A 125599-nucleotide genomic window follows, 5' to 3' on the forward strand; every position below is an offset into this window, starting at 1 on the left:
TTACAGGACACCGGGAGGGACCTTACCTGCCTCCTCGGTGTCTTCTCCGTTCAGGGATCCCCTGTATGGCCGGCGCTCTCCTTCCTTGTCATCACGTCGTCGCGTTCGTGCGTCGGCGTGCGTAACGACGTGATGGCGGCGACGGAGAGAGAGGATACCCGGCCGGCAGCAGAGACGTTCCAGCGCAACGGGGACACGGCGACATCGATGGAGCGACATCCAGGGCAGTGGTTGACGGGTCCAGAGCGGCGGGGACACGTGAGTATTACCTCCTATGCAGTGGTCTTCAATCTGCGGACCTCCAGATGTTGCAAAACTACAACTCTCAGCATGCCCGGACAGCCAACGGCTGTCCGGGCATGCTGGGAGTTGTAGTTTTGCAACATCTGGAGGTCCACAGGTTGAAGACCACTATTGAGTTCAAAATCTTTATTTTTTTTAATTTTGCGCCTATAAATTATACGCCAGTGCGTCCTATAGGGCGAAAAATACGGTAGTTATAATAATAGTGCCCACTTAAAGCGGGAACAAGTAAGCTAGTAAAGAAAAACTAAGAATAATATTAATAATTTTTAATATGTAACGTTTTCCTCCAGAATCAGCTGGAATCTGCTCCTCCTCATGAGCTGAAGAACATGTTCACCCTCCTACATGAGATCCTGGTATGTAGACGCCTCCTCAGTGTCCTACAAGGATTCTTCTTGCCCATAGTAGTTCCTAATTTTTTTTTCTTTCCCTTGAAGGTAATTGAAGATCCCATCCAGCTGCAGAGGCTGAAGTTTGCTTTCGAGTCGGACGGGTTGCTGGGTGAGTGTCAGGATTCTGTGTAATGATCTGTGCGCAGCTTCCACGTTTATCCAACTTTTCCAAATTCCCATCAGGGCTCTCACCCCTCCGGGACTAATAATCCCCAACTAGAGAACCCCATAAATTGTATTATGTAAAACTTCTCTTTATTATTTCTTCATAAAAATACAAAAGTGTGACAGAAAACAAAATATACACATATAATTTAATATCACAGCTTCTGGATCATTGATTAATGGAGTTCATGCTCCTATTATATCTTTGTTGGTCAACCTAATAGCTCCCTGCTAGGAATTTCCTCCATTGGATTTATTGATTTTCCAACATTAATATTTTGATCCAGATATGCTGCTAATTAAAAATGCACCACGTTAACACCCCCCGACGTTTCGCCGGCCGTAACCGGCTTTATCAAAGGCGCCTTAATCATTGATCCAGAAGCTGTGATTTTAAATTACTTGTGTATATTTTGTTTTCACACTTTTTTATTTTTAAGAAAAAATAATAGAGAAGTTTTATATAATACAATTCATGGGGTCCCCTAGTTGGGGATTATTAGTCCTGGAGGGGCTAGAGCCCTGATGGGAATTTGGAAAAATTTGATTATAATACCTGGGAGTCCCCTTTGGGAGATTTAGGTATAGGCTTCCATGTTTATGACCCGTGTACACAAGGATCCCATAGTGATATCTAAATGTAATAACTGGGCCCTGTCAAGAACGGCCATCAAACTTTTTTATTTTTTCGAGTTTGACATCCGTCATTTTGATGGGGGGCAACAGCGGGTCCAGACGGACCCTATTATGGTCAATAGGGTCCGTCAGGCGCCGCTGTTTTTTCAGGGGAGTAGCGGGAGAAAAAGTTATAATGGGAGTGTGAATGGTTGTCTCATTAAAGCCAATAAGATGATTTGCTGATCATTGTTGCTCTTCTGTCCTGATAGTTTGTTACAATGTATCAGTGCAAGTAAATAATCTAAAAACGGTTGTCTCCAAACTGTGGACCTCCAGCTGTTGCAAAACTACAACTCCCAGCAAAATTTTCTCATCACGTTATATCCTCCAACCACCACTAGGAGGGGCTGTTATCAAACTAGTATGCAGTGAACTCCTCCTAGTGGTGATTGCAGGTAGAAACCATATTCTCATTCTCCCTGAAACCACCATTAGAGGGAGCGGTTATAAGACTTGTATGCAATCGGCTCCCTCTAGTGGTGGTTGAAGGCTGCAAAAAATAACTAAATCATTGTGTTAGTCTATGGCAGGGTTTACCAAGCAAGGTGCCTACATCTGTTGCAAAACTACAACTCCCAGAATGCCCGGACAGCCAGCGGCTGTCCGGGCATGCTGGGAGTTGTAGTTTTGCAACAGATGGAGGCACCATGGTTGGGAAACACTGGTCCCCATTATGGATGGAGATCAGGGGTCCCCTTTATATAGAGGTTTTCTGCACTCGGGGAGTACTAGATGAAACTTGTACTATTTATTTTTTATTTTATTCTCAGGGCAGTAAATCTCTGGATCAGTTGTACATAATTTCTAGAACTTTATGATATGTTTTTCCTCTTCAGGATCTCTCATCTTCCTCTCCTTTATCCACAGCATTGATGCATCACAGCAATCACATTGACAGCAGCCGCTGCTACCAGTGCGTGAAGTTCCTCGTAACTCTGGCCCAGAAGTAAGTCTGAGGCCGTGTGTGGATTGTAAGCTCTTCGGGTCAGACATCACTTTCCTCAAGCTCTTACCTAAAGGAGAATTCCACAAGATAGGGGATAAGTGGCTGATCGCTTGGGGTCTTGGCCGCTGGGGCCCCCGACGATTTTATGAGCGGAATCCAGCGCTCAGTGAGGAGTGTGTGCTGCAGACGTGTGCGCCAAAAAGACCCGAGTACAGCATTGCGGCATCATCGCCTTTCATAGAAATGGGGTCCCTGGCTCACTAAAAGAGCCCTGGACTTTGCGGGGGTCCCATCGGTTGGACCTCCTGCGATCAGCTACTTATCCTCCATAGGATAAGGTAATTATGGCTGGAGTTCTCCTTTAGGTTGTGTTCTTTTAACCGTTTCATGATGCAGCCAAATTTTTATTTATTTATTATTATCTTTCCTCACATTTTAAACATTTTTGCGCCGTGATCTGTAGTTTTGGAGTGATCTGTTTTATGAATATTTTTATTTTTTATTCATCTTGCTAGGGATCCTATGTTTCGAACAATTCTGCACACATAATGATTTATTTTTTATTTTTATTAATTTAAAAAAGAGAGGGATTTTAATTTTTATTAGGGGAGGAGCTTTTTATATTTATATAAAAAATAAATATATCTATATATCTAGAGAGAGAATATCTCAATGTCTAAAAAAGTAATATAAATAAATATATACTCTCCACCCTGACAGTCTGAGAGCAGAGTTGTCAGATTTATTACTGGATAGTTTACCACCAGTTTTGGGTGATCAGATTTTTCCAATGATCAGCTGTAAATGTTTCTGCCGTGAAGTGAATTATTTTTTATTTTACTTTTCCTTCCTGAAATCAGTATTTACATCCCTGTGCACAGTTACTATAGCCCAGGTATAGGTAACCTTCAGCACTGCAGATGTTTTGGACTACATCTCCCATGATGCTCTTAGAGCCAAAATGATGCCAAAGCATCATGGGAGATGTAGTCCAAAACATCTGCAGCGCCAAAGGTTGCCTGTGCCTGCTATAGCTGGTCATCCGTGCAGCAGATTTGTGCTCTATATAATGTATGGAAAGGTGTTGACCGTAGAGGAGAGGCCCCTCAATTACTATTGTCTGTGTTTGCTGACAGGGGCGCTGCTGCTAAGGAATATTTCAAAGAAAACTCTCAGCACTGGAGCTGGGCCGTGCAATGGTTACAGAAGAAGGTGAGGAGGTGGGGAGGGCTTCATCCTGAGTCGCACATTCAGGTTTGTGGTACACGCCCCCCTCCGTATGATTGACAGCCCGGGTCATTGCTCTGCTCCGTCTGCTTAGGGAACAGTGTTAACGAGCGCTGTCAATCAAACGCAGGGGATGTGGTTACAGAAAAGACGATGGGACCAGGTAAGTATTAGCTCCCCACCCAGGGTACTACTTACAGGGCCGGCAGGGAGACTTACGAACATCCCTGTGGGCAGAAATGTCCTCCGGGGATGGTGAGGGTGAAGATTTTACCATACAAAAGTGTTAAAGGAAACAGAGCATCAGATTTTACCATAATCAGTGCAACAAAACAAAAAAAATATGAATAAAATCAATTGGCTCAAAGCACATAAATGCTTCCGTCTGGGCCCCTGTTCGGACCTCCCTGTTTTTTTGCGCAATGATATCATCGGGGTTCAGATAAATTCCAGTTCCATCTGAGTGATAAATAAAAAGACCAAAAAAATAAAAATGTAATTATTGTGCAGGTTACAGACACCAGAGTCCTGTGCGGGGACGTAACAATTGCGCTCATGGGAAATTACGGAGAGGAGGGGGAAGAATTGGAGGTGAATTCATGAATCAAGAAACATGGTATAAAATATGTAACAAGGTAAATTCTCCAGCAGTGGTCTCCAAACTGTAGACCTCCAGATGTTGCAGAACTACAACTCCCAGCATGCCAGGACAGCAGATAGTTTTGCAGCAGTTAGATGCTAAACTACAACTCCCAGCATGCCTGGACAGCCTTCGGCAGTTTAGCAACAGCTGGAGGCACACTGGTTGGTGACTGATACAGTGACAGTGATACAAGAGATCAGTCAGACCCTTTTGATCAGGTGATCATTTTTCTTTTTGGGACAGGATTATATTCATGAAACGAAAAACAGCTAATTTCACAATCAAAAACAACGCCACCCCTGTTCTACAGGATAACAGGTCACTGCAGCAACTTAAAGGGGTACTCCGCTGCTCGGCATTTGGAACAAACTGTTCCGAACGCTGGTGCTGGCGCCAGGAGCTTGTGACGTCATAGCCCCGCCCCCTCATGACCTTACACCCGCCCCCTCATTGCAAGTCTATGGGAAGTCTGTCACGCCACCTCCCATAGACTTGCATTGAGAAGGTGGGGTGTGACATCACGAGGGGGCGGGGCTATGATGTCACCAGCTCCCGGCGCCAGCTCCAGCGTTCGAAACAGTTTGTTCCAAACGCTCTTCAGCGGAGTACCCCTTAACGACAGGACGTAAATGTATGTCCTGGTGCCCTGGTACTTAACGCACAAGGACGTACATTTACGTCCTGTACATGACCGCCAGCACCGGAGTGGTGCTCATGTCATTCGCGGCAGGTCCCGGCTGCTATCAGCAGCCAGGGACCCGCCGGTAATGGTGCACATCAGCGATCGTGCTGATGCCGGCCTTTAACCCCTCAGATGCCGTTATCAATACAGATTGCGGCAGTGCGGTCGGTAAAATGGATCATCCTCACCTGCCTCCGTCCGTCCTCAGGGGTCTTCTGCTCTGGTCTGAGATCGAGCAGAAGATCGCCAATAACACTGATCAGTGCTATGCCCTATGCATAGCACTGAACAGTATTAGCAATTAAGTGATTGCTACAAACAGTTGTATTGAAGTGTGGGGGGAGGGGAGGGGGGGGGGAATTGAAAAATCCCCTCCCCAAAATATCTCTGCATGCATAAATGTCCCAACTATCAAAATATAATGTTATTGATTCCGTACGGTGAACGGCGTAAACATAAAAACGGTAAATTGTACAGCGTGAAAACAAAACCTTCCAAAATTTGCAAAATTCCGTTTTTCTTTTCAATTTCCCCACACAAAATAGTAGGTTTATTTGTATTTTGTAATACGTTTTTATGGTAAAGTGAGTGATGTCATTACAAAGGACAACTGGTTGCGCAAAAAACAAGCCCTCATACTAGTCTGTGGATGAAAATATAAAAGAGATGATTTTTAGAAGGCGAGGAGGAAAAAACGAAAATGCAAAAATAAAATTGGCCTTGTCCCTAAGGACAAAATGGTCTGTGTCTTTAAGGGCAACTCCACGTTTTGCAGATGTTTAAATGACAATTATCGAATGCATTATATCAGGACGTTGTAATTTAAATGGGCACTGTCATGAAATTTAAAAAAAATTATATGTTGTAGTACTTAAGTACTACAACATATCTCTAATATAGTTTAATTTAAAAAAGTGATTTTAAGCCAGTTTAAAATCACTTTTAAATTCGGCCACTAGGGGTCGCCCTCCTAGTGGCCGAATGCATTAGGCAGTGACGTCACTACAGAATTTCGTCCCCTTTGAGCCTGGTAAATGAGTCGAAATTCCAGTCACTGCGGTGCTCGCTCCCGCCTGTCAATCAAACAGGCGAGAGCGAGCACAGTGAAATCCAGGGCTGCGCATTGGCTCCCTGGACACACACACTGGCCGCCTCCCTGCTGCATATTCTCCCTGCAGCAGGGAGGCACATGGCTCTTGCCTCTTCTTACAGCCGCGGCTCCAGTGGGGATACGCTGCCTCCTCACTGCTCCTCGCAGCTGTGTCCTGTCATTACCGGGGGGAGCGCGTTATACGGGGAGGGGGACGCCATTTACAGGAGGGCCCATCACACATTGAGCAACAAGCGTGTGCCTGGCTTCCTGTCATGCTCCTACACTCTGGTAACTCTCTCTATGGTTCTGGAGGACTTTCAATCCTCCAGAAACATAGAGACAGTTTCCAGAGTGTACGGGCATGACAGGAAGCCGGGCACACGCTTGTTGCTTGCTACGGACCCCCACTCATGCTCAGGCACAGGTGAGGGGGGGGGAGGGGCCATATTGGTCAGGGGATGGGTGTCTTCCAACACAGGGTGCCTCCAGTTGTTTCACCACTACAACTCCCAGCATGCCCTGACAGCAAATAGATGTCAGGGCATGCTGGGTGTTGTAGTGGTGAAACAGCTGAAGGCACCCTGTCAGGAGAACTAAGGGCGGAAGTCGGCCCCCCAGCAGGCATCAGTGACGTGGTGCCTGCTGGGGAAGTCTGTCTGGTAGTGAGCACACTACCAGGCAGACAAAATGCCATTTTTAAGATAATAAAAAAAATAAAAATAAAGGCAGGGAGGGGATTAGGGATAGATGGGCAATAGGCAGGGACAGGGGAAAAAAAGAGGATGGTGGGAGCTACCCTTTAATAGCAAAATGGAGCAGTGTTTCCCAACCGTCGTGCCTCCAGCTGTTGCTAAACTACATCTCCCAGCATGTGCTGTCCGGGCATGCTAGGAGTGACTTTGATACAGGGGATCAGTCAGACCCCTTTTGATCAGGTGATCATTTTTCATTGTGGGACAGGGGGTTATTCAGGAAACAAAAAACATCTAATTTCACAATCAAATATGGTAAAATCTGATGCTTTGGTTCCTTTAACACTTTTGTATAACCTTAATAACTGCGCTGATGACCTTTTTCTGTGTTTTCTGCCGTCAGATGTCGGAGCACTGCTGGGCGCCACAGAGCAACGTGTCCAACGAGACGTCAACCGCCAAGACCTTCCAGCGGACGATCTCTGCGCAGGTAGGTGGAGATGGATTGGTTCATGTATTATATACAGGTAGCAGCCCGTGTGTGATGTGTAAACGATATCGCCGCTAAACGCCGTCTCTCTGCAGGATACCTTAGCCTACGCCACCGCCCTGCTGAATGAGAAGGACCAGTCTGGGAGCAGCAACGGCTCGGAGAGCAGCCCGGCCAATGAGAACGGAGACAGGAGCATGCAGCAGGTGCGGAGCTTTGCGATTGGATAATTGGGGTCAGTGCAAATAATGGTGTCCTATGCATGTAGGTGACACACATTGCAGTTCTTGGTCATGTGACCTAATGACCACAGGACATCATGGTACAGATGTTGGCCCAAGAAAATGAAGTATTCCTCACAGGAAAGGATTGCAGTAACACAGGTTTTGCTATACACATGTTTATTCCCTTTGTGTGTATTGGAACTAAACCAAAAAAGGAGGAAAAAAGCAAATTGGACATAATGTCACCAAACTCCAAAATTGGGCTGGACAAAATTATTGGCACCCTTAACTTAATATTTGGTTGCACACCCTTTGGAAAAAATAAGTGAAATCAGTGTCTTCCTATAAGCATCAATAAGCTTCTTACACCTCTCAGCCGGGATGTTGGACCACTCTTCCTATAAGCATCAATAAGCTTCTTACACCTCTCAGCCGGAATGTTGGACCACTCTTCCTATAACCATCAATAAGCTTCTTACACCTCTCAGCCGGAATGTTGGACCACTCTTCCTGTACAAACTGCTCCCGGTCTCCTATTGGACGGCGCCTTTTCCCAACAGTAATTATAAGATCTCTCCACAGGTGATCAATGGGATTTAGATCTGGACTCATTGCTGACACTTCAGAACTCTCCAGCGCTTTGTTGTCATCCATTTCTGGGGCTTTGTGACGTATGTTTGGGGTCATTGTCCTGCTGGAAGACCCAAGACCTGGGACACAAACCCAGCTTTCTGACACTGGGCTGTACAGTGAGACCCAAAATCCATTGGTAATCCTCAGATTTCATGATGTCTTGTACACATTCAAGGCCCCCAGTGCCAGAGGCAGCAAAACAACCCAAATCATCACTGACCTCCACCATATGTCACTGTAGGTTCTGTGTTCTTTTCTTTGTAGGCCTCATTCTGTTTTCTGTAAACAGTAGAATGATGTGATTTACCAAAAAGATCTATCTTGGTCTCATCTGTCCACAAGATGTTTTCCCAGAAGGATTTTGGTTACTCAAGTTCATTTTGGCAAAATGTAGTCTTGGTTTATTATGTCTCTATGTCAGCAGTGGGGTCCTCCTGGGTCTCCTCCATAGTGGGGTCCTCCTGGGTCTCCTCCATAGTGGGGTCCTCCTGGGTCTCCTCCATAGTGGGATCCTCCTGGGTCTCCTCCATAGTGGGATCCTCCTGGGTCTCCTCCATAGTGGGGTCCTCCTGGGTCTCCTCCATAGTGGGGTCCTCCTGGGTCTCCTCCATAGTGGGGTCCTCCTGGGTCTCCTCCATAGTGGGGTCCTCCTGGGTCTCCTCCATAGTGGGGTCCTCCTGGGTCTCCTCCATAATGGGGTCTCCTCCTGGGTCTCCTCCATAGTGGGGTCCTCCTGGGTCTCCTCCATAGTGGGGTCCTCCTGGGTCTCCTCCATAGTGGGGTCCTCCTGGGTCTCCTCCATAGTGGGGTCCTCCTGGGTCTCCTCCATAGGGGGGTCCTCCTGGGTCTCCTCCATAGTGGGATCCTCCTGGGTCTCCTCCATAGTGGGGTCCTCCTGGGTCTCCTCCATAGTGGGGTCCTCCTGGGTCTCTTCCATAGTGGGGTCCTCCTGGGTCTCCTCCATAGTGGGGTCCTCCTGGGTCTCCTCCATAGAGTTTCATTTCATTTAAATGTGGACGGATAGTTTGCGCTGACACTGATGCTCCCTGAGCCTGCAGGACAGCTTGAATATCTTTGGAACTTGTTTGGGGCTGCTTATCCACCATCCGGACTATCTTGCGTTGACACCTTTCATCAATTTTTCTCTTCCGTCCACGCCCAGGGAGATTATCTACAGTGCCATGGGTTGTAAACTTCTTGATAATGTTGCGCACTGTGGACAAAGACAAATCTAGATCTCTGGAGATGGACTTGTAACCTGGAGATTGTTGATATTTTTCCACAATTTTGGTTCCCAAGTCCTCAGACAGTTCTCTTCTCCTCTTTCTGTTGTCCATGCTTAGTGTGACACACACAGACACACAATGCACAGACTAAGTGAACTTCTCTCCTTTTTATCTACTTTCAGGGGTGATTTTTATATATTGCCCACACCTGTTACTTGCCCCAGGGGAGTTTAAAGGAGCATCACATGCTTGAAACAATCTTATTTATCCACAATTTTGAAAGGGGGCCAATAATTGTGTCCAGCCCATTTTTGGAGTTTGGTGACATTATGTCGAATTTGCTTCCCCCCCCCCCCCCCCCTTTTGGTTTAGTTCCAATACACACAAAGGGAATAAACTTGTGTATAGCAAAACATGTTACTGCAATCCTTTTCTGTGAGAAATATTTTATTTTCTAGAAAAATTTCAGGGGTGCCAACATTTACGGCCATGATTGTGTGTATGTATATATATATATATATATATATATATATATATATATATATATATATATATATAATATGTAATTTTTAGTATATTTCTTTATAACTATTAATCTATTTCCAGAGCCCGGACTCCCCAATGATCCTTGGAGATTCAAAAAGTGACCTTGAAGACGTAGATCCTTGAATCCAGGTACAAGAGACGAGGAGATTCTCGCCACGCTGTGAAAACAAACGCACTTTGAAGACATTTTCCTCCGGGGCCCGCGGCTCAATGACTGGAGGGGGGGGGGGGAGGGGGTCCCTCTCAAAGTCTCCCGGACATTCGCAACAACAAAGCTCCTTCCCCCTCCACCGCCAAGGTCATTTCTAAAAAAAAAAAACAACAAAAAAAACGGTCGCAACAAGGAGAACTTTAATCTTATTGCTGCAAAAACAACGGATACAAAGTATTTTTTTTTTCCTCTTCAGAATTTTATGAAATGAAACAAACAAAACCGGCAAGTGGCTGAATTTAGAATAATTTTTTTTTTTTTCGTGAGCATTAAAGGAGTGAATGTACAATCGTTGCTTTTTTTTCTGTAATGCTGCGGAATTTTTATTTTTTTTTGTTACTTTTTTTTTTTTTTTTTTCGTTTTATACAAAGTGTAACAACATCATCCTGGAGCTGCATCCGGCAACTTTTTAAAACTTTCGATATTAGGAATATTAAAATGATGTACAAATACGTGTAAGAGACTAAAAACTTGTACAAAATTTAGTTTGGAATCAATCTTTTAAAAGACGAGAGATAAAGAAAAAAAAAAAAAAAGACAAAATCGACACTTTGTATTTAATGTCTCCTATAATTTATATAGTGCCATAGGAATCAACGCACGACGATTTGATTCATGTTACAGATTTACAATGTTTTTAATGCATGTTTTCCAAACAGTGTGTCTCCAGCTGTTGCAAAACTACAACTCCCAGCATGCCCGGACAGCCGAAGGCTGTCCGGGCATGCTGGGAGCTGTAGTTTTGCAACAGCTGCAGACACACTGTTTGGAAAACAATGTCTTAACCTGTAGCTCTTCAGCTGTTGCAACATTTGTAATAAGTTTGCAACATTGTAGCGAAGCAGCGGTTTTGCAGCATGTCCGGGCATGCTGGGAGTTGTAGTTTTGCAACAGCTGGAGACACACTGTTTAGAAAACAATGTCTTAAAGGGTTACTCCGGTGGAAAACTTTTTTTTTTTTTTTTTTTAATCAACTGGTGCCAGAAAGTTAAACAAATTTGCAAATTGCTTCTATAAAAAAAATCTTAATCCTTCCAGTACTTATTAGCTGCTGAATACTACAGAGGAAATTCTTTTCTTTTTGGAACCCAGTGCTCTCTGCTGACATCACGAGCACAGTGCTCTCTGCTGACATCCCTGTCCATTTTAGAAACTGCCCAGAGTAGCATACAGTATATACCCGAGTATAAGCAGAGTTTTTCCAGCACGATTTTTTCGTGCTGAAAACACCCCCCTCGGCTTATACTCGAGTGAACTCTCTGCCTGTCAATCCCTTCTCAGCGGTCTTGCTGGGAGTTGTAGTTTTGAAACATCTGGAGGTCCGCAGGTTGAAGACCACTGCGGTCTTCGTCATCATCCAGACCCCCCCCCTTTTAGTTTTCTACTCACCTCCCCTCGGTGGGAAGGAAGGTTCAGCTGGTCCGGGCCATCTATGCTGCAGGGACCGTCCGGTGGGGAGGGTTAGTCGTTCCGGGCTGTCCATTTTCACCGGGAGACCCTTTTCTCCGCTCAGGCCCCGGACTAGTGACGTTGCCTTGACGACGACGCACAGGGACGTCCGTGCGCAGGTACGTCCCTGCGCTTCGTCGTGGGAGTTGTAGTTTTGCATCATGCTGGGAGTTGTAGTTTTGCAACATCTGGCGGTCCGCAGGTTGAAGACCCCTGATGAAGGGATTGACAGGCGGTGATGATGAAGGGGGTGATGATGACGGGGGTCTGGATGATGACGGGGGGGGGGGGGGGGGATGATGTATTTCTCACCCTAGGCTTATAGTCGAGTCAATAACTTCCTGGGTTTTTGGGGTGAAATTTGGGGCCTCGGCTTATATTCGGGTCGGCTTATACTCGAGTATATACGGTATGTTTGCTATGGGGATTTTCTCCTACTCTGGACAGTTCTTACAATGGACAGAGATGTCAGCAGAGAGCACTGTGGTCGTGATGTCTGCAGAGAGCTCTGTGTTCCAAAAAGAAAAGAAATTCCTCTGCAGTATTCAGCAGCAAATAAGTACAGGAAGGATTAAGATTTTTTTAATAGAAGTAATTTACAAATCTGTTTAACTTTCTGGCACCAGTTGATGTAAAAAAAAAAAGTTTTCCACCGGAGTACCCCTTTAACCTGTAGCTCTTCAGCTGTTGCAACATTTGGAATAAGTTTGCAACATTGTAGCCAAGCAGCGGTTTTGAGGGTATGCTGGGGGTTGTAGTTTTTCAACAGCTGGAGGGCCACAAGTTGAGGAACGCTGATGTAATGCTGATGCCTTATTCACAGTGAAGGTAACCAATCAGAAGCCTGGGCTGTGCTTGTAAGGGTCGGTTCGCACCACGATTTTGCTATACGGTTTCGTAAACTAAACGTATGCAGCCGTACAGAATACCGTGCTCATAGACTTCCCATTCAGAACCGTATGCACCATAATCTATACGGTTGTCTCCGTTTTTCAAACCATATGGTTTTTTTTACTTTTTTTTCCGGACAGAAAACCGTGTCCGGTTGAAAAAACATATTTTAACCGTATCCAGTTATTTTAACATAGGACTCTATGAGAACCGTAAGTGTCTACGGTTCAGTCCGGGTTTGTCTATCCAGTTTTTAACCTTGCACATGTGTAGTACGAGCCGAAATAACAAAAAAAGGTGGAATATACAAAGAAAATATAGATTTTTCACAATAAAAAAACGTATACAACCATATGTAACTGGACTACAAATATGTAACTGTTTTACGGTTTTAAACTGTATACAGTTGTGTTTGGTTTGTTTTTTAACATACGGTTTGGTCCATTTTTTGTAATCCGATTTTCTAAAAAAAAACAGATAAAAAAAACTGTATAGCAGAATCGTGGTGAGAACCTACCCTAAGGGGCGGAGTCATGTATCTTGCACATTGCAATAGTATATGGAGGAGAAATTTGGGATTTACAGGGCAAGTTTAGATAAACATGATCTTGATAATGTGTTATGGGGGGAACATCAGGTGATCATTCGGGAGAGTCCAAGAGTTTGGTTGACCCCTAAGGGCTTCGCTATAGAGCCCCAAACTGCCTCTGTGGCCCTTATTAGAAATCTATGCCACATACTTTGTACATCTGCAAAAAGGTCAGGGGTCAGACTCATGCACTCTTCCAAAAAATGTATCATTATTTCCATGGCACCATCTGGGACAAATTTAAAGGGGTACTCTGGTGGAAACCTTTTTCTTCTTTAAATCAACTGGTGCCAGAAAGTTAAACAGATTTGTAAATTACTTCTATTAAAAAATCTTAACCCTTCCAGTACTTATTAGCAGCTGTATGCTACAGAGGAAATTCTTTTCTTTTTAATATCTTTTTTGTCTTGTCCACAGTGCTCTCTGCTGACACCTCTGTCCGTATTAGGAACTGTCCAGAGCAGCATAGGTTTGCTATGAGAATTTTCTCCTGCTCTGGACAGTTCCTGATACGGGCATCAGGTGTCAGCATTGAGCACTGTGGTCAAGACAAAAAATAAATTCAAAAAGAAAAGGATTTCCTCTGTAGCATACAGCTGCTAATAAGTACTGGAAGGGTTAAGATTTTTTAATAGAAGTAATTTACAAATCTGTTTAACTTTCTGGCACCAGTTGATTTAAAAAAAAAAAAAAAAAGTTTTCCACCGGAGTACCCCTTTAATATTCCAGGTCACAGGATAAAGATACCTCCATTGGATATAGGGCCAGAAAACACCAAAAAAAATGGGGTAAAATGTTTTCTGTAACCTTCACGTGTTCATTGTAGAGATGCGCCAAATGTTTAAAAATTATTATTATTTTTATTTTTTTTTAAAGCCTCGATCACGGAAACCTTTTGGTGCAGTTGGTGAGAAATTGTGCCTTGTGTCACGTGACCGAACTTTTTATCGCATTCTGACGTGTACAGAGGCGTTATTCTTCACTTTGCAGATATCCGGTTTCCTTTGTCACGTCGGCTCACCTGCACGTTTTTTTTTTTGGTTTTTTTAAAGCCTTTTTATTCTGTCCTGGAAAATAAAGAATTTAGAAAAAAAAAATTTGCTAAATTTTGAATAAAAAAATTAAATGTTCCCTCGAATCTTGACAAACCCCCCCCCCCCCCAAAAACCCAGAGATCCACACTTGCGAGCGTCTAATGTAGATTTTTTTTTTATATTTCTGCAGAAAACATTGGAAAGAACAGTTAGTGCTGCAACTTTATTACCAGCATCTGCAGGACAAGCGACGGTCGCCATCTTGTCATCCCTGCAGATCTGTATGTATATTTCATTGGCGTAGGTTATGCGGGATGGCTTGTCGCCTGTGCGCCATTCTGTGGGTGTCCTGCACGTGTCCAGTCCCTGCTCCCGAGATCATTCAGGCAGGAAGGTCCGTGTTGGGCAAATAGGATGGAGCAGAGGCAACAAAACGTTCCGTGTACCAAACGCTTCTACACAGAGTATGACAGCGAGTTTTATTGTGGAAAAATTTCTCCCCCCCCCCCCCCCCCCAAAAAAAAAAAACAGCAATGATGTGACAGCCCCACCCTTGTGTACAGGTTGGGTGTAGTACTGCAACGCGGTCCAATTTACTTTAGTTAAAGGGGTTCTCTACTGCCCTGCCTTCCTGAGCTCCGCTCGTGGCTTCAGTGTTTGAGGCCGCCCCCCTCGTGACGTCACGCCCGCCCCCTTCCCATAGACTTTCGTTGAGGGGGGGGGGGGGGGCGGCTTCGAACACTGAAGCCCAGACACAGCGTTCGTTCGGACGCTGCAAGCGGAGCTCTGGAAGGCAGGGTAGTGGAGAACCCCTTTAAGTTCAACTGCAATACCACACACAACCTGTAGGTCTTTATTTTGCAAAAAGAAAGCAGTATTTTTCTAATCAGACAACCCCTTTAAAAAAGTTTTTTTTTTTTTTTTTTTATCCATTGATAAAAAAAAATTTAAACAAAAACAGCGCCGCCCCTTTATCCTTCAGGTTGTGTGTGGTATTGCAGCTTGGTTCCAGTGAAGTAAATGGAGATGAGGTGTAATACCGCACACAACCTGAGAACAGGGGTGGCGTTTTTTTTTATTGTGAAATTAGCTGTTTTTCGTTTCCTGAATATAATCCTGTCCCAAAAAGAAAAATGATCACCTGATCAAAAGGGGTCTGACTGATCCCTTGTATCAGTCACTGTTTCCCAACCAGGGTGCCTCCAGCTGTTGCTAAACTACAACTCCCAGCATGCCCGGACAGCCTTTGGTTGTCCGGGCATGCTGGGAGTTGTAGTTTAGCATCTAGCTGCTGCAAAACTATCTGCTGTCCTGGCAAGCTGGGAGTTGTAGTTCTGCAACATCTGGAGGTCTACAGTTTGGAGACCACTGCTGTAGAATTTACTTTGTTACATATTTTATACAATGTTTCTAGATTCATGACTTGCCTTTACCTCCGCTCCCTCCTCTGCGTAATTCCCCAGGAGTGTAATTGTTGCGCCCAGCACAGTATTTTATATAAAAAACATTTTTATTTTTTTTCTTGGAGCCTTTTTATTTATCACTCGGACAGAACTGGAATTTATCTGAACCCCGACTATATCATTGTGCAAGTAGAAAAGGGAGGAATGAACAGGGGCCGGACGGAAGCATTTATGTGTTTTGTGCCAATTTATTTTTATTCATTGTGTTGTATATTTTATTTTTTGGGTTTTTGTTGCACTGATTTTTCAATTTTAAGTCCCCCCCCAATAAATGCACCGTATTCTACAACGCTTTCATCCTTAATTCTGATTTTCTGCCTCCGTTAATCTCCCTCCCCGCAACAGTGCTTCTGAACCAATGCCGAAAGGTTGTTGGGGTATGCTGGGCGTTGTAGTTTTGCAACAGCTGGAGACACCCTGGTTGTGAAACTCTGCTCTACAGTGACCTAATGATATGACTAACACTTCAAAGGGGCACTTCAGGAAAGTATAGATTATAAAATAAAAACTCCAGAGCCACCGCACTACCTGGATATGTTGCCTGATATGCATGGCTCTTGTGGCCCCTGTTGTCTTCTCTGGCTGCTTGATATTCTTTGCCATCCTTCCCTACATCTCCCAGCAATCATTGCAGCTCTGCATGCCCGTTTCCTCTTTGAGAGCAGCCCCCACCCTCTGGCTTTGAGCAGCAGCAGAGAGAGGTTCAGTGTCTGATTGGTTGAGGCTGCACACACCTCCCAGTTCTCATCACCAAAGGGAGAATGACTCAACAGTACAGGGCAGAAACCACATGGTCTGTCACCTCGGGGGGGGGGGGGGGGGGGGGGGGTCGGGGCTGCTTTCAGAGAGGGATTTTGGACAGACAAAGTGGATGGCTGGATGATGGAATTCCCTTACTTCATGCATGTGACAAGAGGGAAAACTGCTCTATGTAGCTAATAAATGATATTTAGACCAGTGTTTCCCAACCGAGTCCAAGGCACACCAACATTCCGGGTTTTTTCAGTTACTCTATTGGAATAGAACAGTGAAAAATTAAAATCCTGGACTGTTGGTGCCTTGAGGACTGGGTTGGGAAACACTGATTTAGACAATTAAAGAGGTTGAGTGGGAAAGGATGGGCTTTGTGTATAGTTCCCCTTTAAACAAAATTAGAAATTACGAGCTGACTTTTTCCCAAAAAAACTGTGCCACCTCTGTACTCAGGTTGCATGTGGTATTGCAGCTCAGTTCCATGGAAGTTAATGGAGCCGAGTTGTAATACCATATTCAAGCTGAGGAGTCACTGTTTGTTTAATTCCTGGATAATGCCTTAAGGGTGGGGGTCACATGTAGTGCATACACACACTATTTTGCAATGTGGATGTCACAAGAGTGAGCTCACTGCTGCAGCTGTTTTATTTAGGGTTTTCTTGTACATTATTATGGGGGCAGCTGAGCATAACAGCATTTAGAGATGAGCTACACAGACAGAAGCTGTCCTATTAATGTGAAAGCTTACTGGGCATGTTATTCCACAGGGAGGGGAAGGCTAATCTGTGAGTGTCATCTTTCACTAATGTACAGATCACTTTCCAACATCCTCCTCAGACAAAACAGGAAGTTTTAGACCTAGTGTCCAAAATGAGAACTGCAAGTGTTCAGCATTCTATAATAGGAAGTAAAATTTAAAAAAAATATTTTTGTACAAGTCATTTTCTGCATGTAAATTAACCTGTTGTGGATTTTTAACTTCCACTCACTGAAAATCTGCACAAGTATTTAAAGGGTTATCCTGAAATAGAAAAACAGTGCCACACTTGCAGGAATGTTGAGCGCAGGATGAAGTCAAACAGGAGCTTTTATTTTGACAATCACATGTAGCACAAGGAAACACCAATGCGTTTCGTTTACCCACGATTAAGGGTCCAGTTTGACCCGAAACGTGTTTGTTTGTGTTCTCTATGTGATCGTCAAAATAAGGTTCCTGTTTGACTTCATCCTGCGCTGGACATTCCTTTTCCTAGTCTTGTCTATTAGACCGGTGGCACGGCCGGTCAGGCTGAGGTGATCCGCCAATTAAGACTTGGCTTCGTTCACTTCAATGGAACTGAGCTGCAATACCACACAAAGCCTGAGGATAAAGATGGCGCTGTTTTCTAAACCTGGATAACCTATTTGAACGGAACAGACATAAGATTAACAAATCCATATTGGTAAAATTCAGAATTTGGAATAAGGCCAGTGGGCCTAGGGGAGGGGTGCAGCACTATTCTGTACAGTCCCATGTAGGATGGGAACGACTATTCTATATAGAGACTTAACCAGTGACCACTAGACTGAGCACTGATCTTAGTCTACAGTCTCCACATACAGGGCCGACTGCAGGAGAGCTGCGTACAGTGTGCGGAGGAGGATGTAATGTTGCCATCTTATTATATGAAGTTACAATTCAAGAAATTCTACAAGATGTCTACAAATGTAAAAAAAAACTTTATTATAAATAAATAAAAAGTGCCGTATGTTCTGTACAGTAATATTTACATAACCGAAAAACCATCAATTCTCCTTATCCACAACAAAAGGATCCAGACTGGTCTGAAAGGAAAAAGGACATAAGTTAGAATACATAAGTCTTTTGTAAAAGACCATCAACTATTGTATACTGTAATAGCAGCTACTGCCCCCTATATACAAGAATATAACTAATACTGCTCCCATATATACAAGAATAGAACTGCTATAATACTGCCCCCTATATACAAGAATAGAACTACTATAATACTGCCTCCTATATACAAGAATATAACTACTATAATGCTGCTCCTATATACAAGAATATATCTACTATAATACTGCTCCTATATACAAGAATATAACTACTATAATACTGTCTCCTATATACAAGAATATAACTACGATAATAGTGCTCCTATATACAAGAATATAACTACTATAATACTGCCCCTATATACAAGAATATAACTACTATAATACTGCTCCTATATACAAGAATATAACTACTATAATACTGCCTCCTATAGACAAGAATATATCTACTATAATACTGCTCCTATAGACAAGAATATATCTACTATAATACTGCTCCTATATACAGGAATATATCTACTATAATACTGCTCCTATATACAGGAATATAACTACTATAATACTGCTCCTATATACAGGAATATAACTACTATAATACTGCTCCTATATACAAGAATATAACTACTATAATACTGCTCCTATATACAAGAATATAACTACTATAATACTGCTCCTATATACAAGAATATAACTACTATAATACTGCTCCTATATACAAGAATATAACTACTATAATACTGCTCCTATATACAAGAATATAACTACTATAATACTGCTCCTATATACAAGAATATAACTACTATAATACTGCTCCTATATACAAGAATATAACTACTATAATACTGCTCCTATATACAAGAATATAACTACTATAATACTGTCCCCTATATACAAGAATATATCTACTATAATACTGCTCCTATATACAAGAATATATCTACTATAATACTGCTCCTATATACAAGAATATAACTACTATAATACTGCTCCTATAGACAAGAATATAACTACTATAATACTGCTCCTATATACAAGAATTTAACTACTATAATACTGCTCCTATAGACAAGAATATATCTACTATAATACTGCCCCTATATACAAGAATATAACTACTATAATACTGCTCCTATATACAAGAATTTAACTACTATAATACTGCTCCTATAGACAAGAATATATCTACTATAATACTGCCCCTATATACAAGAATATAACTACTATAATACTGCTCCTATATACAGGAATATAACTACTATAATACTGCTCCTATAGACAGGAATATAACTACTATAATACTGCTCCTATATACAGGAATATAACTACTATAATACTGCTCCTATATACAAGAATATAACTACTATAATACTGCTCCTATATACAAGAATATAACTACTATAATACTGCCCCCTTGTGTCTCTCACCTGGTACAGCGCTCGCTCCTTCTTCAGTCTGGCATAGAATTGGAGAACATATGGGTTCGCATTCACCGCCTTTGGATCGAAGTCCATGACCCGGAGCCCCTCTAGGTTGCGAGCCCTGGAGAGCGCTACGTAGGCCTGGCCGCTCTCAAACACACGGGACAGGGAGATCTCCACACAGTCCAGCGTCATCCCCTGTAGTGCGGGAAGTGTTAGAATCAACCATCGGCCATGTTGTGTCCCCTCAGGTGTTGGGGGGGGGGGGGGGGAACATACCTGACTCTTGTGTATGGAGATGGCCCAGGCCAGCTTCAGGGGCAACTGCTGCCGACTCAGGAAGACCCCACCATTAGCTTTGATGACCCAGCGCTCCGGCTTCATGACCTCCGTGACCCCGCACAGGAAACGGACTTTGGGCAGAGCTGAAGGAAGATACATGACGTTACAATGTATCAGCGAAGCTATTAAAGAGAAGACTAGAGATGAGCGAACTTACAGTAAATTCGATTCGTCACGAACTTCTCGGCTCGGCAGTTGACGACTTTTCCTGCATAAATTAGTTCACCTTTCCGGTGCTCCTGTGGGCTGGAAAAGGTGGATACAGTCCTAGGAGACTTTCCTAGGACTGTATCCACCTTTTCCAGCCCACCAGAGCACCGGAAAGCTGAACTAATTTATGCAGGAAAAGTCAGCAACCGCCGAGCTGAGAAGTTCGTGACGAATCGAATTTACTTTAAGTTCGCTCATCTCTAGAGAAGACGACTAATGCAGCAGATCATGGGAGGTAAGGTGGAATCTAGCATTGGAAGTGGAGTCTCCAGCTGTTGCAAAACTACTACTCCCAGCATGCCCGGACAGCCTTTGGCTGTCCGGGCATGCTGGGAGTAGTAGTTTTGCAACAGCTGGAAAACACACTAGTTGGCAAACACCGCTCTAAGCCTGAGGGAATAGCAATTCTTTAGCCACGGTTCCCTAGAGGTTTCCTCTCTTAAAGGGGTACTCCACTGGAAAACATTTTTTTTCTAAATCAACTGGTGCCAGAAAGTTAAACAGATTTGTAAATTACTTCTATTTAAAAATCTTAATCCTTCCAGTACTTATCAGCTGCTGTATGCTCCACAGGAAGTTATTTTATTTTTGAATTTCTTTTCTGTCTGACCACAGTGCTCTCTGCTGACACCTCTGTCCATGTCAGGAACTGTACAGAGTAGGAGCAAATCCCCATAGAAAACCTCTCCTGCTCTGGACAGTTCCTGATACGGACAGAGGTGTCAGCAGAGAGCACTGTGGTCAGACTGGAAAGACATTTTTAATGAAAAGAACTTCCTGTGGATCATACAGCAGCTGATAAGTACTGAAATGATTAAAGGGGTATTCCAGGGAAAAACTTCTTTATATATCAACTGGCTCCAGAAAGTTAAACAGATTTGTAAATTACTTCTATAAAAAAAATCTTAATCCTTTCAGTACTTATGAGCTTCTGAAGTTAAGGTTGTTCTTTTCTGTCTAAGTCCTCTCTGATGACACGTGTCTTGGGAACCGCCCAGTTTAGAAGCAAATCCCCATAGCAAACCTCTTCTAAACTGGGTGGTTCCCGAGACACGTGTCATCAGAGAGCACTTAGACAGAAAAGAACAACCTTAACTTCAGAAGCTCATAAGTACTGAAAGGATTAAGATTTTTTTAATAGAAGTAATGTACAAATCTGTTTAACTTTCTGGAGCCAGTTGATATATATAAAAAAGTATTTCCTGGATAACCCCTTTAAGACTTTGTAATAGAAGTAATTTACAAATCTGTTTAACGTTCTGGCACCAGTTGATTTTCAGATTTTTTTTTTCCAGTGGAGTACCCCTTTAAGTCCTGGAGACTGAGAATGCTGGGAGTTGTAGTTTTACAACAGCTGGAAACACACCATAGGGAAAACACTGGATCTTGCCACTAAAGGGCATGATAGTGCTTCTCCCTGCCTTATATAAGACTCAGAGGCTACTTATAGGTAGTGTACTTCTAACTGTATCTCATCTTATATTCAGGGTCCTAGAGCCCCTTTTCTATTGTTTCCCCCCCCCCCCCCAATAATCTGCTTTATAATATTGTATACATTGTATTCCTACATGGAATATACATGGCGCCTTCTCATTCATTTCTCCTCTGTCTGATCACTTACGTTTTCCGGCTCCGTCGAACCCAACGACGACTCCTCGCGCGCCGTTCACCAAACCGCGAGCGACGTCCAGATTCTTGGTCAGCATCACCTGCAACGTCAGAGGAGAATGAGGAGGAAGTGAAGTCTCCAGGACGGGCGCATAGTCGGGTAAGAACATTGTTCATCACAGTTCATTTGTCTCCATTCACATCTAAATCTGCAGTAATAATTGTTAACAGCGCCACACCTGTCCACAGGCTATGTATGGTATTACACCTCAACTCCAATGAAGCAGAGCTGCAATACCACAAGCAACCTGTATATAGGTGTAGCGCTGTTATCGTAAGAAAGCAACTCCGTGCACAGTCTGTAGAGATTTCTGCTTGTCCAGCACTATGGCCGCCGTGATCTACATGGACCTCACAGTCCCGGCTTCTGATCTCACCTGAGCACCTTTCTTCAGAAGGATCTTCTCCCCGACCGGACACTGCGCGTTCACAGTCTTCACAAGCATCGGGTCACTGTCCAGGGCGTCGTACTGCTGCATCTCCCCTGCACCACAGAACAAAGCATCCCAGGTATAAGCATTATAAGAATAATATAATGTGCCACCTGGTACAGACTAGCTTCCCCTGAGCTTAAAAAAGACAGAGTGCAGGGAGGGGATAGAGGACTGTGCAGCTGTAACTGTGTTGACACAGTCCTCGTTATGATCATAGAGATGAGTGCAGGGAGGGGATAGAGGACTGTGCAGCTGTAACTGTGTTGACACAGTCCTCGTTATGATCATAGAGATGAGTGCAGGGAGGGGATAGAGAGAACTGTGCAGCTGTAACTGTATGGACACAGTCCTCGTTATGATCATAGAGATGAGTGCAGGGAGGGGACAGAGAGGACTGTGCAGCTGTAACTATATGACCACACAGTTCTCTCTATGATCATAGAGATGAGTGCAGGGAGGGGATAGAGAGGACTGTGCAGCTGTAACTGTATGGACAGTTTTTTTCTGTGATCATAGAGATGAGTGCAGCTACAGTTCTACCATTTTTGTATACAGTTACAATGCAGACCCCCACGTGTCTCTACGGTTACAGACTACAAACAGTCCCTGTAGTCGTGCGCCTTTAACCCTTGCAGCTCCAATAAGACGGGGAGCCATACCAGGTAGTTGCTGTAGCCTCCGATCGTTGGTCAGGTCTACGTCGTCCTTGTGGGTGCACAGCCGGGTGGCCAGGATCCCGTCCCGCTCGATCTTGTTGTTGACGGTCAGTAGGAGTTGTCTGGTCACCTCTTCCGTGCACCTGAGGGGGAAAAATCATCGCAACGGTGTAAAATCCAGTGTCCAGCGCAACCACCCTATGATGTCCGGGGATCAGACTGATAGGACGCAGTCAGTCGTTACAAATTTCTGCAAGCTGCTGAGGAACTACAAGCACCAGCAAGCCAGGGACTTTACCAAGTTTCGAGGCATGCTGGGGGTTATAGTGCCACAACAATAAATTCACCCACAGCCGTCCCTTCCTCACCTGCCCAGACGAATGGCCTGCAGCAGAGAGATGAACCTCTTGTCGGTCTGTCTCCGCACCGCCGTCAGCTCCATGGTCAGGTGGATGCATCTCCTCCAGCTTTTGGCCTGTGGAGCGGAACACGTGAGAAATTACATCTAATGCAGTGAACTACAACTCCCAGCATGCCCAGACAGCCAATCCAAGTATTGCATAACTACAACTCACAACATGCCCGGACAGCCAACGGCTGTCCGGGCATGCTGGGAGTTGTAGTTTTGCAACATTTGCAGGTCCACAGTTTGGAGACCACTGCTCTAATGGCTTTTTCCCCTTTAAAGGGGTACTCCACTGGAAAAAATTATAAATAAATGAATAACTGCTGCCAGGAAAGATTTGTAAATTACTTCTATTCAAAAATCTTAATCCTTCCAGTACTTATCAGTTGCTGTATGTTCCAGAGGAAGTTCTTTTCTTTTTTTAATTTCCTTTCTGTCTGACCACAGTGCTCTCTGCTGACACCTCTGTCCATTTTAGGAACTGTCCAGAGTAGGAGCAAATCCCCATAGAAAACCTATCCTGCTCTGGACAGTTCCTAAAATGGATAGAGATGTCAGCAGAGAGCACTGTGGTCAGACAGAAAGGAAACTCAAAAAGAAAAGAACTTCCTGTGGAGCATACAGCAGTTGATAAGTACTGGAAGGATTAAGATGATTTTTTTTTTCCATAGAAATAAATAATTTACTGCTTTGATGGCTTCTTTCTCTTAAAACCAAGACTACAGTGAGCGACAAAGACCAGAACAACCATAGCAAAAAATAAATAAAACATAACAAGTTTGATAAGAGCTCCACCTATGGTGGTTGCAGGGAGAAGAAGAATATTGTTTCTGTCTGTAATTACCATTAGTAGGAGCTCACTGTATACAAGCTTTATAACAGCTCCGCCTAGTGGTGGTTCCAAGGAGAATAAGAATATTATTTCTGCCTGTGAAAACCACTAGGGGGAGCTCAATGTATACAAGTTTCATAACCGCTCCCCCTAGTGGTGGTTGAAGGCAGAAAGAATTTTATTACCCAATTGTCCCTTCAACCACCACTAGGGGGAGCTGTTATCATACTTAACCCTATACGCCTGAATTTCTGGACCACAATGCATCATTTCAGCCGCCATCATGTAGGAATTAGTCTGACCCTGTATCCGATCCCCACCTGGAAGCAGAACTTTGTCTGACTTGAGGCTTGAGTCACCGGCGGAAGCTGCAGGAAATCTCCGCAGACGATGAGCTGGATCCCACCAAAGGGCTCGTCCTTCCCGCGGACCGCCCTGTCAGAGGAGACATTGTGGATGAACATTCACCCTCCAACCCTGACCCTACAGCCAGAGCCTCGACTGAGGGACATCTATACCTGGCCACGGCCTCCAGCTTGTCGAAGAATTCCCCTTCCACCATAGAGATCTCGTCGATGATCAGGTGTCGGCAACTGATCCAGTGCTGACGGACCCCCGGCCTCTTGGCCAACTCTATACACTGCTCCAGAGGAGCCTTCCCCGAACCGATCCCTAAAACCAAGAATGTGGTGAGCGACAAACAGGCCAACCATACCATAAAAAAAAATGTATTTATAATATATTAAATAAAAAAAATATAATATATATAATAAAAATATAAAATATATTAATATACATTTTAATATATATATATATATATATATATATATATATATATATATATATATAAAAAATTGTATTTATTTTTTCCTGCAAACACCACTAGTAGAGATGAGCGAACTTACAGTAAATTCGATTCGTCACGAACTTCTCGGCTCAGCAGTTGATGACTTTTCCTGCATAAATTAGTTCAGCTTTCAGGTGCTCCGGTGGGCTGGAAAAGGTGGATACAGTCCTAGGAGACTCTTTCCTAGGACTGTATCCATCTTTTCCAGCCCACCGGAACTCCTGAAAGCTGAACTAATTTATGCAGGATAAGTCATCAACTGCCGAGCCGAGAAGTTTGTGACGAATCGAATTTACTGTAAGTTTGCTCATCTCTAACAACTAGTGGAGCTCACAGGGTACAAGATTGATAACTGCTCCACCTAGTGGTGGTTGAAAGCAGAAAGAATCTCCTTCTTGCAACTACCACTAGGGGGAGCTTACTGAATGCAAGTTTGATAACAACTCCCCCTAGTGGTGTTTGCAGGGAGAATGAGAATATTGTTTTGCCTGCAACCACCACTAGAGGATGCTGAATGCATACAGGTCTTAAAACAGCTCCACCTAGTGGTTACTGCAGGTTGAAAGTTCTCATTCTCCCTGCCACCACCACTAGGGGGAGCCGTTATGAAACTAGTGTGCAGTCAGCTCCCTCTAGTGGCAATTGCAGGCAGAAACAATATTCTCATTCTCCCTGCAACCACCACTAGGGTAAGTTCACAGCATACAAGTTTGATAACAGCTCCCTCTAGTGGTGGTGGCAGTGAGAATGAATAAATTGTTTCTGCCTGAAATCACCACTAGAGGGGGCTCATTGCATCCAAGTTCGATAAGGCAGAAACACATTTTTTCATTCTCCCTGCAACCACCACCAGGGGGGAACTAATCTGAAACTTGTATGCAGTGAGCTCCCTCTAGTGGTGGTTGAAGGTAGCAAAAAATTAAAAAATTAAAGGGGTAGTCCAGTGGTGAAAAACTTATCCCCTATCCTAAGGATAGGGGATAAGTTTGAGATAGCGGGGGGTCCGACCGCTGGGGCCCCCCGCGATCTCTCTGTACGGGCCCCCGGCTCTCCGCCGAGATAGCGGGTGTCGACCCCCGCACGAGGCGGCGGCCGACACGCCCCCTCAATACATCTCTATGGCAGAGCCGGAGATTGCCGAAGGCAGCGCTTCGGCTCTGCCATAGAGTTGTATTGAGGGGGCGTGTCGGCCGCCGCTTCGTGCGGAGGTCGACACGCCCCCTTCCCGCGGGCTGTCGGGGCTCCGTACAGGAGATTGCGGTGGGCCCCAGGGGTCGGACCCCCCGCGATCTGCAACTTATCCCCTATCCTTAAGATAGGGGATAAGTTGTAAACCACTGAGTCACCACTGGACTACTCCTTTAATAATAATAATAATAATAATAATAATAATTAGTCTATGGCCAGATTTGCCAACCAGGGTGCCTCTAGCTGTTGCAAAACTACAACTCCCAGCATGCCCGGACAGCCGTTTGCTGTCCGGGCATGCTGGAAGTTGTAGTTTTGCAACAGCTGGAGGCACCCGGGTTGGAAAACAATGTTCAATGGCTGTGTTGGGAAGAAAAGATTTTGTAGCACAGTAAAAAAAAAAAATAATGATCATTTGCATTAGTCTGGCTCCCCCTATAGGCCATCTTAGATATCTATCGGTACATTGAGGCAGAATATGGAATAGGAGTTCCTCACCTGCAAAAGCGTGTAGTGTGGTGCCCCCGATGTGACAGGCCGCTACCCCTGTACTCGCGGTGGCATAAGTGCTTTTAGGAGGCAGCGCCCCAACAATCCTCTTCAGGAGGTACGACTTCCCTGTGCCTGGGAATAAGGAAACACGAGAAGAGACGTTACCTATACATTATATATATTATAAAAACCTCTATTCTTTACACTGCAGGCTGTTCCCAAAAGAACAAAATGATAGAATCAAGTGACTAATCAGATTTACTACGAAAAATAAAAAGTCAAGTATCGCGACCCCTGACCTGCGCTTCCCGTGAAGAAAACGTTCCTCCCGCTCAGGATGGTGCTAAGAATCGTGGACTGCTCGGTGGAGAGCTGCAGCTGCCGGGGCATAGACAGAGCGGGCTTCTTACTGGGGCGGAGCTCCGAAATCTAGAATAAAATGAGATGTACACAGTGACCCCACCAGCAGAATAGTGAGTGCAGCTCTGGAGTATAATACAGGATATAACTCCGGATCAGTACAGGATCAGTAATGTAATGTATGTACACAGTGACCCCACCAGCAGAATAGTGAGTACAGCTCTGCAGTATAATACAGGATATAACTCCGGATCAGTACAGGATCAGTAATGTAATGTATGTACACAGTGACCCCACCAGCAGAATAGTGAGTACAGCTCTGCAGTATAATACAGGATATAACTCAGGATCAGTACAGAATAAGTAATGTATGTACACAGTGACCTCACCAGCAGAATAGTGAGTACAGCTCTGGAGGATAATACAGGATATAACTCAGGATCAGTACAGGATAAGTAATGTAATGTATGTACACAGTGACCCCACCAGCAGAATAGTGAGTACAGCTCTGGAGTATAATACAGGATATAACTCAGGATCAGTACAGGATAAGTAATGTAATGTATATACACAGTGACCTCTATACAGCAGAATAGTGAGTGCAGCTCTGGAGTATAATACAGGATATAACTCAGGATCAGTACAGGATAAGTAATGTAATGTATGTACACAGTGACCTCACCAGCAGAATAGTGAGTACAGCTCTGGAGTATAATACAGGATATAACTCAGGATCAGTAATGTAATGTAATGTACACAGTGATCTCACCAGCAGAATAGTGAGTGCAGCTCTGGAGTATAATACAGGATATAACTCAGGATCAGTACAGGATAAGTAATGTATGTACACAGTGATCTCACCAGCAGAATAGTGAGTACAGCTCTGGAGTATAATAAAGGATATAACTCAGGATCAGTACAGGATAAGTAATGTATGTACACAGTGATCTCACCAGCAGAATAGTGAGTACAGCTCTGGGGTATAATACAGGATATAACTCAGGATCAGTACAGGATAAGTAATGTAATGTATGTACACAGTGACCTCACCAGCAGAATAGTGAGTACAGCTCTGGGGTATAATACAGGATATAACTCAGGATCAGTACAGGATAAGTAATGTAATGTATGTACACAGTGACCTCACCAGCAGAATAGTGATTACAGCTCTGGGGTATAATACAGGATATAACTCAGGATCAGTACAGGATAAGTAATGTAATGTATGTACACAGTGACCTCACCAGCAGAATAGTGAGTGCAGCTCTGGGGTATAATACAGGATATAACTCAGGATCAGTTCAGGATAAGTAATGTAATGTACGTACACAGTGATCTCACCAGCAGAATAGTGAGTACAGCTCTGGAGTATAATACAGGATATAACTCAGGATCAGTACAGGATAAGTAATGTAATGTATGTGCACAGTGATCTCACCAGCAGAATAGTGAGTACAGCTCTGGAGTATAATACAGGATATAACTCAGGATCAGTACAGGATAAGTAATGTAATGTATGTACACAGTGATCTCACCAGCAGAATAGTGAGTACAGCTCTGGAGTATAATACAGGATATAACTCAGGATCAGTACAGGATAAGTAATGTAATGTATGTACACAGTGACCTCACCAGCAGAATAGTGAGTACAGCTCTGGAGTATAATACAGGATATAACTCAGGATCAGTACAGGATAAGTAATGTAATGTATGTACACAGTGACCTCACCAGCAGAATAGTGAGTACAGCTCTGGAGTATAATACAGGATATAACTCAGGATCAGTACAGGATAAGTAATGTAATGTATGTACACAGTGACCTCACCAGCAGAATAGTGAGTACAGCTCTGGAGTATAATACAGGATATAACTCAGGATCAGTACAGGATAAGTAATGTAATGTGTGTACACAGTGACCTCACCAGCAGAATAGTGAGTGCAGCTCTGGAGTATAACTTACCAGACTGTTCTCTGATGACTCCGTCCTCGGCCGTTTCTGTTGGCATCGGTTCGCGCCGTTCCCTCCCCGGTTACTCAGCCCTTTGCCCTTCAGAGGCGTCTGGTTATTGACTTTTGCTCGCATTTCGTTCGCCTGCTCCACGTCCTTCTTCTGTACGGGGCTGATGGTCTCAAACATACGTGGGAGCCCTGACAGCAGGCGCATGCGCTCATTCACCGGCTTCTTGCTCTTCGCCGCTTCGTGTTTTATCATCAGGGTCTTCATGAAATGCTTCAGCTGGTCGGAGGGGCAGTTAGAGATCAGCAGTTGGATGTTCTCCGGCTGCAGCACGATGGAGCTTTTACCATCTCGGATGAAGCGGGTGAAGATCTGGATCTGCTTCAGGATGAAGTTCTGAGGTAACTTCCCGTCACTGACCTTCAGCACCAGCTCCCGGAACTCATTGCGTCCCAGCGAGGTGAAGGCGTTACGGATAACCTTACGCTTCATGGCCTGTCCGGAGGAGTTCAGATATTCAATGGTGACGCTGCTCTGGATCTCCGCGGACAAGTGGTTGGTCACATTCATCTTCCTGAGAAGAGAAAAAAAAAGCCATGGTTACCATTATCTTCCAGCAGCAGTATATAGATAGAGCTGGAGGGGAGGTATGTAACTACTCTATATCCTGATCCCAGGTAGACAGCAGCAGTATACAGAGAGCTAGAGGGGAGGTGTATAACTACTATATATCCTGATCCCATAGAGAGCAGCAGTATACAGAGAGCTGGAGGGGAGGTGTATAACTACTATATATCCTGATCCCATAGAGAGCAGCAGCAGTATACAGAGAGCTAGAGGGGAGGTGTATAACTACTATATATCCTGATCCCATAGAGAGCAGCAGTATACAGAGAGCTGGAGGGGAGGTGTATAACTACTATATATCCTGATCCCATAGAGAGCAGCAGCAGTATACAGAGAGCTAGAGGGGAGGTGTATAACTACTATATATCCTGATCCCATAGAGATAGCATCAGCAGTATACAGAGAGCTGGAGGGGAGGTGTATAACTACTATATAGCCTGATCCCATAGAGATAGCAGCAGTATACATATAGAGCTGGAGGGAGGGTATGGGAGCTGCCAGGAGCTATTTGATCTGTGGTTCCCAAGAAGTCAGTTGTCCCAGGACTGACCATTTCTTCTAATGCATTAAACACTGATTGTCTGTTGGTCAGGTTGGTGTTCACATGACCCAGTTACAGTGATAGGGATGACCCTTATATTTCTAATGACTGATCAATATACTAATACTAAAATGCCATTGCTGCTGGAAAAATATATCCGTTACCTACCCGTTAACCCATATACATCAGAATGCTATCTGCTCGTGACTATGAATATAGGCCTTGAAAATGACTCAATGTGGGAGTAGAAAGACTAAACATCTGACGAACAGAGAACTTCTGCCAATAAACGAATGGACACTAGATATGCTAATATATACGGACACAATAATCGAACAACCAATCAAAATGTAACATGCCAATTGTGATGTCATAACTAACCCTCCTTTTTCCAAATGTAAAAACCAAATTTACTTCCTGTAATAAAAAATAAAAAAAATAATAGAACTCCCTGGAGTCAACACCGAGGAGGGGACTCATACCAACCTGGCCTGGTGTGAATTTTCTTACGCCGTCACTCGGAAAAATAGTACAGCGGTAGTCACGCACAGATTAAGGCTGCACATTAACCCATCCTTAACAACGGCAATGAAACATGAATGCAGTTGATCTGTAATATAATAGACGGCACTGGATGACTCGTGATGGTGCGTGTGCCTGATATGATACAGTATAATTGTATATATATATATATATATATATATATATATATATATATATACACACACATACCCCTCTAATGAGTAGGATGAGTGCACAATATATACAGGGAATTAATCTTCTATCTAATCCAGTGTTTTTTCTATCTAATTTTTCCCAGTGTGTCTCCAGCTGTTGCAAAACTACAACTCCCAGTATGCCTTTGGCTGTCCGGTTATGCTGGGAGTTGTAGTTTTGGTGCAGCTGTTCAGAAATCACTGCCGTATGTAAATCATCTGTAATTAAACACAACCTATAGGACAGAGGTCTTCAACCTGCGGACCTCCAGCTGTTGCAAAACTACAATTCCCAGCATGCCCGGACAGCCGTTGGCTGTCCGGGCATGCTGGGAGTTGTAGTTTTGCAACATCTGGAGGTCCGCAGGTTGGAGACCACTGCTACAGGAGATCCCACCCTCCATGCAATGTATACAGAGGATCGCATCTTACATTAGAATTATATGAATGACACCTTCGTTACAGTGTATCAGTGAAGGATACATTATATACCAGTCACCATTATTCACTGATCTCATCTACCGCATGTACCTTGTTGGTGTAAGTGAAGGCTCCGGCTATCTGATCCCAGTGTCCCGGATCCTCTCCTCTCTGATCCCGCCGCAGTGTCCCGGATTCTCCGCTCCCTCCGGCTCAGATCCTCTTTGCTTCCTCCGGACTCCACATTAAACGCGAAACAAACTTTCAAATTTACCGGCACAGAGAAGCAGCCAATCAGAGACCGGACATTTAAAGAATTAGCCAATAGCGTCGCAGTGACGTCACGCCTGTAGAGCCGTTAACAGACCAAGGGTGTTATTATCACATGACTCGTCCCAGATGCCGCGGCGTCCATCTTTGTTTTGGGAAAACCATGCTTACCTATATTTACAAATCTTGGCTATTGAACCCCTCATTTACGACTAACTCCTGAAGAATGGCGTCCCCTACCTGACACCGTGCAGAGCCCTGACTGATGTTATGATAAGTCAGCCAAGTATATGGTATTTTCGGTATCACTGATCAATAGTTCATTGCATCAGGCGCTCACGCGGACAGCCCGTCGGGGACCTGACTCGGTTTCAGCACAATCACGTGGTGTGCTCTGTGCACAGCGTTACATAGTCGCCATAGAAACCACCCTTGACCCTTCTAGGCTCTCAGGCATAGGGAGGACAGGACGCGGAGGGGCCTCGGTGTCCATGGTAACCGCACACACCGGCGCAGGCTCGGCCTAGACAGTCTGCAGGGGCCTCATTCGTTTCCTTGGAAACAGGACGCACAATTCCAGCAGCGGTAACCGGAGGATGATGGCGGCGGCGGCAACGGGGCAGCAGCGGGAGAAAGCTCCGAGGGACGAGGTGTCTCTGAACGCCATCCACCGGGAGACGATCCGCAAGGAGAACCGCACCCAGAGGCTGATCACCGAGTTCAGCATCAACCCCAATCATAGGAGTAATGTATCCGATCAGCCGCGAGGCCTTAGGGGCTGTTTACACGGTGCACAAACCGCATCAGAAACGCACCGTGTGAACACAACCTTATCTGGTGACATGATAAGGCGATGAGGGGCCAATGCTGAGAATTGGGGACCTCCAGCTGTTGAAAAACTACAACTCCCAGCACGGAGTTGTAGTTTTGAAACAGCTGGAGGCACACTGGTTGGCCTGGGAGTTGTAATTATGAGACAGCTGGAGGCACACTTGTTGGCCAGGCATGCTGGGAGTTGTAGTTCTACAACAACTGGAAGCACCCTGCTGCCCCGGCATGCTGGGAGTTGTAGTTCTGCATCAGCCGTTGATCTCTACATTTCAGCCTATGACCATTCTGATAACTTTACCTATAAACCCGCTCTCAGCCGTGCAGGATCCTCGCTGTGCACAGATGCCAAAAATAATAAAAAATCCCAGAAAAAATAATAAAAATCCCAGAACGGCGACTTCTTTACAATCAGATCTTTATTTCTTCATATTAGACGCCACAAAAACATAAATGTAGAGAACAGATTGAGGCGTTTTGGCCACAAACATCAGATCTGTTCATTTTCTGCAGACACAATGAGGGACATTTATCAATATTTGCTTGTTTTCCTTTTTTTAGTAATTTTTTTTCTTTACTTTTTTTTTTGCTTATGTGCGACTTATTTATCATCTGCTTTCAGCCTGTTGATCATTTTCTTTCACGTAAGCAATTTTTCCTTTTTTACTTTGGTTGTAGCTTTTTCTGCTCCATGTTTGAGCTGGAGTAAATTTAATCAATTTTTAACCTTGTTGCGACTTTTTTTTGCGCAGTTGTGACTGTCGCAGTTAATACCTGACTACCCGTAGTCCATTTTAAAATTATTACTTCGTAGTTAAGTTTTGGAAAACTTGCTTTTCTCGCTTTCCAGTCAAAATGTAGCACGAAAAATTGCGTAATCGCAGGTGCAACATTTTTACTAAAAAAAATATTAACTAACTTGCTTGATAAATGTCATTATGGCTGAAGACGCTGATCTCACCCTCCATTGTTTCTTCTTTGTTGCAGTGCACGCGGTGACTGGGAAGCCGATGGCGTGGCATGAGAACCAGAACGAGACCGCCGATGGTACAGAAGATTTTTTATCTTATAGATATTCTTTATACTTTTTCCTTGTATAATTTAAAGGAGTTCTTTTGTGCTTAAACATCTTATCCCCTATCCAAAGGATAGGGGATAAGATGCCTGATCGCGGGGGATGTGATGTCACATGGGGGCGGAGGCTTGACGTCACATGCCACCGGCCCTGTGGTAGTCAGTAATCAGAGCTGGAGCGAACACGCTTCGGGGACTGATTACAAACGGGGTGCCGCGTGCAAGATCCCGGGGGTCCCCAGCGGCGGGACTCCCGCGATCAGGCATCTTATCCCCTATCCTTTGGATAGGGGATAAGATGTGTAAGCACCGGAGAACCCCTTTAATATTTATTTTTAGTTAATTACACGAAAGTTAAGCCACGTAAAGGCTCATTTAATGAGTGCCAATCTATAAGATCACGCTTATTAAAGGCCCTTAGTCCACCAATGTTCCATTCACTGACTGCAGAGATTAACTTTATTTTCATGACATATGGATTGTTTTATCTACAAAATAAAATAAGCTGCAAAAGTGTGAACCTTAGAAACTACTATTGACAATTTTTTTTTTTTAAACTTATTCACAGAAAACTTTCTGACTATAATTCATCACGCGGCTTTGGAACCAACCAAAAAATACAGCGAGCCGCAAACCACGAACCAAGAGATCGGATGGATCACCCGGCCCCTGGTAAGTCCTCAGCTCGGTCCCTGGAGGGAGGCATAAGGGTTGGGCTAGGTTCACCCCAGGGGAATTCCAAGTGCAACCTGAATCAGTCCTGCCCCATAGACTTAGGCTGCAGTCACACCACGATTGCAGACTATGGGGGCCGGATCCGGCTGGAGGAGGGGGAAGAGTGGGCGCTCCTGTACTCCAGCTGGACCGGTGCTGAAATACATTCACTTTAATGAGCCGACCTGAGTCAGTGACTCCGGTCAGCTAATTTCTGCCCCGTATCCGGTTTTGTGACCGGACCTAAAACCATAGTATACTACGGTTTTAGGTCCGGATACGGGGCAGAAATGAGCCGACCAGAGTCACTGTTTGGCTCATTAAAGTGAATGGATTTCTGCGCCGATCCGGCTTGGGTACAGGAGAGCCCGGTTTTCCCCTCCTCCAGCTGGATCCGGCAATCGTAGTCTGCAATCGCGGTGTGAATGCAGCCTAACAAGAATTTTTTTGGGCAGCGAAATGCTTCTAAAATTCCATAGTGTGCACTTTGCAGCGGAGCGGATTTCGGTAGTGTGAATCCATCTCATACCTTCACCTTCTCAGATCAGCATGGACCGGACAGACGGACGGCTGCATCATCATCGCCAGAAGACGGAGATCACAGCGTATATGGAGTCGGCCTGGAAGCTGAAAGAGCAGAGCGTCAACCTACAGTGAGGAGTGATGGAAATAACCTGCACTCCATGAGGCTGGAATGGCTGAGACTTGTAGTCCCCATCACTGACAAGGCAGCAATGTGACTGTAACAAAATATCCAGCATCACTCGTTCTGCGTCTCCTCATTGTATTAAAGGGGTACTCCACTGGCTAGTGTTGGGAACATTTAGTTTCGAACGCTGTGTGCGCACGCTGCGGGGGGGTCGGCCACCCCCCCTCATGACGTAAGGACACGCCCCCTCAATGCAAGTCTATTGGGAGGGGATGTGACGGCCGTCACGCCCCCTCCCAATAGACGTGCATTGAAGGGGGCGTGTCCTGACATCATGAGGGTGTGTGGCCAACCCCCGCAGCGTGCACACTGTGGGGGAGATCTATCAAAACCTGTGTGGAGGAAGAGTGGTGCAGTTGCCCATAGCAACCAGATTGCTTTTGTTTTTGGCAGGGCTCTTTAAAAATGAAAGCAACCTGATTGGTTGCTCTGGGTAACTGCACAACTCCGCCTTTACAGACAAAGTACAAAGCGCTGACTGCATGATCACATGGGCGGCCCCAGCCGAAAAGTCTCCCTCCTTCACATGAGGCTCTGTTCGCCCAGTCTTTACTGTTCCCTTCCGTTCTGCATTATGTTTTTGTAGAACGGACGACATTTGCATCAGTTTCCTATTTGCCATAAATTAGTGATCTCCAAACTACAACTTCAAGCATGCTGGGAGTTATAGTTTTGCAACAGCTGGAAAGTAACAGGTCCAGGAAGACTGATTTATTTATTTTTTTTATTCACATTTTGCAATGAACATTATGTAAAGGCACCGTCAGTACTGACGAATTGATGACATCTCCAAAATACAGTCACCAGCATTAAAAGGCTACTCAGTCAGAAAATACAAATATTCTGTATATTCATTACTTACCTTTCTGCCCTATAAGCAGTTGCCACAATTCCCAGATTGCACTGCTGTCACATAGCTCTATATCACAGTCCTCTGCCTGCCAGTTCCCTGCCCAGAGCAGCTGCAAAACATCTAATTTTACAGCAGACTATCGCACAATAGGTTAGTTTGAAGCACCTGCTGTATTCACATCCTGTCTGCTACTTTGCCTGTGGCATTGTTCAGCACAAGGCAGCATGCTGTAACCATACCTCATTCTTCCCTAAGTGTGAAAAAAAAGATATATATGTATATGACAGGGAGATGATGATGTAGGGGCGGTCAGGGGCGTTTACATCAGACTGGGGGGGGGGGGTATTGGGATCGGAGTTCAGAGACCAGATCAATCCATGCCTCCTGAGACAGCAGAAGTATAGTGCGTCATCTCAGGAGAGAGGGAGGAGTTTGGGATCTGATGAGACAACCCCACACTGACAATGAGAGGACTACACAACTTCCTGTCAGGGATATTTCAAGCAAAATTATGCTGAAGCCAGGACAATGGGGAGAGATTTATGAAAACCTGTCAATAGGAAAAGTTGCTGAATTGCCCATAGCAACCATATAGTTTCTTTCATTTTTCAGAAATGAAAGAAGTGATCTGATTGGTTGCTATGGGCAACTTTTCCTCTGGATGGGTTTTCATAAATCTCCCCCAGTAAGTGATTGGGGGTGATGGATATAAATACAATTTTCTGATACCAGAATCCTCCTTTAAAGAGCTGAAGCCGCTTGTAGTTTCACTTATTTAATGAAACCATAAAAACAATCCATACAAAAATTAACATTAGCTGCAGGGGGCGCAATAAATGCGCCATTCATGAAGAGTCTCTGACAATGTACAGTCCTGCACAGAGGTCACCAGGATGTCTGCGTCCTACGTTCCGGCAGATCCATCTCTTATCTTCCTTTATTCTTAATCTTCTGCCGAACCTTCTTACCCGGTCTCTTCTGATAAAACACAACAGATAAAATGGATTTTGAGTGTCGCTCCGCAGCAAATGAGGAAAGCGTTATAGTACGGTACAATTATCGCCAGGTACTTACATTCGCGTTCTTTCCTCCCTTCTTCCCCGGCCTGTGGGGGCCTCGTCCATGCGCCACCCCTGCCCGGAAACTGGACACGTCATTAAAGCTTTCCTTTGTGTTCATCTTTGACCCCTTTTTCCTACCCCCGAATCCGAATTTCTGGTCCTTGTATTTTCTCTTGGCGTTCGGTCTTTAAAAAATGAAAAATTTAATAAAAATAAGTAATAATAAAATATACTACTACTAATAAATAATATTCTAATAATAAAAAGTAATAAGTTATACTACAAAACTACTAATAAAAATAAGTTTTTATCGGGGTATACCACGCACCGGCCTATAACACGCACCCTCATTTTACCAAGAATATTTGGGTAAAAAAAGTTTTTACCCAAATATCCTTGGTAAAATGAGGGTGCGTGTGTGTGCATGCATATAACCCGATACACTGTTTCTGACCCCACAGAAGCCCCCAGGAAAGGCAGGGGAGAGAGGCAGTCGCTGCCCGCTTCTCTGCCCCTGCCTTTCCTGGGGTCTAGAGCCCTGCTACCGCCGCTTCTCTCCCGCTGGCTATCAGTGCCGCTGCCCCTTCTCTCCCGCTGGCTATCTGCGCCGCTGCCCGTTCTCTCCCCCTAACTATTGGTGTCGGCGCCCCATTGCCGGCGCCGATAGCCAGGGGGAGAGAAGCGGCGCCGATATCCAGTGGGACAACCATTGCCAGCGCCGCTGCCCCCCTCATCCCCGGTTGTTTAATTTCCTGTTGCTGGGGTCGGGTCCGCGCTGCTTCAGGCCTTCAGTGTGCGTCCCCTGCGTCGTTGCTATGCACTGCGCGGCGCAATGACGAGTGACGACATTGCGTCTCGCAGCGCATAGCAATGACGCAGGGGACGCACACTGAAGGCCTGAAGCAGCGCGGACCCGACCCCAGCAACAGGTAATTATACAACCGGGGCTGGGGGGGGGCAGCGGCGCCGGCAATGGGTGCCGCTGCCCCTTCTCTCCCCCTGTCTGTCGGCGCCGCTGCCCCATTGCCGGCACCGTTTCTCTCCCCCTGGCTATCATCGCCAGCAATGGGGCAGCGGCATCGATAGCCAGGGGGAGAGAAGGGGCAGCGGTGCAAATAGCCAGGGGGAGAGAAGGGGCAGCGGCGCCGACAGCAGGGGGAGAGAAGCGGCGGCAGCAGGGCTCTAGACCCCAGGACAGGCAGGGGCAGAGAAGCGGGCAGCGATGGCAGGTCTCTGCACCTGCAAAGCCGCTGCAGTTCATTGATTTAAAGCGCCCGCTTTAAATCATTGAACTGCAGCGGCTTATCGGCTTATAACACGCAGGTAGATTTTAGCCTAAAAAGTGCGTGTTATACGCCGATAAATATGGTAAGTTATAATAATAATAAAATATAGTACTATTAATAATAAATAATATACTACTACTAATAATAATAAAAATAAATAAGTAATAAAATATACTAAAAAAATTTAATATACTACTACTAATCAATAAAGTAATAAAATATACTACTAAAAATAAATAAAATATAATGCTAATAAAATAAATAATAATAAAATATACTACTACTAATTAAAATAAATAAAATAAAATATAACAATTAAAATAATTATGACATACCATTATTAAAATTATATATATGCATGTATATTTATTAAAAATAAAGTTTTAAATGGGTTATCCAGGAAAAAACTTTTTTTTATATATAAATATATAATCAACTGGCTCCAGGAAGTTAAACAGATTTGTAAATTACTTCTATTAAAAAATCTTAATCCTTTCTGTACTTATGAGCTTCTGAAGTTGAGTTGTTCTTTTCTGTCTAAGTGCTCTCTGATGACACGTGTCTCGGGAACCGCCCAGTTTAGAAGAAAATCCCCATAGCAAACCTCTCATAAACTGGGCGGTTACCGAGACATGTGTCATCAGAGAGCACTTAGACAGAAAAGAACAACTCAACTTCAGAAGCTCATAAGTACTGAAAGGATTAAGATTTTTTAATAGAAGTAATTTATAAATCTGTTTAACTTTCTGGAGCCAGTTGATATATAAAAAAAAAAAAAAGTTTTTCCTGGATAGTTTTTTCCCTTTAACTTTTAGTTTATTCCGACATCAACAATGAACTGTGAGCAATGAGACCACAACTCCCATCGGGACGTAGTGGGAATTGTAGTCTCACAACAGACAGAGCAGCGCCTACGAATATTGTGGACACTTAACCCTTTCTTCGACTTGGGGTTTACTCCACCAGATTTCTGTTGCTGCTGATCGCCCTCTAGAAAATCCAACTTATCGGAAAGACCTGAGAATAAAAAAATAAATAAATATATATTAAGTCAAAGAACTGCAAAAGCCTGACATCATTTAGATTTTACTGATACAGAGCTCCAAACCCTCTGCAGACACTAAGTTACATGATAAAACGATATGTGGCTACTGTCACCCATAGGGGGAGCTATGCTTTGTGCATACTGTTCTATTATAGAGTTCATTGTGTATTTCACATGCTCATCAGCTGCCCCTAGTGGTGGCTGCAGGCGGAGCTTTACTATGTATCTATATCAAAGTGTTTCTTTACCAGTGTGCCTCCAGCTGTTGCAAAACTACAACTCCCAGCATGTCCGGACAGCAGACGGCTGTCCGGGCATGCTGGGAGTTGTAGTTTTGCAACAGCTGAAGGCACACTGGTTGAACAGTATAATATAACAGCGCTGATCTTGCTGATCTTCACCTTTCTGATACTTTTTGACCTGATTCATCATGTTGGATTTCTCTTTCTGTCTCTTCTGTAAAACTTCAATTTGCACCTGAATGATAAAAGCGGCAAAAACAAAATGAAGTGTTAGCGGGGGGGGGGGGGGGGGGGGACGTGATACAGTGACACGAAAGCCTCAGCTGTGTTCAGACACCCGGATCCGCTCACCTTCTTCCCGTACTTCCTCAGAGATCGCAGCTGTTTGGCCTTTTCCGATTTCTCCATCGACATTTGTTTGGCTTGAAGTTTCTTTCGGACCTAAAAACCCAACGAAAAAACATCAGTATAAAATGCGCAAAACCCACAGAAAGTTACATATCAGGACTGGAGCGTTATAAGAGGATGATATCACATATGATGTAATATATAGAGGTTATATCAGTACTGGAGCGTTATAAGAGGAGCGGCTGATATCATCACATATGATGTAATATATAGAGATTATATCAGTACTGGAGCGTTATAAGAGGATGATATCACATATGATGTAATATATAGAGGTTATATCAGTACTGGAGCGTTATAAGAGGAGCGGCTGATATCACATATGATGTAATATATAGAGATTATATCAGTACTGGAGCGTTATAAGAGGAGCGGCTGATATCAGTCACATATGATGTAATATATAGAGATTATATCAGTACTGGAGCGTTATAAGAGGATGATATCAGTCACATATGATGTAATATATAGAGATTATATCAGTACTGGAGCCTTATAAGAGGAGCGGCTGATATCATCACATATGATGTAATATATAGAGGTTATATCAGTACTGGAGCGTTATATAAGGAGCGGCTGATATCACATATGATGTAATATATAGAGATTATATCAGTACTGGAGCGTTATAAGAGGAGCGGCTGATATCACATATGATGTAATATATAGAGATGATATCAGTACTGGAGCGTTATAAGAGGAGCGGCTGATATCATCACATATGATGTAATATATAGAGATGATATCAGTACTGGAGCGTTATAAGAGGAGCGGCTGATATCACATATGATGTAATATATAGAGGTTATATCAGTACTGGAGCGTTATAAGAGGAGCGGCTGATATCATCACATATGATGTAATATATAGAGATTATATCAGTACTGGAGCGTTATAAGAGGAGCGGATGATATCACATATGATGTAATATATAGAGATTATATTAGTACTGGAGTGTTATAAGAGGAGCGGCTGATATCAGTCACATATGATGTAATATATAGAGGTTATATCAGTACTGGAGCGTTATAAGAGGAGCGGCAGATATCATCACATATGATGTAATATATAGAGATTATATCAGTACTGGAGCGTTATAAGAGGAGCGGTTGATATCACATATGATGTAATATATAGAGATTATATCAGTACTGGAGCGTTATAAGAGGAGCGGCTGATATCAGTCACATATGATGTAATATATAGAGATTATATCAGTACTGGAGCGTTATAAGAGGAGCGGCTGATATCAGTCACATATGATGTAATATATAGAGGTTATATCAGTACTGGAGCGTTATAAGAGGAGCGGCTGATATCACATATGATGTAATATATAGAGGTTATATCAGTACTGTAGCGTTATAATAGGAGCGGCTGATATCACATATGATGTAATATATAGAGGTTATATCAGTACTGGAGCGTTATAATAGGAGCGGCTGATATATAATCTCTATATATTACATCATATGTGATATCAGCCGCTCCTATTATAACGCTCCAGTACTGATATAACCTCTATATATTACATCATATGTGATGATATCAGCCGCTCCTCTTATAACGCTCCAGTACTGATATAATCTCTATATATTACATCATATGTGATATCAGCCGCTCCTCTTATAACGCTCCAGTACTGATATAACCTCTATATATTACATCATATGTGATATCAGCCGCTCCTCTTATAACGCTCCAGTACTGATATAATCTCTATATATTACATCATATGTGATATCAGCCGCTCCTCTTATAACACTCCAGTACTGATATAACCTCTATATATTACATCATATGTGATGATATCAGCCGCTCCTCTTATAACGCTACAGTACTGATATAACCTCTATATATTACATCATATGTGATATCAGCCGCTCCTCTTATAACGCTCCAGTACTGATATAACCTCTATATATTACATCATATGTGATAAGTACTGGAGCGTTATAAGAGGAGCGGCTGATATCAGTCACATATGATGTAATATATAGAGATGATATCAGTACTGGAGCGTTATAAGAGGAGCGGCTGATATCACATATGATGTAATATATAGAGGTTATATCAGTACTGGAGCGTTATAAGAGGAGCGGCTGATATCACATATGATGTAATATATAGAGGTTATATCAGTACTGGAGTGTTATAAGAGGAGCGGCTGATATCATCACATATGATGTAATATATAGAGGTTATATCAGTACTGGAGTGTTATAAGAGGAGCGGCTGATATCATCACATATGATGTAATATATAGAGATTATATCAGTACTGGAGTGTTATAAGAGGAGCGGCTGATATCACATATGATGTAATATATAGAGATTATATCAGTACTGGAGCGTTATAAGAGGAGCGGCTGATATCACATATGATGTAATATATAGAGGTTATATCAGTACTGGAGCGTTATAAGAGGAGCGGCTGATATCATCACATATGATGTAATATATAGAGGTTATATCAGTACTGGAGCGTTATAAGAGGAGCGGCTGATATCAGTCACATATGATGTAATATATAGAGATTATATCAGTACTGGAGCGTTATATGAGGAGCGGCTGATATCATCACATATGATGTAATATATAGAGGTTATATCAGTACTGGAGCGTTATAAGGGGAGCGGCTGATATCAGTCACATATGATGTAATATATAGAGATTATATCAGTACTGGAGCGTTATAAGAGGAGCGGCTGATATCATCACATATGATGTAATATATAGAGGTTATATCAGTACTGGAGCGTTATAAGAGGAGCGGCTGATATCATCACATATGATGTAATATATAGAGGTTATATCAGTACTGGAGCGTTATAAGAGGAGCGGCTGATATCACATATGATGTAATATATAGAGATTATATCAGTACTGGAGCGTTATAAGAGGAGCGGCTGATATCATCACATATGATGTAATATATAGAGGTTATATCAGTACTGGAGCGTTATAAGAGGAGCGGCTGATATCAGTCACATATGATGTAATATATAGAGATTATATCAGTACTGGAGCATTATAAAAGGAGCGGCTGATATCAGTCACATATGATGTAATATATAGAGATTATATCAGTACTGGAGCGTTATAAGAGGAGCGGCTGATATCACATATGATGTAATATATAGAGGTTATATCAGTACTGGAGCGTTATAAGAGGAGCGGCTGATATCAGTCACATATGATGTAATATATAGAGATTATATCAGTACTGGAGCGTTATAAGAGGAGCGGCTGATATCACATATGATGTAATATATAGAGATGATATCAGTACTGGAGCGTTATAAGAGGAGCGGCTGATATCATCACATATGATGTAATATATAGAGGTTATATCAGTACTGGAGCGTTATAAGAGGAGCGGCTGATATCACATATGATGTAATATATAGAGATGATATCAGTACTGGAGCGTTATAAGAGGAGCGGCTGATATCACATATGATGTAATATATAGAGGTTATATCAGTACTGGAGCGTTATAAGAGGAGCGGCTGATATCATCACATATGATGTAATATATAGAGGTTATATCAGTACTGGAGCGTTATAAGAGGAGCGGCTGATATCAGTCACATATGATGTAATATATAGAGATTATATCAGTACTGGAGCGTTATAAGAGGAGCGGCTGATATCATCACATATGATGTAATATATAGAGGTTATATCAGTACTGGAGCGTTATAAGGGGAGCGGCTGATATCAGTCACATATGATGTAATATATAGAGATTATATCAGTACTGGAGCGTTATAATAGGAGCGGCTGATATCACATATGATGTAATATATAGAGATTATATCAGTACTGGAGCGTTATAAGAGGAGCGGCTGATATCATCACATATGATGTAATATATAGAGGTTATATCAGTACTGGAGCGTTATAAGAGGAGCGGCTGATATCAGTCACATATGATGTAATATATAGAGATTATATCAGTACTGGAGCGTTATAAGAGGAGCGGCTGATATCACATATGATGTAATATATAGAGATGATATCAGTACTGGAGCGTTATAAGAGGAGCGGCTGATATCATCACATATGATGTAATATATAGAGGTTATATCAGTACTGGAGCGTTATAAGAGGAGCGGCTGATATCACATATGATGTAATATATAGAGATGATATCAGTACTGGAGCGTTATAAGAGGAGCGGCTGATATCAGTCACATATGATGTAATATATAGAGGTTATATCAGTACTGGAGCGTTATAAGAGGAGCGGCTGATATCATCACATATGATGTAATATATAGAGGTTATATCAGTACTGGAGCGTTATAAGAGGAGCGGCTGATATCAGTCACATATGATGTAATATATAGAGATTATATCAGTACTGGAGCGTTATAAGAGGAGCGGCTGATATCATCACATATGATGTAATATATAGAGGTTATATCAGTACTGGAGCGTTATAAGGGGAGCGGCTGATATCAGTCACATATGATGTAATATATAGAGATTATATCAGTACTGGAGCGTTATAAGAGGAGCGGCTGATATCAGTCACATATGATGTAATATATAGAGATTATATCAGTACTGGAGCATTATAAGAGGAGCGGCTGATATCAGTCACATATGATGTAATATATAGAGATTATATCAGTACTGGAGCGTTATAAGAGGAGCGGCTGATATCACATATGATGTAATATATAGAGATTATATCAGTACTGGAGCGTTATAAGAGGAGCGGCTGATATCATCACATATGATGTAATATATAGAGGTTATATCAGTACTGGAGCGTTATAAGAGGAGCGGCTGATATCAGTCACATATGATGTAATATATAGAGATTATATCAGTACTGGAGCATTATAAGAGCGGCTGATATCAGTCACATATGATGTAATATATAGAGATTATATCAGTACTGGAGCGTTATAAGAGGAGCGGCTGATATCACATATGATGTAATATATAGAGGTTATATCAGTACTGGAGCGTTATAAGAGGAGCGGCTGATATCAGTCACATATGATGTAATATATAGAGATTATATCAGTACTGGAGCGTTATAAGAGGAGCGGCTGATATCACATATGATGTAATATATAGAGATGATATCAGTACTGGAGCGTTATAAGAGGAGCGGCTGATATCATCACATATGATGTAATATATAGAGGTTATATCAGTACTGGAGCGTTATAAGAGGAGCGGCTGATATCACATATGATGTAATATATAGGGATTTTATCAGTACTGGAGCGTTATAAGAGGAGCAGCTGATATCATCACATATGATGTAATATATAGAGATGATATCAGTACTGGAGCGTTATAAGAGGAGCGGCTGATATCATCACATATGTAATATATAGAGGTTATATCAGTACTGGAGCGTTATAAGAGGAGCGGCTGATATCACATATGATGTAATATATAGAGGTTATATCAGTACTGTAGTGTTATAAGAGGAGCGGCTGATATCATCACATATGATGTAATATATAGAGGATATATCAGTACTGGAGCGTTATAAGAGGAGCGGCTGATATCATCACATATGATGTAATATATAGAGGTTATATCAGTACTGGAGCGTTATAAGAGGAGCGGCTGATATCACATATGATGTAATATATAGAGATTATATCAGTACTGGAGCGTTATAAGAGGAGCGGCTGATATCATCACATATGATGTAATATATAGAGGTTATATCAGTACTGGAGCGTTATAAGAGGAGCGGCTGATATCACATATGATGTAATATATAGAGGTTATATCAGTACTGGAGTGTTATAAGAGGAGCGGCTGATATCACATATGATGTAATATATAGAGATTATATCAGTACTGGAGCGTTATAAGAGGAGCGGCTGATATCACATATGATGTAATATATAGAGATTATATCAGTACTGGAGCGTTATAAGAGGAGCGGCTGATATCACATATGATGTAATATATAGAGATTATATCAGTACTGGAGTGTTATAAGAGGAGCGGCTGATATCACATATGATGTAATATATAGAGATTATATCAGTACTGGAGCGTTATAAGAGGAGCGGCAGATATCATCACATATGATGTAATATATAGAGATTATATCAGTACTGGAGCGTTATAAGAGGAGCGGTTGATATCACATATGATGTAATATATAGAGATTATATCAGTACTGGAGCGTTATAAGAGGAGCGGTTGATATCACATATGATGTAATATATAGAGGTTATATCAGTACTGGAGCGTTATAAGAGGAGCGGCTGATATCATCACATATGATGTAATATATAGAGATTATATCAGTACTGGAGCGTTATAAGAGGAGCGGCTGATATCAGTCACATATGATGTAATATATAGAGGTTATATCAGTACTGGAGCGTTATAAGAGGAGCGGCTGATATCATCACATATGTAATATATAGAGGTTATATCAGTACTGGAGCGTTATAAGAGGAGCGGCTGATATCACATATGATGTAATATATAGAGGTTATATCAGTACTGTAGCGTTATAATAGGAGCGGCTGATATCACATATGATGTAATATATAGAGGTTATATCAGTACTGGAGCGTTATAATAGGAGCGGCTGATATATAATCTCTATATATTACATCATATGTGATATCAGCCGCTCCTATTATAACGCTCCAGTACTGATATAACCTCTATATATTACATCATATGTGATGATATCAGCCGCTCCTCTTATAACGCTCCAGTACTGATATAATCTCTATATATTACATCATATGTGATATCAGCCGCTCCTCTTATAACGCTCCAGTACTGATATAACCTCTATATATTACATCATATGTGATATCAGCCGCTCCTCTTATAACGCTCCAGTACTGATATAATCTCTATATATTACATCATATGTGATATCAGCCGCTCCTCTTATAACACTCCAGTACTGATATAACCTCTATATATTACATCATATGTGATATCAGCCGCTCCTCTTATAACGCTCCAGTACTGATATAACCTCTATATATTACATCATATGTGATGATATCAGCCGCTCCTCTTATAACGCTCCAGTACTGATATAATCTCTATATATTACATCATATGTGATATCAGCCGCTCCTCTTATAACGCTCCAGTACTGATATAATCTCTATATATTACATCATATGTGATATCAGCCGCTCCTCTTATAACGCTCCAGTACTGATATAACCTCTATATATTACATCATATGTGATGATATCAGCCGCTCCTCTTATAACGCTCCAGTACTGATATAACCTCTATATATTACATCATATGTGATGATATCAGCCGCTCCTCTTATAACGCTACAGTACTGATATAACCTCTATATATTACATCATATGTGATATCAGCCGCTCCTCTTATAACGCTCCAGTACTGATATAACCTCTATATATTACATCATATGTGATAAGTACTGGAGCGTTATAAGAGGAGCGGCTGATATCAGTCACATATGATGTAATATATAGAGATGATATCAGTACTGGAGCGTTATAAGAGGAGCGGCTGATATCACATATGATGTAATATATAGAGGTTATATCAGTACTGGAGCGTTATAAGAGGAGCGGCTGATATCACATATGATGTAATATATAGAGGTTATATCAGTACTGGAGTGTTATAAGAGGAGCGGCTGATATCATCACATATGATGTAATATATAGAGGTTATATCAGTACTGGAGTGTTATAAGAGGAGCGGCTGATATCATCACATATGATGTAATATATAGAGATTATATCAGTACTGGAGTGTTATAAGAGGAGCGGCTGATATCACATATGATGTAATATATAGAGATTATATCAGTACTGGAGCGTTATAAGAGGAGCGGCTGATATCACATATGATGTAATATATAGAGGTTATATCAGTACTGGAGCGTTATAAGAGGAGCGGCTGATATCATCACATATGATGTAATATATAGAGGTTATATCAGTACTGGAGCGTTATAAGAGGAGCGGCTGATATCAGTCACATATGATGTAATATATAGAGATTATATCAGTACTGGAGCGTTATATGAGGAGCGGCTGATATCATCACATATGATGTAATATATAGAGGTTATATCAGTACTGGAGCGTTATAAGGGGAGCGGCTGATATCAGTCACATATGATGTAATATATAGAGATTATATCAGTACTGGAGCGTTATAAGAGGAGCGGCTGATATCATCACATATGATGTAATATATAGAGGTTATATCAGTACTGGAGCGTTATAAGAGGAGCGGCTGATATCAGTCACATATGATGTAATATATAGAGATTATATCAGTACTGGAGCATTATAAGAGGAGCGGCTGATATCAGTCACATATGATGTAATATATAGAGATTATATCAGTACTGGAGCGTTATAAGAGGAGCGGCTGATATCACATATGATGTAATATATAGAGATTATATCAGTACTGGAGCGTTATAAGAGGAGCGGCTGATATCATCACATATGATGTAATATATAGAGGTTATATCAGTACTGGAGCGTTATAAGAGGAGCGGCTGATATCAGTCACATATGATGTAATATATAGAGATTATATCAGTACTGGAGCATTATAAAAGGAGCGGCTGATATCAGTCACATATGATGTAATATATAGAGATTATATCAGTACTGGAGCGTTATAAGAGGAGCGGCTGATATCACATATGATGTAATATATAGAGGTTATATCAGTACTGGAGCGTTATAAGAGGAGCGGCTGATATCAGTCACATATGATGTAATATATAGAGATTATATCAGTACTGGAGCGTTATAAGAGGAGCGGCTGATATCACATATGATGTAATATATAGAGATGATATCAGTACTGGAGCGTTATAAGAGGAGCGGCTGATATCATCACATATGATGTAATATATAGAGGTTATATCAGTACTGGAGCGTTATAAGAGGAGCGGCTGATATCACATATGATGTAATATATAGAGATGATATCAGTACTGGAGCGTTATAAGAGGAGCGGCTGATATCACATATGATGTAATATATAGAGGTTATATCAGTACTGGAGCGTTATAAGAGGAGCGGCTGATATCATCACATATGATGTAATATATAGAGGTTATATCAGTACTGGAGCGTTATAAGAGGAGCGGCTGATATCAGTCACATATGATGTAATATATAGAGATTATATCAGTACTGGAGCGTTATAAGAGGAGCGGCTGATATCATCACATATGATGTAATATATAGAGATTATATCAGTACTGGAGCGTTATAATAGGAGCGGCTGATATCACATATGATGTAATATATAGAGATTATATCAGTACTGGAGCGTTATAAGAGGAGCGGCTGATATCATCACATATGATGTAATATATAGAGGTTATATCAGTACTGGAGCGTTATAAGAGGAGCGGCTGATATCAGTCACATATGATGTAATATATAGAGATTATATCAGTACTGGAGCATTATAAGAGGAGCGGCTGATATCAGTCACATATGATGTAATATATAGAGATTATATCAGTACTGGAGCGTTATAAGAGGAGCGGCTGATATCACATATGATGTAATATATAGAGATGATATCAGTACTGGAGCGTTATAAGAGGAGCGGCTGATATCATCACATATGATGTAATATATAGAGGTTATATCAGTACTGGAGCGTTATAAGAGGAGCGGCTGATATCACATATGATGTAATATATAGAGATGATATCAGTACTGGAGCGTTATAAGAGGAGCGGCTGATATCAGTCACATATGATGTAATATATAGAGGTTATATCAGTACTGGAGCGTTATAAGAGGAGCGGCTGATATCATCACATATGATGTAATATATAGAGGTTATATCAGTACTGGAGCGTTATAAGAGGAGCGGCTGATATCAGTCACATATGATGTAATATATAGAGATTATATCAGTACTGGAGCGTTATAAGAGGAGCGGCTGATATCATCACATATGATGTAATATATAGAGGTTATATCAGTACTGGAGCGTTATAAGGGGAGCGGCTGATATCAGTCACATATGATGTAATATATAGAGATTATATCAGTACTGGAGCGTTATAAGAGGAGCGGCTGATATCAGTCACATATGATGTAATATATAGAGATTATATCAGTACTGGAGCGTTATAAGAGGAGCGGCTGATATCACATATGATGTAATATATAGAGATTATATCAGTACTGGAGCGTTATAAGAGGAGCGGCTGATATCATCACATATGATGTAATATATAGAGGTTATATCAGTACTGGAGCGTTATAAGAGGAGCGGCTGATATCAGTCACATATGATGTAATATATAGAGATTATATCAGTACTGGAGCATTATAAGAGCGGCTGATATCAGTCACATATGATGTAATATATAGAGATTATATCAGTACTGGAGCGTTATAAGAGGAGCGGCTGATATCACATATGATGTAATATATAGAGGTTATATCAGTACTGGAGCGTTATAAGAGGAGCGGCTGATATCAGTCACATATGATGTAATATATAGAGATTATATCAGTACTGGAGCGTTATAAGAGGAGCGGCTGATATCACATATGATGTAATATATAGAGATGATATCAGTACTGGAGCGTTATAAGAGGAGCGGCTGATATCATCACATATGATGTAATATATAGAGGTTATATCAGTACTGGAGCGTTATAAGAGGAGCGGCTGATATCACATATGATGTAATATATAGGGATTTTATCAGTACTGGAGCGTTATAAGAGGAGCAGCTGATATCATCACATATGATGTAATATATAGAGATGATATCAGTACTGGAGCGTTATAAGAGGAGCGGCTGATATCATCACATATGTAATATATAGAGGTTATATCAGTACTGGAGCGTTATAAGAGGAGCGGCTGATATCACATATGATGTAATATATAGAGGTTATATCAGTACTGTAGTGTTATAAGAGGAGCGGCTGATATCATCACATATGATGTAATATATAGAGGATATATCAGTACTGGAGCGTTATAAGAGGAGCGGCTGATATCATCACATATGATGTAATATATAGAGGTTATATCAGTACTGGAGCGTTATAAGAGGAGCGGCTGATATCACATATGATGTAATATATAGAGATTATATCAGTACTGGAGCGTTATAAGAGGAGCGGCTGATATCATCACATATGATGTAATATATAGAGGTTATATCAGTACTGGAGCGTTATAAGAGGAGCGGCTGATATCACATATGATGTAATATATAGAGGTTATATCAGTACTGGAGTGTTATAAGAGGAGCGGCTGATATCACATATGATGTAATATATAGAGATTATATCAGTACTGGAGCGTTATAAGAGGAGCGGCTGATATCACATATGATGTAATATATAGAGATTATATCAGTACTGGAGCGTTATAAGAGGAGCGGCTGATATCACATATGATGTAATATATAGAGATTATATCAGTACTGGAGTGTTATAAGAGGAGCGGCTGATATCACATATGATGTAATATATAGAGATTATATCAGTACTGGAGCGTTATAAGAGGAGCGGCTGATATCAGTCACATATGATGTAATATATAGAGATTATATCAGTACTGGAGCGTTATAAGAGGAGCGGCTGATATCATCACATATGATGTAATATATAGAGGTTATATCAGTACTGGAGCGTTATAAGGGGAGCGGCTGATATCAGTCACATATGATGTAATATATAGAGGTTATATCAGTACTGGAGCGTTATAAGAGGAGCGGCTGATATCAGTCACATATGATGTAATATATAGAGATTATATCAGTACTGGAGCGTTATAAGAGGAGCGGCTGATATCACATATGATGTAATATATAGAGATTATATCAGTACTGGAGCATTATAAGAGGAGCGGCTGATATCAGTCACATATGATGTAATATATAGAGATTATATCAGTACTGGAGTTATAAGAGGAGCGGCTGATATCATCACATATGATGTAATATATAGAGATTATATCAGTACTGGAGCGTTATAAGAGGATCGGCTGATATCACATATGATGTAATATATAGAGATGATATCAGTACTGGAGCGTTATAAGAGGATCGGCTGATATCACATATGATGTAATATATAGAGATTATATCAGTACTGGAGCATTATAAGAGGAGCGGCTGATATCAGTCACATATGATGTAATATATAGAGATTATATCAGTACTGGAGTGTTATAAGAGGAGCGGCTGATATGTCACATATGATGTAATATATAGAGATTATATCAGTACTGGAGCGTTATAAGAGGATCGGCTGATATCACATATGATGTAATATATAGAGATTATATCAGTACTGGAGCGTTATAAGAGGAGCTGATGATATCATCACATATGATGTAATATATAGAGATTATATCAGTACTGGAGCATTATAAGAGGAGCGGCTGATATCAGTCACATATGATGTAATATATAGAGATTATATCAGTACTGGAGCGTTATAAGAGGAGCGGCTGATATCACATATGATGTAATATATAGAGATGATATCAGTACTGGAGCGTTATAAGAGGAGCGGCTGATATCATCACATATGATGTAATATATAGAGGTTATATCAGTACTGGAGCGTTATAAGAGGAGCGGCTGATATCACATATGATGTAATATATAGAGATGATATCAGTACTGGAGCGTTATAAGAGGAGCGGCTGATATCACATATGATGTAATATATAGAGGTTATATCAGTACTGGAGCGTTATAAGAGGAGCAGCTGATATCAGTCACATATGATGTAATATATAGAGATTATATCAGTACTGGAGCATTATAAGAGAAGCGGCTGATATCATCACATATGATGTAATATATAGGGATTTTATCAGTACTGGAGCGTTATAAGAGGAGCAGCTGATATCATCACATATGATGTAATATATAGAGATGATATCAGTACTGGAGCGTTATAAGAGGAGCGGCTGATATCATCACATATGATGTAATATATAGAGGTTATATCAGTACTGGAGCGTTATAAGAGGAGCAGCTGATATCATCACATATGATGTAATATATAGAGGTTATATCAGTACTGGAGCGTTATAAGAGGAGCGGCTGATATCACATATGATGTAATATATAGAGATTATATCAGTACTGGAGCGTTATAAGAGGAGCAGCTGATATCAGTCACATATGATGTAATATATAGAGATTATATCAGTACTGGAGCATTATAAGAGAAGCGGCTGATATCATCACATATGATGTAATATATAGAGATTATATCAGTACTGGAGCGTTATAAGAGGAGCGGCTGATATCATCACATATGATGTAATATATAGAGGTTATATCAGTACTGGAGCGTTATAAGGGGAGCGGCTGATATCAGTCACATATGATGTAATATATAGAGATTATATCAGTACTGGAGCGTTATAAGAGGAGCGGCTGATATCATCACATATGATGTAATATATAGAGGTTATATCAGTACTGGAGCGTTATAAGAGGAGCGGCTGATATCAGTCACATATGATGTAATATATAGAGATTATATCAGTACTGGAGCATTATAAGAGGAGCGGCTGATATCAGTCACATATGATGTAATATATAGAGATTATATCAGTACTGGAGTGTTATAAGAGGAGCGGCTGATATCATCACATATGATGTAATATATAGAGATTATATCAGTACTGGAGCGTTATAAGAGGAGCGGCTGATATCACATATGATGTAATATATAGAGATATCAGTACTGGAGCATTATAAGAGGAGCGGCTGATATCAGTCACATATGATGTAATATATAGAGATTATATCAGTACTGGAGTGTTATAAGAGGAGCGGCTGATATCATCACATATGATGTAATATATAGAGATTATATCAGTACTGGAGCATTATAAGAGGAGCGGCTGATATCAGTCACATATGATGTAATATATAGAGATGATATCAGTACTGGAGCGTTATAAGAGGAGCGGCTGATATCATCACATATGATGTAATATATAGAGGTTATATCAGTACTGGAGCGTTATAAGAGGATGATATCAGTCACATATGATGTAATATATAGAGATTATATCAGTACTGGAGCGTTATAAGAGGAGCAGCTGATATCAGTCACATATGATGTAATATATAGAGATTATATCAGTACTGGAGCATTATAAGAGAAGCGGCTGATATCATCACATATGATGTAATATATAGAGGTTATATCAGTACTGGAGCATTATAAGAGGAGCGGCTGATATCACATATGATGTAATATATAGAGGTTATATCAGTACTGGAGCGTTATAAGAGGAGCAGCTGATATCATCACATATGATGTAATATATAGAGATTATATCAGTACTGGAGCGTTATAAGAGAAGCGGCTGATATCATCACATATGATGTAATATATAGAGATGATATCAGTACTGGAGCGTTATAAGAGGAGCGGCTGATATCATCACATATGATGTAATATATAGAGGTTATATCAGTACTGGAGCGTTATAAGAGGAGCGGCTGATATCATCACATATGATGTAATATATAGAGATTATATCAGTACTGGAGCGTTATAAGAGGAGCGGCTGATATCAGTCACATATGATGTAATATATAGAGGTTATATCAGTACTGGAGCGTTATAAGAGGAGCGGCTGATATCACATATGATGTAATATATAGAGATTATATCAGTACTGGAGCGTTATAAGAGGAGCGGCTGATATGTCACATATGATGTAATATATAGAGGTTATATCAGGACTGGAGCGTTATAAGAGGAGCGGCTGATATCACATATGATGTAATATATAGAGATTATATCAGTACTGGAGCGTTATAAGAGGAGCGGCTGATATCACATATGATGTAATATATAGAGGTTATATCAGTACTGGAGCGTTATAAGAGGAGCGGCTGATATCATCACATATGATGTAATATATAGAGGTTATATCAGTACTGGAGTGTTATAAGAGGAGCGGCTGATATCACATATGATGTAATATATAGAGGTTATATCAGTACTGGAGCGTTATAAGAGGAGCGGCTGATATCATCACATATGATGTAATATAAAGAGGTTATATCAGTACTGGAGCGTTATAAGAGGAGCGGCTGATATCATCACATATGATGTAATATATAGAGGTTATATCAGTACTGGAGTGTTATAAGAGGAGCGGCTGATATCATCACATATGATGTAATATATAGAGGTTATATCAGTACTGGAGCGTTATAAGAGGAGCAGCTGATATCATCACATATGATGTAATATATAGAGGTTATATCAGTACTGGAGCGTTATAAGAGGAGCGGCTGATATCACATATGATGTAATATATAGAGGTTGTATCAGTACTGGAGCGTTATAAGAGGAGCGGCTGATATCATCACATATGATGTAATGTATAGAGATTATATCAGTACTGGAGCGTTATAAGAGGAGCGGCTGATATCACATATGATGTAATATATAGAGGTTATATCAGGACTGGAGCGTTATAAGAGGAGCGGCTGATATCAGTCACATATGATGTAATATATAGAGGTTATATCAGTACTGGAGCGTTATAAGAGGAGCGGCTGATATCACATATGATGTAATATATAGAGATTATATCAGTACTGGAGTGTTATAAGAGGAGCGGCTGATATCATCACATATGATGTAATATATAGAGGTTATATCAGTACTGGAGCGTTATAAGAGGAGCGGCTGATATGTCACATATGATGTAATATATAGAGATTAGATAATTTCATCATATTAAAATCTCTCACCTTCTGCATGTGTTGATCAGTTTTCGCCATCTCTGCAAAATAATCATCAGGACGTCTTGTAAGGATCTTAAGTTGCTGAAGACGAGGAAGAGCGAAAAGAACCGCGGCCTGTGCCTGGCGATAACTGGAAGAACAAATTATACATAAAGAAACTACTGACTGATACTCAACAGAATGTAACACTGATCACCTGTATACTCCAGAGCTGTACTCACTATTCTGCTGGTGAGGTCACTGTGTACATACATTACATTACTTATCCTGTACTGATCCTGAGTTATATCCTGTATTATACCTCAGAGCTGTACTCACTATTCTGCTGGTGAGGTCACTGTGTACATACATTACATTGCTTATCCTGTACTGATCCTGAGTTATATCCTGTATTATACTCCAGAACGGTACTCACTATTCTGCTGGTGAGATCACTGTGTACATACATTACATTACTTATCCTGTACTGATCCTGAGATATATCCTGTATTATACTCCAGAGCTGTACTCACTATTCTGCTGGTGAGATCACTGTGTATATACATTACATTACTTATCCTGTACTGATCCTGAGTTATATCCTGTATTATACTACAGAGCTGTACTCACTATTCTGCTGGTGGGGTCACTGTATACATACATTACATTACTTATCCTGTACTGATCCTGAGTTATATCCTGTATTATACTCCAGAGCTGTACTCACTATTCTGCTGGTGAGGTCACTGTGTACACACATTACATTACTTATCCTGTACTGATCCTGAGTTATATCCTGTATTATACTCCAGAGCTGTACTCACTATTCTGCTGGTGAGGTCACTGTGTACATACATTACATTACTTATCCTGTACTGATCCTGAGTTATATCCTGTATTATACCCCAGAGCTGTACTCACTATTCTGCTGGTGGGATCACTGTGTACATACATTACATTACTTATCCTGTACTGATCCTGAGTTATATCCTGTATTATACTCCAGAGCTGTACTCACTATTCTGCTGGTGAGGTCACTGTATACATACATTACATTACTTATCCTGTACTGATCCTGAGTTATATCCTATATTATACCCCAGAGCTGTACTCACTATTCTGCTGGTGAGGTCACTGTATACATACATTACATTACTTATCCTGTACTGATCCTGAGTTATATCCTGTATTATACCCCAGAGCTGTACTCACTATTCTGCTGGTGAGGTCACTGTGTACATACATTACATTACTTATCCTGTACTGATCCTGAGTTATATCCTGTATTATACTCCAGAGCTGTACTCACTATTCTGCTGGTGAGGTCACTGTGTACATACATTACATTACTTATCCTGTACTGATCCTGAGTTATATCCTGTATTATACCCCAGAGCTGTACTCACTATTCTGCTGGTGAGGTCACTGTGTACATACATTACATTACTTATCCTGTACTGATCCTGAGTTATATCCTGTATTATACTCCTGCACTCAGGTAACTTACAAGCTCATCTCCCTCTTGAAGTCGTCTTCTGCGTCCACATCTGTGCTCTCGCTCCCGTTCTGCAGAGTTGGGTCGGGTACGGGGGCGGTGGTCACATCCAGTCGCTCCACCCAGGGTAAATCTTTCTTCAGATCATTCAGACTTTGCTTCAGTTCATTCTGAATAACAAACAAGAGTTAGTGCAGAATATACATTCCCAGTCACAGTCTAAGGCTTCAGTGATGGAAACATGAAGCTCCAGTAGATACATTAACGGGGTACTCCACTGCAAGTGACGGCCACCACACCCCCTCCCATAAACCTGCATTGAGGGGGTGTGGTCTGATGACATCAGGGGTGTGGCCTTGACATCACGACCCCCCGCAGCCCGCACCCAGCGATTGGAAATAAATGTTCTGGATGCTGGAGCAATGGAGTACCCCTTTAAGGCTCTGTACAAACTGGAATTTCTGCAAGAGAATTCCGCCAGCGGAAGAGATGTCCATCCTAAGAATCAACATGTCCGTTCTTTTTGGGCGTGCGCCCGGGCGATCTTACTTCTGATCGCTGGCCGGAGATATTTCACAGTGCGGATCAGGCCTAAGGATCTGAGTGTTTACACCCCCCAGCGATCTCTACAAAGAGCCAGGAGAAGCGCACGGCTGAGCACTTCACTCCCCGACTCGCTGCATTACAGCTCACCACCTTCATGTCAGATGTCTCTTTCTGGGTGGAGTTAACCTTTAAATCATGCTCGCTAGGATTTGTAGTTTTGCAACAGCTGGAGGCACACTGGTAGAGAAACACTTTGCAGCCACCAATAGGGGGCAGTGACGAGCATGGGAAATACACATTGAACTCAATAATAGAACAGTATCAGAAACAAAGATCAGCGAGATCAGCCCCATTACATAAAGCTGTTCTGATGCAGAGCTCCAAATCTCCTGCACTTGACATTGCAGCGTTCCCCTACCAGTGTGCCTCCTGCTGTTGCAAAACTACTACTAGAAGGTAGAGCAGTGTTTGCCCGACAAAGGTGCCTGAAGTTGTTGCAAAACTACAACTCCCAGCATGCCCGGACAGCCAACGGCTGTCCGGGCATGCTGGGTGTTGTAGTTTTGCAAAATTGGGAGGCACACTGGTAGCGAAACACTGCTATAGATACATTGTAAAGCTCTGCCTGCAGCCACCACTAGGGGGAGCTAATGAGCATGTGAAATACACAGTGAACTCAATAACAGAACAGTATGCACCAATGCAGCTTGGTTGGGAAATAGTGTTGAGCGCGAATATCGGCACTTCGCGATTTTTTCGAATATAGTGCTATATATACGTAAATGACAAATTTTTTGCATGAAAAAAAAAAGTGAACGAACAAAGCGAATATGCGAACATAGGACGAATAATCTTCAATACATTCTCAAAATATCGTGAATTCGAATATGGTCCCTGCCGCTCATCACTATTGGGCTGTGTAGGCCCATTTCACACTACAGGTATCATCCTCTTAAAAAAAAAAAAAAACAACTGTTATTACTCCCGGCAAAAAGTCCTGAAAACGTCCGTCAAAAACGTGAACATCCTTTGGCATCAGTTATTACCGTTTTTACTTATGTCCGTTATTTTTGCCGGCACAAAAATAAAAAAAATAAAATAAATGGTGAAAAACCAGATGTTAAAATTTAACATTGAAGTCTATGGGAACTGGATGTTCAAAAAAAAAAAAAAAACATCAGTTATTTTCAGGTTTTTTTTAACATCTGTTTTTTGTACTGAGCATGCTCAGTACAGCTTTACAAAAAAAAAGGGTTAAAAAACCCTGATTTAAAAAAAAAATTTAATAATTAAAAAAACAGATAACTGATGAACATCACTGTGGTCAGACTGGAAAGAACTACACAACATCCTGTGGAGCATACAGCAGCTGATAAGTACTGGAAGGATTAAGATTTCTGGCACCAGTTGATTTGAAAACATTCGCTTACCACTGGTTTTCCACCGGTGTGCCCTTTTAAACGTAACATCCGCCTTCGTACTCACCGCATTATTAGGCGCCTTCTTCTTCGCTTCCAGTGCGATATTCAGTCCAGGCTTAAGCTTCCCCTGAGCGAAGGCGTCCTGCAGCTACAATAGAAGCGGTGGACACTTAGTATCTATCTAATGACACATTGTAGATCAGCTGGGACCCCGATATATCTCAAATCCATTTATTTGTGAGACATGATGGAATATACCAGCAGATAAATAGTGTAAGTCCCCGGACCGGATATCATTTAGGCTTCTAGGGTCCTGCTGCTGGGGGCCCCTGCGATCTCGGCTGCGGCACCCCAGACATCCGGTGCAAGGAGCGAACTTCACTCTGTGCCGGATGACTGGCGATGCGGAGGCTCGTGATGTCACAGTCACGCCCCCTCCCATAGACTTGCATTGAGGGAGCGCGGTCATGACATCACAAGCCTCCGGCGCAGCATCTGATGCTCTAAACAAACACCGGGTGCAGCAGGGAGATTGCAGGGGTCCCCAGTGGCGGGACCCCCCGCAATCAGGCATCTTATCCCCTATACTTAGGAGAGACAGACATGAGAGAGATATGAGATGAGACATGAGATACACACATATGCACACAAAAGTAAATATACAAGTTCTAGTAATGTGCACCAGGGTCTCCCATGATGATGCCTGATGCATAAATCCTGTATATCACACAGGGGAACTGACAATTCAGATAATACACAGAGAAAAGAGTTCAAACATCCCCTGATATAAAAATTCAATCATCTTCATTATAGACATATTAAAAGTGACATGTAAATGGACACAACATGGATCAGTGCTGTGACGTCTGACAATACAAAAAGGGGCTAATACAGAAACTGCTGCATCCTGGAAACTATTGCTACATGTATAATAATAAAGGGCATAAAGTACTTACCTAAAGACACGGACACTGCGCTACAAACACACACGGGGAGATTTATCAAAACCTGTGCAGGAAAAGTGTCTGAGTTGCCCATAGCAACCAATCAGATCGCTGCTTTCATTTTTAACAAGGCCTCTGCAAAATGAAAGCAGCGATCTGATTGGTTGCTATGAGTAACTCAGACACTTTTCCTCTGCACAGGTTTTGATAAATCTCCCCCTTAGATAGATACTATCTGTATTGTCTCCATGTCATGGCAGTGGTCTCCAAACTGTGGACCTCCAGGTGTGGCAAAACTACAACTCCCAGCCATTGGCTGTCCGGCATGCTGGAAGTTGTAGTTTTTCAACACCTGGAGGTCCCCAATTCGGAGACCAGTGCCATACCCTTTCTATGAATCTTCCGCCTCTCACCTCTTTATCTGTCAGTTCTGAAGGATCAAAGTCAGAGTCCGTCTCCGAGGCGCTGTCCTCCTCGTGGGCCAACATGGCGGCAATTTATCCTGCGCACAAACCCAAAAGATCCTGTTAAAATTCAGCAGGAAAAAAAAAATCCTAATATTTCCCGCTCCCATCTGCAATCTGTGGTCGATGGCTGGTATATACTTTAATTTACCGTCAGAAAGTCACATGACAAAAACGACAGTGCACCTACCCCAAATTTACATTATTATTATTATTATTATTTTTTTTTTAAACCTTTATACAGCTTTACTGCCAGGGGTTTCTGTCTCTAACTTCAGAAATTGTGTGAGACGGGGGGTGAGTACAAGAAAGTACTTGCGCAAATTATATATTTTTGTAATTTTACAAACAATACTAACCAGATGATACACGCAACAAGTCAGCACACACTAAAGCCACGCCCACTACATGTGCACATTAAGCCACGCCCACTACATGTGCACATTAAGCCACGCCCACTACATGTGCACATTAAGCCACGCCCACAACATGTGCACATTAAGCCACGCCGTATGTGTGCAAAAATACTAACACACACGAAACAGGCGTAAACTGCAAAAAATAAAAATATAGTATACAAAGGTGCACACGAAAAAAGAAAAAATGCCTAACATAGTCGCTAGTAGACTGCGGTCATCCAGTAAGCGGTGACACATGGCGCCGCCATATAGCAGCGTTGCAACTCAAAAACATGAGGTAAATGTCACCAGGGACGAACACCTGAGATGTGATGGGGCCTAATGGGTTAAAATAAGCACCACCCACTATAATATCAGTGACGTTTTACGCATACGCGTCTTTGGTGCAGTATTAGTTTGGGAACAGAAACCTAAATAGCAGTAAATATATAGTAACAGCAGAAGTTCCCCTCACCCCCCCAAATACCACTGTACCCCAGACTTGTACCCCTATTACCCAGCAGAAGACCCTAATAGAAGGAGTCCACACTCACCCGGTCCCACAGCACCACACGTGTACCCTGCCGGAAGTACTCTATCGTCCCACTTCCGCCTACGTCATCAGTCCTGCGGCTGGACCTACAGGCGCCCTGGGAAACGCTACAGCGGAACTACACATCCCGTCATGCTCCGCGGCTCCCCGGCGTCCTGTGCGGCACAGCGTCCTGTCTCTATGGTAACGGAGAGTATACAGTGAGGAGAGCCGGGTGAGCGCAGTGTATGTATCTTCCTGCCTGTATATAGTGATTATATCTGCCTCTATATTATACTTATATATTCTATGCAGCACTCATCCCCAACCTGTAGCTCTCCAGCTGTTGCACAACCACAACTCCCAGTAAGTCCTGACAGCCGAAGTCTGTCAGGGCATGCTGGGAGTTGTAGTTTTGCCACAGATATAGTTTTTGAACATGCTGGGAGTTGTAATTTTGTAACAGATTCAGCTTCGACATTTTGGGAGTAATACTTTTAAAAAGTTGTAGTCATGCGACATGCTGGGAGTTGTAGTCATGCGACATGCTGGGAGTTCTAGTTATAGAACATGCAGGGAGTTGTAGTCATGCGACATGCTGGGAGTTGTAGTCATGTGACATGCTGGGAGTTGTAGTTTTACAACAGTTTTAGTTTTGCAACATGCTGGGAGTTGTAGTCATGCAATATCCTGGGATGTTGTATTTTTATAACAGTGTTAGTCATAGGACATGCTGGGAGTTGTAGTCATGCAACATGCTGGGAGTTGTAGTTTTACAACAGTGGTAGTCATGCAACTTGCTGGGAGTTGTAGTCATGCAACATGCTGGGAGTTGTAGTTATGCAACAGTGGTAGTCATGCAACTTGCTGGGAGTTGTAGTCATGCAACATGCTGGGAGTTGTAGTTATGCAACATGCTGGGAGTTGTAGTCATGCAACATGCTGGGAGTTGTAGTCATGCAACATGCTGGGAGTTGTAGTTATGCAACATGCTGGGAGTTGTAGTCATGCAACATGCTGGGAGTTGTAGTTATGCAACATGCTGGGAGTTGTAGTCATGCAACATGCTGGGAGTTGTAGTCATCAACATGCCGGGAGTTGTAGATTTGTAACATTCCGGGAGTTGTAGTCATCAACATGCTGGGAGTTGTAGATTTGTAACATGCTGGGAGTTGTAGTCATGCAACATGCTGGGAGTTGTAGTCATCAACATGCCGGGAGTTGTAGATTTGTAACATGCTGGGAGTTGTAGATTTGTAACATGCTGGGAGTTGTAGATTTGTAACATGCTGGGAGTTGTAGTCATCAATATGCTAGGAGTTGTAGATTTGTAACATGCTGGGAGTTGTAGTTTTGCAAGGGCCAAAGGTTGGGGAACAGGTGGGTGTATGGATATGAGTCGCTCCGTGTTGCTAGGCAACCAATATTGGAAAATACAGAGTGTAACAGAGATGACTCTTTCTATAATCCTTACATCTGTGTCTGCGCCATTTTTTGACAGGGAAAGTCGTCCATGATGCTGTAGCCCGGATCATATGGTGGTTTTGCGCGCCGTCTACATTCGCAGTCACGCGCGTCTATTTATGACCTCTCTGCTGTACAGTATTGTTCTCTGCATTCAGCCGTCTTTTGTACAAATCTGCGCCATTTCTGTCCAAGCAATGTCACTGCGGCGAGACGACATCATGTGACCACATCAATCAACGAGGTCACCGGGAGATACTCCTGTGCATCACATATAAGCGCCGGACGATCCGTCCTTCTAGATCAGTGATCTGCAGCTTCAGGGCATTATGGGAGTTGTAGTTTTGCACCAGCTGGAGAGCCGCAGGATCGGAGACCATTGTTCTGGTTGATCGGATGCCGGACTAAAGGAATTTGTTAATAACAATGAAAAAATAATTTTACTTTGTTTCTTATTCTAACCTCCTCTTCTTGGTTTTTTGTTTTTTCTTCTCGCAGGTCGATTCGCCGCGTTATTTGCACCATGTCGGTGATCGTGGCGCAGTCTCATCATATATTCGGCCTCCAATCTAAAGTCGCCAATAATGTCTGTTTCTTCGACGAACAAACCGTCATCTTCCCGTCCGGCAACAACTGCATCAAGTATAACGTGGACCAGAAATGGCAGAAGTTCATTCCAGGTGGGCGCCGGCGAGGACGCGGTGGGGGCGGGGCGTCTGGTGTAATGGACGGAGCTGTTATTAAAATTTTAAGTTACACTTAACCAGCTTATAAAACATAACATTAAAGGGGTTATCCAGGGAAAAAACTTCTGTACATATATATATATATATATATATATATATATATATATATATCAACTGGCTCCAGAAAGGTAAACAGATTTGTAAATTACTTCTATTAAAAAATCTTAATCCTTTCAGTACTTATGAGCTGCTGAAGTTGAGTTGTTCTTTTCTTTCTAAGTGCTCTCTGATGACACCTGTCTCGGGAACTGTCCAGAGTAGAAGCAAATCCCCATAGCAAACCTCTTCTACTCTGTGCAGTTCCCGAGACAAGCAGAGATGTCAGCAGAGAGCACTGTTACCAGACAGAAAAGAACAACTCAACTTCAGCACCTGATAATTATTGGAAGGATTAAGAATTTTTAATAAAAGTAATTTACAAATCTGTTTACCGTAACTTTCTGGAGCCAGTTGATGTAAAAAAAAAAAAAAAAAAGTTTTTCCTGGAATACCCCTTTAAATAAAACCAACTGAAATGAAATTGCGACCGCTAAATAAGAAAAAAAAAATTAAGATCTTTGAAATAATGCGAGCGTAATTTTACTATACATCAGGAATATTTTATGGCGCAAAAATACGACAGGAAAAATGCTGTGTGAACATAGCGAGACTCATAACACAGATCCACAGGGCTTCCTATAAAATATACTGTATAAAAAAAAGAACAATTGCGGAGTGGAATTGAAAAAAATTCTCCAATTTGGGGCATGCTGGGAGTTGTAGTTTTGCAACATCTGGAGGTCCATAGTTTTGAGACCATTGTTCTAATGCAATTGTTGCAAAACTACAACTCCCAGCTTTGTCCAAGCATGCTGGGAGTTGTAGTTTTGCAACATGTGAAGGTCCACAGTTTCAAGACCATTGTTCTAGTACAACAGTTGCAAAACTACAACTCCCAGCATGCCCGGACAGCCGTTGGCTGTCCGGGCATGCTGGGAGTTGTAGTTTTGTAACATGTGCAGGTCCACAGTTTCAAAACCATTGACATACGTTGACTATAAAGTCCCCCGACAGACCGTGACCCCAACAATCACCCTATATTGACCCCTCTATCTTTTATTTTAGCCTATGATGCTCTGTGAGGGCTCGTTTTTTGCGGGGTGAGCTGTAGATGTGTATGACTTCCCTGTCTCCTTTGTCTCCAGGTTCAGAGAAGAGTCAGGGCATGCAGGCCTTAGCCATCAGCCCCAATCGCCGGTACCTGGCCATGGCCGAGAAGGGCTCCGACAAGGCTACCATCACCATCTATGACCTGGCGTCCATGCCGTTCAAGAAGCGCAAAGTGCTGAGCGCCCCCGACTTCACCGCACACGAGTTTGTCAGCGTCGCCTTCTCTCCGGACTCCAAGTACCTGGTGGCCCTGTCCGGCTCTCCGGAGTGGCAGATCATCTTCTGGATGTGGGAGAAACAGAAAGTGATGGCGACCGTGAGGGCAGACAGTCACAGCAGCCATATCTACCAGGTGACCCCACATATTATCTGGGCTCCTCAGTATATATCCTTATCTACCAGGTGACCCCATATTATCTGGGCTCCTCAGTATATATCCTTATCTATCAGGTGACCCCCATATTATCTGGGCTCCTCAGTATATATCCTTATCTACCAGGTGACCCCCCATATTATCTGGGCTCCTCAGTATATATCCTTATCTATCAGGTGACCCCCACATTATCTGGGCTCCTCAGTATATATCCTTATCTACCAGGTGACCCCCACATTATCTGGGCTCCGCAGTATATATCCTTATCTACCAGGTGACCCCCATATTATCTGGGCTCCTCAGTATATATCCTTATCTATCAGGTGATCCCCACATTATCTGGGCTCCTCAGTATATATCCTTATCTACCAGGTGACCCCCCCCCCCCCACATTATCTGGGCTCCTCAGTATATATCTTATCTACCAGGTGACCCCATATTATCTGTGCTCCTCAGTATATATCCTTATCTACCAGGTGACCCCCCCCCATATTATCTGGGCTCCTCAGTATATATCCTTATGTACCAGGTGACCCCCCATATTATCTGGGCTCCTCAGTATATATCCTTATCTATCAGGTGACCCCATATTATCTGGGCTCCGCAGTATATATCCTTATCTATCAGGTGACCCCCCCCCCACATTATCTGGGCTCCTCAGTATATATCCTTATCTATCAGGTGACCCCATATTATCTGGGCTCCTCAGTATATATCCTTATCTATCAGGTGACCCCATATTATCTGGGCTCCTCAGTATATATCCTTATCTATCAGGTGACCCCACATTATCTGGGCTCCGCAGTATATATCCTTATCTACCAGGTGACCCCCCACATTATCTGGGCTCCTCAGTATATATCCTTAGCTATCAGGTGACCCCCCCCCCCCATATTATCTGGGCTCCTCAGTATATATCCTTAGCTATCAGGTGACCCCCCCCCCCCCATATTATCTGAGCTCCTCAGTATATATCCTTATCTATCAGGGGACCCCCCCCCCCCCCCATATTATCTGAGCTCCTCAGTATATATCCTTATCTATCAGGGGACCCCATATTATCTGGGCTCCTCAGTATATATCCTTATCTATCAGGTGACCCCACATTATCTGGGCTCCCCAGTATATATCCTTATCTATCAGGTGACCCCCCCATATTATCTGGGCTCCTCAGTATATATCCTTATCTACCAGGTGACCCCACATTATCTGGGCTCCTCAGTATATATCCTTATCTACCAGGTGACCCCACATTATCTGGGCTCCACAGTATATATCCCTATCTACCAGGTGACCCCCCCATATTATCTGGGCTCCTCAGTATATATCCTTATCTATCAGGTGACCCCCCCCCCCCCCATATTATCTGGGCTCCTCAGTATATATCCTTATCTACCAGGTGACCCCACATTATCTGGGCTCCGCAGTATATATCCTTATCTACCAGGTGACCCCCCACATTATCTGGACTCCTCAGTATATATCCTTACCTACCAGGTGACCCCCCATATTATCTGGGCTCCTTAGTATATATCTTATCTACCAGGTGACCCCCCATATTATCTGGGCTCCTCAGTATATATCCTTATCTATCAGGTGACCCCCCCATATTATCTGGGCTCCTCAGTATATATCCTTATCTACCAGGTGACCCCCATATTATCTGGGCTCCTCAGTATATATCCTTATCTATCAGGTGACCCCCACATTATCTGGGCTCCTCAGTATATATCCTTATCTACCAGGTGACCCCCACATTATCTGGGCTCCGCAGTATATATCCATATCTACCAGGTGACCCCCATATTATCTGGGCTCCTCAGTATATATCCTTATCTATCAGGTGATCCCCACATTATCTGGGCTCCTCAGTATATATCCTTATCTACCAGGTGATCCCCACATTATCTGGGCTCCTCAGTATATATCCTTATCTACCAGGTGACCCCCCCACATTATCTGGGCTCCTCAGTATATATCCTTATCTACCAGGTGACCCCCCCCCCCCCCCACATTATCTGGGCTCCTCAGTATATATCTTATCTACCAGGTGACCCCATATTATCTGGGCTCCTCAGTATATATCCTTATCTACCAGGTGACCCCCCCATATTATCTGGGCTCCTCAGTATATATCCTTATCTACCAGGTGACCCCCCATATTATCTGGGCTCCTCAGTATATATCCTTATCTATCAGGTGACCCCATATTATCTGGGCTCCGCAGTATATATCCTTATCTATCAGTTGACCCCCCCCCCACATTATCTGGGCTCCTCAGTATATATCCTTATCTATCAGGTGACCCCATATTATCTGGGCTCCTCAGTATATATCCTTATCTATCAGGTGACCCCACATTATCTGGGCTCCGCAGTATATATCCTTATCTACCAGGTGACCCCCCCACATTATCTGGGCTCCTCAGTATATATCCTTAGCTATCAGGTGACCCCCCCCCCCCATATTATCTGAGCTCCTCAGTATATATCCTTATCTATCAGGTGACCCCATATTATCTGGGCTCCTCAGTATATATCCTTATCTATCAGGGGACCCCATATTATCTGGGCTCCTCAGTATATATCCTTATCTAACAGGTGACCCCACATTATCTGGGCTCCTCAGTATATATCCTTATCTATCAGGTGACCCCCCCATATTATCTGGGCTCCTCAGTATATATCCCTATCTACCAGGTGACCCCATATTATCTGGGCTCCTCAGTATATATCCTTATCTACCAGGTGACCCCCCCATATTATCTGGGCTCCTCAGTATATATCCTTATCTATCAGGTGACCCCATATTATCTGGGCTCCTCAGTATATATCCTTATCTACCAGGTGACCCCCCCCCCCCATATTATCTGGGTTCCTCAGTATATATCCTTATCTATCAGGTGACCCCATATTATCTGGGCTCCTCAGTATATATCCTTATCTACCAGGTGACCCCCCCATATTATCTGGGCTCCTCAGTATATATCCTTATCTATCAGGTGACCCCATATTATCTGGGCTCCTCAGTATATATCCTTATCTACCAGGTGACCCCCCCCCCCACATTATCTGGGCTCCTCAGTATATATCCTTATCTATCAGGTGACCCCATATTATCTGGGCTCCTCAGTATATATCCTTATCTATCAGGTGACCCCCCCCCATATTATCTGGGCTCCTCAGTATATATCCTTATCTACCAGGTGACCCCATATTATCTGGGCTCCTCAGTATATATCCTTATCTATCAGGTGACCCCATATTATCTGGGCTCCGCATTATATATCCTTATCTATCAGGTGACCCTATATTATCTGGGCTCCTCAGTATATATCCTTATCTACCAGGTGACCCCCCCCCCCCCAAATTATCTGGGCTCCGCAGTATATATCCTTATCTACCAGGTGGCCCCACATTATCTGGGCTCCTCAGTATATATCCTTATCTACCAGGTGACCCCCCCCCCCCCACATTATCTGGGCTCCTCAGTATATATCCTTATCTATCAGGTGATCCTATATTATCTGGGCTCCTCAGTATATATCCTTATCTACCAGGTGACCCCCCCCCCCACATTATCTGGGCTCCTCAGTATATATCATTATCTACCATGTGACCCAACATTATCTGGGCTCCTCAGTATATATCTTATCTACCAGGTGACCCCATATTATCTGGGCTCCTCAGTATATATCCTTATCTACCAGGTGACCCCCCCATATTATCTGGGCTCCTCAGTATATATCCTTATCTACCAGGTGACCCCCCATATTATCTGGGCTCCTCAGTATATATCCTTATCTATCAGGTGACCCCATATTATCTGGGCTCCGCAGTATATATCCTTATCTATCAGTTGACCCCCCCCCCCCCACATTATCTGGGCTCCGCAGTATATATCCTTATCTACCAGGTGACCCCCCCACATTATCTGGACTCCTCAGTATATATCCTTAGCTATCAGGTGACCCCCCCCCCCCATATTATCTGAGCTCCTCAGTATATATCCTTATCTATCAGGGGACCCCATATTATCTGGGCTCCTCAGTATATATCCTTATCTATCAGGTGACCCCACATTATCTGGGCTCCTCAGTATATATCCTTATCTATCAGGTGACCCCCCCATATTATCTGGGCTCCTCAGTATATATCCTTATCTATCAGGGGACCCCACATTATATGGGCTCCTCAGTATATATCCTTATCTACCAGGTGACCCCACATTATCTGGGCTCCTCAGTATATATCCTTATCTATCAGGTGACCCCCCCATATTATCTGGGCTCCTCAGTATATATCCCTATCTACCAGGTGACCCCATATTATCTGGGCTCCTCAGTATATATCCTTATCTACCAGGTGACCCCCCCATATTATCTGGGCTCCTCAGTATATATCCTTATCTATCAGGTGACCCCATATTATCTGGGCTCCTCAGTATATATCCTTATCTACCAGGTGACCCCCCCCCCATATTATCTGGGCTCCTCAGTATATATCCTTATCTACCAGGTGACCCCCCCCCATATTATCTGGGTTCCTCAGTATATATCCTTATCTACCAGGTGACCCCCCCCCCCACATTATCTGGGCTCCTCAGTATATATCCTTATCTACCAGGTGACCCCCCATATTATCTGGGCTCCTCAGTATATATCCTTATCTACCAGGTGACCCCCCACATTATCTGGGCTCCTCAGTATATATCCTTATCTATCAGGTGACCCCCCCCCCCATATTATCTGAGCTCCTCAGTATATATCCTTATCTACCAGGTGACCCCACATTATCTGGGCTCCGCAGTATATATCCTTATCTATCAGGTGACCCCCCCATATTATCTGGGCTCCTCAGTATATATCCTTATCTACCAGGTGACCCCATATTATCTGGGCTCCTCAGTATATATCCTTATCTACCAGGTGACCCCATATTATCTGGGCTCCGCATTATATATCCTTATCTATCAGGTGACCCTATATTATCTGGGCTCCTCAGTATATATCCTTATCTACCAGGTGACCCCCCCATATTATCTGGGCTCCTCAGTATATATCCTTATCTATCAGGTGACCCCATATTATCTGGGCTCCGCATTATATATCCTTATCTATCAGGTGACCCTATATTATCTGGGCTCCTCAGTATATATCCTTATCTACCAGGTGACCCCCCCCCCCCCAAATTATCTGGGCTCCGCAGTATATATCCTTATCTACCAGGTGGCCCCACATTATCTGGGCTCCTCAGTATATATCCTTATCTACCAGGTGACCCCCCCCCCCCACATTATCTGGGCTCCGCAGTATATATCCTTATCTACCAGGTGGCCCCACATTATCTGGGCTCCTCAGTATATATCCTTATCTATCAGGTGACCCTATATTATCTGGGCTCCTCAGTATATATCCTTATCTACCAGGTGACCCCCCCCCCACATTATCTGGGCTCTGCAGTATATATCCTTATCTACCAGGTGGCCCCACATTATCTGGGCTCCTCAGTATATATCCTTATCTACCAGGTGACCCCCCATATTATCTGGGCTCCTCAGTATATATCCTTATCTATCAGGTGACCCCCACATTATCTGGGCTCCTCAGTATATATCCTTATCTACCAGGTGACCCCCCATATTATCTGGGCTCTGCAGTATATATCCTTATCTACCAGGTGGCCCCACATTATCTGGGCTCCTCAGTATATATCCTTATCTATCAGGTGACCCCCATATTATCTGGGCTCCTCAGTATATATCCTTATCTACCAGGTGACCCCCCATATTATCTGGGCTCCTCAGTATATATCCTTATCTACCTGGTGGCCCCACATTATCTGGGCTCCTCAGTATATATCCTTATCTATCAGGTGACCCTATATTATCTGGGCTCCGCAGTATATATCCTTATCTACCAGGTGACCCCCCCCCCCACATTATCTGGGCTCTGCAGTATATATCCTTATCTACCAGGTGGCCCCACATTATCTGGGCTCCTCAGTATATATCCTTATCTATCAGGTGACCCTATATTATCTGGGCTCCGCAGTATATATCCTTATGCTCCTGCAGCTTTGTATTACTCTATTTTAGTGTTCCCCAACCCATTGCAAGTCTACTACTCTCATCATTCCCTGCAGCGCTGCACCCTTTGTTGCAGTGTTCCACTAACCCCTGGCTTTACAGCTACTTCAGAACTGCACCTCCCATCATGCCCTGAGAGATTTGCACCATCTATAGCAGTGATCCCAGGCCTATAGCTTTTCAGCTGCTGCAGAACTACAACTCCCAATCATGCACATTTTTGTTAGGAGTGTCTGACGTTCTGGCCCAGTCAGTGCATGTTGATCCGAATTCTGTCTCTTCACGTGTCAGGTGACCTTTAACCCCCATGACAATGCCCAGATCTGCGTCACAGGTCATGGGGTCTTCAAGATCTTTCGCTACGTGGACGGGAATTTGAAACAGACAAACTTTCTGAAAGTGGAAGCACAGAACTTCCTGAGCCACGCGTGGCTGTCCGAAGACCGAATCATCTGTGGGACGGACACCGGGAAGCTCTGTCTGTGGGAGTCTGGAGATCTGCGATGGGAACAGAACATCGGGGGGAGCTCCAGGGTGCAGCGCTATTCTGAGAAGAGACGGGCGTCTTCTGAGGACGGACGGTACGTAAGACCATCTCTAGGGCTAACAGCATGTGCCCTACAGTATAAGAGATAAATGTATGATCCATGGGACCAGTGCTCCTCGAGTGCCCCATGTGAGCGAAGCGGTAGAGTGCCTGTCTGATCGTCGCTTCACTGTCAGTGGGAGTGGCTTAGATATTGCAGTACTGTGCTTAGCTGTTAATCCCATAGAGAATGAATGGAGAGGCCTCACAGGTGCACTATCACTCCACTCACACAGGGCACTACCGCTCCACTCACACAGGGCACTACCGCTCCACTCACACAGGGCACTACTGCTCCACTCACACAGGGCACTACCTCTCCACACACACAGGGCACTATCACTCCATTCACACAGGGCACTACCGCTCCACTCACACAGGGCACTACCGCTCCACACACACAGGGCACTACCGCTCCACTCAAACAGGGCACTACCGCTCCACTCACACAGGGCACTACCACTCCACTCACACAGGGCACTACCGCTCCACTCACACAGGGCACTACTGCTCCACTCACACAGGGCACTACCGCTCCACTCACACAGGGCACTACCGCTCCACTCACACAGGGCACTACCGCTCCACTCACACAGGGCACTACCGCTCCACTCACACAGGGCACTACCGCTCCACTCACACAGGGCACTACCCCTCAACTCACATGGCGTGGCCGTGATATCACGAGGGGCCTGGTCGCAGCACTGCGGCTGCTTCTCTAAGCCTTCTGAACCGGATGTTCAGAAGGCCGGGGAACGGGAGTACCAGTTTAAAGGGGTAGTCCAGTCCTGAAAAACTTATACCCTATCCTAAGTATAGGGGATTAGTTTCAGATCGTGGGGCGGGGGTCACACTGCTGGGGCCCCCCGCGATCTCCTGTACGGGGCCCCGGCTCGCTGGCCAGAGAGCGCATGTCGACCACAGCACAAAGCGGCGGCCGACACGCCCCCTCAATAGAGCAAGGCAGCGCTCCGGCTTTGCCATAGGGTTGTATAGAGGGGAAGTCAGCCGCCGCTTCGTCTGGTGGTCAACATGCCCCCTTCCTGCGGGCTGCTGGGGCCCCATACGGGAGATTGCGGGTGGTCCCAGCGGTCGGACTTATGCCCTATCCTTAGGATAGGGGATACGTTTTTCAAGACTGGAGATCTCCTTTAAGTACTCTACGATTACCGAAACTTTTTTTAATTTCTTGTGACAGCAGTGGTCGAACGTGACCTCACTGACACTCATGATTAAGATCTGCCCCCAGTAGTTTGGTAGTTTCCCCTCAAAAAGTCCCCTTTAAAAGCAAATAATCGAAATCCCACTCACCTTCCTTTCGCCCCCACACTGAGGCCTCCGCATCCTCCGCTCTGTTAGTGGTGCAGGACCTTCTCCTGCACCAGCAGGTCCTGCACCACTCCAGGTAATGGAGCGAACAAGGCCTGGGGGCAGAAACAGAGGAAAGGTGGGAGGGATGTCTATTTTTTATGGTCTGAAGATATTGGGATGGGTAGGACTTTTGCACATATACAAATACTTGGGCAAATGTCTAAAATCTGCACCAATACCAATATCTGTATCATGACATCCCTACCACAGAGGTAACAAATGTCACCATAATGGAGTGTATATAGTCATACGTGACACACAGGTCCTCTCTTTTGCTCTATAGCGCCCTCTCTGCCTTGGGCAGCACCTCATCCTCCCCTTTGCACATCAATTCCATTTTGGCCTATTCCAAAGGATTCCTGTGTTCCGGCGGCCCCGGCACCGTCTGCATGTTTGAGAAAGTGGAAGATCAGGAATTCTACAAGAGAGGACGTAACATTACGGTAAAGATGCTGAATATGGCGGCTGATGTACTATGTCTTATATATATCATCTATGACGTGTCCATCCTGTCTCCTCAGATCCCGCAGGATAAGAATGGTGGCGATTCTGTCCTGTCTGAGCAGCAGGAAGTCCTGTGTATGTGTCTGAGCCCCTCCGAGGAGACGGTCATCATCAGTACGGATAAAAACCAACTCTACAGCATCGCCTTGTCCTCCGCGGACATCAATAAGGTAAAATAGAGCGGAGCAGCATATAGAGGTCCTACAAGATGTCTCCTTCTGTTAAAGGGGTACTCCGCTGCTCAGCGTTTGGAACAAACGAGCTGGCCAGGGAGCTCGTGATGTCATAGCCCCACCCTCTAATGCAGTCATGCCCCGCCCCCTCAATGCAAGTCTATGGGAGGGGGCGTGACGTCTGTCACGCCCCCTCCCATAGAATTGCATTGAGGGGGCGGAGCGTGATGCCATGAGGGGGCGGGGCTATGATGTCACGAGCTGCCAGCTCCAGCGTTCGGAACATTTTGTTCCAGACGCTGAGCAGCGGAGTACCCCTTTAAGGTGTTTCCTAGTTTTGTCTGGTTCAGGAAATGCTGGGTGACCAGTAGAGACTGTGATGGGGATCTGAGTTCATATCTCTATGACCATAAGACCACGGTCAGGTGACCCTTCTTTTTACCCATTTCCAATTACCTTGTAATTATTTATTCACCTCGTAGGGCGACGATGTTCACTTTGAGTTCCTGACTGAGCCTTGGCATTCCGCTGCCATCACAGGACTGAGCGTCTGTATCCGTAAACCTCTGATCGCCACCTGCTCGCTGGACCACTCCGTCCGCATCTGGAACTACGAGAACAAGTAATGACGCTGTAAATATATCCCAATTTACATTGCATGAAAATGTATGTACACACTACACCAGCAGAATAGTGAGTACAGCTCTGGAGTAAAATACAGGATATAACTCAGGATCAGTACAGGATAAGTAATGTAATGTATGTACACAGTGATCTCACCAGCAGAATAGTGAGTACAGCTCTGGAGTAAAATACAGGATATAACTCTGGATCAGTACAGGATAAGTAATGTAATGTATGTACACAGTGACCTCACCAGCAGAATAGTGAGTACAGCTCTGGAGTATAATACAGGATATAACTCAGGATCAGTACAGGATAAGTAATGTAATGTATGTACACAGTGACCCCACCAGCAGAATAGTGAGTACAGCTCTGGAGTATAATACAGGATATAACTCAGGATCAGTACAGGATAAGTAATGTAATGTATGTACACAGTGACCTCACCAGCAGAATAGTGAGTACAGCTCTGGAGTATAATACAGGATATAACACAGGATCAGTACAGGATCAGTAATGTAATGTATGTACACAGTGACCTCACCAGCAGAATAGTGAGTACAGCTCTGGAGTATAATACAGGATATAACTCAGGATCAGTACAGGATCAGTAATGTAATGTATGTACACAGTGACCTCACCAGCAGAATAGTGAGTACAGCTCTGGAGTATAATACAGGATATAACTCAGGATCAGTACAGGATCAGTAATGTAATGTATGTACACAGTGACCTCACCAGCAGAATAGTGAGTACAGCTCTGGAGTGTAATACAGGATATAACACAGGATCAGTACAGGATAAGTAATGTAATGTATGTACACAGTGACCTCACCAGCAGAATAGTGAGTGCAGCTCTGGGGTATAATACAGGATATAACTCAGGATCAGTACAGGATAAGTAATGTAATGTATGTACACAGTGATCTCACCAGCAGAATAGTGAGTACAGCTCTGGAGTGTAATACAGGATATAACACAGGATCAGTACAGGATAAGTAATGTAATGTATGTACACAGTGACCCCACCAGCAGAGTAGTGAGTACAGCTCTGGAGTATAATACAGGATATAACTCAGGATCAGTACAGGATAAGTAATGTAATGTATGTACACAGTGACCTCACCAGCATAATAGTGAGTACAGCTCTGGAGTATAATACAGGATATAACACAGGATCAGTACAGGATAAGTAATGTAATGTATGTACACAGTGACCTCACCAGCAGAAGAGTGAGTACAGCTCTGGAGTATAATACAGGATATAACTCAGGATCAGTACAGGATCAGTAATGTAATGTATGTACACAGTGACCTCATCAGCAGAATAGTGAGTATAGCTCTGGAGTATAATACAGGATATAACTCAGGATCAGTACAGGATCAGTAATGTAATGTATGTACACAGTGACCTCACCAGCAGAATAGTGAGTACAGCTCTGGAGTGTAATACAGGATATAACACAGGATCAGTACAGGATAAGTAATGTAATGTATGTACACAGTGACCTCACCAGCAGAATAGTGAGTGCAGCTCTGGGGTATAATACAGGATATAACTCAGGATCAGTACAGGATAAGTAATGTAATGTATGTACACAGTGATCTCACCAGCAGAATAGTGAGTACATCTCTGGAGTGTAATACAGGATATAACACAGGATCAGTACAGGATAAGTAATGTAATGTATGTACACAGTGACCTCACCAGCAGAATAGTGAGTACAGCTCTGGAGTATAATACAGGATATACCTCAGGATCAGTACAGGATAAGTAATGTAATGTATGTACACAGTGACCTCACCAACAGACTTGTAAGTACAGCTCCGCAGTATAATACAGGATATAACTCAGGATCAGTACAGGATAAGTAATGTAATGTATGTACACAGTGACCTCACCAGCAGAATAGTGAGTACAGCTTTGGAGTATAATACAGGATATAACTCAGGATCAGTACAGGATAAGTAATGTAATGTATGTACACAGTGACCTCACCTGCAGAATAGTGAGTACAGATCTGGAGTATAATACAGGATATAACTCAGGATCAGTACAGGATAAGTAATGTAATGTATGTACACAGTGACCTCACCAGCAGAATAGTGAGTACAGATCTGGAGTATAATACAGGATATAACTCAGGATCAGTACAGGATAAGTAATGTAATGTCTGTACACAGTGACATCACCAGCAGAATAGTGAGTACAGCTCTGGAGTATAATACAGGATATAACTCAGGATCAGTACAGGATAAGTAATGTAATGTATATACACAGTGACCTCACCAGCAGAATAGTCAGTACAGGATATAACAATAATACAGGATATAACTCAGGATCAGTACAGGATAAGTAATGTAATGTATGTACACAGTGACCTCACCAGCAGAATAGTGAGTACAGATCTGGAGTATAATACAGGATATAACTCAGGATCAGTACAGGATAAGTAATGTAATGTATGTACACAGTGACCTCACCAGCAGAATAGTGAGTACAGCTCTGGAGTGTAATACAGAAGCTGAATCGCTGAGCAGTATACTAGTTGGGTCTCCCATTTATATATTGGTTTATTGACATTCATGGCGCAGATAACGTGGCCCCTGGTTGAGCCATATAGGTAACGATCCTGTCTCGTCCATTGGCAGCTCTCTGGAACTGTACAAGGAATTCCAGGAGGAAGCGTACAGCGTCTCTCTGCACCCGTCCGGATTGTACGTTCTGGTGGGATTTTCTGATAAGTTACGTCTAATGAATCTGCTGATTGATGACATCCGGATGTTCAAAGAATTCACAGTCCGCGGATGTAAAGAGGTGACGCACCATCTGTATATAGCTGCTCACATTTAATGGGGCTATCCAGGATGAGAAAAACGCAGCTACTTAATCCAAAATAAAAAACACAAAGCACTTCTCCACTCATGTGACAGTAGCGCTGTTTTTCTAATCCTTGATAAGCCCTTTACCCCTGGGTCTTACTTTCCTCTCCCATTACAGTGCGTCTTCAGTCATGGAGGACACCTCTTCGCTGCTGTGAATGGCAACGTCATCCATATTTACTCCACAACAACCTTTGAGAATGTAATCAACCTGAAAGGCCACAATGGAAAGGTACGTCCCATGATATATACAGGCATTAGGGATTTAGTGTTTCCCAACCAGTGTGCCTCCAGCTGTTACAAAACTACAACTCCCAGCATGTCCGGACAGCCTTAGGCCAGTGTTTTCCAACCAGTGTGCTTCTAGCCATTGCAAAACTACAACTCCCAGCATGTCCGGACAGCCTTAGCCATTGATTTCTATGAATGCCAGGAGAGTCGATCATAAAATCTCAGTCTGTGTTTGCAGCCATCACTCCATCCCTATAACTTGCGGTTCACAATGTACACATGTTGTTCTATCTTTGTGGGCTCAGGTGCGCTCCGTGGCCTGGAGTATGGATGACAGTAAGTTGGTGTCCTGCGGCCTGGACGGAGCCGTCTACGAGTGGAACTCGCTGACCGGCAAGAGGGAGTCGGAGTGTGTCCTGAAATCCTGCAGCTACAGCTGTGTGGCCCTGTCCCCTGACTCTAAAACCATCTTCGCTGTGGGGTCCGACCAGATGCTGAAGGAGATTAGTGATTCACAGGTAACGAGCTATGTATGCGTATTATGTCACCTGCTCCATGCTGCTCTAATCACGGGCAGCATGGAACAGATTCAGGCAGCAGGATGTACACACACACACTCTTGGGCTTTTCAGAGGAACCATAGTTTTAATAGGCTGCTAGAACCCAACTTAGTAGTCACGGAGGAGGTCCCCGCAGCTGCTCCCCGCAGTGCCTCCACAGTGTCACATTTACAGTTTGCACTGAACCTGCATAACAGGACAATAAACGACTCATAAATATATAAGTCCTCAAGGACCAAAGTCCATTTTAGTGTCTGGGAAAGCTGGTGACTCGTTGTAATTTACAGCAAAATAAACTTTAAAGCTCTAATGAAGATGTGACAAATGACTATTATGCAGAACCCGTATTTCTGAAATGGGGCATTATTCCCCACTTCCTGCCACGTATCGCTATTTGTAAGAGACAAAGCTTCCTGCTTCATCTCTATAGCCGCCGTCTCCAGCACAAGACCCAGCATAATGGTAATGTGCGGCGCTGGGCCTAGCACTGGAGACGGCTGCTATAGAGACAAAGCGGGAAGCTCCATCACATATGAAAAGCAATAAATGGCGGGGAGGACAGCGTCCAGTTGCAGCATTTAGGCATTGAATTTGAAATTCATTGCGCACACTGCTGCACAGCGGTCATTAGTCAAAAATTGACTATAGAATTAGAAGTACGCTATAAAGAGGTACTGCGGTGCTCCAGCAGCGCGTGATTCTGACGTCACGGCCACACCCCCTCATGATGCCATGCCCCCTCCATTCATGTCTATGGGAGGGGGCGTGTCGGCCGACACGCCCCTTCCCATATACATGAATGGAGGGGGTGTGGTGTGACATCAGGAGGGGCATGGCCATGACGGCACAACCACTGCCACAGGAACCCGGCGTTTGGTGGTACCCCGCGATCAGACATCAGGATGTCTAGCAGCAGAGTACCCCTTTAAAGAAGATGTCCTGTGAAACTAAATTTATCCCCTATCGATAGGATAGGGGATAAGTGTCTGATCGCTTGGGGTCCAACCGCTGGAACCCCCTGCGATCTCCTCTATGGGGCCCCCGACTCGGCCCCGGCTCTGCTATGCTATTGCGCGTTCCATAACCCAGCACGTCAACTGGTCGAAACACGCCCCCTCCATTCATTTCTATAGGAGAGGCGGAGACACATGAACGCTGTGTCTCCTCCTCTCCCATAGAGATGAATGGAGGGGGCGTGTTTCGATCAGCTGACATGCTTAGTGCGAAGCGTCTTTTCCTAGAGCAGAGCCGGGACACCTTACGGGAGATTGCGGGGGGTCCCAGCGGTCGGACCCCCCACGATCAGACACTTATTTCCTATCCTACATATGGGGGCTAAATTTGTTTTGCTGGACATCTTCTTTAAAGTGAAATGGTTTGCTATGAAGAGAGAAGAGGATTGAGCCTCACTGTGCATAAAGCTGAGGAAACATGGCTGCAAAGCAACGCACGTCACGTGACCAGTGTACCCTTCACCAGGGTGCCCCCCCATTTGCTGCAGAGTGTGCAGTGTGACCAGGTCTAGTGCTATTAACATCATCTTGTGCTGTCACCTGTCTCCATCTCAGATACCCCGGGAAGTGCCGTCCTTCGATGTGACGTACACCACGGTCGCTGTCTCTCATTCCGGACGTATGGTGTTTACTGGCACATCCACCGGGACTATACGCTCCATGAAATACCCGCTGCCTCTTCATAGGGAATACAACGAGTACCAGGCACATGCAGCGCCAGTCACCAGGGTAAGAGGTTTCTGTTCGTTGTGCACCATGTAATTTCCCAGAGCTTATCAGATTAGGTTGTGTTGACACAATTTTTACAGTGTATGGTGAAGATTTCCTGATGTACACCTCTGTAGCAGTGTTTTCCAATCAGGACACCTCCAGCTGTTGCAAAACTACAACTCCTAGCATGCCCAGACAGCCGAAGGCCACTGTTTCCCAACCATTATGCCTCCAGCTGTTGCAAAACTACAACTCCCAGCATGCCCAGACAGCCGAAGGCCACTGTTTCCCAACCATTATGCCTCCAGCTGTTGCAAAACTACAACTCCCAGCATGCCCGGGCAGTCTTTGGCCACTGTTTTCCAACAGCGTGCCTCCAGCTGTTGCAAAACTACAACTCCCAGCATGCCCAGACAGCCGAAGGCCACTGTTTCCCAACCATTATGCCTCCAGCTGTTGCAAAACTACCACTCCCAGCATGCCCGGACAGCCTTTGGCTATGTTCTTGGTCTATCACCCCCAGATCTACTTGTTACACTCAGTTCCCCAAATCACGTACATGTTGCTTCCTGTTTGACTTTCTTACAGCTCATGGTGACATACGATGACCAGAACCTCCTTTCCATTTCTGAAGATGGCTGCCTTATGGTGTGGAAGATTTCCGACAAAGAGAGCCGAGGCCTGAAGCGGGATAAAGAACTGACGTATGCCGAGGAGGTCCTCATCACCAGGTCTGACCTGGAGGAGAAGGTGAGGATGAACATCAGACCATTACAGTGCTGTCTACGATGGGTCCAAGATCCACACTATCTAAATAGATATACAAGTGATGTTGCAGCACCTGCTGTATTCATTCCCTGCCTGCTCCTCTGCCTGTGGTATTGTTCAGCACAAGGCAGCATGTGGTATCCACACCTAACTCTTTCCTAAATGTCCCAATAAAACAAAAATATATACATACACGTAGGGAGACGGTGATGTAGGTGTAGGGGCTATTCAGAGGTGATGACATTACTCTGGGGGCTGGGCTGGAGCTCAAAGACCAGAGGGGAGATGCTTAGACGACATACCGGCAATGAGAGGACACAACTTCCTGTCAGCAAGCCAAGTTGCTGCTGCGACAACACCACACTGACAATGAAAGAACTACACTACTTCCTGTCAGGAGTCAGGGAACTAGAGACAACACCACAGTTACATTGAGAGGACTACATAACTTCCCGTCTAGGGATTTCAAGCAAAAAAAAATGCTGAAGCCAGGATAATGTGTGATAACAATATATTTGTAAGTTATATATCTTTTTTAAATACAATTTCATGATAAAGGAATACCCCTTTAAGATATATGTTAGAAGTCTATGTATAGAATATGACTAGAGCGTTCTGCCCATGTCACATGTATGTGCCCCAGTGTGCCCAGAAGCTTCCATCTCCTATAATGCTCGGTGTTCTCAGATAAGGAGAAGATATCACTGAGCAAATACTTTTCTTTTTATCGTTGTCGATAATAGAACCAGGTGATGCTGGAACTGAAGACTCGTGTGGAGGAGCTGAAGATGGAGAGCGAGTATCAGCTGCGACTAAAGGACATGAACTACAACGAGAAACTCAAGGAGCTGACCGAGAAATTCATCCAGGAAATGGAGGTTCTGAAGACGACAAACCAGGTACCACATACAATGACCCACATCCCGTAATCCTCACCCGGTGCCATCTACTGGTAGACTGAAGTATCACTACTCCCCCATTCATCCAGGTACTGAAAGCTGAAGCCGAAAAACAAGAACTGAAGCATCAGGAGGACTTAGCCGAAGTGATAGAGAAACATTCCCGGGAGCTGCAGGATTTGGGTACATATTTGTATATTTGTATTATTATTATTATTTTTTTTATTCCTTTAAAATTAAAGGAGTACTCCGGCAAAAAACATCTTATCCAATATCTGAAGGATAAGGGATAAGATGTCTGATCGGAGGGGTCCTGCTGCTGGGAACCCCCGAGATCTCTGGCGCGGCACCCTGGTCATCCATGAACGGAGCGAACTCTGCTCCGTGCCACATGACTGGTGATTACAGCCACCACGCTCCCTTCCATTCATGTCTATGGGAGGAGGCGTGACGGCTACGTAGTAGCCGTCATGCCTCCTCCCATAGACATGAATGGAGGGGGCATAGCGTGACGTGGAGGGGTGGGACCCCCGCGATCAGACATCTTATCCCCCGTCCTTTGGATAGGGGATAAGATGTTTTTGCCGGAGTACACGTTTAAAGGGTTACTCCCGTGGAAAACTTTTTTTTCTTTATCAACTGGTGCCAGAAAGATAAACAGATTTTTAAATGACTTCTATTAAAAAATCTTAATCCTTCTAGTACTTTTTAGGGGCTGTATACTACAGAGGAAATGCTTTAAATTTTTGGATTTCTCTTCTATCACAAGCACAGTGCTCTCTGCTGATATCTGCTGTCCATTTTAGGAACTGTGCAGATCAGGAGAAAATCCTCATAGCAAATATATGCTGCTCGGGACAGTTCCTAAAATGGACAGCAGAGTTCAGCAAAGAGCACTGTGGTGGTGACAGAAGAGAAATCCAAAAATGAAAGCATTTCCTCTGTAGTATACAGCCCCTAAAAAGTACTGGAAGGATTAAGATTTTTTAATAGAAGTGTTTTAAAAATCTGTTTAACTTTCTGGCACCAGTTGATTTAAAAAAAAAAAAAAAAGGTTTCCACGGGAGTACCCCTTTAAAGCATCATCTATAAATATAAGCGGGGTGTAACGCTCATTCAGGCAATAATCGTCCCATGTAAAAGACCTTTATATTAGGAGCTTTCCCAAACTGATACAGAGACACATTGAGGTGCGTACGAAACCCTATATCTTATATCTTGTACTGAGAATGCTGGGGGAGAGCCATACGCTGCCATTATAGCCGGCATAAGAAACCATCCTAGATGTACAGTTCAATGTATCATCCTGGAGCTGAGGCCATTTATCTCACAGAGACTGGATTCAATTGTAACAAACACTCAGATATGAGAAGGATTAGGTCTATACAGATATTTATTATCTGAACAGAAAAAAAGAATGGTACTATTCACTGAAAGCAAGCAGATATCCTGAAACTGCTGAGAAACTGAAATACAAATTCTAAATCCATCGTACAGGAGAGGTCACATGGGTCTGAGGAGATACATTTTGACCAGGAATCGTTTAGGTCGGACTTTTACCTGTCCGATTCCTTCTTTCCCCCTTATATTTTGTGCTTTGATGCTAATCGGAGGATGGGGGTGATAGTTGTCAGTCATTCGGTCTGTGATCTTAAATAGTACCTCTCGTGATCTTGTTAAATGTTATTATCCTCCCAGATCACTGCCCCCATCATGATAAACCGCCCCCAGCCTTTATTTTTATTATTTTTTAGTTTTCTACCTTGATATCGCTCTGTATTTTCTGCTCAGTCTCAGTCAGATTCACAGACTGGGAAGGGGCGTTCCCCAGCAGGCGTGACATCATCTGAAGCCATACAGGGGAGAACTTCCTCCCTCATTCTGCTACACACAGCCCAGAGCAGTTCAGTGTGAGATGAGCTATGATTGGTTAAGGCTGCACAACCACCCCTCAGCACTCCAGACTGCATTTCCTGATTTTGGACTTCTGCCAGGTCAGCAGGAGTCCAAAGTCTGTGCAGTATGTGCTCTGGACAAGATGGGAGACAACTAGTGGCAGCTTTTTTAAACACAAAACTTCATGTTTTTTAAACAAAGTACATTGGAAAGATTTTTTTTATTTACCGTAAGGAGTGCAAGAGCAAAAAATAGTTTTTATGAGAGTGCCCATTTAATGATTTGGCTCAATGATCCCATTCTTGCTTTTCCGCTTCAGAGACGGCAAATAACCAGAAGCTGCTGCTGGAGTATGAGAAGTACCAGGAGCTTCAGGTGAAGTCCCAGCGGATGCAGGAGGACGACGAGCGGCAGCTACATGAGCTGGAGGAGAGCAAGAGCCAGGCCCTGGAGGAGCTGACCGAACACTACGAGGCCAAGCTACACGAAAAGGCCGCTCAGCTGCAGCAGGTCAGGCTTCTGCATAGATCTCCTAGACGGAATTTCCACAGTTCTGTACAAATTCCGTTCAGCAAGGCTTGCCGCGCAATTTCGGCTGAATTTTGGCTGAATTTCTGTGTTCTCTGAACACAGAATTCTGCTGAAATTCAACCCCAATTGAGTTCAATGGGATTCAGCCCGCCACTCTGCAAAATTTCACGACAGGTCTTAAAATTTTGTGGAAAGCGGAATTTCTATGGCGGAATGTCAGCAACGGAAATTCCGCTGTGTGAATGAGACAGCGGAATCCCATCAAAGTCTATGGGCAGGAAATTCTGCCATGTGAACATGTCCTAAAGGGGGCTTCCTACAATAACCACTCATGCCACATGGCTGAGATACAAGAACAATCAGGGCCGGCTCTGCCTATAGGTAAAATAGGCAGCCGCCTAGAGCGCCCTCTTAAAGGAGGGCACCGCCCTGCCTGCCACAAGAAAGTTAGACAGCCAGCATCCGAACCACTCGCTCAGTCAACAGCACAAGGAGGAGGTTTGTTACAGTGTGTCACCCCAGTAGTAAGGTAGGGCGTGTCAAAGGGCGGGCCAATAGGCGGAGTCAAGGGAGCAGCAAAATTAGCTTTTGCCTAGGGTTGCACCAGACCTGAGAACAATATCAGATCAGTGGGGTCCGATTGGGACCACTATTCGCAAGAAAGGGGCCCCTCATTTGGTATTAGCCCAATTTTATATAAAAAAAAAAATGGGGAAGACGTTACCCAAAGCAACAAGTCAGATGATGCCTAAAAGTTTTGATTGGTCGGGGTCTGAACACTCGGATCACAAGAATAATGCGGGAGAAGTGCACACTTAGACCGTTTTTTTCCCATCTCTGTGTCACATGACGAGGATGGATTCACAACGCAAGGCTATGGGGTCATCTTGGTCTCATAGACACAGAGCTCGTTCTCTTGACCCAATGAGTACTAAACAATCAGACCCCCAACTGATAGAAAAACCTTTGATACGTCATAGAGACATATCTGTCGGGATCTAAGTGTTCAGACCATAACAGGTCACGAGGCGGGAGAAGTGTGCGCTTAGCACATTTTCTGCCACCTCTGTGTCACGTGCTCATAATGTAAGTCTATGGCACTTCTCTTCCTGCTCATTCTCATCCATGGTCAGGTTATGAACACTCAGACCCCGACCGCTTACAAACTTTTGACATATCCCTAGTACAGTTTTTTCCAACCAGGGTGCCTCCAGCTGTTGCAAAACGACATCCCCCAGCATGCCCGGACAGCCAAAGGCTGTCCGGGCATGCTGGGAGTTGTTGTTTTGCAACAGATGGAGGCACTTCAGTTTGGAAACACTGCCCTAGGACATGTCAAAATTTAATTTTATTGACCGGTATGTTTTAGGCTTTAGGCTAGGGCTACATGGCAGCTTCAGTTGTCACATGGCCAGAGAGTGCCAGGTTGTGCTGCCTTAAAGGGGTACTCCGCTGCACACATTTTAAGATGTTAGATCGCGAGGGTCCCGCCGTTGGGGACCCTGGGATCTCCGGCCAGCAACGCTGTCATTCTTGGCACAGAGCGAACTCCACACCGTGCCCGATGACTGGCGATGCAGCCGTCACGCCCCCTCCCATAGACATCAATGAAGGGGGCGTGGCATGATGTCACAAACACGGAAGCTGCAAGCTCCCTTGTTCCGGACGCCGCAGCTGCCGGCCCGGAGATCACGGAGGTCCCCAGCAGTGGGACCCCTGCACTCTAACATCTTATCCCCTATCCTTTGGATAGGGGATAAGATGTGTGCAGCGGAGTATCCCTTTAATTGTGCTGCATCACAGCTAATGAAAATGAACGGGGTCACATGGGGACCTCCAAGTTAATGCGGTCCTACAGAAATCTAGAAAGGACTTCTAGTTACTGCCACAGCTCACACTTACCGCATTCACATTCACTGCGGCAGCGCAACACAGGGATCATTGGCTGCAAGACATGCGCCGCGGCCAGAGTTGTCATATTGCTCTGATCCGTATATGATAAGGAAGGACAAGTCCCAGCAGTCAGCTGTCTAATATTTTTAAACTTTTGCAGACTAAGCGTAACTTTTTGGGTTTTACTGATGTGTTTGGTTGACTACAGTGCTTCTGCCCGCCCCCAGCGTCTGCCATCTCTGCCCCCACCGGATAAAATGCTTTTATGTGTCGCCTTTTCTTCCCAGACTCAGGATGAAGCCCGTCAGCAGCTGCGAGAATTCGAAGAAACAAAGAAGCAAATAGAAGAGGATGGAGACAGAGAGATCCAGGACATCAAGATAAAATACGAGCGGCGCCTGCGGGAGGAGCGAGAGATTTCCCTGCGGCTAAAGGGGGAGAGCGGAATCATGAGGAAAAAGGTGCGAACATTTATATATTGGGGAGATTTTGGCTTTGTTCACACTACAGAAACTCTATCTCCTGCGGTGTCACTGAAATCCGATGGCACTAGGACCGCACGGACATGCACAGTCACCATTGACGGCAATGCAGTCAACACAGCTTTCCGACGAAAAAATAAACATTCATTCTTTTAGCGGGTCCAGAATTTCCGCAGTGTGAACAGTGCAGCAGAATCCCACTTAAATTCTCTAGTGTGAACTAATCCTTATTAAGCTAATGCTGCAGAATTCTTACTCGGTGTGACTCAAAAATAACTGACTTACATGCTTTGCACCAGATTTCTCCCAATTTTTGCGCCTCACTTAACAGTTTTAGAGAGCATTCAAAGGAATAGTGCGGTGAAACATATAAGGATAGGGGATAAGTTATAGATCACGGGGGGTCCGATCGCTGGGACCCCCCGCAATCTCCTGAACGGGGCCCCAGCAGTCGCGGACGTTCTGACCCCCGCAGGAAGCCACGGTTGACACACCCCCTCTATGTATCTCTATAGAATACATGAAGGGGGAGTGTCGGCCGCCGCTCCCTGCGGGGGTGGGCATGCCCCTTTCCAGCAGACTGCCGGGGGGGTCCCAGCGGTCAGACCCTCGGCGATCTATAACTTATCGCCTATCCTAATTATGTTTAACTACACAACTCCTGTAAAATGGGTTGTGGTTTATTAATAAGGGGAAATGACCTCCAAGAAAGTCATAGCTTAAAGGGGTATTCCAGGCAAAAACTTTTTTTTATATATCAACTGGCTCCGGAAAGTTAAACAGATTTGTAAATTACTTCTATTAAAAAATCTTAATCCTTGCAATAGTTATTAGCTTAAGTTGAGTTGCTGTTTTCTGTCTAACTGCTCTCTGATGACTCACGTCCCGGGAGCTGTCCAGCTCCTATGGGGATATTTTCCCATCATGCACAGCTCCCGGGACGTGACATCATCATTGAGCAGTTAGACAGAAAACTTCAGAAGCTAATAACTATTGGAAGGATTAAGATTTTTAATAGAAGTAATTTACAAATCTGTTTAACTTTCCGGAGCCAGTTGATATATATAAAAAAAAGTTTTTGCTTGGAATACTCCTTTAATATGCGCCAAATTGCTCCAAAATTACGGCGCAGAAAAGTACACTCCCAGCATGTGCGCACAGCCTTTGGCCTGTGTTTCCCAACCAGTTTGCATCCAGCTGTTGCAAAACTACAACTCCTAGCATTGCCCAACAGCCTTAGGCCAGTGTTTCCCAACCATTGTGCCTCCAGCTGATGCAAAACTTCAGCTCCCAGCATTCCCCAAAAGACATACCAGTGTTTTTCAACTAGTGTGCCTCCAGCTTATGCCAAACTACAACTCCCAGCATTCCCCCAACAGCCTTAGACCAGCGTTTTGCAACCAGTGTGCCTCAAGCTTATGCCAAACTACAACTCCCAGTATACTTAGAGTTGTAGTTTTGCAGCAGCTACTGGTTGGGACCAGTATATTAAACACTGTATTAGACCAATGATCTCACGTTTTAGATCTTTGTGACTTTTTCCACATGTAGTTCAGCAGTCTGCAGAAAGACATTGAAGAACGGACGGCGGACATTGAGAGGATGAAGATGGAGGAGCAGAAGCTGCAGGGTGTCATCAAGTCTCTGGATAAGGACATTCAGGGGCTGAAGAGAGAGATCCAGGAGAGGGACGAGACCATACAGGACAAGGTGAGAGAGAAGATTCGTCCTCCCACCATTGTGCACAGACCACTGCATTCACTAGACTTTCATAGAATCAAGATCTCTGCGCACTGTCAGTGAATGGAATACCGTACCAAAGAACAGTTCTCTATAAAAGTGTTAGGAACATTTTCTTACATCTGAACTAACCCGACATCCTGATGTTATTTTGTCATCCAGGAAAAGAGAATCTACGACCTGAAGAAAAAGAACCAAGAACTGGAGAAATTCAAGTTTGTTCTGGATTATAAAATCAAGGAACTGAAGAAGCAGATCGAACCGCGAGAGAACGAGATCAAGGAGATGAAGGAACAGATCCAGGAGGTGACGCCGCTGATCAGAATGTTTTTTTTACTAGAACACAGAGCTTTTCTTTTTGGAACACAGAGCTCTCTTCTGACATCACGAGCACAGTGCTCTCTGTTGACATCTCTGTCCATTTTGAGAACTGTCCAGAGTAGGAGAAAGTCATCATAGCAAACAAATGCTGCTCTGGACAGTTCATAAAATGGACAGAGGTGTCAGCAGAGAGCACTGTGCTCATGATGTCAGCAGCAGAGAGCTCTGTTCCAAAAAGAAAACAATTCAGCAGCTAATAAGTACTGGAAGAATTAAGATTTTTTTTTATAGAAGTAATTTACAAATCTGTTTTAACTTTCTGGCACCAGTTGATTTAAAAAAAAAAAAAACGTTTTCCACCGGAGTACCCCTTTAAACTGTACGTGTGAATACACTCTTAAAGGGGTAGTCCAGTGGTGAAGAACTTATCCCCTATCCTAAGAATAGGAGATAAGTTTCAGATTGCGGGGGGACCGACCGCTGGGGCAAGAGTGGCTCCCCAGCTCTTGCAAAACTGGAAATCCTGTCACTAATAAAGAGTTTTCCAAACAGTGTGTCTCCAACTGTTGCAAAACTATAACTCCCAGCATGCCCGGACAGCCTTTGGCTGTCCGGGCATGCTGGGAGTTATAGTTTTGCAACAGCTGGAGACACACTGTATGGAAAACACTGCCCTAATGTCTGTCTTTCAGCTGTAAAGGCATGATGAGAGTTGTAGTTTTTCAATAGCTGTAGAGCCACAGGTCAGGGGAGCATGCATTACACAATTCATATTGAAATCAGTGGTCCCTCCATGTTGGGTCTTCCACAGAAAGGTTTGGTTACACAACGGAGTTTAAAAGGTGCTCTCTGTATGCAGCCTCCACACTGACTAATAGGTGAGGACCCTTCTTCCTTTATTAGGCTGCAAACAGACACAACTTTAGTTTGATGGGGGTTTTTTTTGGCCATTGTTCTCCTATACAATGCAGTTTTTGTGGCAAAAATAGTGTTTTATAATTATAGGTGTTTTTTTTTATTTGATGTTGTTGAGGTCACAGATTTCTGGTCTCAGCTGTAATAATCCCCAGTGTTTCTATATCACAGATGGAGGCCGAACTGGAACGTTTCCATAAGCAGAACACACAGCTGGATCTGAACATCGCCGAACTGAAACAGAAGCTGAAAGCCACCGAGCGAGAGATGCAGAAGGAAAGACAGAGGGTGAGTCCACGAGAGCCACACAGAGCCAGGGGAGAGGAGGCGTCTGTAGTAAAGGGCTTCCTCTGTACCTCATTCTACAGCAGTGTTACCAGGGTGCCTCCAGCTGTTGCTAAACTACAACTCCCAGCATGCCTGGACAACCAAAGGCCATTGTTTCCCAACCAGGGTGCCTCCAGCTGTTGCTAAACTACAACTCCCAGCATGCCTGGACAGCCAAAGGCCATTGTTTCCCAACCAGGGTGCCTCCAGCTGTTGCTAAACTACAACTCCCAGCATGCCTGGATAGCCATAGGCCATGTAGGTGGTCTTCCTAAATGCATAATAAACCACTGTCCGTTTCCAATGGCAACAAGCAGAATTTTTCTTTCAGATGGTTGTTATTGAATTTTAACAATATACAAACTAAGACCCACAAATCCCTCTCCCCTATTACCAATGAAATCTGCTGATAATTTTCTTACATAAGCGATGACCCCCCTGGAGCCGCACACATACATAGGTAACTAGTGATGTGTTTAATAGAGAATCGTTTTCCGCTATTAACGTGTGGATGTCTTACTGTCATGTGATGTGGGTTCCGTCCTGTCCGCAGGTCCGTGATGTGGAAGCCGTGGTTAAACGTTTTAAGACGGATCTGCACAACTGCGCCGGATTCATCCAGGAGCCTAAGAAGCTGAAGGACAGTATCCGAGAGCTGTACTCGAAATACGTGCAAGAGAGCGACACGGTGAGGCCACACATTAATGTGTCAGTAATATAGAGGACTGTATAGAGATCTATATATATCTCATGTATAGGGATCTGTATATATCTCATATGTATGAATCTGTATATATATCTCATGTATAGAGATCTGTATATATGATCCTGTATAGAGATCTGTATATATCTCATATGCATGGATCTGTATATATCTCATGTATAGAGATCTGTATATATCTCATGTATAGAGATCTGTATATATCTCATGTATAGAGATCTGTATATATCTCATGTATAGAGATCTGTATATATGATCCTGTATAGAGATCTGTATATATCTCATGTATAGAGATCTGTATATATCTCATGTATAGAGATCTGTATATATGATCCTGTATAGAGATCTGTATATATCTCATATGTATAGATCTGTATATATCTCATGTATAGAGATCTGTATATATCTCATGTATAGAGATCTGTATATATCTCATGTATAGAGATCTGTATATATGATCCTGTATAGAGATCTGTATATATCTCATGTATAGAGATCTGTATATATCTCATGTATAGAGATCTGTATATATCTCATGTATAGAGATCTGTATATATCTCATATGTAAGGATCTGTATATATGATCCTGTATAGAGATATGTATAAATCTCATGTATAGAGATCTGTATATATCTCATGTATAGAGATCTGTATATATGATCCTGTATAGAGATCGGTATATATCTCATATGTATGGATCTGTATATCTCATGTATAGAGATCTGTATATATCTCATATGTATGAATCTGTATATATCTCATGTATAGAGATCTGTATATATCTCATATGTATGAATCTGTATATATATCTCATGTATAGAGATCTGTATATATCTCATGTATAGAGATCTGTATATATGATCCTGTATAGAGATCTGTATATATCTCATATGTATGGATCTGTATATATCTCATGTATAGAGATCTGTATATCTCATGTGTAGAGATCTGTATATATCTCATATGTTTGATCTGTATATCTCATATATAGAGATCTGTATATATCTCATGTATAGAGATCGGTATATATCTCATATGTATGGATCTGTATATCTCATGTATAGAGATCTGTATATATCTCATGTATAGAGATCTGTATATATCTCATGTGTAGAGATTAGTATATATTATCGTGTCTAGAGATTTGTATATCTCATATGTTTGATCTGTATATCTCATGTATAGAGATCTGTATATATCTCATATGTTTGATCTGTATATCTCATGTATAGAGATCTGTATATATCTCATATGTTTGATCTGTATATCTCATGTATAGAGATCTGTATATATCTCATATGTTTGATCTGTATATCTCATGTATAGAGATCTGTATATATCTCATGTGTAGAGATTAGTATATAATATCGTGTCTAGAGATTTGTATATATCTTATGTATAGGTAACTAGTGAAGCATTTAATGGCGAATCGTCTTTTTCGCTATATAAAGGATCAGGCTGTCATTCTTATATAGGGCTCTGTATATAATCCCCTGTATAGGGCTCTGTATATAATCCCCTGTATAGGGCTCTGTATATAATCCCCTGTATAGGGCTCTGTATATAATCCCCTGTATAGGGCTCTGTATATTATCTTGTATAGGGCTCTGTATATAATCCCCTGTATAGGGCTCTGTATATAATCCCCTGTATAGGGCTCTGTATATAATCCCCTGTATAGGGCTCTGTATATAATCCCCTGTATAGGGCTCTGTATATTATCTTGTATAGGGCTCTGTATATAATCCCCTGTATAGGGCTCTGTATATAATCACCTGTATAGGGCTCTGTATATAATCCCCTGTATAGGGCTCTGTATATAATCCCCTGTATAGGGCTCTGTATATAATCCCCTGTATAGGGCTCTGTATATAATCCCCTGTATAGGGCTCTGTATATAATCCCCTGTATAGGGCTCTGTATATAATCCCCTGTATAGGGCTCTGTATATAATCCCCTGTATAGGGCTCTGTATATAATCCCCTGTATAGGGCTCTGTATATAATCCCCTGTATAGGGCTCTGTATATAATCCCCTGTATAGGGCTCTGTATATAATCCCCTGTATAGGGCTCTGTATATAATCCCCTGTATAGGGCTCTGTATATAATCCCCTGTATAGGGCTCTGTATATAGTCCCCTGTATAGGGCTCTGTATATAATCCCCTGTATAGGGCTCTGTATATAATCCCCTGTATAGGGCTCTGTATATAATCTTGTATAGGGCTCTGTATATAATCCCCTGTATAGGGCTCTGTATATAATCCCCTGTATAGGGCTCTGTATATAATCCCCTGTATAGGGCTCTGTATATAATCCCCTGTATAGGGCTCTGTATATAATCTTATATAGGGCTCTGTATATAATCCCCTGTATAGGGCTCTGTATATAATCCCCTGTATAGGGCTCTGTATATAATCCCCTGTATAGGGCTCTGTATATAATCCCCTGTATAGGGCTCTGTATATAATCCCCTGTATAGGGCTCTGTATATAATCCCCTGTATAGGGCTCTGTATATAATCCCCTGTATAGGGCTCTGTATATAATCCCCTGTATAGGGCTCTGTATATAATCCCCTGTATAGGGCTCTGTATATAATCCCCTGTATAGGGCTCTGTATATAATCTTGTATAGGACTCTGTATATAATCACCTGTATAGGGCTCTGTATATAATCCCCTGTATAGGGCTCTGTATATATTCCCCTGTATAGGGCTCTGTATATAATCCCCTGTATAGGGCTCTGTATATAATCTTGTATAGGGCTCTGTATATAATCTTGTATAGGGCTCTGTATATAATCTTGTATAGGGCTCTGTATATAATCACCTGTATAGGGCTCTGTATATAATCCCCTGTATAGGGCTCTGTATATAACCCCCTGTATAGGGCTCTGTATATAATCCCCTGTATAGGGCTCTGTATATAATCCCCTGTATAGGGCTCTGTATATAATCCCCTGTATAGGGCTCTGTATATAATCCCCTGTATAGGGCTCTGTATATAATCCCCTGTATAGGGCTCTGTATATAATCCCCTGTATAGGGCTCTGTATATAATCCCCTGTATAGGGCTCTGTATATAATCCCCTGTATAGGGCTCTGTATATAATCACCTGTATAGGGCTCTGTATATAATCCCCTGTATAGGACTCTGTATATAATCCCCTGTATAGGGCTCTGTATATAATCCCCTGTATAGGGCTCTGTATATAATCCCCTGTATAGGGCTCTGTATATAATCCCCTGTATAGGGCTCTGTATATAATCTTGTATAGGGCTCTGTATATAATCCCCTGTATAGGGCTCTGTATATAATCTTGTATAGGGCTCTGTATATAATCTTGTATAGGGCTCTGTATATAATCCCCTGTATAGGGCTCTGTATATAATCCCCTGTATAGGGCTCTGTATATAATCCCCTGTATAGGGCTCTGTATATAATCCCCTGTATAGGGCTCTGTATATAATCCCCTGTATAGGGCTCTGTATATAATCCCCTGTATAGGGCTCTGTATATAATCCCCTGTATAGGGCTCTGTATATAATCCCCTGTATAGGGCTCTGTATATAATCCCCTGTATAGGGCTCTGTATATAATCCCCTGTATAGGGCTCTGTATATAATCCCCTGTATAGGGCTCTGTATATAATCCCCTGTATAGGGCTCTGTATATAATCACCTGTATAGGGCTCTGTATATAATCCCCTGTATAGGACTCTGTATATAATCCCCTGTATAGGGCTCTGTATATAATCTTGTATAGGGCTCTGTATATAATCTTGTATAGGGCTCTGTATATAATCGTGTATAGGGCTCTGTATATAATCCCGTGTATAGGGCTCTGTATATAATACCCTGTATAGGGCTCTGTATATAATCCCCTGTATAGGGCTCTGTATATAATCCCCTGTATAGGGCTCTGTATATAATCTTATATAGGGCTCTGTATATAATCCCCTGTATAGGGCTCTGTATATAATCTTGTATAGGGCTCTGTATATAATCCCCTGTATAGGGCTCTGTATATAATCCCCTGTATAGGGCTCTGTATATATTCCCCTGTATAGGGCTCTGTATATAATCCCCTGTATAGGGCTCTGTATATAATCCCCTGTATAGGGCTCTGTATATTATCTTGTATAGGGCTCTGTATATAATCCCCTGTATAGGGCTCTGTATATAATCTTGTATAGGGCTCTGTATATAATCCCCTGTATAGGGCTCTGTATATAATCGTGTATAGGGCTCTGTATATAATCCCCTGTATAGGGCTCTGTATATAATCTTGTATAGGGCTCTGTATATAATCCCCTGTATAGGGCTCTGTATATAATCCCCTGTATAGGGCTCTGTATATAATCCCCTGTATAGGGCTCTGTATATAATCCCCTGTATAGGGCTCTGTATATAATCCCCTGTATAGGGCTCTGTATATAATCTTGTATAGGGCTCTGTATATAATCCCCTGTATAGGGCTCTGTATATAATCCCCTGTATAGGGCTCTGTATATAATCCCCTGTATAGGGCTCTGTATATAATCCCCTGTATAGGGCTCTGTATATAATCTTGTATAGGGCTCTGTATATAATCCCCTGTATAGGGCTCTGTATATAATCTTGTATAGGGCTCTGTATATAATCTTGTATAGGGCTCTGTATATAATCTTGTATAGGGCTCTGTATATAATCCCCTGTATAGGGCTCTGTATATAATCCCCTGTATAGGGCTCTGTATATATTCCCCTGTATAGGGCTCTGTATATAATCCCCTGTATAGGGCTCTGTATATAATCCCCTGTATAGGGCTCTGTATATAATCACCTGTATAGGGCTCTGTATATAATCCCCTGTATAGGGCTCTGTATATAATCTTGTATAGGGCTCTGTATATAATCCCCTGTATAGGGCTCTGTATATAATCCCCTGTATAGGGCTCTGTATATAATCCCCTGTATAGGGCTCTGTATATAATCTTGTATAGGGCTCTGTATATAATCCCCTGTATAGGGCTCTGTATATAATCCCCTGTATAGGGCTCTGTATATAATCTTGTATAGGGCTCTGTATATAATCCCCTGTATAGGGCTCTGTATATAATCCCCTGTATAGGGCTCTGTATATAATCCCCTGTATAGGGCTCTGTATATAATCCCCTGTATAGGGCTCTGTATATAATCCCCTGTATAGGGCTCTGTATATAATCCCCTGTATAGGGCTCTGTATATAATCGTGTATAGGGCTCTGTATATAATCCCCTGTATAGGGCTCTGTATATAATCTTGTATAGGGCTCTGTATATAATCCCCTGTATAGGGCTCTGTATATAATCCCCTGTATAGGGCTCTGTATATAATCTTGTATAGGGCTCTGTATATAATCCCCTGTATAGGGCTCTGTATATAATCGTGTATAGGGCTCTGTATATAATCCCCTGTATAGGGCTCTGTATATAATCCCCTGTATAGGGCTCTGTATATAATCTTGTATAGGGCTCTGTATATAATCCCCTGTATAGGGCTCTGTATATAATCCCCTGTATAGGGCTCTGTATATAATCCCCTGTATAGGGCTCTGTATATAATCCCCTGTATAGGGCTCTGTATATAATCTTGTATAGGGCTCTGTATATAATCCCCTGTATAGGGCTCTGTATATATTCCCCTGTATAGGGCTCTGTATATAATCTTGTATAGGGCTCTGTATATAATCTTGTATAGGGCTCTGTATATAATCTTGTATAGGGCTCTGTATATAATCTTGTATAGGGCTCTGTATATAATCTTGTATAGGGCTCTGTATATAATCCCCTGTATAGGGCTCTGTATATAATCCCCTGTATAGGGCTCTGTATATATTCCCCTGTATAGGGCTCTGTATATAATCCCCTGTATAGGGCTCTGTATATAATCCCCTGTATAGGGCTCTGTATATAATCACCTGTATAGGGCTCTGTATATAATCCCCTGTATAGGGCTCTGTATATAATCTTGTATAGGGCTCTGTATATAATCCCCTGTATAGGGCTCTGTATATAATCCCCTGTATAGGGCTCTGTATATAATCCCCTGTATAGGGCTCTGTATATAATCTTGTATAGGGCTCTGTATATAATCCCCTGTATAGGGCTCTGTATATAATCCCCTGTATAGGGCTCTGTATATAATCTTGTATAGGGCTCTGTATATAATCCCCTGTATAGGGCTCTGTATATAATCCCCTGTATAGGGCTCTGTATATAATCCCCTGTATAGGGCTCTGTATATAATCCCCTGTATAGGGCTCTGTATATAATCCCCTGTATAGGGCTCTGTATATAATCGTGTATAGGGCTCTGTATATAATCCCCTGTATAGGGCTCTGTATATAATCTTGTATAGGGCTCTGTATATAATCCCCTGTATAGGGCTCTGTATATAATCCCCTGTATAGGGCTCTGTATATAATCCCCTGTATAGGGCTCTGTATATAATCCCCTGTATAGGGCTCTGTATATAATCCCCTGTATAGGGCTCTGTATATAATCCCCTGTATAGGGCTCTGTATATAATCCCCTGTATAGGGCTCTGTATATAATCCCCTGTATAGGGCTCTGTATATAATCTTGTATAGGGCTCTGTATATAATCTTGTATAGGGCTCTGTATATAATCCCCTGTATAGGGCTCTGTATATAATCCCCTGTATAGGGCTCTGTATATAATCCCCTGTATAGGGCTCTGTATATAATCCCCTGTATAGGGCTCTGTATATAATCCCCTGTATAGGGCTCTGTATATAATCTTGTATAGGGCTCTGTATATAATCCCCTGTATAGGGCTCTGTATATAATCTTGTATAGGGCTCTGTATATAATCTTGTATAGGGCTCTGTATATAATCCCCTGTATAGGGCTCTGTATATAATCCCCTGTATAGGGCTCTGTATATAATCCCCTGTATAGGGCTCTGTATATAATCCCCTGTATAGGGCTCTGTATATAATCCCCTGTATAGGGCTCTGTATATAATCCCCTGTATAGGGCTCTGTATATAATCCCCTGTATAGGGCTCTGTATATAATCCCCTGTATAGGGCTCTGTATATAATCTTGTATAGGGCTCTGTATATAATCCCCTGTATAGGGCTCTGTATATAATCCCCTGTATAGGGCTCTGTATATAATCCCCTGTATAGGGCTCTGTATATAATCCCCTGTATAGGGCTCTGTATATAATCCCCTGTATAGGGCTCTGTATATAATCTTGTATAGGGCTCTGTATATAATCTTGTATAGGGCTCTGTATATAATCCCCTGTATAGGGCTCTGTATATAATCCCCTGTATAGGGCTCTGTATATAATCCCCTGTATAGGTCTCTGTATATAATCTTGTATAGGGCTCTGTATATAATCCCCTGTATAGGGCTCTGTATATAATCCCCTGTATAGGTCTCTGTATATAATCTTGTATAGGGCTCTGTATATAATCTTGTATAGGGCTCTGTATATAATCCCCTGTATAGGGCTCTGTATATAATCTTGTATAGGGCTCTGTATATAATCCCCTGTATAGGGCTCTGTATATAATCTTGTATAGGGCTCTGTATATAATCTTGTATAGGGCTCTGTATATAATCTTGTATAGGGCTCTGTATATAATCTTGTATAGGGCTCTGTATATAATCTTGTATAGGGCTCTGTATATAATCTTGTATAGGGCTCTGTATATAATCTTGTATAGGGCTCTGTATATAATCCCCTGTATACAGGTTGGGTATCACACCCACTGAGATATTAGCTGCTATATCTCTGGAGCAGCGCCTCCTGTTGGTCAGGAAACAGCATTTACCCCTATAGAAAGTATGTATAAAAGACTCCAGTAGATCCCAGCAGCGGTGATCCCTGGGATCTGTTCTTGTTTATCAGTCAGTATAAACTTTTAAGAGAAACTTCGATTTTTTTATTTTTTAGGCAGAGATTGTCGGCATTGATGCGGACATCCAGCGGGAGTACGCCCGACAGCGGGAGCACCTGGAGCGCAGCCTCAGCACTTTACAGAAGAAGCTGGTGAAGGATACGGAGATCCATCGCGCTGATAACGTCCGGGTCATGCAGGTAGATGGGGGATGAACACTGCACATCTGGGTCATCACTACAGGGCTGCACATTTATATAAAAGAGGCCACTTATTGGGTTCTGTTCAAAATAAGAATCCTACAGAATATAAGCATCCTATAGAATAATAGAATCCTATAGTATATAAGAATCCTATAGAATAGAAGAATCCTATAGAATAGAAGAATCCTATAGTATAGAATAATCCTATAGAATATAAGCATCCTATATAATATTAGAATCCTATAGAATATGAGAATCCTATATAATATTAGAATCCTATAGAGTATAAGAATCCTATAGAATATAAGAATCCTATAGAATATTAGAATCCTATAGAATAGAAGAATCCTATAGAATAGAAGCATCCTATAGAATATAAGAATCCTATCGAATATAAGAATCCTATAGAGTATAAGAAACCTATAGAATATAAGAATCCTATAGAATAATAGAATCCTATGGAATATAATAATCCTACAGAATATAAGCATCCTATAGAATAGAAGCATCCTATAGAATAATAGAATCCTATAGAATATAAGAATCCTATATAATATTAGAATCCTATAGAATATAAGAATCCTATAGAATATAAGAATCATATAGAATATTAGAATCCTATAGAGTATAAGAATCATATAGAATATAAGAATCATATAGAATAATAGAATCCTATAGAATATAAGAATCCTATAGAATATGAGAATCCTATAGAGTATAAGAAACCTATAGAATATAAGAATCCTATGGAATATAAGAATCCTATATAATATTAGAATCCTATAGAATATAAGAATCCTATAGAATATTAGAATCCTATAGAATATAAGAATCCTATAGAATATTAGAATCCTATAGAGTATAAGAATCCTATAGAGTATAAGAATCCTATAGAATATAAGCATCCTATAGAATATAAGCATCCTATAGAATATAAGAATCCTATATAATAATAGAATCCTATAGAGTATAAGAATCCTATAGAATATAAGAATCCTATATAATAATAGAATCCTATAGAGTATAAGAATCCTATAGAATATAAGCATCCTATAGAATATAAGAATCCTATAGAATATAAGCATCCTATAGAATATAAGAATCCTATAGAATAAGAATCCTATAGAATATAAGAATCCTATATAATAATAGAATCCTATAGAGTATAAGAATCCTATAGAATATAAGAATCCTATAGAATAATAGAATGCTATAGAGTATAAGAATCCTATAGAATACAAGCATCCTATAGAATATAGGAATCCTATAGAATATAAGAATCCTATATAATGTTAGAATCCTATAGAGTATAAGAATCCTATAGAATATAAGCATCCTACAGTATAGAAGAATCCTATAGAATAGAAGAATCCTATAGAGTATAAGAATCCTATAGAATATGATAATCCTATAGAATATAAGAATCCTATAGAATATAAGAATCCTATAGAATATTAGAATCCTATAGAATATTAGAATCCTATAGAATAGAAGAATCCTATAGAATATAAGAATCCTATAGAATATAAGAATCCTATAGAATATTAGAATCCTATAGAATATAAGAATCCTATAGAATATAAGAATCCTATAGAATATAAGAATCCTATATAATAGAAGAATCATATAGAATATAAGAATCATATAGAATATAAGAATCCTATAGAATCCTCATGCTCCTTGTTTCCACACTGTCCCAGCATGATGTCCTATGATATTAAAGGGGAACTCCCGTTCCCAAGTCTTCTGGTTCAGAAGGCTTGGAGCAGCCTTCCCAACGTCACGGCCATGCCCCCTCGTGATGTAATGCCACCCCCCCCCCATTGATGTCTTTGGGAGGGGGGGTGGCATGACGTCATGAGGGGCCGTGATGTCATGACCGCTGCTCTAAGCCTTCTGAACCAGATGTTTAGAAGACTGGGGCACAGGAGTTCCCCTTTAATATAAAGAAAAATCTGGCAAACATAGAAACAATGCACACCCGAAATCTATACAATGCAAAAATAAGCTTTATTGAATGTATAGACCACACACTTTAATAAAAAAAACATTAAAAAAGATAGAGCACTGGGTGGAGGAAAACTAACCCTACAACACCTACAGTGACCAGGCCACCCAAAATAATAATGACACAGGAACCCCCCAAAAAATACAGAGAAATAACCAATATCAATGGCACAAAAATACAGAACTAACTAAACGAATAGAGAAAACAAGGATTATAGGATCCAGCTCAAATGCAAATAAAATCCAATTTATTTAGGACACGAACAGGAACAAGAAGGCAGTTATGCGTTTCATACTAAGAGCGTTTGACGCTTGAAACGCATAACTGCCGTCTTGTTCCTGTTCGTGTCCTAAATACATTGGATTTTATTAGCATTTGAGCTGGATCCTATCGTCCCTGTTTTCTCCATTGTGAGGTGTTGTCCAGCACCGGGATCCGTGCTCCTTCTGTTCCGGGTGGGGTGAGCTGGTTGGAGTTTTCTCCTTCCTTTCTTCCATTAACTAAACGAATAAATACATCTAATAAAGCGCTAAAATGCTGTAAGAAATGTCCCACACAGACATGTGATGTATAATACACCTAATAGATAACACATGCGTATCCCAAAAAGGAGAAATGACTAAATCCTATCAGTAATATGCAAATATAGCGATAAGTGTCAAAGATCCTACAAGTAATCGACAAATAGTGACTATAACAACCAAAGGCACAAAATAATAATAACACAAGAGATACGGAGAAATAATAAATATCAATGGCCAAATAACAATAATATACAGTAGATATATATATAGATGGATATAGATACCGTAGGGACGGTGAACCCGCAACTTCTGCAATTCAGGACAGCTTGATCATGTGACACTGCCCCCACGGTGCCTACACCCCCCCCCCCCTTACTACTTGTATATTTTTCTCTCTCTCTTTTTGGATTGAGTTCACTATTTGTCGATTACTTGTAGGATCTTCTACCCTTATCTCTATATTTGCAAATTACTGATAGGATTTAGTCATTTCTCCTTTTTGGGATACGCATGTGTTATCTATTAGGTGTATTATACATCACATGTCTGTGTGGGACATTTCTTACAGTATTTTAGCTCTATTAGATATATTTGATTATATTATATATATGATTATTTCTCAGTATTACTCGGGGGCTTCTGTGTCATTATTATTTTGGTTGCTTTGGTCACAGTGTTGTAAGGTTTATTTTCCCTCCACTCAGACTCAGATATGGCTCGATATGTAGGGGGCTGTAGATATCATTAGGGAGGGGGGGCTGTAGATATTATTAGGGAGGGGCTGTAGATATTATTAGGGAGGGGGCTGTAGATATCATTAGGGAGGGGGGGCTGTAGATATTATTAGGGAGGGGGCTGTAGATATTATTAGGGAGGGGGCTGTAGATATCATTAGGGAGGGGGGGCTGTAGATATTATTAGGGAGGGGGCTGTAGATATTATTATGGAGGGGGCTGTAGATATCATTAGGGAGGGGGCTGTAGATATCATTAGGGAGGGGGCTGTAGATATGATCCGGGAGCCGTAGATATAATTAGGGAGGGGGCTGTAGATATTATTAGGGAGGGGGCTGTAGATATCATTAGGGAGGGGCTGCACATATTATTAGGGAGGGGGCTGTAGATATCATTAGGGAGGGGGCTGTAGATATTATTAGGGAGGGGGGGCTGTAGATATTATTAGGGAGGGGGCTGTAGATATCATTAGGGAGGGGGCTGTAGATATCATTAGGGAGGGGGCTGTACATATTATTAGGGAGGGGGCTGTAGATATCATTAGGGGGGGCTGTAGATATTATTAGGGAGGGGGCTGTAGATATCATTAGGGAGGGGGCTGTAGATATCATTAGGGAGGGGGCTGTAGATATCATTAGGGAGGGGGCTGTAGATATTATTAGGGAGGGGGGGCTGTAGATATTATTAGGGAGGGGGCTGTAGATATCATTAGGGAGGGGGCTGTAGATATCATTAGGGAGGGGGCTGTACATATTATTAGGGAGGGGGCTGTAGATATTATTAGGGAGGGGGCTGTAGATATTATTAGGGGGGGCTGTAGATATCATTAGGGAGGGGGCTGTAGATATCATTAGGGAGGGGGCTGTAGATATCATTAGGGAGGGGGCTGTAGATATTATTAGGGGGGGCTGTAGATATCATTAGGGAGGGGGCTGTATATATTATTAGGGAGGGGGCTGTAGATATTATTAGGGAGGGGGCTGTAGATATTATTAGGGGGGGCTGTAGATATAATCGGGGGGGGGGCTGTAGATATGATCGGGGGGGGGGCTGTAGATATCATTAGGGAGGGGGCTGTAGATATTATTAGGGGGGGCTGTAGATATCATTAGGGAGGGGGCTGTATATATTATTAGGGAGGGGGCTGTAGATATTATTAGGGAGGGGGCTGTAGATATGATCGGGGGGGGGGGCTGTAGATATAATCGGGGGGGGGCTGTAGATATGATCGGGGGGGGGGGGGCTGTAGATATGATCGGGGGGGGGGGGGGGCTATAGTAACATCCCCCCCCCCCCCCCCCCTCTGAATTTTGCGTCTTTGTCCTGTGCAGGAGAACGTAACATTGATAAAGGAGATCAATGAGTTACGTCGGGAGCTGAAGATCAGTCGTACGAAGGTTCATGACCTGGAGGTGGCGCTCGGGGTGGAGAGGAAGAGTCGCAGGAGTAGTCTGGCAGAATCTAAAGGTGATCATTGTCCTGTCCTACTATCACTCCCATCATCACACAGCAGCGGAACCTCCGCAAAATCATCCACTGATCATACAAGAGGTTGTGCTGAGGTTTTGGCACAATGGCGGACGCACCCTGTGCCCTTTATGTTCCCGCTTTACACTTTCATTAGATCCCGTTTTCCACATTCCTGCTGATATTTTGGCCCTGCCATGGGGCATTGTGGGATATGCAGGCCAAACATGTACTAGCCCTGTGTAGATTTATAGGACATGATGTAATACATGAACTGTGACTGCTGCTCTGGATGTGACTGGAGTATAAGACATGATGTAATGCAAGAACTGTGAGTGCTGCTCTGGATGTGACTGGAGTATAAGACATGATGTAATGTAAGAACTGTGAGTGCTGCTCTGGATGTGACTGGAGTATAGGACATGATGTAATACAAGAACTGTGAGTGCTGCTCTGGATGTGACTGGAGTATAAGACATGATGTAATGCAAGAACTGGGAGTGCTGCTCTGGATGTGACTGGAGTATAAGACATGATGTAATGCAAGAACTGGGAGTGCTGCTCTGGATGTGACTGGAGTATAAGACATGATGTAATGCAAGAACTGGGAGTGCTGCTCTGGATGTGACTGGAGTATAAGACATGATGTAATGTAAGAACTGTGAGTGCTGCTCTGGATGTGACTGGAGTATAAGACATGATGTAATGTAAGAACTGTGAGTGCTGCTCTGGATGTGACTGGAGTATAGGACATGATGTAATACAAGAACTGGGAGTGCTGCTCTGGATGTGACTGGAGTATAGGACATAGCAACAGCAGCAACAGTGATCGGCACTTCCCTTTAAGGCTAGTAATGAGGTATATATGACCCACTAATGCGAACAGGAGAAATATCCCAGTCCGTGCGGTGCACCGTTCACCTTCTGTTGGTGCTAACACCCCTTGTGCAGATGAAAGCGGATTCAAACAATGCTAGTAGAAAAGAAATATGCGGGGGAGAACTGACGAAGTTCACTCACGATTGCGGTGCCAAGGATATCTTTATTCAGGTGCAAGTATAGGACATGATGTAATACAAGAATTGGGAATTCTGCTCTTGATGTGACTTGAGTATAGGACATGATGTAATACAAGAACGGTGAGTGCTGCTCTGGATGTGACTGGAGTATAGGACATTATGTAATACAAGAACTGTGAGTGCAGCTCTGGATGTGACTGGAGTATAGGACATGATGTAATACAAGAACTGAGAGTGCAGCTCTGGATGTGACTGGAGTATAGGACATGATGTAATACAAGAACTGAGAGTGCAGCTCTGGATGTGACTGGAGTATAGGACATGATGTAATACAAGAACTGCGAATACAGCTGTGAATGTGACTGGAGTATAGAACAGTGTTTCTCTATCGGCTCCATTGGGGGACACAGACCGTGGGTGTATGCTGCTGTCTCTAGGAGGTGTGACACTATGGCAACGAAAACAGTTGGCTCCTCCCAGCGGTATATACCCGCCTTCAGGCTCTGAGGTAACCAGGAGGTGGACGGGTCTGGTTTGCTACAGACCAGGTCTTCTGTTTTTTTGTTTTCCTAGTATAGGGACATGTTAGTTTTTTATTCCTTTTCTTTTCTGTCTTAAGGTGGGGACTCAGGGACTGCGGCTTCCCGTTTCCCCATTGCGAGCGAGGGGGCACAGACATTGCGTATTTGCGCTGTTAACCCCCTCTCGCCAACGGTCAGCGCTTGGGTGGTACCTCATGGGTCCCCCTATTTACCTGCGCGCCTCGCTCGCGCATAGCAGCTAGACGTGATGCAGGTAACTAAAGCTGACTGAAGACTTCACTGAAGACTCCATTAGGTAAGTTCTTCTGACTGAGGTAAGTACATTTCCCTTTCTCCCCTAGGTGCAAGGACTTGCAACCTCTGGAGACTCTCAGTTTTTGCCCACCTTTTCAGGTTTATGGGGCTGGCTGGTACTGAGGCGAGCAGTGGCATCTTTGGGGGCATAATTTCTTTATTACACTGTATGTAAGTGCTCTGTGTGAGACTGTGTTTTATTACACTGTATGTAAGTGCTCTGTGTGAGACTGTGTTTTATTACACTGTATGTAAGTGCTCTGTGTGAGACTGTGTTTTATTACACTGTATGTAGGTGCTCTGTGTGAGACTGTGTTTTATTACACTGTATGTAGGTGCTCTGTGTGAGACTGTGTTTTATTACACTGTATGTAAGTGCTCTGTGTGAGACTGTGTTTTATTACACTGTATGTAAGTGCTCTGTGTGAGACTGTGTTTTATTACACTGTATGTAAGTGCTCTGTGTGAGACTGTGTTTTATTACACTGTATGTAAGTGCTCTGTGTGAGACTGTGTTTTATTACACTGTATGTAGGTGCTCTGTGTGAGACTGTGTTTTATTACACTGTATGTAAGTGCTCTGTGTGAGACTGTGTTTTATTACACTGTATGTAAGTGCTCTGTGTGAGACTGTGTTTTATTACACTGTATGTAAGTGCTCTGTGTGAGACTGTGTTTTATTACACTGTATGTAAGTGCTCTGTGTGAGACTGTTTTATTACACTGTATGTAAGTGCTCTGTGTGAGACTGTGTTTTATTACACTGTATGTAAGTGCTCTGTGTGAGACTGTGTTTTATTACACTGTATGTAAGTGCTCTGTGTGAGACTGTGTTTTATTACACTGTATGTAAGTGCTCTGTGTGAGACTGTGTTTTATTACACTGTATGTAGGTGCTCTGTGTGAGACTGTGTTTTATTACACTGTATGTAAGTGCTCTGTGTGAGACTGTGTTTTATTACACTGTATGTAAGTGCTCTGTGTGAGACTGTTTTATTACACTGTATGTAGGTGCTCTGTGTGAGACTGTGTTTTATTACACTGTATGTAAGTGCTCTGTGTGAGACTGTGTTTTATTACACTGTATGTAAGTGCTCTGTGTGAGACTGTGTTTTATTACACTGTATGTAGGTGCTCTGTGTGAGACTGTTTTATTACACTGTATGTAAGTGCTCTGTGTGAGACTGTGTTTTATTACACTGTATGTAAGTGCTCTGTGTGAGACTGTGTTTTATTACACTGTATGTAGGTGCTCTGTGTGAGACTGTGTTTTATTACACTGTATGTAGGTGCTCTGTGTGAGACTGTGTTTTATTACACTGTATGTAAGTGCTCTGTGTGAGACTGTTTTATTACACTGTATGTAAGTGCTCTGTGTGAGACTGTGTTTTATTACACTGTATGTAAGTGCTCTGTGTGAGACTGTTTTATTACACTGTATGTAAGTGCTCTGTGTGAGACTGTTTTATTACACTGTATGTAAGTGCTCTGTGTGAGACTGTTTTATTACACTGTATGTAGGTGCTCTGTGTGAGACTGTTTTATTACACTGTATGTAAGTGCTCTGTGTGAGACTGTTTTATTACACTGTATGTAAGTGCTCTGTGTGAGACTGTGTTTTATTACACTGTATGTAAGTGCTCTGTGTGAGACTGTGTTTTATTACACTGTATGTAAGTGCTCTGTGTGAGACTGTGTTTTATTACACTGTATGTAAGTGCTCTGTGTGAGACTGTGTTTTATTACACTGTATGTAAGTGCTCTGTGTGAGACTGTGTTTTATTACACTGTATGTAAGTGCTCTGTGTGAGACTGTTTTATTACACTGTATGTAAGTGCTCTGTGTGAGACTGTGTTTTATTACACTGTATGTAAGTGCTCTGTGTGAGACTGTGTTTTATTACACTGTATGTAAGTGCTCTGTGTGAGACTGTGTTTTATTACACTGTATGTAAGTGCTCTGTGTGAGACTGTGTTTTATTACACTGTATGTAAGTGCTCTGTGTGAGACTGTGTTTTATTACACTGTATGTAAGTGCTCTGTGTGAGACTGTTTTATTACACTGTATGTAAGTGCTCTGTGTGAGACTGTGTTTTATTACACTGTATGTAAGTGCTCTGTGTGAGACTGTGTTTTATTACACTGTATGTAGGTGCTCTGTGTGAGACTGTGTTTTATTACACTGTATGTAAGTGCTCTGTGTGAGACTGTGTTTTATTACACTGTATGTAAGTGCTCTGTGTGAGACTGTGTTTTATTACACTGTATGTAGGTGCTCTGTGTGAGACTGTGTTTTATTACACTGTATGTAAGTGCTCTGTGTGAGACTGTGTTTTATTACACTGTATGTAAGTGCTCTGTGTGAGACTGTGTTTTATTACACTGTTTGTAAGTGCTCTGTGTGAGACTGTGTTTTATTACACTGTATGTAAGTGCTCTGTGTGAGACTGTGTTTTATTACACTGTATGTAAGTGCTCTGTGTGAGACTGTGTTTTATTACACTGTATGTAAGTGCTCTGTGTGAGACTGTGTTTTATTACACTGTATGTAGGTGCTCTGTGTGAGACTGTGTTTTATTACACTGTATGTAAGTGCTCTGTGTGAGACTGTTTTATTACACTGTATGTAAGTGCTCTGTGTGAGACTGTGTTTTATTACACTGTATGTAAGTGCTCTGTGTGAGACTGTGTTTTATTACACTGTATGTAGGTGCTCTGTGTGAGACTGTGTTTTATTACACTGTATGTAGGTGCTCTGTGTGAGACTGTGTTTTATTACACTGTATGTAAGTGCTCTGTGTGAGACTGTGTTTTATTACACTGTATGTAAGTGCTCTGTGTGAGACTGTTTTATTACACTGTATGTAAGTGCTCTGTGTGAGACTGTTTTATTACACTGTATGTAAGTGCTCTGTGTGAGACTGTGTTTTATTACACTGTATGTAAGTGCTCTGTGTGAGACTGTTTTATTACACTGTATGTAAGTGCTCTGTGTGAGACTGTGTTTTATTACAATGTATGTAAGTGCTCTGTGTGAGACTGTGTTTTATTACACTGTATGTAAGTGCTCTGTGTGAGACTGTGTTTTATTACACTGTATGTAAGTGCTCTGTGTGAGACTGTGTTTTATTACACTGTATGTAAGTGCTCTGTGTGAGACTGTTTTATTACACTGTATGTAAGTGCTCTGTGTGAGACTGTTTTATTACACTGTATGTAGTGCTCTGTGTGAGACTGTTTTATTACACTGTATGTAAGTGCTCTGTGTGAGACTGTTTTATTACACTGTATGTAAGTGCTCTGTGTGAGACTGTGTTTTATTACACTGTATGTAAGTGCTCTGTGTGAGACTGTGTTTTATTACACTGTATGTAGGTGCTCTGTGTGAGACTGTGTTTTATTACACTGTATGTAAGTGCTCTGTGTGAGACTGTGTTTTATTACACTGTTTGTAAGTGCTCTGTGTGAGACTGTGTTTTATTACACTGTATGTAAGTGCTCTGTGTGAGACTGTGTTTTATTACACTGTATGTAAGTGCTCTGTGTGAGACTGTGTTTTATTACACTGTATGTAAGTGCTCTGTGTGAGACTGTGTTTTATTACACTGTATGTAAGTGCTCTGTGTGAGACTTGTTTTATTACACTGTTTAAGTGCTCTGTGTGAGACTGTGTTTTATTACACTGTATGTAAGTGCTCTGTGTGAGACTGTGTTTTATTACACTGTATGTAAGTGCTCTGTGTGAGACTGTGTTTTATTACACTGTATGTAAGTGCTCTGTGTGAGACTGTGTTTTATTACACTGTATGTAAGTGCTCTGTGTGAGACTGTGTTTTATTACACTGTATGTAAGTGCTCTGTGTGAGACTGTTTTATTACACTGTATGTAAGTGCTCTGTGTGAGACTGTGTTTTATTACACTGTATGTAAGTGCTCTGTGTGAGACTGTGTTTTATTACACTGTATGTAAGTGCTCTGTGTGAGACTGTGTTTTATTACACTGTATGTAAGTGCTCTGTGTGAGACTGTGTTTTATTACACTGTATGTAAGTGCTCTGTGTGAGACTGTTTTATTACACTGTATGTAAGTGCTCTGTGTGAGACTGTGTTTTATTACACTGTATGTAAGTGCTCTGTGTGAGACTGTGTTTTATTACACTGTATGTAAGTGCTCTGTGTGAGACTGTGTTTTATTACACTGTATGTAAGTGCTCTGTGTGAGACTGTGTTTTATTACACTGTATGTAAGTGCTCTGTGTGAGACTGTTTTATTACACTGTATGTAAGTGCTCTGTGTGAGACTGTGTTTTATTACACTGTTTGTAAGTGCTCTGTGTGAGACTGTGTTTTATTACACTGTATGTAAGTGCTCTGTGTGAGACTGTTTTATTACACTGTATGTAAGTGCTCTGTGTGAGACTGTGTTTTATTACACTGTATGTAAGTGCTCTGTGTGAGACTGTGTTTTATTACACTGTATGTAGGTGCTCTGTGTGAGACTGTGTTTTATTACACTGTATGTAAGTGCTCTGTGTGAGACTGTGTTTTATTACACTGTATGTAAGTGCTCTGTGTGAGACTGTGTTTTATTACACTGTATGTAGGTGCTCTGTGTGAGGCTGTTTTATTACACTGTATGTAAGTGCTCTGTGTGAGACTGTTTTATTACACTGTATGTAAGTGCTCTGTGTGAGACTGTGTTTTATTACACTGTTTGTAAGTGCTCTGTGTGAGACTGTGTTTTATTACACTGTATGTAAGTGCTCTGTGTGAGACTGTTTTATTACACTGTATGTAAGTGCTCTGTGTGAGACTGGTTTTATTACACTGTATGTAAGTGCTCTGTGTGAGACTGTGTTTTATTACACTGTATGTAAGTGCTCTGTGTGAGACTGTGTTTTATTACACTGTATGTAAGTGCTCTGTGTGAGACTGTTTTATTACACTGTATGTAGGTGCTCTGTGTGAGACTGTGTTTTATTACACTGTATGTAGGTGCTCTGTGTGAGACTGTTTTATTACACTGTATGTAAGTGCTCTGTGTGAGACTGTGTTTTATTACACTGTATGTAAGTGCTCTGTGTGAGACTGTGTTTTATTACACTGTATGTAGGTGCTCTGTGTGAGACTGTTTTATTACACTGTATGTAAGTGCTCTGTGTGAGACTGTGTTTTATTACACTGTATGTAAGTGCTCTGTGTGAGACTGTTATTACACTGTTTGTAAGTGCTTGTGAGACTGTGTTTTATTACACTGTATGTAGGTGCTCTGTGTGAGACTGTGTTTTATTACACTGTATGTAAGTGCTCTGTGTGAGACTGTGTTTTATTACACTGTATGTAAGTGCTCTGTGTGAGACTGTTTTATTACACTGTATGTAAGTGCTCTGTGTGAGACTGTTTTATTACACTGTATGTAAGTGCTCTGTGTGAGACTGTGTTTTATTACACTGTATGTAAGTGCTCTGTGTGAGACTGTTTTATTACACTGTATGTAAGTGCTCTGTGTGAGACTGTGTTTTATTACACTGTATGTAAGTGCTCTGTGTGAGACTGTGTTTTATTACACTGTATGTAGGTGCTCTGTGTGAGACTGTGTTTTATTACACTGTATGTAAGTGCTCTGTGTGAGACTGTTTTATTACACTGTATGTAAGTGCTCTGTGTGAGACTGTGTTTTATTACACTGTATGTAAGTGCTCTGTGTGAGACTGTGTTTTATTACACTGTATGTAGGTGCTCTGTGTGAGACTGTGTTTTATTACACTGTATGTAGGTGCTCTGTGTGAGACTGTGTTTTATTACACTGTATGTAAGTGCTCTGTGTGAGACTGTGTTTTATTACACTGTATGTAAGTGCTCTGTGTGAGACTGTTTTATTACACTGTATGTAAGTGCTCTGTGTGAGACTGTTTTATTACACTGTATGTAAGTGCTCTGTGTGAGACTGTGTTTTATTACACTGTATGTAAGTGCTCTGTGTGAGACTGTTTTATTACACTGTATGTAAGTGCTCTGTGTGAGACTGTGTTTTATTACACTGTATGTAAGTGCTCTGTGTGAGACTGTGTTTTATTACACTGTATGTAAGTGCTCTGTGTGAGACTGTGTTTTATTACACTGTATGTAAGTGCTCTGTGTGAGACTGTGTTTTATTACACTGTATGTAAGTGCTCTGTGTGAGACTGTTTTATTACACTGTATGTAAGTGCTCTGTGTGAGACTGTTTTATTACACTGTATGTAGGTGCTCTGTGTGAGACTGTTTTATTACACTGTATGTAAGTGCTCTGTGTGAGACTGTTTTATTACACTGTATGTAAGTGCTCTGTGTGAGACTGTGTTTTATTACACTGTATGTAAGTGCTCTGTGTGAGACTGTGTTTTATTACACTGTATGTAAGTGCTCTGTGTGAGACTGTGTTTTATTACACTGTATGTAAGTGCTCTGTGTGAGACTGTGTTTTATTACACTGTATGTAAGTGCTCTGTGTGAGACTGTGTTTTATTACACTGTATGTAAGTGCTCTGTGTGAGACTGTTTTATTACACTGTATGTAAGTGCTCTGTGTGAGACTGTGTTTTATTACACTGTATGTAAGTGCTCTGTGTGAGACTGTGTTTTATTACACTGTATGTAGGTGCTCTGTGTGAGACTGTGTTTTATTACACTGTATGTAAGTGCTCTGTGTGAGACTGTGTTTTATTACACTGTATGTAAGTGCTCTGTGTGAGACTGTGTTTTATTACACTGTATGTAAGTGCTCTGTGTGAGACTGTGTTTTATTACACTGTATGTAAGTGCTCTGTGTGAGACTGTTTTATTACACTGTTTAAGTGCTCTGTGTGAGACTGTGTTTTATTACACTGTATGTAAGTGCTCTGTGTGAGACTGTGTTTTATTACACTGTATGTAAGTGCTCTGTGTGAGACTGTGTTTTATTACACTGTATGTAAGTGCTCTGTGTGAGACTGTTTTATTACACTGTATGTAAGTGCTCTGTGTGAGACTGTGTTTTATTACACTGTATGTAAGTGCTCTGTGTGAGACTGTGTTTTATTACACTGTATGTAAGTGCTCTGTGTGAGACTGTGTTTTATTACACTGTATGTAAGTGCTCTGTGTGAGACTGTGTTTTATTACACTGTATGTAAGTGCTCTGTGTGAGACTGTTTTATTACACTGTATGTAAGTGCTCTGTGTGAGACTGTGTTTTATTACACTGTATGTAAGTGCTCTGTGTGAGACTGTGTTTTATTACACTGTATGTAAGTGCTCTGTGTGAGACTGTGTTTTATTACACTGTATGTAAGTGCTCTGTGTGAGACTGTGTTTTATTACACTGTATGTAAGTGCTCTGTGTGAGACTGTTTTATTACACTGTATGTAAGTGCTCTGTGTGAGACTGTGTTTTATTACACTGTTTGTAAGTGCTCTGTGTGAGACTGTGTTTTATTACACTGTATGTAAGTGCTCTGTGTGAGACTGTTTTATTACACTGTATGTAAGTGCTCTGTGTGAGACTGTGTTTTATTACACTGTATGTAAGTGCTCTGTGTGAGACTGTGTTTTATTACACTGTATGTAGGTGCTCTGTGTGAGACTGTGTTTTATTACACTGTATGTAAGTGCTCTGTGTGAGACTGTGTTTTATTACACTGTATGTAAGTGCTCTGTGTGAGACTGTGTTTTATTACACTGTATGTAGGTGCTCTGTGTGAGGCTGTTTTATTACACTGTATGTAAGTGCTCTGTGTGAGACTGTTTTATTACACTGTATGTAAGTGCTCTGTGTGAGACTGTGTTTTATTACACTGTTTGTAAGTGCTCTGTGTGAGACTGTGTTTTATTACACTGTATGTAAGTGCTCTGTGTGAGACTGTTTTATTACACTGTATGTAAGTGCTCTGTGTGAGACTGTGTTTTATTACACTGTATGTAGGTGCTCTGTGTGAGACTGTTTTATTACACTGTATGTAAGTGCTCTGTGTGAGACTGTGTTTTATTACACTGTATGTAAGTGCTCTGTGTGAGACTGTGTTTTATTACACTGTATGTAAGTGCTCTGTGTGAGACTGTTTTATTACACTGTATGTAGGTGCTCTGTGTGAGACTGTGTTTTATTACACTGTATGTAAGTGCTCTGTGTGAGACTGTGTTTTATTACACTGTATGTAGGTGCTCTGTGTGAGACTGTTTTATTACACTGTATGTAAGTGCTCTGTGTGAGACTGTGTTTTATTACACTGTATGTAAGTGCTCTGTGTGAGACTGTGTTTTATTACACTGTATGTAGGTGCTCTGTGTGAGACTGTTTTATTACACTGTATGTAAGTGCTCTGTGTGAGACTGTGTTTTATTACACTGTATGTAAGTGCTCTGTGTGAGACTGTTTTATTACACTGTTTGTAAGTGCTCTGTGTGAGACTGTGTTTTATTACACTGTATGTAGGTGCTCTGTGTGAGACTGTGTTTTATTACACTGTATGTAAGTGCTCTGTGTGAGACTGTGTTTTATTACACTGTATGTAGGTGCTCTGTGTGAGACTGTGTTTTATTACACTGTATGTAGGTGCTCTGTGTGAGACTGTTTTATTACACTGTATGTAAGTGCTCTGTGTGAGACTGTTTTATTACACTGTTTGTAAGTGCTCTGTGTGAGACTGTGTTTTATTACACTGTATGTAGGTGCTCTGTGTGAGACTGTGTTTTATTACACTGTATGTAAGTGCTCTGTGTGAGACTGTGTTTTATTACACTGTATGTAAGTGCTCTGTGTGAGACTGTGTTTTATTACACTGTATGTAAGTGCTCTGTGTGAGACTGTGTTTTATTACACTGTATGTAAGTGCTCTGTGTGAGACTGTTTTATTACACTGTATGTAAGTGCTCTGTGTGAGACTGTTTTATTACACTGTATGTAAGTGCTCTGTGTGAGACTGTGTTTTATTACACTGTATGTAAGTGCTCTGTGTGAGACTGTGTTTTATTACACTGTATGTAAGTGCTCTGTGTGAGACTGTTTTATTACACTGTATGTAAGTGCTCTGTGTGAGACTGTTTTATTACACTGTATGTAAGTGCTCTGTGTGAGACTGTGTTTTATTACACTGTATGTAGGTGCTCTGTGTGAGACTGTGTTTTATTACACTGTATGTAAGTGCTCTGTGTGAGACTGTGTTTTATTACACTGTATGTAAGTGCTCTGTGTGAGACTGTGTTTTATTACACTGTATGTAAGTGCTCTGTGTGAGACTGTGTTTTATTACACTGTATGTAAGTGCTCTGTGTGAGACTGTGTTTTACTATGCGGCTGTTCCGCAGCGCCTTATATGCGGCTGATAGCCGCAGCGCTTTTTCTAGCCGAGCGCACGGAGCGCCGGCTTACTTTCATTTTCTCCGGCAGCTGCTGCCGGTGTTTCTGCCGCCCGCTTGCTTCCCCCGAGCTCGTATGTTCTTACATATGCGCTCGGGACAGGGAGCGGGCGCCATTACTCCTTCGTCCCCGACTTGTACTTAGCTCCTAGGGGCCGGAACTCTCGGGGGCGCTCTCTCGCAGTGTGTGTGGTGTTTTGTACTGTCGGGCGCTTGAAGCGCCATCTTCCTTCACCTCGCCAGCTGATGGCTGCCGGGGGGGGGGGGATATGTGCGGTGCCCGCTCACTTCCCTGCGGGCGCATATGTGGCTGCATGTGCGCTTGGGGCATGGGGCGGGCGCCATTACTCTGGTTCTTCTCGACGGCCGGGGCGCGGTAACTCCGCCCACAGGGCTGCCGAAGCCCTCCAATCAGCGATGCGCGTGCGTGTCTGGTGGCGGGGGCCGATCGGCAGTGCCCCTGCTCTGGGAATGCCCCTCTCAGGGGTTAACTCTTTTCCTGCCATAGGGGACGCTATTCTGCCCTCCCTCTATACTGACAACTAGACTGCTAGTCTCTATTTTGTCAATAACATATTATTCCTACAATGCCCACTGACTCTGCCTGCTCCACTGCTTCCCCAGATCCCTCAGTTTCCCCGGATGTTACAATTTCGGTGGATTCAGCCGCCCCTTCAGCCTGGGGTTTCTTCCTATCCCAGTTTATGGCTGAATTGACTCAAGTCCCCCTTGTGGTGGCTGAGGCCTCACATGACTAGGTGTCTACCTGGAAGAGGTCTGTCCTGCGCCGACCCTCTGGCGGGCCCCGCTCCTCTTTTACACAAGCCTCACGCTCTCTCTTGAAGCGTACTAGGGGTGTTTGTCTAACTTTTACATTGAGTCTCCAGGTAGACGTGGGCGTCCCTCCGTGGGTCTCGCCTCCCCGTGTCATCTGGTCACGGATGTCGCTCCTCCAGAGGACGTTTACGGAATCGCCGCTCTGCCCTGCCAGAGCCGCGTACCCGGTCAGGGTTGCCTCCATGCGTTCACTTTCGCCTGGTGAACTGGCGGATCAGGTTTCCGAATTGGCATCTGACTCAGAGGACCGCTCGGATATGGTTGAAACGGTGCACTCATTGGTTGCGGCCATAAGAGACACCCTTCACTTAGAGGACCCAGGATCTTCGGACGTTACTCCTGAAGTATCCTTTCATCGTGCTTAACCAGCCACCTCAAGGATTCAGCTCTCACGCTGAACTTCACATCCTTCTAGAATCTGCATGCAAACATCCGGACAAGAGGTTCACGGGAATGAAGAGGGTTCAAGTGCGTTACCCATTCGCCAAGGACCTTGCCTCTAAGGTGGTTTCCCCTCTATCAATGGTTCCACCAATTTCCTGCCTCTCTAGGCTACTATACTGCCGCTGGTAGAGGCAGCTGCCTTCAAGGACTCGACGGATCAGACGGTGGAGTCCTTGGCGGAGTTTGCCTCGGACGCAGCAGGCTCTGGGTCCGAGGCCCTATTGTTGTGGTGCCCACAACTCAGTCTGGGTATCTTGGCGGGATTTCCCCCGGAGGGTCTATCTTGCTTGGTTCTCCAATGCTGGGGAATTCTGTGCACTGCTTCCATGCAGTCAGTCCGTGGTGCTGCCTTTGCTATGGGTCCCCTAGCGGCCCTCCGCCACTCCATGTGGCTTTGGGCGTGGGATGTGGATGCCGCCTCCAAAAGGGTCTCTTACCGAGTTGCCTTTTACTGGTACCCGTCTCTTTGACAAGTGCCTTCTCGAGATTATCTCTGTGGCGCCGGGGGGGGGGGGGGGGGGGGTAAAAGTTACTTGTTGTCTCAGCATAAGGCTTGCTTTTATTCCCAGGGGAAGTCCTCTTCCTTTCGGTCCTTTCGGACCTTTGGCCCCAATAAGGGATCTCGGCAGGCACCTTCGCGGGACAAGAGTTCCCCCTCGTTTCGGGCGCGTTCGCCTTGGAAGTCGGACACCAACCTTTCTGACTGAATCGGGTAACCGCAATCCCACTTCCACATGGAGTGCAGCCACCACCCGCAGGTTTTTCTCGTGTGGGAGGTCGTCTCTTACTTTTTCGAGACATCGGGACCACACATATTCAGGAAGTCCCGAACACCACGGTCTCCTCCTCCGGGAAGCAGTTTCAGGAGACCCTCTAGTCCCTGCCCAGGGAGTCATTGTCTCCGTTCCTACAGGGGAATATTTGTGGGGCCTTTTATTCCACCTTTTTTTTTTGTCGTCTCCCTGGAAGGCGGTTCTGTACGGCCGCTTCTGGGCCTCAAGCGTCTCACCGCCATCTTCGCTGCCACTTCCGTGGCATCCAGGGCACAAGAAGAGTTTCTTCCTCGGTGGACATCAAGGATGCCTACCTTCATATTCCTATATTTCCCGGCCATCTGCGGTTCCTTTGCCTTCCAGTTCCGGAGGGGCTTTTTCATTTCGTAGCCTATGCCTTTGGTCTGGCCTCTGCTCATTGCTCATTGGGTCTTTGCCTCGATCCTTGCACCAGTGATAGTCCTGTTGCGATCGTGCGGAGTCTCGGTGATTCCTTACGTGGACGACCTTCTCGTCAAGGCTCTCATCAGAGTCTAGACTCTAGGGACTGTGGATCTTACACTCCAGACTCTGAATCGCTTCGGGTGGATGTTCAGCCGAGACGAGTCGTTCCTCTCTCCCACCCAGTCTCTGATCTTCTGGGACCTCACTTCTGCGGTCCCTGTCCGGATTTGTCTTCTGCCGGACAACCGTCTGACACTCCTGTCTGGTGTCCGCTCTCTTCGGGCCACGGCCCCGGTTTCCATACAAAATTGTATGGAAGTCTTGGGTCGGCTGGTAGCGGCCATGGAGACCGTGCCCTTTGCCCAGTTTTCATTATTGTTCCCTTCAACTGGCGGTTCTCTCTCTCTATGGGACAGATCTCCTCTGTTTCTCGGTCGCAAGGTTGCTCTCCCTCGTCGGATCCGTGAGTCTCTGCTCTGGTGGCTCCGTTCCCCCCCTTCTTCTTCACGGGTGAACATTCCTTCCCTACTCGGGCAGGTAGTCATGACTGCTGTCACTCTGTCGGGCTGGGGCGGCATGTTCAGGGATTGGTCGGTTCAGGACCTCTGGCCTCTCCGGGTAGCCCTTCTTCCAATACACTTTCCGGACCTGGGGGCGATTCTTCTTGTCTTCTTCATGGGGAGCCCCATCTTCTGTCCGCATCCAGTCGGACAACGCCTCGACGTCAGTCTGCGCGGCGGCGCTCGCAGTTCGGCAGCGTTGTCGAGGTGTCAAAGAGTCTCCTCTGGACGGAACGTATGTTTCCGGCCTTTTTCGGCGGTTTCCTTCCAGGTGTGCTCACTGGGAAGCGGACTTCCTCAGCCGACCCCAGCGAGCGGTCTCTACATCCAGTAGCCTTCGCGCAGACCTGCATCCTCTGGGGCATTCCAGACGGAGACCCTTTCGTGTCCGGCACAATCTGAAGATTTCTTCATTTGTGTCGAGGTCCCGGGACACCCTGGCTCTAGCCGTGGCTGCCATTGGAATTCCTTGGGGTGGGTTTCCTCTGTCCTCTCTGTTTTCTCTCCTTGCTCTCCTTCCCAGGGTTCTGAGGAAGCTCAAAACAGGGGACGTCCCCGCCATTCTGATAGCTCCAGTTTGGCCCCGAAGTTTGTGTTACGCCGACGTAGTCAGGGTCCGGGACGACGCTCCTCTGCGCCTTTCGCTCCGCCCGGATCTTCTCTCTCAGGGTACTCTTTGCCACCCCAATTTTCAGTCGCTGCATTTGAAGGCGTGGTGGTTGAGACCGCGGTTTTGAGGGCCCGCGGGTTCTCTTCCCAAGTCATTCACACCATGCTCAAGGCTAGTAAGCCCTCCTCCGCAGGAATTTACCAACGTACTGGGCGGTCTTATTTTCGTTGGTGTGAAGCTCAGAACTTCTCCCCGGTGACCTTCTCGGTTCTCCGTCTTCTCTTTTTTTTCAGTCGGGGTTGGAACTGGGGTTGTCTCTCAGTTCCCTTAAAGGTCTGGTTTCGAACTGGGGTTGTCTCTCAGTTCCCTTAAAGGTCTGGTTTCGAACTGGGGTTGTCTCTCAGTTCCCTTAAAGGTCAGGTTTCGGCCCTTACTGCTCTTTCCATCGCATGGTGAAGGCAGCATCAACATACGATGCTTTTGTATGTCAGGGCCATCGCATAAACAGCTATCCGGCAGCGCAGACTGCTTCAGCTGCCCCCGGATAGCCGTTTACGGTGCCCCGTGAGCTCCGGTGATGTCTCTTACCTGTCCTCGGGGCTCCGGAGCGTCCTCTTCGGGATCCCCTCCATCGTCGGCGCTCTCCTTCCTTGTCATCACATCGCCGCGCACGCCGTCTCGTCATCCAATAGGAGCGGCGTGCGTAGTGACGCGATGGCGGCGACGTGAGAGCGACGATCCCAGGCAGCAGAGACGGCGGGGACAGGTGAGTACAACTTCCTAGTCTTTACATTGCACGGATCCCTCAACATACGATGGTTTCAACAAACGATGGTTAATTTGGAACAGATTACCATCGTATGTTGAGGGACCACTGTATAAGAGCAGATCTGTATGTGGCGGGAGGTCATGATAACAGTATCTGCCACAATATATGATAACATGAAGACTTTAGATAAACTGGGGGGGGGGGATTATCAATTTTTTTCTGTAGGTTTTTGCAAAATAATGTTGTAATTTTCGAGCCATTGCATCGTGTTTTGCTCGAAAATAAAGAGTGTTATGTGAAAATTAATGACTTTTTTTACAGCAGTTTTCTGGTGAACGCTTTGATAACCTCCCCCTGTGTTCTGTATGACAGGATCCGCCATCGCTGATCATCATTCCTCCGGAGTGCTGCGACTGAACATTCAGGAGGAAACGGCCAGAATCATTGAGATGCAGAAGCTGGAGATCAAACGGTTACGTGACCTGCTCCAATCTGAGGAGGTGACGGCGGGGATCAGACCGCCATCCGTGGGAAGGTTACCGTCACTCACCGCCTGATCGCATATTATAACACCAATAAACCCCACATCATTTATCTGTCTGATACAATCATTTCTATTATCCACACGGAATCTGTTCTCTGACTGTGAAGTAGCCGCCCTGACCTAAAACAGTGTTTGCCAACCAGTGTGCCTCCAGCTGTTGCAAAATTACAGCTTCCAGCATGTCTGAACAGCTTTAGGCCAGTGTTTACCAACCAATGTGCCTACGGCTGTTTCATAACTACTACACCCAGCATGCCTGTACAGCCTTTAACCACTATTTCCCAACCAGAGCGCCTCCAGCTGTTTCAAAACTACTACTCCCAGCATGCCCAGACAGCCTTTGGCCAGTGTTTCCCAACCAGTGTTCCTCCGGCTGTTTCAAAACTACAACTCCCAGCATACCCAGACAGCCATAGGCCAGTGTTTCCCAACAATTGTGCCTCTAGCTGTTGCAAAACTACAACTCCCAGCATGTCTGAACAGCCTTAGGCCAGCGTTTCCCAACCAATGTGCCTACGGCTGTTTCATAACTACTACTCCAAGCATGCCTGGACAGCCTTTAACCACTATTTCCCAACCAGTGTGCCTCCAGCTGTTTCAGAACTACAACTCTCAGCATGCCTGGACAGCCTCAGGCCAGTGTTCTCCAACCAGGGTGCATCCAGCTGGTTCAAAACTACAACTCCCAGCATGCCCAGACAGCCTTTAACCACTGTTTCCCAACCAGTGTGCCTCCAGCTGTTTCAGAACTACAACTCTCAGCATGCCTGGACAGGCTCAGGCCAGTGTTCTCCAACCAGGGTGCATCTAGCTGTTTCAAAACTACAACTCCCAGCATGCCCAGACAGCTTTTAACCACTGTTTCCCAACCAGTGTGCCTCCAGCTGTTTCAAAACTACAACTCCCAGCATGCCCAGACAGCCTTTAACCGCTGTTTCCCAACCAGTCTGCCTCCAGCTGTTCCAAAACTACAACTCCCAGCATGCCCAGACAGCCTTTAACCAATGTTTCCCAATCAGTGGGCCTCCAGCTGTTTCAAAACTACAACTCCCAGCATGCCCAGACAGCCTTCGGCTGTCTGGACATGCTGGGAATTGTAGTTTTGCAACAGTTGGAGACACAGTGTTTTCTAATCTGTTCTGTGTGATCCTTGTACGACTCTAAAGATGAAAACATTATAGAGTCAAACACAAAAGACGCCGATTCTGAAATCTGCTGGTGATGGGAAGAGGGCTCGGAAACGAATCAGCACAGGATGTCGGAGTTGTAAGTCACCGTATGATTCCCTGTAGATTCTCCCGGACGATCGTATCCCCTCATCCGTCACTTAGAGGAAATGTCGCACTTGACTCCACTTTGTAGCTAAGAGACATTTCAGTGTCTGTTCTTCCCCCCACAGACGGGACAAGTGTTCAGCTCCTGGTCGATGTCACCGCCTTATGGAATATTATGGTGAGAGCCCCTCTTTATTACACCCAAGTTATCCCAGATTTCTTCTCCTTGTATTGTGAATTCAGGATGGATACAGTTAACAATATACGGGGTCATCTCTCCCCTATAGATATTGCACATCTTCAAATATAATATGATTATTGTAATTACTACTTCAAGGTGCTAATAACCGCTAACTGTGTCCAGCTCACACCTCTGACTGGTTACAATGTATCAGTTTAAGCAATGTTAATTTTGTATTGTACATAGCTCATCCTGCTCTCAGCTGAGAAGTGTATACAATTGTATCCGGTCTAGACAATGCTCTGTGAGCTAAACATCCTGGACTCCAGACTGATACATTGTACATAGCTAGTCCTGCTCTCAGCTGAGAAGTGTATACAATTGTATCCAGTCTAGACAATGCTCTGTGAGCTAAACATCCTGGACTCCAGACTGATACATTGTACATAGCTCGTCCTGCTCTCAGCTGAGAAGTGATACAATTGTATCCAGTCTAGACAATGCTCTGTGAGCTAAACATCCTGGACTCCAGACTGATACATTGTACATAGCTCATCCTGCTCTCAGCTGAGAAGTGTATACAATTGTATCCGGTCTAGACAATGCTCTGTGAGCTAAACATCCTGGACTCCAGACTGATACATTGTACATAGCTAGTCCTGCTCTCAGCTGAGAAGTGTATACAATTGTATCCAGTCTAGACAATGCTCTGTGAGCTAAACATCCTGGACCCCAGACTGATACATTGTACATAGCTAGTCCTGCTCTCAGCTGAGAAGTGATACAATTGTATCCAGTCTAGACAATGCTCTGTGAGCTAAACATCCTGGACCCCAGACTGATACATTGTACATAGCTCGTCCTGCTCTCAGCTGAGAAGTGATACAATTGTATCCAGTCTAGACAATGCTCTGTGAGCTAAACATCCTGGACTCCAGACTGATACATTGTACATAGCTAGTCCTGCTCTCAGCTGAGAAGTGATACAATTGTATCCAGTCTAGACAATGCTCTGTGAGCTAAACATCCTGGACTCCAGACTGATACATTGTACATAGCTCATCCTGCTCTCAGCTGAGAAGTGTATACAATTGTATCCGGTCTAGACAATGCTCTGTGAGCTAAACATCCTGGACTCCAGACTGATACATTGTACATAGCTAGTCCTGCTCTCAGCTGAGAAGTGTATACAATTGTATCCAGTCTAGACAATGCTCTGTGAGCGAAACATCCTGGACTCCAGACTGATACATTGTACATAGCTCGTCCTGCTCTCAGCTGAGAAGTGATACAATTGTATCCAGTCTAGACAATGCTCTGTGAGCTAAACATCCTGGACTCCAGACTGATACATTGTACATAGCTAGTCCTGCTCTCAGCTGAGAAGTGATACAATTGTATCCAGTCTAGACAATGCTCTGTGAGCTAAACATCCTGGACCCCAGACTGATACATTGTACATAGCTAGTCCTGCTCTCAGCTGAGTATATACAATTGTATCCAGTCTAGACAATGCTCTGTGAGCTAAACATCCTGGACCCCAGACTGATACATTGTACATAGCTCGTCCTGCTCTCAGCTGAGAAGTGATACAATTATATCCAGTCTAGACAATGCTCTGTGAGCTAAACATCCTGGACTCCAGACTGATACATTGTACATAGCTAGTCCAGCTCTCAGCTGAGAAGTGATACAATTGTATCCAGTCTAGACAATGCTCTGTGAGCTAAACATCCTGGACCCCAGACTGATACATTGTACATAGCTAGTCCTGCTCTCAGCTGAGTATATACAATTGTATCCAGTCTAGACAATGCTCTGTGAGCTAAACATCCTGGACCCCAGACTGATACATTGTACATAGCTCGTCCTGCTCTCAGCTGAGAAGTGATACAATTGTATCCAGTCTAGACAATGCTCTGTGAGCTAAACATCCTGGACTCCAGACTGATACATTGTACATAGCTAGTCCTGCTCTCAGCTGAGAAGTGATACAATTGTATCCAGTCTAGACAATGCTCTGTGAGCTAAACATCCTGGACCCCAGACTGATACATTGTACATAGCTAGTCCTGCTCTCAGCTAAGAAGTGATACAATTGTATCCAGTCTAGACAATGCTCTGTGAGCTAAACATCCTGGACTCCAGACTGATACATTGTACATAGCTAGTCCTGCTCTCAGCTAAGAAGTGATACAATTGTATCCGGTCTAGACAATGCTCTGTAAGCTAAACATCCTGGACTCCAGACTGATACATTGTACATAGCTAGTCCTGCTCTCAGCTGAGAAGTGATACAATTGTATCCAGTCTAGACAATGCTCTGTGAGCTAAACATCCTGGACTCCAGACTGATACATTGTACATAGCTAGTCCTGCCCTCAGCTGAGTATATACAATTGTATCCAGTCTAGACAATGCTCTGTGAGCTAAACATCCTGGACTCCAGACTGATACATTGTACATAGCTAGTCCTGCTCTCAGCTGAGAAGTGATACAATTGTATCCAGTCTAGACAATGCTCTGTGAGCTAAACATCCTGGACTCCAGACTGATACATTGTACATAGCTAGTCCTGCTCTCAGCTGAGAAGTGATACAATTGTATCCAGTCTAGACAATGCTCTGTGAGCTAAACCTCCTGGACTCCAGACTGATACATTGTACATAGCTCGTCCTGCTCTCAGCTGAGAAATGATACAATTGTATCCAGTCTAGGCAATGCTCTGTGAGCTAAACATCCTGGACTCCAGACTGATACATTGTACATAGCTAGTCCTGCTCTCAGCTGAGAAGTGATACAATTGTATCCAGTCTAGACAATGCTCTGTGAGCTAAACATCCTGGACCCCAGACTGATACATTGTACATATCTAGTACTGCTCTCAGCTGAGAAGTGATACAATTGTATCCAGTCTAGACAATGCTCTGTGAGCTAAACATCCTGGACTCCAGACTGATACATTGTACATAGCTAGTCCTGCTCTCAGCTGAGAAGTGATACAATTGTATCCAGTCTAGACAATGCTCTGTGAGCTAAACATCCTGGACCCCAGACTGATACATTGTACATATCTAGTCCTGCTCTCAGCTGAGAAGTGATACAATTGTATCCAGTCTAGACAATGCTCTGTGAGCTAAACATCCTGGACTCCAGACTGATACATTGTACATAGCTAGTCCTGCTCTCAGCTGAGAAATGATACAATTGTATTCAGTCTAGACAATGCTCTGTGAGCTAAACATCCTGGACTCCAGACTGATACATTGTACATAGCTAGTCCTGCTCTCAGCTGAGAAATGATACAATTGTATCCAGTCTAGACAATGCTCTGTGAGCTAAACATCATGGACTCCAGACTGATACATTGTACATAGCTAGTCCTGCTCTCAGCTGAGAAGTGATACAATTGTATCCAGTCTAGACAATGCTCTGTGAGCTAAACCTCCTGGACTCCAGACTGATACATTGTACATAGCTTGTCCTGCTCTCAGCTGAGAAATGATACAATTGTATCCAGTCTAGACAATGCTCTGTGAGCTAAACATCCTGGACTCCAGACTGATACATTGTACATATCTAGTCCTGCTCTCAGATGAGAAGTGATACAATTGTATCCAGTCTAGACAATGCTCTGTGAGCTAAACATCCTGGACCCCAGACTGATACATTGTACATAGCTAGTCCTGCTCTCAGCTGAGAAGTGATACAATTGTATCCAGTCTAGACAATGCTCTGTGAGCTAAACATCCTGGACTCCAGACTGATACATTGTACATATCTAGTCCTGCTCTCAGATGAGAAGTGATACAATTGTATCCAGTCTAGACAATGCTCTGTGAGCTAAACATCCTGGACTCCAGACTGATACATTGTACATATCTAGTCCTGCTCTCAGATGAGAAGTGATACAATTGTATCCAGTCTAGACAATGCTCTGTGAGCTAAACATCCTGGACTCCAGACTGATACATTGTACATAGCTCGTTCTGCTCTCAGCTGAGAAGTGATACAATTATATCCAGTCTAGACAATGCTCTGTGAGCTAAACATCCTGGACTCCAGACTGATACATTGTACATAGCTAGTTCTGCTCTCAGCTGAGAAGTGATACAATTGTATCCAGTCTAGACAATGCTCTGTGAGCTAAACATCCTGGACTCCAGACTGATACATTGTACATAGCTAGTCCTGCTCTCAGCTGAGAAATGATACAATTGTATCCAGTCTAGACAATGCTCTGTGAGCTAAACATCCCGGACTCCAGACTGATACATTGTACATATCTAGTCCTGCTCTCAGCTGAGAAGTGATACAATTGTATCCAGTCTAGACAATGCTCTGTGAGCTAAACATCCTGGACCCCAGACTGATACATTGTACATAGCTCGTCCTGCTCTCAGCTGAGAAATGATACAATTGTATCCAGTCTAGACAATGCTCTGTGAGCTAAACATCCTGGACTCCAGACTGATACATTGTACATAGCTCGTCCTGCTCTCAGCTGAGAAATGATACAATTGTATCCAGTCTAGACAATGCTCTGTGAGCTAAACATACTGGACCCCAGACTGATACATTGTACATAGCTCATCCTGCTCTCAGCTGAGAAGTGATACAATTGTATCCGGTCTAGACAATGCTCTGTGAGCTAAACATCCTGGACTCCAGACTGATACATTGTACATAGCTAGTCCTGCTCTCAGCTGAGAAGTGATACAATTGTATCCAGTCTAGACAATGCTCTGTGAGCTAAACATCCTGGACTCCAGACTGATACATTGTACATAGCTAGTCCTGCCCTCAGCTGAGAATA

General features: G+C 43.1%; 5 protein-coding genes across 12 annotated transcripts in view; 3 read left to right on the forward strand and 2 right to left on the reverse strand.

Annotated features, from left to right (window-relative positions):
• USP24 (ubiquitin specific peptidase 24) overlaps positions 1-10826 on the forward strand; it is a 123411-nt gene extending 112585 nt beyond the window's left edge. For 3 of the 4 annotated variants that reach the window (XM_056533008.1, XM_056533009.1, XM_056533011.1), the window contains exons 61-67: positions 597-662; positions 744-807; positions 2409-2487; positions 3624-3699; positions 7228-7314; positions 7410-7520; positions 10004-10826. In XM_056533008.1, the coding sequence (XP_056388983.1) occupies positions 597-662; positions 744-807; positions 2409-2487; positions 3624-3699; positions 7228-7314; positions 7410-7520; positions 10004-10066 (546 nt within the window). In that variant the 3' untranslated portion in view covers positions 10067-10826. Of the gene's footprint in view, positions 1-596; positions 663-743; positions 808-2408; positions 2488-3623; positions 3700-7227; positions 7315-7409; positions 7550-10003 lie in introns of all 4 variants that reach the window. The other variant, XM_056533012.1, reaches the window with a different exon arrangement.
• A 7248-nt stretch (positions 10827-18074) lies between these two features.
• On the reverse strand, positions 18075-31906 carry PIF1 (PIF1 5'-to-3' DNA helicase). Of its 3 annotated transcripts, none has more exons than XM_056533015.1 (13): positions 31796-31906; positions 28985-29555; positions 26963-27092; positions 26670-26795; positions 24655-24808; positions 24457-24571; positions 23267-23373; positions 22902-23041; positions 22186-22292; positions 21762-21849; positions 19868-20013; positions 19595-19786; positions 18075-18158 (listed from the first exon to the last, which is right to left on the reverse strand). In XM_056533015.1, the coding sequence occupies exons 2-13, from the start codon at positions 29549-29551 to the stop codon at positions 18120-18122; spliced, it is 1911 nt and encodes a 636-aa protein (XP_056388990.1). In that variant the 5' UTR covers positions 29552-29555; positions 31796-31906; the 3' UTR covers positions 18075-18119. The 3 variants fall into 3 exon arrangements, with proteins under 3 accessions (XP_056388990.1, XP_056388988.1, XP_056388989.1); XM_056533013.1 differs by having other exon boundaries at positions 31727-31836; XM_056533014.1 differs by lacking the exon at positions 31796-31906 and adding an exon at positions 31397-31518.
• Positions 31907-32009: 103 nt separating this feature from the next.
• CFAP144 (cilia and flagella associated protein 144) lies at positions 32010-34913 on the forward strand. The gene is made up of 4 exons (XM_056533017.1): positions 32010-32299; positions 33371-33430; positions 34026-34129; positions 34715-34913. Exons 1-4 carry the CDS (start codon positions 32152-32154, stop codon positions 34826-34828), a joined length of 426 nt encoding a protein of 141 aa, XP_056388992.1. The 5' UTR covers positions 32010-32151; the 3' UTR covers positions 34829-34913.
• Positions 34914-35104: 191 nt separating this feature from the next.
• On the reverse strand, positions 35105-61474 carry EBNA1BP2 (EBNA1 binding protein 2). 2 transcript variants are annotated; one of them, XM_056533020.1, is made up of 10 exons: positions 61342-61474; positions 60339-60427; positions 59046-59129; positions 57027-57184; positions 55547-55670; positions 39719-39808; positions 39527-39602; positions 39016-39097; positions 36808-36979; positions 35106-36711 (listed from the first exon to the last, which is right to left on the reverse strand). In XM_056533020.1, the coding sequence occupies exons 2-10, from the start codon at positions 60411-60413 to the stop codon at positions 36661-36663; spliced, it is 912 nt and encodes a 303-aa protein (XP_056388995.1). In that variant the 5' UTR covers positions 60414-60427; positions 61342-61474; the 3' UTR covers positions 35106-36660. The 2 variants fall into 2 exon arrangements, with proteins under 2 accessions (XP_056388996.1, XP_056388995.1); XM_056533021.1 differs by lacking the exon at positions 61342-61474 and having other exon boundaries at positions 35105-36711; positions 60339-60422.
• Positions 61428-119390, forward strand: CFAP57 (cilia and flagella associated protein 57). 2 transcript variants are annotated; one of them, XM_056533018.1, is made up of 23 exons: positions 61428-61565; positions 63282-63463; positions 64714-65030; positions 71430-71719; positions 73379-73538; positions 73617-73769; positions 74255-74394; positions 77049-77214; positions 77398-77511; positions 77816-78028; positions 79639-79812; positions 80383-80544; positions 81306-81461; positions 81551-81644; positions 83677-83867; positions 86069-86242; positions 87815-87973; positions 88166-88309; positions 89411-89527; positions 90120-90254; positions 98237-98380; positions 102981-103116; positions 119157-119390. In XM_056533018.1, the coding sequence occupies exons 2-23, from the start codon at positions 63307-63309 to the stop codon at positions 119339-119341; spliced, it is 3681 nt and encodes a 1226-aa protein (XP_056388993.1). In that variant the 5' UTR covers positions 61428-61565; positions 63282-63306; the 3' UTR covers positions 119342-119390. The 2 variants fall into 2 exon arrangements, with proteins under 2 accessions (XP_056388993.1, XP_056388994.1); XM_056533019.1 differs by having other exon boundaries at positions 61430-61554.
• Positions 119391-125599: the final 6209 nt, after the last annotated feature.

Source organism: Hyla sarda, chromosome 7, assembly GCF_029499605.1.
Source record: "Hyla sarda isolate aHylSar1 chromosome 7, aHylSar1.hap1, whole genome shotgun sequence".
In the NCBI taxonomy this organism is placed as follows: Eukaryota; Metazoa; Chordata; class Amphibia; order Anura; family Hylidae; genus Hyla; species Hyla sarda.

What these genes read in the sequence shown, in the direction of transcription:
- EBNA1BP2 (XM_056533021.1), bottom strand. Translation starts at nt 60,413, where the DNA reads ATGTTGGCCCACGAGGAGGACAGCGCCTCGGAGACGGACTCTGACTTT. An exon ending in TTCAAGAGGGAGATGAGCTT is followed by an intron (nt 55,671 to 57,026) that starts GTAAGTTACCTG and finishes TTGTTCTTCCAG; the next exon opens with TTATCGCCAGGCACAGGCCG. An exon ending in CTGATCAACACATGCAGAAG is followed by an intron (nt 39,809 to 55,546) that starts GTGAGAGATTTT and finishes TTGGGTTTTTAG; the next exon opens with GTCCGAAAGAAACTTCAAGC.
- CFAP57 (XM_056533018.1), top strand. Translation starts at nt 63,307, where the DNA reads ATGTCGGTGATCGTGGCGCAGTCTCATCATATATTCGGCCTCCAATCT. An exon ending in CCTCCGCGGACATCAATAAG is followed by an intron (nt 73,770 to 74,254) that starts GTAAAATAGAGC and finishes TTCACCTCGTAG; the next exon opens with GGCGACGATGTTCACTTTGA. An exon ending in AGGAGATTAGTGATTCACAG is followed by an intron (nt 78,029 to 79,638) that starts GTAACGAGCTAT and finishes TCTCCATCTCAG; the next exon opens with ATACCCCGGGAAGTGCCGTC.
- PIF1 (XM_056533013.1), bottom strand. Translation starts at nt 31,761, where the DNA reads ATGAGGGGTTCAATAGCCAAGATTTGTAAATATAG. An exon ending in TTTCTTCACGGGAAGCGCAG is followed by an intron (nt 26,796 to 26,962) that starts GTCAGGGGTCGC and finishes CCTTATTCCCAG; the next exon opens with GCACAGGGAAGTCGTACCTC. An exon ending in AGGAGCGAGCGCTGTACCAG is followed by an intron (nt 18,159 to 19,594) that starts GTGAGAGACACA and finishes TTTTCCTTTCAG; the next exon opens with ACCAGTCTGGATCCTTTTGT.
- CFAP144 (XM_056533017.1), top strand. Translation starts at nt 32,152, where the DNA reads ATGATGGCGGCGGCGGCAACGGGGCAGCAGCGGGAGAAAGCTCCGAGG. An exon ending in CATCAACCCCAATCATAGGA is followed by an intron (nt 32,300 to 33,370) that starts GTAATGTATCCG and finishes TCTTTGTTGCAG; the next exon opens with TGCACGCGGTGACTGGGAAG. An exon ending in CCAGAACGAGACCGCCGATG is followed by an intron (nt 33,431 to 34,025) that starts GTACAGAAGATT and finishes ACTTATTCACAG; the next exon opens with AAAACTTTCTGACTATAATT.